General features: G+C 41.5%; 3 protein-coding genes and 1 pseudogene across 6 annotated transcripts in view; 1 reads left to right on the top strand and 3 right to left on the bottom strand.

Moving 5' to 3' along the window:
- Positions 1 to 2,426, bottom strand: part of PDCL3 (phosducin like 3) — a 9,074-nt gene extending 6,648 nt beyond the window's left edge. The window contains exon 1 of the mRNA XM_082745421.1: positions 2,221 to 2,426. Coding sequence (XP_082601547.1) covers positions 2,221 to 2,226 — 6 coding nt within the window. The 5' untranslated portion in view covers positions 2,227 to 2,426. The remainder of the gene's footprint in view (positions 1 to 2,220) is intronic.
- Positions 2,427 to 26,391: 23,965 nt separating this feature from the next.
- Positions 26,392 to 26,989, bottom strand: LOC309871371 (proteasome maturation protein pseudogene; annotated as a pseudogene). Its single transcript has one exon. The product of its transcript is annotated as a proteasome maturation protein pseudogene (transcript).
- Positions 26,990 to 40,702: 13,713 nt separating this feature from the next.
- Positions 40,703 to 94,425, bottom strand: NMS (neuromedin S; the record flags this gene model as incomplete). Its single annotated transcript, XM_082743006.1, has 12 exons — positions 40,703 to 40,854; positions 41,722 to 41,771; positions 42,839 to 42,880; positions 43,472 to 43,590; positions 44,561 to 44,638; positions 46,142 to 46,195; positions 46,298 to 46,321; positions 49,667 to 49,705; positions 50,012 to 50,067; positions 79,238 to 79,262; positions 88,823 to 89,347; positions 94,369 to 94,425. The coding sequence occupies 12 exons, from the start codon at positions 94,423 to 94,425 to the stop codon at positions 40,826 to 40,828; spliced, it is 1,098 nt and encodes a 365-aa protein (XP_082599132.1). The 3' UTR covers positions 40,703 to 40,825.
- CHST10 (carbohydrate sulfotransferase 10) lies at positions 89,200 to 121,148 on the top strand. Of its 3 annotated transcripts, none has more exons than XM_082747069.1 (8): positions 89,200 to 89,399; positions 91,340 to 91,414; positions 100,646 to 100,740; positions 101,292 to 101,423; positions 109,504 to 109,595; positions 115,171 to 115,405; positions 117,683 to 117,788; positions 119,296 to 121,148. In XM_082747069.1, the coding sequence occupies exons 3-8, from the start codon at positions 100,698 to 100,700 to the stop codon at positions 119,831 to 119,833; spliced, it is 1,146 nt and encodes a 381-aa protein (XP_082603195.1). In that variant the 5' UTR covers positions 89,200 to 89,399; positions 91,340 to 91,414; positions 100,646 to 100,697; the 3' UTR covers positions 119,834 to 121,148. The 3 variants fall into 3 exon arrangements, with proteins under 3 accessions (XP_082603195.1, XP_082603196.1, XP_082603197.1); XM_082747070.1 differs by having other exon boundaries at positions 89,254 to 89,399; positions 100,646 to 100,744; positions 101,296 to 101,423; XM_082747071.1 differs by having other exon boundaries at positions 89,254 to 89,399; positions 100,607 to 100,740.
- Positions 121,149 to 144,179: the final 23,031 nt, after the last annotated feature.

Below are 144,179 nucleotides of genomic sequence, written 5' to 3'. Positions count from 1 at the left end.
ATTATTCTGTGGCCTATTTCTGAGAAAGCGTCAGAAGATCCACAGCCCCTATTCTTTTCCTGTTCTCCACTGCACATCACCCTCCCCACACTGGACACACACCCAAGAACATAGTCTTGGCTAAAAATCGGGATATAATGTGCAAATCGGCATCAATGCTCACAGCAAGGCTCTAACCTGGCTTCTATTCGATGTTTATGAATGACTCAGATTGATTCATTCAACAGATGCTAAGTACTTATGGCAAGTGCAATGTTCAACAGGCTGCTGACCTAGAGAGTTACAAGGGGCCTTCATTCCAAGGATAGGCAGGGATATTCTCTCGGAAGTGGACATTTTATCACCACTGGAAGCCAAGAAGGAACCAGATGTGAGGAATGAGAACCTAAGAAATTACTTTCAAGGCAAAGTGACCAGCAAGTACAAAGGATCCAAGAGCAGAGACAGGAGTATCTCAAAGTTCTAAGTGACTGCAGTACAATCAGCCTGAAGCTAGCCTGACAAATTCTCTAATGGTCCAAACCTGAGAAGGAGAACTGAGACCCCGTGGGACAGCTCTCAATGTCTAACACGTACTGAATACTGGACGCTGGGCACTCTTTGAAGCCCTATACCTGTACCTACTTAGTTAAACCTCACAACCAAGGAGAGACTTGACATTTATGAAGACAGTGCCATCCTAGAACAAGTCAAATTTACCAGAATCAAATGTCAGAAGGATAAATGTCAAAGTGGGCTCTCGCTCCCAAAGCCAGCTAGCCAAACTGGTTTTGCATGGCTTGACAGGAACCCTGCTAATGGACCTGGTTTGGAATAAGAAATCAAGGAGCCCTGTGGAAAGGGCACTAGGACAGCCAGGCTCCAGCCCAAACTCCATGTCACTGTCTTGCTGAGATATATCAAAAGAAAACGAACAGAATCCTTTCAACAGGGTGCTCAGGGAAGACCTCTGCAGAGATGACATTTCAAAGCAGGGTCCTGAAGTATAGAGAATACAAAGGAGGCCAGGGCAGCCCTGGGGCTTCCTCTTCACCATTTAAGAGTGCCTAGCTTCAAAAAAAAAAAAAAAAAAAAAAAGAGTGCCTAGCTTCTGGCAGACAGACTGTATTTGTAGATGCTTATCCTCTCCAGCTGTCAATGCCTAATACTCCAAGCAAAGGTCCACTAACTCCATTTCTCATCAGCCACTTAGCCAGAGACGATTTAATCAGAATTCTGGACTATAGTGAGGTCTGGAAAGCAGCAGAATGACTTTGACAGAGGGTCCTCTGACAATGACAGAATTTAGCTGTCACAAATTTTTGTTAATTACCATGATGTCTTCATTTTCTTTCACTTTTAGTCCAATTCCATTAGAAAATCCCTGATACCAAAAAAGGGGGACAGGGGCGCCTGGGTGGCTCAGTGGGTTAAAGTCTCTGCCTTCGGCTCAGGTCATGATCCCAGGGTCCTGAGATGGAGTCCCGCCTCGGGCTCTCTGCTTAGCAGGGAGCCTGCTTCCTCCTCTCTCTCTCTCTCTCTCTCTCTCTGCCTGCCTCTCTGCCTACTTGTGATCTCTGTCTGCCAAATAAATAAAATCTTTTTTAAAAGGGAGGGGGACAAAATTAGGGGATTTCGTTTTACCTATTTTAAGACAGAAAGTAACTAAGGAGAGGGACCCTAGGAATGAGCTTAGGGAGCCACAGAATCGGAGACAGAGTACACCTCTACCTGAACATCAATGTTGGGGGTTAAAGCATTCAACTAAACCCTCACCCAGCTCTAAGTGTGGTCAGGAACACAGGTTCCGCCACTGTTCCACGTTCTGGCACGTCCAGGCGGGACCCCTCCCTTCTTCAAGCCTCAGCTTCCATAGCCACAACGTGCCCATAACACACCTGCCTAGGAGCTAAGATAATTAAGGAACAGGAAGTAAATCTATCAGGTGGGATGCTGCGAGTCCTTCACAGACTTCAAGAGATCCGACCATAAGAACAGGCGGCCGCCAAAGACAGATTTGCGGGTGAGACACACAGCGGTGGGGAGACCCAGCCCGCAGGTCCTGGCCGGACCACGCCCGCCCTCTCGCACGGCGCCTGCGCTGGGCCTAGACTCGCGTGGTATTTTGCGTGCCGGTGGCGCCCGGCGCTTAGCACAGTCCCAGCCCAGACGGTCCGTCGCTGCCACAGACCCGGCGGGGTCTGCGGTGGACTCCAGAGCTCGGACCCCCAGGTTTTTTACCTGCATCTTGTCTAAAATCGCTCAACCCAGGCCTCAGCAGCGGCCCCACCCCTCAGCTCTCTTCCGCGCACGCGCGCAGCCGTCACCCCGCCTCTTCTCCCAGCCCGGCCTTCGCCCCGCCCTCTAAGAGTGAGCAGGGCGGAGCCAGGGAGTAAGTGAGGCCGCTGAACCTGTGCCCACCCCTCAAGAAACCCGTCAGAAGCTGTGCGCATGCGCATTGGGGTGCCTCCTGGGTTGGCGTCGCTGGCTTCACGTGACCCGGAGCCAATTCTCTGTACTACCTTATTAGGGCAAGTCTCCGTGATTGAAAAGGTGGAACTGGTTGGAGGACGCTCTCGGCACCGTGAGCCATGTCCTGCCTCAGACGCATTCCTAGTAAACCAGGGCCTGGCTCAAGAAGTCTCAAATAGAAATGTGTTTCAGTGATCCAGTGTTATAATTTTAAAAGATGCAGGGTCATCATTTACTCGCTATCATTTCAGCGTCTGGTAAGGCAATTAATTCATAAGACATATTCATCAAGAGCCTAATATGCGCCAGACACTATTCTAGATTCTGCGGATACAGCAGTGATCACAATAGAAAAAGTGAAAGTCATTCCATCTGGTTAAGCCTCAGGCAGTCCAAATTTGCAGAAGTGCTTAGTCCTATCCAGGCACACAGGAGGCTTGAGTAAAAATCAGCAGAATCTGAATTGTAAAATACAGGGGCTGGGCTCCAGGCTTCTGCCTACACAGCACTCCAGTTTGAATTAAGAAAGCAATACCCCTCCAGGGACACCTGGGCTAACTTGCTGCCTCTCAGCAGTGAAGCAGACACAGATAATAGCACATCCAAACGCCTGTGGCGTAGGCTTACGGCTCTCAACTTTGGTCAAGCATTACAACCACCTGGGAACCTTCAAACACTGCAGTTATGCTGAAGCTCCAACCCCAGTCAAATTAAACTCCTGGAGATGAAACCTAGAATTGGTATTTTCGTAAAGATTCCCAGGTGTCGCTAAAATACAAAACCATGGATAGTGAATAAAATGATTCCTTGAGGGCAAGGAGCTTTGATTTTTATAATTTATAAGGATTCTTAATATTTACCTAATTACCACAGAATTATGGTCTCCAGAAGCATCTGTTTATTCATTTATCTGCAGCAAACTGTGAATGAATTGTCCCTGGTCTTACTACCAAAATCAGACCCAGACTATTTCCTGGTGGGTTTGGTTCTATGCGAAGCTTGGCGTCCCCTCCAGAGCTATAGAGTGGGTACTGCTACATTCTTTCTTCATTCCCAGCCCTAGTTATTTCCTAATCCCTCTCTCTGGAGACTGACAAGCCAAAGTCTCAAACTCTACCACCTCCTCTGCAGAAATGTGCCTTTCCCACTTTTGTCAAAGCCTCTTCCATTACTCTAAATCAGTCTCTCCCCGCTCCCTAAAGACCTCTCTGTCCATCATTCCATCCATCACTCTTGGATCTGGAGAAAATAATTAGGGCTCAAGAGAAAAAAAAAATAGAGCCATAAGAATTGGAAAAGAAAATAATTGGAAAATAATTTTGTTTTAGGTCATATGACATGATAGCATACTTGGAAAACGGGATAGAATCAAGTCTTAAATTCATACTACAGTATGAGAGTTCTATATAGGATCAGGATATAAAATTAACCTACAAAAAATAGCGTTTGTATTTACAATAACAAACTAGAAGATAGAGACACTAATTACAATAACAACAGAAAAGAAAAGAGCACTTAGGAATAAACTCAAAGAGTATACAAAAACCTACATGGAAAAAAAAAACCTGCATGGAGAATATTATAAGAAATTTCTGAAAATACGAAAGTAGACTTGAACAAATGCAAGAAATCCCTCCTCTTCAGATTGGATGATGTCACAGAGATGTCAATTTTCTCCAAGTTCATGAGTAAAATTTAACACAATCTTAATCTTAAAATCCCAATATTTTCTGAGGCTAGAAAGGTTGATTCTCAAGTTTTTATGATGAAATAAACAAGAATGGCAGACTAAGGGAACAGCCAGCCTCTACCAGATATTAAAACAATGTGCTATTGGTACGTGAACTGACAAATAGATCAATGGAGCAACATGTTCAGAATCAATCTACAAATAAAGCAAGTGTACAAATATTAGTGTATGCTGACATCTTAGTCTGCTGGGGGAAGGGATAGAGTTTTTAATACATGGTTTTGAGGCAATTGGACAGCCATTTGAAAACAGATAAAATTAGATATGTATTTCATTGTGTATATCATTTTAAAAATTGAAAACTAAAAGTGCTAGAGAAAATAATGAGACAATTTCTTTATAGCCTGAAAGTGGAAAAAACCTTTGATGACAATTAGTAAAAATCCAGAAAATCAAGTGAAAATATGACAGATTTGCAACTCTAAAAAACTGTAAGAAATAATGAACACCAACACACCACCTTTGGTGTAAAATAAAAGATTAAATAAGAATACATATGGGAGGGACGCCTGGGTGGCTCAGTGGGTTAAAGCCTCTGCCTTCAGCTCAGGTCATGATCCCAGGGTCCTGAGATTGAGTCCCACACATACGAAAGCCTGCTTCTACTTCTCCCACTCCCCTGCTTGTGTTCCCTCTCTCACTGAGTCTCTCTTTGACAAATAAATATATAAAATCTTAAAACACACACACACACACACATTTGGGGGCACCTGGGTGGCTTAGTCAATTAAGCATCTGACTCTTGATTTTCACTCAGGTTGTGATCTCAGGGTTGTGAGATGGAGCCCCACATTGGGCTGCATGCTGAGCGTGGAGTCTGCTTAAGATTCTCTCTCCTCCTCCTGCCCCCTTGCTCATGCTCTCTCTCTTTAAAAAAAAAAAAAAAAAAAGTGTATATATTCGTGTTTGCTTAATTTTGCAAAAAAGAATCACAGAAAGAGAAAATCAGAAATTAATGAAATGGCTAACTGTGGCAACGAGGCGGGGTCAGGGTAGAGATGAGGTGGTAGCAACAGAAAATTAGGACTGAGAATGCTCAAATAAACTTTTATTTAGGGCCAAGCAAGTTTTATGGAGCCTGAAACACTTTCAATCTTTGAGGATCTCTTTAAGACTCTATCACTTATATGAGGAATCTAAAAAAACAAAAATAAAAGTTCATAGAAAAAGATAAACAATCTTTTCTATAAGGAGAAAAGTTTTTTCCTTTATTCTTTTTTTTCTTGTATCTGTATGAGAAGATGGATGTTAGCTAAATCTATTATGGCAATCACTTCACAACATATGTAAATCAAACCATCATGTTTTATCTCTTTAATTTATGCGGTAATGTATGTCAATTATTTTTCAATAAAACTAGAAAAACTATAGGAGAAAAAAAAGAGTGTAAAGGGGTCCTGAGACCCCATTTGAAAGATTTTGAAAATGTTTCATTAGGGATTAAATGAGATTATCTTCTAGAATAATGCCTACACAGAATAGGCATTCAAAAAATCTTTTCTGAAAGGACATTGACTGTGATATGGCAAGAACGGTAAGTTTATTATGTTATCTTTCCTGTTCTTTTAATTTGTTAATACGATATAAAAGTAACACAATATAATAAATAAAAATATACAAAAAAGGAAGAAATAAAGTATAATTTATGTGTTGAGTAGAGATTGGCCTATATAAATATTATGATGATGTTTGACCAAATAAAAATAGAAAGTTTAAAAAAATAAGAAATTATGAACATAAAAGTGGGCACAAAGGAGACATTTATTTAGAATAGAGAAACAGTAACAAATTACCAATTTTCAAAAGCTGACAAATACCATAAGCATCACAAATCTAGAGAAATAACATAATATTTCTATTAATTAACTCTGACCCATCTATCTGATATCATAGATTAACTTCTGGCATGTGTATATTGTTGGGGAAAGAAATCTCCTTCTCTACCCCACTTCCCAGTGTTATTCTCCCTAGTTTAAGAATTAAATTGACATGAGACAGATTAATAGGACAAAAATCAAAGTTGTATTAAGTGCACATGAAGCCTCAATATTGAAATTGGGACCTGAAGAAATGACCAATGTCCCTGCCCTCCTTGGAAATGATTGCCAGTTTTTACACATTTTGGACCAATAGATAGTAAATTTTATACATTTTATGTATTTTTATACATTTGGACCCACAGATAGTAAATTTGTAAGAAGTTGACAGGACAAAACAGATTTTGGGGAGTTTTCACTAGCAGGAAATTCTAAGCAGAATTGGGGCTGAGATAGAATAAAAAGTAGCAAGGCTGGGACACCTGGATGGCTCAGTCAGTTAAGCATCCAACTCTTATTTTCGGCTCAGGTGATGATCTCAGGGTCATGAGATCCAGCCCTGCATGGAGCCTAGCATTAGGCTCCATGCTCAGCAGAGCCTGCTTGAGATTCTCTCCCTCTGCCCCTCCCCCTGCTTGAGCTCTCTCTCTCAAACAAATAAGTAAATAAATAATCTTTTAAAAGTGTAACAGGTTTATTCCCACAGTTTTCTCAGCTTTAAAGTCCCTATCTCTGGTGATAAGGATGTCATCTTACTTCTCAGCATAAGAAGGTTATTTTTCATATAGGAGATTTATTTCCTGCTCTCGAGGGTATAAAAAAGGTCTGAGTGTTCTTGTACTGCCTGTTTCCTAAGTAACTTTTCCTGAAAATAATCAATATGCCAAAAGGGCTCATTTGGGTACAGCCTGCCCTTAGCCCCTACAATATTAAGCCCTGCCTCTACCAGAACTAACTAAATACCTTATTCAAAGATTGTCTCCATAGGGCTGCCTGGGTGGCTCAGTCTGTGAGCATCTGCTTTTGACTCAGACCATGATCCCAGGGTCCTGGAATCAAGCCCTGCTTCTCCCTCTCTCTCTGCCTGCCACTTCCCCACTTGTGTGCACTCTCTCTCTCTGTCAGATAAATAAATTAAATCCTAAAGAAAAAGAAAGACTCCATATATTACATTTATATCACATTTTATGTCACATGATGTTCACTAGCCCTACAACTTCATGTCACATCACTGGGTAAGAGGCCATTATTCCTGGAAGTCATTTGTCTGATGGATGGCCAGCAGTAACTATGGGTGGAAATAACTCCAAGTACATAAATGTAGATCAGTAACTATATCCCCCATTCAACTTTCCCTTAGCCAGATTCCAAAAATATGCGTGACTGTTCTAACACCGTCTGACAAAGAGATGTCACCGTGAATACAACTGACACGTATGTACACTGATACTATATGTTGCCTTGGCAACTGAAATACTACAGGCAGAGTGGGGATTTTCTAGAATAGTGAACAACTTGGTAAAATTCCAATCAAAACAAAGTATAGTCTTCCCTCAGTTTAAAAAAGAATTGCTGTCCTAGTAAATTTGGTGTGTTCCTAGAAAAATTCAGCTAAAACTGGACAAAAATATATGCTTAAATTTAAGTAGGCTTCACAGCTATGTGGAAGTCCTGTGCCTCGTAGAACATCTAGCTTTCCTGAGCCCCATGGATGCCAGCAATATTACTCTCCCTATTCAGTCACTGAAGTGACCAAAAAATTCTTGGTAATTTCTGAGATGTCCCCTAGGGGCTGTCCCTGCCTTCTTTGGAAATGATTGCCAAAACCCAAACTTGTCAAGCTGACATATTCAAAATCAAGTTCATGAATCCTAATGTCAACAAAGAGGACATTTCTTTTTTTTTAATATTTTATTTATTCATTTGAGAGAAAGACAGAGAGAGCACAAACAGGGGGAGAGGCAGAAGGAGAGGGAGAGAGGCTCCCACTGAGCCAGGAGCCTGACATGGGGCTCAGTCCCAGGACCTGGAGATGGTGGATGAGCCAAAGGCAGACACTCAACCAACTAAGCCATCCAGGTGCCCCAAAGAGGACATTTCTTAAAATGTAAACAAATGCTAAGAAGGACAGTATTTTCCAAAGGATAAGGGTCCTTATCTCATTGGTATAATTTTCCCCAAAATGAACAGCCTACCCCTTCCATAAGCTGCTTTCTACTATGTGCCATATCAACTCTATAAAACTACTTCCAGGAAACAATGATCATGGCTTTTTAGTAAGAATTCACACATGGAGAAAGCCAGTTAATCTCATCTACCAGTTTACTCAATTGCAAAATGAAGACAATAGCCTCGTGAAGTTGTTGCAAAGATTTAATGTTTGAGTACATGTAAAGACTGAAAACAGGGCTCTTCCTTGAAAAGGATGTACAAAATGACCTCCAAAGACCAAAGGAGCTAAAAGACTAAAGGAAAAGGCAAGCCCAGTTGATGAGAAATGGCTTTTTAAGGGGACCAATAAATAGAAGCATCTCTTGGGCAGCTGTCAGACCCGTAGATCTCTATAACATCACCTCTCATAAAACCTGCTTGTATAACCTGAGAGGCTGGAGAATAGTCAAGGAAAACTACTGGGAAGAAATGTTTGAGAATCTCCAGAGAACATCAAGGACATTATTTTCCCAGGGTGTACTTGAGGGTGTGATTAAACAAGAAGAAAGAAGGATGGAGGGGATGTTGTACTCCAGTACACCTCAGGTCACAGACCAGTCATCAAGGCAGATTTGTCCAAGATGGCCTCAGTCAGGTTCACGAAAATGTCCAGCACGTGGTAGGGGCTCAGTTATTAACTGTTTTTAGTATGTATTGCTATAAGACTTACATTACAAATAAAATAGGTTGAGGACTTCTTAAACATGAAGTGGAATATCTCATGAAATGCTTTTGGCTTTATATTGTCTGATAGGATTGAAGGACACATTTAGAGCTGCTCCTAGTAAGATGGCCCCCCTCACCCATACCTCACCCCAAACTCAAGCAGGGTCTAAGTTGGCCCAGAGAGCTCTACTCCCTGACTACCAACTCTTACCTCTCCCTTTTGTTAAATAATAAAAATTCAACCAAGTAAATTTGACAATCTAATTGGCTTTCTTAAACAATTTGTGTGTCAACAGCATCCCATCTGGCAAGTAAGGGGAGCTCTGAGGGGACATACAAAATGGAAGGTCTTTCTAGAAGGATGAAGCTAAAGTTATTAGCAGAAGAATTATTCCAGGCAGTGTCACTTTCCCTTAGGGGGAAGAACAGAGGGTCTTACCAGGCTGATCGCCTTATCTTTCCTTGGGGAATGAAGAGGGTCTGTGTGGCAGACTCACTGGTGCCTATCAAAAGGATTCCTGGCTAGCCTATTAAGACTACATTTTGTGGGGTGTCTGGGTGGCTCAATGGGTTAAAGCCTCTGCTTTCAGCTCAGGTCATGATCCCAGGGTTCTGGGATCGAGCCCCATGTCAGGCTCTCTGCTCCGCAGGGAGCCTGCTTCCTCTTCTCTCTGCCTGCTTCTCTGCCTACTTGTGATCTTTGTCTGTCAAATAAATAAATAAAATATTTTTTTAAAAAAGACTACATTTTGGGAGAGGTTGAAACTGCAGTTAGATTATGCACTAAACCCCAGTTTGGGGACTGGGCCGAAGTGACACTATTTTGGGACTGTGGTTTTCTTTTTAACACTCTGAAATCTGCACTGCAACAATTTTGGGTCCATTGACCTGTCATCCTTTTGCTGTTTCTCAGGCTCTTGAAGCTGCAAGCAGGGAAGTGAAGATTCATGTTCTGTGACTCTTCATTTTGATCGGTCTTTTATCAAACTTGCACACCATACCCTGGTACTAGTTACATCCCATCCCTTGCCCACTTGGGTCCCCAATGTAGCTGCAGAAACACACACCACCAATCAGATTTGCTTGGCTTTATATTTATACCCACAGTCCCAGTGGGCCCCAGTACTTTCCTAGTCTATTCATTTTCCCATTTGCTAAAAAGGAATACAAAGGCCCAAAATGGCATCACTTAGGTGAAGGCTCCAAGTCAGTAAACCAAGATAGTACCTAACCTAACCACAGTTTCCACCTCTCACAAATGAAACCTTTAGAAAGTTAACATGGAATTTCCTGGTCAATACTAGCAAATTTACTGATAGACCCCCCTTCTCCTCTCCTTTGGAGGACAACCTGGCCTAAACAATGCATTTCTTGCTAAAAAAATTTCTTTCCTTTTTTGTGCCTTCTCTCCGTCTTTAAAAACCTTTCTTTAATTTGGCTCAGAGGAGCTCCCCTCTACCTGCTAGTTGGGAAGCTGCCCAATTTATAAATCATTTAATAAAATCAATTAGATCTTCAAATTTACTTGGTTGAGGGGTTTTTTTCCTGTCCAGTCCTAAAGAACTATTTTACACCTTCTCTTTTCTCAAAATCCCATTGTCTTGTTCCTCTCCTGATTCTCAAAAGATGATCTTGAATCTATTACACCTAGATAAGAAATCAGAAAAGAATCTCTTAGGATTTCACTCCATACACATTGAACTCATTGACTCGACTCTACTGTCTTTCCTTGCAACTGTCCTGTCTGTACCACTGAACAAGGGAAGCACCCCCACCTCCACCCCTATGTGCAGTGGAGCCCCTGCCATCGTTTGTCCACAGCTGGGCTTTGTTCCAATAAGTATTCCCCCTCCCACTCCTATGCCCACAGTGGATTTTATCTTCTTTAGTGGTTCATTACATCAACACATGAACGTGCTGATATATTTCTAATGCTAAAGACCACAAAAACCCTCCCTTGACCCCACAATCCCCTCCAGCTACAGAGCTTTCCAGCAAAGCTCCTGGAAGACTATGTTCATTGTGTCCATACCCTCCCTCCCATTCTGTTCAACTCACTTCTGTCATGCTTTTGTTCATCCATTAAATAGACTTTTGTTGAGGTCACCCTTGACCTCCATGTTGGGAAATCCAATAGCTCATTCTCTATGCACTTCTTCCTCAGCTCTCAGTAGACTTGACTCTGTTGCTTACTCTCTCCTTCATGAATCCCATTCCTTGCTTGGATACTCCAACTCTCTGCTCTCTTGATTCTCCTGCCTTACTGTCTGCTACCCTTGCTGGGTCCTCTTTCCCTCCTAAACTCTCACCTGGGATTTCACAAAGACTCTGTTCTTAGCTCTCTTCTCTATCTGTAGAGATGGGAGATCTGATCCATAGTTATAAATATAAATGCTACCTATATGCTGAAGCCTTCCAAAATGAACTTCCCACTTCATTTCTCTTCTGAACCCCAGGCTCATAGACCCATGGCCTACCTGGATGCTTTTGGGTGTCTCAAATTTAACAAGTCAGCCCCAGAATTCTGGGTACCAAACCCCAGCCTTTTCCCTCCAGTGTTCATTCTTGGTAGCATTAGGCTCAACCCCAATGCCTCAGTTTCTCCCATATCCCACATGTAATCCAGCCTTAAATTCTGCTGGACTTTTGCAATTGCTATTTCTACTTCCTGAAAACCTGGCCACAGATTTCTGTGTGGGTCACTTCCTCACTTCTTTTAGTTTTCTGCTCAGATTTCAACCTAGAAGAGACTTCTCTGACTCTTTCTACAATTGCAGCCTCCCCCTTCTCCATCACACCTGACTCTTACTTATCTTCATAGATTTTACCTACCACTATGTTTAGCATAATTGATCTAATGATTATCTGTGTCTCATGTCTGTCTTGTTTACTGTGCTCCTGAAGCCTAAAACAATACTTGGCACATCACACCCTGCTGGTAGATGGGGATTCAAAGTGACAGTGGCTTTCGAGCTTGGTTTTAACAATGAAATCCTTTCTTTCCTTCCACATCAAAGCTGTGTTTCTGGTTGACGTGGGATTTTTTTTGTGGGGATTAGAGGATGGGGTGAGGGTGAGCAGGCTAAGGGTCTGTATGATTTGAGCTGCCTGCTGGTACCAAAGAAGAGAGCATTCAGGCTTTCTTATCAGCTTGCAAAGTGAGAGACAGAAGGGGAAGAGGAATGGATGTGGTTTAAATCCCTTAAGAGCCAAACATAAAAAGTGGAGTCAGATATTATTATAGTGGAGAAGAAGTGTTCACAAGCTAATTTGTCCAAATTAAAGATAAGAATCCTTGGGCACCTGGGTGGCTCAATGGGTTGAGCCTCTGCCTTTGGCTGGGGTCATGATCTCAGGGTCTTGGGATGGAGCCCTGCATCAGGTTTTCTGCTCAGCAGGGAGCCTGCTTCTCCCTCTCTCTGTCTGCCTGTCCCTCTGCCCACTTTCGAACTCTGTCAAATAAATAAAAATCTTAAAAAAAAAAAAAAATAAGGATCCTTGGATTTCAGAAGCATGGGGAGTCCTGAGCCAGAAAAATAAAAATAAAGATAAATCCACACACAGAGATACTGTAGTAAAATTACACAACACGAATGTACTAAATATTATGTATTCATCCTCAGACTCTCTGACTATGCCTTTTTATGATCTTACCTTTACCACTGGGGTTAAAAGGCTGAAAACTACATTTCACATTTCCCAAACCCCCTTGCCAGCTAGGTTCCAAGGAGATCTTCCTAAAATGGGAGGCCTAGAGAAGCTCTTCTGCTTCTGGTAATGCCTCTGTCAGTGTTGGAGGCACTGTTTCCCACTCAGCAATGGCAGCACTACCTCCAGCAGCATCAGTGAAAAGTGTGGACCAGGGACTTCATCCCAGGCATATTATATTAGCAGATTCTGATCAGTGGGTAATACCCCCTTACCCTTTGTTTCCCTTTCCCTTCTAATTATTTTATAACCAGTCCCTGCTTTAAATCCTTATTTTATTGAAATACCTAAGACAATGGTATCCAATAGAACTTTCTACAGTGATGGAAATATTTTTTATCTGAGATGTCCTATACAGTAGTAGCCACTGAGTACTTGAAATATGGCTCATGTGCCTGAGGAACTGAATTTTTAAATTTTATTTAACTAAAATGTTTAATTTAAATAAGCACATCCAACTAGTGGCTACTGGATTAGACAGCACAGTTTCAATTAAACATGCTGTGTTATTATTACAATGAAGAAGTAGAGGAATGGGAAGGTTCCCTTTTTAAGTGATAGGTCTTATACAAAAATGTATGAGAGAGAGAGAGGATCTGTAAATAAAAAATGAGAGTCCTGGGTGCCTGGGTGGCTCAGTGGGTTAAGCCGCTGCCTTCGGCTCAGGTCATGATCCCAGGGTCCTGGGATCGAGCCCCGCATCGGGCTCTCTGCTCAGCAGGGAGCCTGCTTCCCTCTCTCTCTCTCTGCCTGCCTCTCTGTCTACTTGTAATCTCTGTCTGTCAAATAAACAGATAAAATCTTAAAAAAAAAAAAAAATGAGGGTCCTAACAAACACTTTAAAACCCCCATGGCTGTCTTAGGTTACATTTCCTGTCACGCACTTAGCTCAGGGTCCAGCACAGCCCAGGGTGCTGCCTATCACAGGCTGGAACCAAAACCCATGTTAGAAAGACCTATGAAAGGGACAGCAGTTGACACCTGACCCAGACAAAACCTGAATCAGGCTCAGAGGGTTGAGAGGGTTGAGCCTGACTTCAATTTGGGTCATGATCTCAAAGAGTCCTGGGATCAAGCCCCACATCAGGCTCTCTGCTCAGCAGGGAGCCTGTTTCCCCTCTCTCTCTCTCTCTGCCTGCCTCTCTACCTACTTGCAATCTCTGTCAAATAAATAAACAAAATCTTAGAGAAAAAAAAGAAGAAGGAGAAGGAAGCCCATTGAAGAAGGGAAATATATGGTTGTTAGTGTAAGCATTTATGCCAAGGAACATTATGAGATCTCTGGTGGGTGAGGGGAGGAATTGAGGAAAAGGCAATTAACTATTAAACTATTTTGAATGATATATGTATTTATTGTGTAAGATGAACATGAAGATAACCTAGCTGTTTCCCCCTGTGTCAGTCATCTCAGACAAGGCTTTTAAATCAATAGAAATTCATACTCACTGTGAAAATCTACAACAAGCTATGTTCACTGCTTTGCAATTCCATTTTACCAGAAAAATTACTTAACTGTCTCTTATTCATTTGTTGTAGCATTTGTGCAGATTCAATAAGGAAATTTCTTTAGTTGCTTTTGTGTAGGAAGAAAACTCTTTGAACTAACCACATCAAAATTTGAAACTTTTCTCAATATTCTTAAAGCAGATTTCCAGGCTACTCAAAATAAAGCTATTTTAAGGGATTAAAATAATTTTTTCTCACTTTCAAACCAAGAATTTGTCACTTCTGATTTCTCTTTAATGAGTGAAATTAAGGTAGTCAGAACAAGGATGTTCACCTCTCTTTTCTGACTACTGGATTGAGCACCCAAAGGCCTGCTGGAGGTATGGCAGGGCCTTGAACTAGATGTTGAAACTTACTGCATCAAGTCTACTCTGCATTGCAATGGACTGCAGCAGAGTTCTATGGAATGGTGGCATCTGAGCCAAGGTCAAAGAGTTTGTGAACCGAAGGACACTCATACTAGGGAAGCATCCAGGGATCCGGAGGAAGTGGAGAAGTGTCCTCCCTGAGCCAAATGCACCAATGACTGCTGCAGATTTTTCTGTGATGTCCCTGGTCAATGTCATTGGAGTGCCCAATGACATGGAGCAAGTGTGGTCAAACAGAATAGACAGACATAACCAAACTCACTGGGGCCATTCTCTTTCAAATTCTTAGTTCTTTCGTAGAAAACAAAATCTGGAAATGTAGGAGAAAGAGAGCAAGCATTAAATGCTGTCTTTCATCTTTGTATATCAAATCACATAATCAATAGCTAAGTAATTAGAAAATTTCTATGTTCTTTCATTTAAGAACATAATGAATATTTATTGAGCTCAACATTTATCAAGCTTCTACCAACCATGTGCTATACCCAGTGGCCAATGCTAAAAATCCAAAGATGAATAAAACGCAATCCCTACTTTCAAGGCACTCACTATCAAATAGGCAGTCATGTAAATGAATAAGTTTAATCAAGTGTTAGGAATGTTACATCAAAATACTGGTATTTTTGTAATGTAATGTAATTAGTAATTTAGTAATTAGTAAATACAGTAATGTAATTAGTTATTTTCATCTATTAGTTCAGAGTTTATAAAAACTAAAATCTGATTCATCAAAATCATTAAATATTGAGATCTACTTAGAGTTTGGGGTTACAAAGCCACTTGAAAGATGGCTTTCAGCCTTCCCACTTATTTAAAGCTTTAGAACTTTCTCACCTTTTAAAACTTTTCTGAGTTTTCTCGTTACTGAGACAGATTATCCTTACATCCTCCAGGCCACTTCTGAGTTCAGGAAGGAACTGTTTGGGAAGGAAGGGGTTGTAGGAGGGGGCTAGGAGATTAGATGGGAGGAACAGGAAAGAAAAGTCTCAGGCCCAGGGGTGCACCTGCCTCTGAATCCAACCACCTTTTCTCATCAGAGTTATGTTGCCCTTCTTCCTCACCCTCTTTATCTTCTAAGGCCATTCTGTTCTCTTTAGCAGGGCTTCCCCAGCTTTAAATTGTATGTAAACCATTTGGGGATCATGTTAAAAGGCATATTTGATTCAGCAGGTCAGAGCTAGAGCCTGAAACTGCATTTCCAACCAGCTCCCAGGTGAGACGTGCTGCTGGCCTCCAGACCACACTTTGAGTGGCAAGGTCAGTACTTCTCAACCTTGGTTGCCCATTAGAATCTGGAAAGGTTGAACATATGCAATGGCTACCATCTATCAGGGATTCTTTTAATTGGTTTGGGTGGGGATGGAGAAGGGGGGTAGTGATGGAGCCTGGAAGTTTTAAAACTTCCTGGTGGGGAGGGAGGTCAATATGCAGCCACAGTTGGGAGCCACTGTCTCTGAGCCCACCATCTTCTATAGCATATCAAGATTCTCTTACCCAACATGCTACTTGGAAGGACTCACACCAGAAGGCACAGGAACCTACTTCTGGGACTCAGACCTTCTTTCAGATAGATTAGCAACTGAGGAACAAAGTATAAAGGAAAATATACTACTGTTATATGAAATAAAATCCAAGGTATTATTATTTTGGTGTGATTGTAGTCACTCATGAATGACTGAACAATTGCTTGTGCATATCTGGGTGTTTGGTATGATGGAAAGCAGGCAGAACTAGAAGACAAGAGACCTTTCCAACTTTCTGGATTCAAGCTGCTTCTACTGGTAAAAATTATGTGATAATTTAAGGACTTTATGAGCCTCAGAAGGCTGTGTGTGTCTGGGTCATTGACCATGGTCTGATATAGAATGTGTAACCATTCTTCAATTTTGTATGGAATTTGACTTTTAAAGCTTTTTCAATAAATAGTAAATATAAAATTATATACCATCACAGCAGCCATGCAAAATAGGTATTTTCATTTTATTGGGTTACTGGTCAATGTCTCATAGTTGAGAACAAAAGATGGGGAGTGGGAAGAAATATAACACCAAGGTCTTCTGAAACTAAATCCAGGACTATTCTAACCATGCGATTCTGTCACTGAAGTTCCCTGTGAAATTTGTTATTGGCTCAAATTTATACAAGAGCATGGCAGGACTTGTCTGGACTCTTTCTTTCTTTCCTTTTCTTTGAATCTAGAATCCATTTTATAATAATGAACACAAGCCCCTTTGCTGTGTCAAATGATTCTCAAAGCCCTGCAAGTGCTTAATAGTCCATTATCAAGCCCTGGGAATTGAGTGCAAAGACTTTGTTAAAATATCAAGATGAATCATGGTAGGATAGACGGAAGGAAGGCAGAGAATCAGAGATTGTTACTCTAAGTCAGTCTCAAAATATAGTTCAGCTCTTACCATACTGAACTCATCCCCAGCACTGATCCCTTGTTAACCCGCTTCTTTAGACTCCCAAGAAGACTTCCGCACAGCAAGGATGTCATGCTAGGTTCTGACAGCTCCCCTGGCAGTGAGGTTTTCAGTGCAAGGAGAAGGGGAGTGGGACCTTTTTTGGTGTCTAGAGATTGGTGTTTGAAGCCCAGACAAAGGCCAGGGGGAAATAAACTCCTCTTGGTTTAAAGAACTGATCAGTTGGGGCCAGACACCTCCGTTGGACTTTGTAAGCTGTGGCTTACCTGCCTTTGCGTTTTATGAACTATCTAGATACCTGCGGACACTGTGCACAGGCATGTATGCCCTTGTGCTACTCTGAGCAGGGAATTAGAGAATCCTATATGGTCATCATTTGGTTGCCAAGGAAACAAAAGTTCCTGGGACCCTGGAAATAGCCAGAATCAAATCCTCGTGCTTGAGGAGTCTCTGGAACTTAAGAGGTGCCCAGGCTTCTGCTGGGGTGAAGAGACCAGTAGGAACAGAAGTTGAGCCAGCTCTTGGGAAGCTGTTCAGAAAGTCTGCTCACCATAGAGGGGCTGTTGTGGGTGCCAGAGAACACTGGCAGGAAAAGCATGAGAGGACACCGGCTGCTAGCTGTTAGGCAAAGAGGAGTTGCCCTTCCCCCATTGTCATTTCCAAACCCCAATGTCAGAGTAGTTAGGTGAGGAAAGGTGCTATCCCAGAATCAGTTCACCTTCTCCCCTTTCCCAAGGCTCCTCCTCATGCCTGCACTTTGAAAAGAAAGGTATTGTAGGCTGCACTGTGTTCCCACCTCCAGGCTTCATATGTTGAAGTCCTAATCCCCAGTACCTCAGAATGTGACTGTATTTAGGCATAGGGTCTTTTGAAAGGCAGTTAAGTTTAAATAAAGTCATTAGAGTGAGCCCTAATACTCTAAGACTGTGATCCTTATAAGATGAGGAGATTAGGACACAGACACACACCAAAGGAAAACCATGTGAATAAACAGGGAGAAAATGGCCACCTACAAACCAGTGGGAGCAGCCCCAGAAGAAACCAATCTTGCCAGCCGTTTGAGCTCAGACTTCCAGCCTCCACAATCATGGGAAGGCAGATTTCTGTTGTTGAAGCTGTTCAGCTTGTGGTGCTTTATTACAGCAGCTGGAACAAACTCATACAGAGGGTGTGAGATCCAAATTAGAGGGGCAAAAGTTTAACCAGGCTGGATTTGAATAGTTTGAGTTTTTTCAACTCCCCCCTACTGTGTTTGGACTGCTCACTCCCAATTTCAGGTCTGACTTCTCTTGTGAACTGAAGCAAACGCTGCTTTCTTTAAGACTGGTGCAGAAACTGGGTCTGTGCTCTCTGCTAGTCCCCCTGTGAGAGGACCCAAATGTTTACCCTGAGCTGGTGCAGGTGTTGGAGATGCAAGGCCAGAGGACCAGCAGAACAATGTCTAGAGTTCTTGGATGGTTCCCTGTTTTTTCTCTTGACCGCTTTGAGGGCTGACTCTGGCCAATAAGGGACATGCGTCTTTGGGCCAGCGGTCTGCAGGTAGGTGAGGATCAGCTGTCATCAGCTCACACTACTGCATAACAGAGAAAGGACTCTGTGCCTTGTAATAAACTACCCACATCACCTTGCAAGCACCAGTGCCCCAGATAGATTACACTTTGAATATTATCTTGTTAGTGACTGACTTTATCCTTGACTTTATTGGTGCTAGTGACTATGAATATGTGATGGCCTTTGCAGAGATGATCATTTTGTGGAAAAACCATAGGAGGTTTTTGTTTCTTTTTTTTTTTTTTTTTAGTTTTTATTGAAAGTATATATTTTTTGAAAGTGTGTTTTTATTGAAGTATAGTTGACACAGTATTAAATTAGTTTCAGGTGTACAATATAGTGATTTGACAAATCTATTCACTATGCTAGAGAAAACCAGTTTTTTGCTGCATAATCAAATCGTGTGTGTGTGTGTGTGCGTGTGTGTGTAACCTGCGTACTGTTCTCTGAGCTTCCTAGATCTATCATTAACTTGGAAAATTCCTGATCTCCTTTTTCCCTTTGTTTCACTTTGGATAGTTTCTCCCACTATGTCTTTAGCTTTACTCATCTTTTATTCTGCAACACCGATCTCTTATTAACCTCATCCAGTGTATTTTTCTTCTTAGGTGTTGTAGTTTTTATCCCCCGAAATTTGACCTTGGTCTTTTTATCCCTTCTAGGTCACTCCATTTCTCTACATATGATGCTCAATCTCTCCTCTTTCTTTGTAGTCTATCCCCATTTATTAGTCCTTCACCAGCATAGTACTTGGAGGAAGGGGCACTAAACATACATGTTCAAAATTTCATGTTTACCAAAAGCCCCTTCAGACCTTTTGATTTTGAATTAGGAGGCAACCGACTGATTAGCTGATTTCTCAGCCAACATGAAAACACAGTGTTGGTTGTCGCTGTTGTTACAAAAGTGACTGAACAAGTAACTAAGTCAGGACTAGCCTCCTGTTTCAAATCTTGCTACTTCTACAATAAAACCACTTGGTCTTTAGTCACTTTATAAAGTCATCACTTTAAGTGATGCAGTGCTCTAGTCTTGGAGAAGTGTCATAGTCCAAAAAACAGAGTCAGTATACCAAAAAGGAAATCTAAAATGATTTTGGCCTTTTTCGTCTTGCCCTGTGGACCACAGGGAGACTTAAAAAAAAAAAAAAAAAAAACATTTTCTTTTCTTTTTTTTAAGATTTTATTTATTTGACAGAGAGAGAGGGAGAGATCGCAAGTAGGCAGAGAGGCAGGCAGAGACACAGGGGGAAGCAGACTCCCTGCTGAGCAGAGAGCCTGATGCAGGGCTCCATCCCAGAACCCTGAGATCATGACCTGAGCCAAAGGCAGAGGCTTAACCCACTGAGCCACCCATCAACTGCTATACTTTTGTAGATGCACCCATAACTCTCTTTTCAAAGTGGCACGGAAAACAGCCCACCCAGCCTCACTTTTAGATTTTTTGTCTTTTTCATCCTCATTTCCTTCCAATTTTGCATATCAAAAACATAGGGAATAAGCTGAGCAAGGCAGGACCCTCCTAAGGCTGGTTAGCTAAGGAGTCTCTTTGTAATAACAACTCTTTGTGGTTAATGGCTAGGTGGAAGAAGGGGGAATCTGAACATGATTACGTTTTCCCCAGCCACATAAATATTCGCAGTGGGGTGAGTTTACTTCCTCTAATTCCGGTCCTTTGGAACATCCTTTCAGTCTCTTCGTCATGATCTTTCTTCCAAGGCCTTCATGTTTTCATATTTGCACCCCGCCCCAAATAAAATCCCTTTTACTAAGTTGTATGTGAAGGATAAGGCTAATTATCTTCCAGGGGCATTTACATTTTTCGGAGCAAAGCTTTAATCCAAGGTCCCCTCTGCCCACAGCAAGCCTAGGAATGGGGCTGAGATATCATCCATCTCTAGAAGAAATCAGACCAGAGAAATATCTATCCAGCAAGAGACATCTGGAGAACTCTGCCTGAGGGACCCCAGGGATACATAAACTGGAATTAGAAAATCATGTTAAAGGAATAATGGCTGAACTCCTTGTGCTTCTTCTCCAGAGAAATAAAGCTCCTGAACTCAAAAGAGCATGACATAACTTGGAAAGGGCTGCTCAGCATTATGCTTGGAGAGACAGCTTCTGCAAGATGCTCAATGACTGGTCAAATTCACGTATCATTTATTTTCATCTTCCTCCCATCCTACAGCCTTAGAGAAGTCATTTTATTCTCTAAAATGAATGAGGGATGAAGATTCATTTTGTCTTAATGTTACAGAGAACCTGGGTAAAAATCTCCTAGGAATTAAAATAAAGCAAGCTATTTCTTGCCGAAGACACCATAGGGAATTAGATGCAGCTACAGGTAAAATAAAAGTTCAGAGCTCAAAACTTAAAGACACAAGAGTGAGCTGGAGGCAGAGCCATTTCACAAGTCAACTAAAAGGAGTTACATGCTTTAGATACTTAGGGATACAGTCCTAATTTAGGAACAAGCTGCTTCCCTTATTTAAGATTGAGTATCTGCCAAGTATCATTCTAGGTGTTTTATAAGTATCTTTAAACTATCAAAGCTGTTGTACAAAAGCAGGTGATCTTATCCTTCCTTTGCCTATAAAGAAACTGTCAAATGACACCTGTAGGTCAGACCATGGCTAAGCAGATTTGTGTTTCCAGTCCCATGTTTTCTGAGGTTAAAACATGGGTTCCATTGTCCCATGTCATTAATCCCGCTTAATGAAATCACTATCTGAAAGAGATATCTATACCCTCATATTCATTGCAGCATTATTCAAAATAGCCAAGACATGGAAACAAACTAAGTGTCCATCAACAAATGAATGGCAAAAGGAAATGTGATATATACAATGGAATATTATACAGCCATAGAAATAGTCCTGCCATTTGCAACAATGTAGATGGACCTTGAGGGCATTACGCTAAGTGAAATAAGTCTGCCGAGGAAAAAGAAATCCTGTATGATCTCACTTATATGTGGGATCTAGAAGCAGGGTAGAATGGTGGTTGCCAGGGACTGAGGGGTGGGGGAAATAGGGAGACATTGGTCAAAGGGCAATAACTTTTAACTATAAGATGAATAAGTTCCAGGGACCACATGTATTGCACTGTGACTATAGTTAACAATATGGTGCTGTATATTTTAAAGTTGCTAGGATAGTATTGTTTTAATGTTCTTACCATAAGGACAACAAAGTAGCAATTCTCTCAGGTTATTGTTGCATGTACTAAATCATCACATTGAATACCTTAAGCTTACACAGTGTTATATTTCAATTATATCTCAATCAATCAGGGAAAACATACAACAAAAAATATGGGCCCTTGTCCTTCTACCATCCTACCTTTCCTTTGGTACCTAAATGTGCTAGGGTCCAGAAATAGTTAATTTAATTCGTGTTTAGCAGAAAGGATTTCTCATCAGTTCTAACACTACTTAAAATTATAGATTACAGGATTTGGAACCATGATCAGCTAAGTTTTATTTTTGTATTTGCAACACATATACTCAGATCTACATTGTGTCTGGCAATTTCTCAGGATTGTGGAAGAATTGTGAATCTATTAGCATCAAAGAAAAGGAATATAACACCTGTAGGTCAACACCTGTTGCTTTTATGAAGCAACTTGACCTTTCTGTGGAAGAGTTGTTTCTTCTTAAGAACACTGGAGAAAACACAGGGCTAGTGCTTACCATTTAACATCTGAAAGAAAAAATAAATGTATTAACTCTGCCCTGACTACTACAGTGGGCATATTTCATTGCCTCGCATTTCCTGAAGTTAAGGAAGCATTTTTTAGGCTGCCAGGACTTATTTTATTAATGGAGGCACCTTGTTTTAACTCAAGCTTATGGCTCTGAAAAATGATACTGTTGTTCCTAACTGCTGAAATGAGACCTTCTCCCCAGTGTTAACCACAGAAGTAGTCTGAACTCTCTCTGAGGCTGCATTAATCTGTGAGATGAGGAGGGAAAAAAATCCATCATGGGACCTGAGAAAACTGCAAGATCACTGGGGACACTGCGATTATTTCTTGATAGTTAAGACCCAGGAAATAGATAGGGGCAACAGAAGATAATGCAATGCTTGTGGTCCATCTCTCTACTTCCAGCCTTTCCTTAAAAATGTGTAAGTGTGCAGGAGCTGTAAATGACTTACTAAAACTGAACGGGTCTGTATGCACTCTGTTTTATTTTTCAGCTCCACAGTGGGCTCATTTTTGACCCTTCTATCAGGAATCTTTTCCTCAGCTCCCATAGTCCTGGATGCTCACCTTCACCTTTGCTTGGCCATCCCCTATCCAACTGGTCCACTCTTCCAGAAGCTTCTGCTCAAGTTGAGACTGTGTTTCCCTCTATTTGAGTGCACATCTTATCTCTGCATCATTGCAATATAGTGTGCATCTGTCTCCCACACTGCAATGGGAATTAATTTGGGACAAGTCTGAGCTTCTGTTCGTTCCTCAAACACAAAGCATAGAGCTTGGCATGGAATAGGTGTTCAGTAAATATTTTGAATAAATGACTAAATATGTGAGTAAGTCTACTCCAAAGCTAGACATCAAAGCTCTTTCAAAAATGTCAATCAAGAAGGAATCAACATGGTTTTATTTCTGGGTGGGAAACTGCCTGACCTGCAGGACAGGGTCAGGAGCAATCTAAAGTTCTGAAGATATGTCTTCTCAGGAACTGAGTCCCCAGGAAACAGTTAGGGTCCAGTGCTCCAACTGTTCTTCCAGGAAAAACTGAGACGGAGTAAGTGCACATAAAATTATCTAAGGAGGGGTGCTTGGGTGGCTCAGTGTGTTAAAGCCTCCGCCTTCAGCTCAGGTCATTGTCCCAAGGGTCCTGGGATCGAGCCCTGCATCAGGCTCTCTGCTCAGCACGGAGCCTGCTTTCCCCTCTTTCTCTCTCTGCCTGCCTCTCTGCCTACTTGTGATCTCTGTCTGTCAAGTAAATAAATAAAATCTTTTAAAAAATTACCCAAGGAGTTTCAACTGGGGCAAGAATAACTTAATTGATTTAGAATAAATAAACGCTGATCTTGCCCTTAAAGCCTTTCTAGTTTCCTTCCCCAGCAGTTTGTTCACCTTGTTTCACTGTTCATCACAGGCAGATTGACCTGCAGTCTGTCTTCTGCTGCTCTGCAGCAGACATCATGTCCCCTTGCACATCCCAGCCCCAGCTCTTTTAGGTACACAGAACTCAGGGGAAAATGAGTATAGGGCACCAGAGATGACTGGGAGTGGTAGCTGGAGATTCATGTTGTCCAATGACTTTGACCCCAAGTGTGCAAGTTGTCCCAACAGGCCAATAATTGACACTGTGTCTATCACTCAGAAAGATATTAAAAATCAGAGTAGGTCATCCTACCATGGTCAAAAACCTTAATAATAGTAATGCTTAATGCTGGGTACTCCCCTTCAAAGAAACATCATGGAAATAAAGTGAATCCAAAAAAGGGAAACAAGCTGACATATAAGTATGTTGTCAAGCCACATTTCCAAAGCATATTCCAGAATGCACTGATCCTTTGAGATGCTGTTTTAAAAAAAATCCCAAGTCAAATACTTCTGGAACCCTGTAGACCATATTCTTTTTCTGACTATTCATAATGTATATCAGTCTGTCAAAGGTGCAAAGCTCTTCTTTAATAAAAGAAACCACTCTTGTTCTATGCAGTACTTGCCAAATTGATTTAGCGATGGAATCTTGGTTTCACATAAAAATCTTAGGATCCCAAAAGTTACACTTTAAGAAATGATGCACCACAGAGACTAGGCTTTTGACACTGTAGTAATGACTGCAAATATACCTCATGGTTAAAATCATGGACTATAGGGCAGGTATATCTGGGTTCATGTCAGATTCTGCTGCTCAGGAATGAATAAATTTAGAGGGCCCAGCATGGTTCTAGTACATAGTTGACACAAATAAATGATAGCAGCATTCATTAAAACTGTATGATGTTAAACCAAATGTTTATGTATCACGATGAAAGAAATAGGGAGAATCTAGGTGTGTTCATCAAATCCACATCAAATCCTCATCCTGAGCTTGGAGAGACAAGGTTTTGGATAATCAACAAGCAAGTTAGAGATCTCTAGACGCTCTCCACTGTAGGCTTGTGGGATGGAGGATATAGAAGTTTCAGTAAATGTGGTGTCTACTCTGGGAGACTTACTGGGGGAGAAACAGTGAGTGATAAATGATGACACAAAAAGGCTGATATATTTCTTAGAGTGGAAGCTTGCATTGGGGTTTAAAACAGAAAAAATGTCAATGGACTGGAGCTTAGTTTTCAGAGACAGGGAAGGTGCAGAAGTTCAAAAAAAGAGGCCATCCAAGGGAGAAGTGTAAGTGGAATGGTTTAAAGTGGGGGTGAGCTCAGTGAGTGGGAGTGCAGGGCAGAGGGCATGGAAGGGAGTGGGAGTCAGGTGTGGGATTAGGACCAATGATGGGGAGCTTTGAAGGGGCAGGCAGAACTGAGATGTAAGGAATTGAAAACAGAGGCATTGAAGTTTTTTGAGGAGGTAAGTGCTGTTACTGAAACAAGTCTTAAGGCAGATGAGGCAGGGAGTTTGGACTACAGGTTAAAATAGAGTAAAACAACTGCTAATGAACTAGTGAGCGTGACAATCCTAAGAGATGGCTAAGGCACAAAATAACTTCTAAAGGTTTTGATTATTAAAATGTTAATGTCAGGTTAAAATGTCAGGTCCATAGGGGGTTGTTTCAGAAATCAGTCCCTTGGATTCACACCTTTAGCATCCCCCATCTGAACACAGAATGGCAAACGCTAAGTGTGTGTTCAAGATGATTATTTTGACCTCCATCTTCTTAACTTCTGTATCTGCCTTTCTCTTAATTGGTTTAGAACTTTTGAGGGAAATAGAGAAAAGTTTACGTTGACCTATGCTCCCTCAACAGGAAGTATCATGCTCTTAACTGTTTTACAGGCCTGGGTCTGCAGCGTCAGTGAAAGCCCACTGTGGTCTCCAGTCTTGGGGATTTTCCTCATGATGATGTCCCAAGGACAGAGAGGAGGGGTGTCACATTGAAAGGCCCTACAGACCTTACATTTCACAACTTCAGGCTGGAAATCGCCACTACCTCATGCCTCAGCCACTTCTATAATATACTATAATGGCTTTCCTAAGTATTAGGATCATGGAGGAAGGAAAGGAATTTGGTAGATGCAAGTAACTAGCACCCATCACATTCTGCTATATAGAGGAAAGAGGGTTGTGAAATAAAGTTTCCAGATAAAAATATAGGATGCTTACTTAAATTTGAATTTCAGATAAATATTTTTTTGGAATAAGAATGTCTCCAATATTGCATGTGATATACTTATCCTAAAAATTATTCATTGAAATTAAAATTTAACTGGGTGTCCTGTATTTTACCTGGCAATCCTGGTGTGGAACCAAAAGTTGTGATTCTCAGAGCCAAACTTACCACTCACCTAGATGTATGGACTTGAACAAAGAGGCACCTTCTTAAAGCTTGTTTTTGCAAGGAACATAAAGACGTAAAGCCAACTTGCAGGTTCAAAGTTTTGTAAATGCATTTGTTGTTGTGCTTTTGTCATTTGACCCTTCTACTTTGCAAGCTTCGTGAGAAAGGCCATGCGTTATTCAGTTCTGATTCCTCAAAGCTCCCCAGAAGGGCCTTGACCTGTGGAAGGAAATGTCATGTGTTTAGCAAGACAATAACAACATTATTCTCACCTGCAGTCTATCACCTGTTGGATTCTCACCGCAGATGCTCTAAAGACTCAGTCTATCTGGCAAAGCGAGACAGGAGTGTCTGTCCCCAGGTAGCAAGACATTGGAAGTCATGCTTCCACAAACCCAGGGAGAAGCTGGAGGGTAGACTGTAGAAAGAGATGGAGATGTAGCTACAGGTTTCAGACAGGGAGATCATGCAGAATTGTCTTTTTTTTTTTTTTTTCATGTGTCAGTACTTTTAATGTTGTGTACATCAAGTTATAGTAAAAAGATGACTATAAACAACATGCAGCCCCTCTATTTTCATGAACAGCACAACACATTACAATAAACCGAGTTTATATTCCACCATCAAGTGTGGTTCTCCCATTAGTTCACTTTGTGACGGGTCATTAAGAATATCTTCAAATCCAATAGTCTCATCATTACCTCTCAAAATATCCAGTGAAAGGTTTGAGCTTGGAAGAAATGGAAGACGCTGAACCTGCTGCACTGCCTTGAATTCCATTTGCAATTTTAGTGGAGCAAACAGACCCTGGATGTTTCTTAGTGTAGAAAATTTCATTTTATCTTGGTTGAGCTGAAAATTTTTTTCTGATAATTCAAGAGGATGACTGGGCAAAAGTTCATTTTTCACACAAGGTAGGCCTTTTCGAAGAAGATCATGACTTTCAAAAGGTCCACTTGCTGAAAGTTCAGTAACCGGAATACTGTCCTTTAACTGAGATCCAAGTCCTCTGGCATTCATCTTCACTTGCTCTGTGAACAGCCTCTCAGCCCCGTTACCGTCAGTCGACCCCCCAGAATTGTCTTTTATACCAGCATTTCTCACACTTAAATGGTCATGAGACTCACTTAGGGATCCTGTTAAATTGCAGACTCTGATTGCAGAGCCAATCTCCACTCCTTCAGGAGAGAAGGATCTCACACAAAGTGACTATGGCAACCAGTGTGGGCTATTCACTGCAGGATCTCACGAAATGAATGATGGCATTATTCACAGGGTCAAAACCAGTGGTTCTCAGGAATGACTGAATATTGAAGTCACATCAGAGCATGGAAAATCCACCCATGCTCAGGCTCATCCCCAACCAGTTTACTCAACCTCTGGGAGCAGGACCCACATGTCCTTTTTGTGTTTCTGTTTTTATATCCACCGCCCCCCCTTTGTCTATGCTGTTTGTGGTGATGTCATCTCCCTTCCCAGGCATTGATTTGGACACAAGGTAGGCTTCCATTCTAGCCCACAAGATACAAAAAGCTGGGTGGTTCATGGTAGGATTTTGGTGTTCATAACACAGGGGAGGAAAGACTGTTCCTCAGCTTAACATTGTCCTATATGCTTTTGATGGCATCTTGTAAACCCAAAAGATAAGTCTCAACACACTAAGGAGGGAAGAACCCAAAGATCCTGGTCCTCGAGGTTAGCCTTTACACTGCTCTTCTGTGAGACAATAAATGTCCTTCTATTGGGTTTTCTGCTACTGGACAGCCAGAAGTGTTTATCTGTCAAGCACTGGACTGGATACTTTGTATACATCATATAATTTAAGCTCACAATAATCCTTCAAGATAAGGATGATTATCTCCATTTTATAGCAAGAAAAGGGAGGCCCAGAGAGGAATGAGCTGTAACCACATCTCAGATTTAACTAGTGTCATGGTCATGGAGAAGGCTTGGTATTTCAGCAAGGGTGGTTATGTAGAGTGTTTTTTCTGCACCCTAGTCTCCTCTTTCATCAGCCCAAAGAGCCAACGGAAGCTGACCTGAACTCCTTTACCTGTGGTTTTCTTTCCTTTTTTTTAAATTTTTTATTTTTTATAAACATATAATATATTTTTATCCCCAGGGGTACAGGTCTGTGAATCGCCAGGTTTACACACTTCACAGGACTCACTATAGCACATACCCTCCCCAATGTCCATAACCCCACCCTACCTGTGGTTTTCAACCCTGAGAGCACAATGACTCCCCTGAGAAATTTTTTAAAATTCCAATTCCCAGCTAGATTATTTTTTCAGTAATTCTAGAAGTTCATCAATGGCAATGATTTTTTTTAAAGAACCAGCTTTTTGTTTCATTAATTTTCTCTATCTTTTTGTTTTCAGTTCCTTGATATCTATCCTTTATCATTTTTTTCTTTCTGCTCAATTTTTAGCTTATTTTTCTCTTCTTTCACTATTTTCCTAGTTTCTTAAAGTAGAAACTTAAATTACTGATTTGAGGCCTTTCTGTCTTCTAATCTAAGTATTAGGTGCTTCAAATTTTCCTGCTAGTTTTGCTTAAGTGCATCTTAAGAAATTATGATGTGTTGTTTTCAATTTCATTTGGTTCTATTTACTTTATTTCTTTTGCGACTTCCTTTTTGACCCACTAATGATTTTTTTTTAATTTTTAAAATATTTTATTTATTTATTTGACATAAATATAGAGAAAGTGAGTGAGAGAGCAGGATCAGGGGAGAACAGAGGGAGAGGGAGAAGCAGACTCCCATTGAGCAGGGAGCCTGACTTGGTCTCCATCCCAGGACCCTGGGATCATGGCCCAAGCCGAAGGCAGATGCTTAACTGACTGAGCCCCCCAGGGGCCCCAATTTTTTTTAAGTAGGCTACATGCCCAATATGGGGCCTAAACCCATGGCCCTAAAATCAAGAGTTTCATGCTGCACTAACTGAACCAACCAGACACCCCACCCACTGATGATTAAAAAATGTTGAGGTCAGACTCTTGGTTCCTAGACCTGCTTAGAAATCATAAGAAGAACTATGGTTGTATTTATTGTATTATTTACTTAGCTCCATGTTCTGTTTTGTTCCCTGCTTATGTTTTATGTACCTTTTAACCTTATGCTTGATAAATCATTACTCCTACTCATTTACCCAGTGGTTATAGAAACCTAATGGGAACAGAATGTTAGCATTTGTCTTGACATAACTGATTGAACCACATCCCAGGTAGTACCCCATTGTCCAAAAGAATGCTTACCCAGAGACTGTTTCAAACTGCTCCCCTCATCCCCAGTTTAAAGAAATCCCTTACCTTTCTATGATGTACATAAGCTGTCCACAGGCTCAACAGGGCAAGGCAGCTTTGGGGACAATTCCCTGCCTTCTCACTGAGCTGCTCTTCTGATAGTAAATCTTTCTTTGCTTCAAAACTGGTATCTCAGACATTGCCTTACTTACATCAAGTGCACAGACAAGGTTGAGTTTGATAAACATGGACTATTAATTTTTCAAGTGTTTGGAGGTTTTTTAAGTGCCTTTTTATTATTCATTTTTAGTTTTGATTCCATTATGGACAGAATATACTCTGGATAATTTCAGAATTTTAAAATTTGTTAAGGGGGGGGGTGCCTGGGTGGCTCAGTGGGTTAAAGCCTCTGCCTTCGGCTTGGGTCATGATCCCAGGGTCCTGGGATCAAGTCCCACATCAGGCTCTCTGCTCAGTGGGGAGCCTGCTTCCGCCTCTCTCTCTCTCTTCCTGCCTCTCTGTCTATTTGTGGTCTCTGTCTGTCAAATGAATAAAAAAAAAACTTAAAAAAATTTGTTTATTTATTTGACAGACAGAGATCACAAGTAGGCAGAGAGGCAGGCAGACAGAGGAGGAAGCAGGCCCCCTGCTGAGCAGAGAGCCCAATGTGGGACTTGATCCCAGGACCAAAAAAAAATTTATTAAGTGTTGCTTTATGATCAAGGATATGATCAATCTTGGTGAGTGTTCTATGGGCAATTAAAAAAAGTGTTTCAGATCCTGCTATCAGGGAACTCACTCTTGACTGACTGCTCTATCTGGATCCTCCTTATGGAGCAGGAGCTGTGTGGTGGGGAATGAGTGCTGGAAGGTGGTCCCATGCTAGGCTGCTGCCACTCCCAAGTTTGTCCCCTATATGGATTTTCTGAAATACATGTCCAAAAAGGATGAGATCTAAAATTTACTGGTTCCCAAATCTACCCAGAATAAGTCTTCTGCCCTGGGAAGCTAGGAAGATGGGAGCTATTGTTCATCTGCCGAGCCCACCAAAGCATCTCTTCTGCAACATAGAGCTGTGTTGGAAAGGCAGGTTTTACTCTTCAGTAGCTTCCTTTCCAGAATCTTCTCTACATAGTGGAAGTTGTGGGTAAGGAAATGAATGCCACCTAACTGCCACCACTCACTTGCTGTAGTCCTTCTGCAGCATAGAAATATAGAAAATGGAATCTGCCCATGTTCATTGTCTGCCAAAAACACTGGGAATATCAGTTCCAACCCAGAGAACTGGGGGAGATGTGAATGCCATGTGATTGCTGAACTCACTGGAACAGTTCTTCCATAAGGCAGAGCTGTGGAAAGATGGGCTTTAATACAATGGACTGCTACCATTCCTGCTAAGTTTCCACAGGTTTTCTTGAATTAATGTTTCTCCATTTGTTGTAAACCCCGCCATCTCCAGAGATTTTGAACAATTGCCTATATTAATTTTTACCAGCTTAATAAGGGTCTCTGTTGGGGAACAGTTGCCCTGAGCACCTCATACTACCATTCCAGAGGTCCTCACTGGGGTCATTTGTCATGCAGCAATAGATAACTAAGAGCAATGTCCAAGAAGGCGTTATAACAAGTTAAGACAAGCAATCAGTTGGGTGGAGAGTAGGAAAGGCATTTCAAACAGGAAGAACAGAAAGTGCAAAAGTGTGGAAGGTGGAAGTATGAAGGAAGCTCTGGGGGAGAGAAGTGGTTCTCAAACGTGGTCCTGCACCAGCACCATCAGTTTCACCTGGGAGCCTGTTAACAATGTGAATTCTTGGGCCCTATTGAATCAGGATCTCTGCAGTTTGGGTTTCAGCAAGCCCACAAGTGATTCTGAAGCACATTAATGTCTAAGACCACGAGACTATGAGTTGTTTTTCATAAGCCACAATAGCTGGGCTCATCTCGTGTCCAGATTCTAAATGGCTTTCCTCCCTCCCCCGCCTTTTTTTAAAGAAGTGAGAGATAATGAGCTAATAAGCACTTTCTCTCAGCAAATGCTTTAGGGCCTTATTAGAGATAACCGGCCCAGACACCAGTCACAGGAAGTTGGTCATGCTACAGCAAGCAGAGAGCTTGCTCAGTCTTTTGCTGGGAATAAGTCTCCTCCGATTTGAGCCTGAGTTTTATTTGACTCCAGTTGTTTTTTTAATGAACCATCCTGCAAGTTGCCCCCACACATGGCCGTATCAGGTTTTGGGGGGCCTTTGATCCTGTGTGTGGTTGGTGGTCATTGTGGCAGAGGGAAATGTAGATATCTGATTTTAGCATGATTTAAAAGAGAATATTTCAGTGGGCAAAATCCAATTAACTGAAGGAGTTAAAATGTATCCAGGCCTAAAAGAAAGCAGATAAGCTCAGACTGAAAAAGAACACAAGCTGCTCTGCTGTTCTCTAGGCTGGCAGAGCAGACCCAGACAAAACCAAAGGCGAAGTTCTCAGAAAACCACATTTCTTCCAAAGTCTGGCTGTGGCTGTAACATGCCATAAAACCCTTGCTTTGAATGGCCACAGCTTTCTTACCAGCGATGCCCCCAGACCTGCTATATTACACCTGTCTTTTACTAGGGCTATCCGGACGCCAAGCCATCCTTGCTCATCATGGTACCCAAACCCTGATTAATTCTACTTCCTCCTAACTGCCTCAGAGACTACAACCAGCACAGACATGCTCCCCACTTCCTTTAAACTCTCCTCAGATCCTCCAGTAGGAGACTTAACCTCACAAACCTCATCCTTCCTATTGAGAAGATTTTACAGCTCTACTGAATTACCTCCCTCACTGCATCACGTTGATAAATACGATTTTGTTGGCTTGTCCCTGGAGGTATTTGTCTGCTGAAGCTTTAATAGAAGAAAAATTGACCCTTGGCCCTTGATTTGAGGAAGGTGGTGGTGGTGATGTTTGTTTGTTTGATTGATTTGACATTCCCAATTTTAGATCCAGGTCACAGAAAGGAAGCCAAAGGACAGAAATTGTCCATGATGACATCTCATCACATTTCAGATGAGACTCCTCCTCTGCCTCTCCATATCATTAGTATTTTCTTATAACAGTCCTACACAAAGATTGAATATTACCAGCTCTGTGGATGAGGGGATCAAGAAACCCAAGTCCTGAGTGTCATATGTTCACCGGGGCTTTGAGGATGACACAGGACAAGAGGTGGTGAGGGACTATGAACAAATTCCTGTATCCCTCAAAGGAAGAGAAAAGCGCAGCCAGGGTATCTGTAGATGACAGAACTGAGGAGGGGTGGGGTGGCTCAGCTGGAAGAAATGAGCTTCCAGGAAGTGCTGAGTTTTAGGGGAAGATGGGGGATGACTGGTATGGAATTTTTAAGGTAGTGAGGAGGACCTCCCCTGGAGGTATCCTGGAAAACCTGGTGCTGGACACTAAGCAGCCTTTCCCACCACAACCCCTGCCCAGAAGTCCTCAGGGAAGAGAAAGGAAGTGGAAGTACAGAATTCACAGAGGAGATTGTAAATAAAGAGGGATTTTTATTCTGGGGCAAATGTCCAAAAAGCCCAGAGGAAGCAATGGCCTTGGGGGAAAGGGAGGCAATGGGAAGATGCCTGAGAGAAAATTCCAAGATGACGTGAAACTTGTCTCCTCTTCTGTGAAGGCTGTAGCTGCCAGCAACATGTGCAGAGACTACGTATGTGGGGGAGTGAAGGGGTCCATTAGGTTGGCCTGCTTTGAGAGACCCTAATGCCTGAGACACTGAGCTGAGCAGTCATGAGCAGTTAGCAGTTGACTGGCCTAGGTGGGTACTCAAGGCCCTAGTAGATCAAGTACCCTGTCTAAAGTCCTGAGGTTGATGTAGGCAGATGCCAGAGGCGGCTCTGAATCCCTGGGAAGGATCTCAGTTGCATTAAACTATAGTCTCTCCATTAAACTGTAGTTCTGTTTGGCAACAAGCCATAGGTCCTGGAAGAAATTCAGTTCAGTTATTAATTGAGCAGCTACTATGTGTTGAGCATGTATTTGGAACTGTATGCATCGCGTGGAACTAGGCAGTTGGGGTCCATTCCCCCAGGCCCTTGTGCCCTCATGGTGTTTTATATCTGGATGAGAAGACACATTAAATTGGGAATTATGAGTGGTTCAAGGGGGAAGCACAAGAGGAGAATGTCAAGGAAAATATGCCTTGAGTGGGCAAACAGTCCCTGTAAAGAAATTTCTCTCTAAGCTGGAAAAGGATAGCCCTGCACTATGATCCTCCCACCCCCACTACAGTAGAAGAGAGTGGAACAGTCCATCCCTCAACAAGTCACTCAGAATCCAGAAGGATTTCAGTTTCTCACTTCAAGGTCCAGTCATGCTTTCTCATTCTTTGAGAGAATATTCACAGAAATATTCGGGAATAGAATCTTCTTACCATCCCACTTACCTTTACTTACCGGGTATCTCTTCAACAGACACAGCTTTCACTTCACTTCTGGGGCAGCTCCACATATCCATCCCTTCTTATAGCCACTGGGTCTCTGACCCCTCCCCTTCACATCCTCTCTCTTCTCTCTTCTGAGTGATCTGGCCTGCAGAATCCCACCTCTTCTCCTTGACCTCCAATTTCAGTTAGACAGCCATTAAGTTCATCAAATTCCTCTCAGATGAGGTGGAGGAGCATGTTGGATCCTGCTGGTAGAGCATCTACCAAGCTGGGACAGACTTTTACACTATTGATATCCTCTTTCCCCTCACATATCACAGCATGAGTACTTTGCTAAAAGAATCACTTCCCTTTCTTCGATGTTGGGTCATGTGTTAGCTGCTTGCCCACCAGGCGCCTTTCTTCTCTTCTTCTAAATCTAAGGCAGCAGGATTGTAGTAGGCCGTTGCCACCCAGGTACAGACCACATCCCCTGAGTGTGGCTCTGTTCTCTCCAATAGGGGGAAGTGGTGTTTGTCATTCCCTTAACACACTGTGAAACACCTCACCAAGCTGGAGCACAGACTGGTGGCAACTCAGCTTTGACAAGGCACGGGATAGTGGGGCAGTGATTTTCAGGGCCCTGTATCTCTGAATTGCTCGCAGAACAGAGCTGCTCCACAGGTCTGAGTCACCCACTTTGAGACTGTAAGCTAGAGAGAAAATCTTACTTGTTCTTCAAATCACTATATTGTTGGGTCTCTCACTCTAAGTAAAATAAGTCTCCATACCCAGAGGTCCCTGTTTTCTAGGTCAGTGGGAGGAGTCCCTATGCTCTGATATAAAGGTAAATTTTGCAGGACTATCCATCGTTGAAGCACGAAGCAAGCATAAAGTCTCCTCTCCTGTGGCCTTCCTTCCCACAAATGTTCCTCATACTTCTTCTACTTCTTGAGGTCATGATGAGTTTTCCCTGGGATAGGGTGACTAGTGGTAAGTTTTCTCTTTGGCCACCTCTCTTTCTAAGTCTGCAGCCACATCATCTGCTGCACAGAGTCCTGCAGCTAGCATCCAGCATCCCTTGTAGCTGCTTTGTAAGGCAAGCCTCTTCTCCTGGGCTCTGCTTTATTATAGCAATTTCCTCAGTTCCATTTCACCAATGTCTGGAAGACAAAGACTAAGCATATAAATAATGTAAGTCCTATTACCTTCTCCTTCAGGGTTTCTATTGATTGTGACTTAATCTCTTGAGGCAAATTGATGGTTTTAATATTAAACTGAAATGCCAAGAGTCAGCAAAGAGATCAGAGAATTGAACAAAAATAAAATAAAATTGTCCAGAAGTGGAATTTTTCCTACTCTCTTAAGGGGTTTGTTTGGGCCAGGCACATCTGTTTCTTTCAGGAATTGAGAATCACAAGAAAAATAACTTTATAAAAACTAATAAAGCCAGCATCTCTAACCATCATGAATTGGGAAAGAATTTGAGAGCCCAGGCTGAGGTGGGAAGGTCCCAGCTCAACCTCCCCAAGTTCATCCAGATCCCTTCCACGGCCCCTAATCAAACATGGCCCTGGAACTTGGCTGTGTGAACTATTGCTTCATTCCATTCTTTTTTTTTTTTTTAATTTATTTATTTGACAGAGAGAGAGATCACAAATAGGCAGAGAGACAGACAGAGAGAGAGATGAGGAGAAGCAGGCTCCCTGCTGAGCAGAGAGCCCCATGCGGGACTCGATCCCAGGCCCCTGGGATCATGACCTGAGCCGAAGGCAGAGGCTTAACCCACTGAGCCACCCAGGCGCCCCACTTCATTCCATTCTTGCACGAGGCACATCACCTCTACCTAACAAGTCAAGGGCTGAGGTAGCAGCAATTATAACTTTGTAACTTCATGTACAACTAAACCCTCTACCCTAAACCCACCCCACTTCTGCACCCAGTCAGAGTCTAATACTGTGTCCCTGGGAGACAGCAAGTAATGATGATTCATGAGCTTTAGATACTGGAGCCAGTTACCTCTAGATTTGAATTCTTACTCTGCCATTTAGTCAAATACCTTGGCCAAGTATTTAGTATCTGTGAGTATCAGTTTTCTCATGCCCTACAGATAATGCTTTTACTACAGCAGAAAGTGTGTAGCTATTTACCAAATCCACCTCTCCTTCTTCCAGGCCACTAAGTTAGGTTACATTCCCTTTTCAGATTCCTTTCAGGCATGGTCACATGTCAGAGTTCTACTAAACGGAGTGGTCTGGACCCTAAAAATCCTCCCGCCTGAGAACCTCTTAGTTTTCCACATCTACCTACGGAATAGACCAGGAGGCCCTTGAGCTCATCATAAACAGAGACTATAATGGAGGAGAAATCCAGAAGAGTCCAATAAGAAGGAGCACTTGCAGTAGACTATCCAAGAATTGGAAATGAAATTCTACTGGATTAGGCCACCAAGGGTATAAGATCTTTTTGTGAAAGTAACTAGCATTTCTCTAATACATTACTTTGCAATATAATATAAAGTAATATAAAGTACTCACCACAATGCCCAAAAGAGTGCTTACTCAGGAAATATAACTATTTCAGGTCTCCACAAATGGAAATGTACTGCACAGCATCTATGATATAACATTAGCATGTAGATACATGTTTGTAAGTTGTGCATGCACCACACTTACTAAGACCTTACATTCATTCCTATGTTTAAGCATAACAGCACTATTATATAATAGAGTCTATCATTTGTCCCATTTTACAGCTGAATAAGCTAATGTTCTGAGGAGTTAAGTAAGTTATCCAAGATGTTAAGAAGATATAATACACAGGGTGTAGCTAATGATAGAACTGAGCCCCTAGCCCAGTTTCAGTTACTCTATTTTTTTTTCTAATTCAGAAAGGAGAAATCTATAGGGTACATAAAGCCTAATAACTAATCTGATGTAGGAGAGAGAGAAAAATTTTAGAGCCCAGTGAGGATGACTTCCCTGACAACAGGCCTCGTACGGTCTCCTTTGCTTGTGCTATAATAGTAACCATGAAGATAAATAATAAGTAACAACAGAATACCTATGATATATCAGGCAGTGTTCTAAATTCTTTACATGTATTTACTCTGTTAATACTCAGAACCACCATACAGGATAGGTTCTATTTTTGTGCTCACATTAATGGTAAGGAAACTGAGGCACAGAATGGTGAGGTAATTAGCCATGGCTACACAAATAGAATCAGAGGTAGAATTTGAACCCAGGCAGTCTGGCTGCCAGGCCATGCACACTGTCCATATAATTCAGCTATGGCTTGTCATAGCTCCTCAACATGGGCCATAGCCTGATCTCCCAGGTGTTGAAATCTCATCTCACCCCAGTCCCTTAAACATGCACTTTCCCACCTATGTCTGTTATTCTTTCTCTCAGGGATGTTCTTTTCCATTGCCATCTAGAGAAATCCTACAGATGCCTCAAGAACCAACTCTCTCCTTGATTTTCCTGGACACAAAAAATTTCTTCCTTCTCCATGCTTCCACATAAATTTATTTATAAATTACTACTTTTTAAATAATTAATACCCAACAGAAAGATTATCAATACAGTTGAAGCCCCACTGTGGCTTTCCTGGTTTGTGTCAGTCTTCCTACCCTCAGGAATTACTCATCTCCTAAATTTGTTATTTGTTCTCACCACAGTATTCAACTTACATAAATGCTGTCTTGCTGTAAAAAACATCTCACTTGTTTCATTCAACATCATGATTTTTAAAATTCTTCTAACTTTATGCAAGTGGTTCATTCATCTTTGTTGCTATATAAATGTCACTTATATGAAAATTATAATATTTCTTTCTTCTCTTATTAGTGGACATCTGGGTTCTTTCCAACTCTTTTGCTCTAAGAAATCATGTGATCACTCATATCTGTGTCCTTGTGGACTTTGAAGACTTTCTCTGTTAAATAGGTATCAGGAAGGATAAGACTTACAGGCCCAAGAGCTGATTAAGATGTAAATCCAGAAGGGTAAAATAAACACTGGGGCTAGTGTATTTCTTATATGAATATCTGAAGGCTTCAGGAAGGCAGCTATGAAACTGAAAAACTGGACAGCAATGTTTGTAATCATTGGAGTCAAGGCTGCGCAATGGAGGAGCCCATGACAAACTTTCAGCAATTTCATCAGGGCCCCAAAGAACTCTATAGATGTAGTGAAAAAAAGGTCCACATGCACCCCAATGTTCATGGTAGCAATGTCCACAATAGCCAAACTGTGAAAGGAGTCAAGATGCCCTTCAACAGATGAGCGGATAAAGAAGATGTGGTCCATATATGCAAGGGAATATTACCAAGCCATCAGAAAGAATGAATACCCAACTTTTTCACCAACATAGATGGGACTGGAGGAGATTATGCTGAGTGAAATATGTCAAACAGACAAAGACAATTATCATATGGTTTCACTTATTTGTGGAACATAAGGAATAGTATGGAGAACATTAGGAGAAGGAAGGGAAAAAATGAAGGGGGTCTGATCAGAGGTAGAGATGAACCATGAGAGATTATGGACTCCAGAAATCAAACTGAGGGTTTTAGAGGGGAGAGAAGCCATGTGGGATGGCTGAGCCCAGTGATGAGTATTAAGGAGGGCACATACTGTATGGGGCACTGGGTGTTATATGCAAACAGTGAATCATGGAACACTACATCAAAAATGAATGATGTACTATATGGTGACTAACATAACATAATAAAAAAAAGTATTTAAAAAAAGAGTAAGGGTGAATAACAGTCAAAATTGAGATAATAGTGAACAGAGAAATAGACATAAAGGGAACCTAGACAATTTATTCAAGAGAAAGGTCTAAAAAAAATCTATTCTTACTACGTTAAAGGAGAAAAGTGACAAGATGAGAATCTCATCAGAAAGCTGGAAAATACTGAAATTAGCAAATATAAATTCTAGAACTGAAAAATATAATAACCAAAATTAAGAACTCAGCTGCTGGCTTTAATAATATAAGAGACACAGCTGAACAGAGATTAAGTGAACTGGAAGATAGATCAGAAGAAAATACCCAAAATGCATACCAGACTCATAGAATAATATGGAAGACCTATAGATTACAGTGAAAAGAACTAATATAAGTGTGACTGGAGAAAAAAGTAACAAATTGTGTGTCATTATCAGCGTTTAAAGAGTATTTGTGTAAGAGAAAAGAAAGGGAGAAGACAAGGCCGATAGGGCACACAATGACAGAGGTAGTGATTAGAGTTAAACTGCACAACCAAGAGGAACATCTGGAGCCACCAGAGGCTAGAAAAGTTGAGAAAGGATTCTCCACTAAGGTCTTCAGAGGGAACATGGCCCTAATGATCCACTTAATGTTGGACTTTTGGCATTCCTTATAGGAATGTATTCCTATAAGGGAATACATTTCTGTTGCTTGAAGTCAATAAGCTTGAAAAACTTTGTTATGGAGGTCCTAGAAAACTAATATGAGACAGTAAAGTCAGAGTGAAGAAAGCAATTAGGCTTTATTTTTTTTAATATATTTTATTTATCTGAGAAAGAGAGAGAACAAGAGAGCACAAGTAGGGGGAAGGGCAAAAGGAGATGTGGGGCTTGACCTCAGGACTCTGGGATTATGACCTGAGCCAAAGGAGGACACTTAACAAACTGAGCCACCCAGGTGCCCCAGAAATTAGTCTTTAGTTGAAAAATGTGAACTTTGTTCTGGACATGCTTGACAGTAGCCTTGTAGCCATGAATAAGTCACTTGGCCTCTCTGGGCTGTTTTCCTTCGCAGCTCACAAGAAGGTGGGACTGAATGATCAGTGAGGCCTCTGCCCACTCCAAGGTCCTGGGAGTTCCTTTCAAATTCTTTTCTGGCTAGCCTCAGACCCCTGGTCTTCCTGAGGCTCTCAGGAGCCTGGGCAGTGGGCTGAGGCATGGCCTCTCCCTATAAAGTGACCATCAGGGCTTAGATGGCAGGCATTCTCCCTCTAGAGACCAACATTGGGCCTAGAACTCAGTCTTATTTGATGGGACACCTGGATAGACTGATATCATAAGTTTCCTTTTCATAGGATACCAGGCTGAAAATAGCCCAGCCCTGTACACAGGGAGAACAGTTTTCACTGTGTGGAAGCTGAAGCTTAAATCACAGTCTGCTTTCTTCTCTGGACTTAGTGGCACTGGTGGAGTGTTACCAGTCACTACTGTGGGGGAAAGGAATGAGGTGATGACTGAGATTGCAGAGACTGTCTCCATCTCCCATCATGGGAGTCTGGCTTGGCAGAGAAGAATTTTAACTCAAACAGTGTTCCTTAGAAGCTGTGGCCCTCTTTGCCCACCCCTCACCCCCATAACCATCATCTTCCAGGCTGGCCCATGGCAGGCCTGTGCCAAGTGTATGATCCTCCACTGGGGTGGAATCAATTATAACTGATTGAGTGAAGAGGATCCTGGGGCTTGGTTTGGTTTGGCCATCCTTGGCCACTTCAAAAGATCGAGATTGCTCCTGCAGACTTATGCTGGAGTGCTGCACACCAGGGCTGTGCTCTGCTCACACCATTATGGAAGTGTGAGGTTGAGTCAAGGCGGTCTGTGCTTCTAGGCCCTAGGATGCGCCAGGTGGCCCAAGCTGCCCTGTTTCCTAGGGGGTCTGTAACTGTTATATGTTAACTTGGTACTGTAACCTCAAGTCCCTGGTCAGCAAACTAGAAGCAGCTGTCATTAGGGTAAGTCGCTCTGGTACAATTTGTGTCATAAAAATCATCTTTGAAGTGTCATTACAGCCAATGCTTATGGAGCAGTCACTGTGTACAACCCTGCTAAGGCCTTTCATAGATGGTCTTCTCCATCATCACAAAAATTAAGGGAAGGTACTATTTTTATCAACTCTATTTTACCGTGGAGGAGAATGAGCCACAGGGATGGGAAGTGACCAGACCACAGTCCCCCAGCTAAAAGGTGAAAGAATCAGAACATGAAGCCTGCCAGTCTCTCCCTAGCCTGGGCTCTCAATTCTCAATAACAGCAAGATATCTGGGGCATTGTAAAACAATGCAACACAGCACATTTAATCAATATATATATTAAATATATATTCTCCCTCCCACAAGACTTCCCAACAAGAAATGAAAATATTGTGTCCTGCTACTTTATTTTTTATACAACTGAATATTCTAGTGAATAAAGAGCAAGAGAATTATCTTTTATCTCTCACAGAAAGTTGACATGTGTTCAAAATAATCGCCCAATTTCTTTATCTAATCCAGTTTCTCTTTGCCACTGAATTCTGAAAGAGAAGAGAAAAATGCAGTGCTTAGATCAAATCATTATCAGAATCAAGAAAAGGCCTGTGGGCATGTTATTGTACAACATATTTTAAAATTATGCCTCAGTCTGACAAGTCATAAATGCCCCAAATCGGTACTTATTTATTTTTGCAGTATCTAATTGGGCCATTTAGGCTGAGTGCTATGGCCTCAGAGAACCTCTTCCCCAGCTTTCAGCTGTGGAGCTCTGTCTCCCAGCATCTGGACAGGTTTCTCAGGTACCCTGGCCTGCCCAGGCCCTGGCTGGTTAGGATCAGGCTCCAGGAGGGAGGCAGTGACACCTCCGAAGGAAAGCCACCTCATGTCCCTGGAACCACACCATCATGAGAGGGAGTGGAGGCCCAGAGCTGTCCTTGTACATGGACTTCACCTCCATAGGCCTGAAGACCAAGAATCCCCGCAGATTTAAACTCTGGGTCTCAGAACACTTTTGAATGGAGGGAGTAGCCTTGCCTCAGATATGTTCCCACTCTAAGGTATTGCCCCTCCCCTGCCAAGCCTACCCAGGAGGGGGTGTGCTTTTCCCTCATCAGAAGGGTCAGGTGAGACGTCCTGAGGATCAGCTGGGCCACATGGGGCTCTTACTCCCTCATAGCTCTTGCTGGAGACCCCTGCAAAGAGCCAGCAAGCAGGCAAAGGCTGCTTTGGTGTGCTCGGGACAGCTTCTACCAGACTGCGGTGGGGGTCTCTGTGGTGTGGAGCAGGAAAGGGAGGGTATGGAGGGCTTCTGACATTCCACGTGGCCCTCCCCCTTTTGAACTGCCCCTGCCTCTCCCTCCCCCTCGGTCAGACACGTTTCCTTGGAGAACAGTTCCAACGGCACTGACCTCGGACTGTCCTACTGGGTGTTATCTTCAGTGTTTCTTCCGTTCCTTGGCTGGGGAGGAAAAAAAAGGAGCAACTTACAAATACTGAGAAAAAACTGCCTGGAACCTGCTTCTGGGTTTCAGATCCTTCCTCAACTGGGCCCTAAGATCTTGTTCTCCCAGCTGGGATGTCAGCAGCGTCCTTGGGAGTTCACCTGGGAAGCCCTCGCCCAGGGGTAGTATGTAGGTCCCCTGTGGCAGAAAACCAGGACCCTTGCTGCTCCTCCAGCCCTGACACTGTCCCCTCCCCCACCCCTCCACCCCCCAGCCTCTGTTTATGTGGCACTATGGTCTTCAAACCGTTTATTACAGGACTTCTCACCCTGAAGACATCGTGGAGACCCACTGTTTCTCAAAGTACTTTCTAGAGAACAACCACTAATAGGTCACACAGGAGGCGAGGAGGTGGAAGAACTTCCATGATCAGACATGGAAGGAACTATGTTTCTCACAGCTTTCTTACACATGCTGGTGTATACTGTGAATCTCCAAGAGTGTTGGGTGCACTGTTTCACAAACTTGTCTGATCTTTGCAGAGTAATCTCTTAGCACCAGTGACCTGCAGAATACAGTTTGAAAGGCAGGAGTCCATCTAATTCATAGTCTGATTTTTTAGATGCAAACCCTTAAGGCTCTTAGGGGATAAAGCATAGCTAGTGAGTGGCAGATCACAAACTAAGACAGTTTCTGATTCTTTGACCTTTGCTTGAGGATCCAAAGGAAGGAGGAGAGGGTGGTGCCTATACTATTTGAGGGTATCTTGGACCTTCACGCTCAGGGACACAGACGCCAATTCTGGTTGGCCCCCATGTCTGTCCATCAGCAGCATTCCTGTCACCCAGTCATGCTCACAGAGCTCTAGTTCTCTCAGCCTATGTCCTTCTGAACCCTTTCTTCTATAAACATCAAGTTTCTAGGAGGAGACTTTGAAAGTCACCCCTAAGGAAAGGATGAGAAAGTCCCCATAATCATTCACCAGCTTGCCGTGGGGTGCTGGGCTGTGCTCATTCTGGAGGAATCCATAATTGCATGCCAGAAGGGAATTGGAGTTAAAAACAGAGAAAAAGGAATACTATACCCTGAAAAGGAAAAATGGTCGTCCCCGGGTGGCAGTGTGATCCTGCAACATAAAAATCAAACCATTATACAACCACTTTGTGCTCAAGTCTTCTGAAGATGTCATGACCGCAGGTTTCAAACTGTGGTCCCCAACCAAAAGCATCAGCGACACCTGAGACTTGGTTAAAAATGCAAATTCTCAGATCTCTACTGACTACCTGGAGTTGGGGCCCAGCCATCTGGATTTTATAAAAACGTCCTGAGGTACGGATGACTCATGGTCAACTTGGAGAGTCAATTGCTGGTAGACGGGGCTTACACACTTGCAGTACCTTTCCCCAAGTTTGTACAACGGCCATGTGGGCCCCTGAGTCACATAAAGCAAATCCTAAGGAACAGATGGGTCCAGGTGACTCATCTGCAAGGCTGGAGATGAAATATCAACAGCCAGAAGCATTGCCCAGTGAGTCCTCACTGCCTCAGCAAAGCTCAGGAAAACCTGCAAGTAAACGCTGAGACTCAGAGAAGATTTTCAGGGGGCATACTGTGATACCAGCTCTTTCCTAAAGGGGTGACAAGATTACCCAGCTCCAAGCACTTCTCTTGCAGATTTGCAAGAGTTGGAGTTAGGTTCTCCATAGGTCTTCCATACCTTCTTGGTGAAATCCACTGCAGCAGTCCCTGAATCCTGTGAGTGAATGAGGCACAGGTTAATGTAACAGGAACCGCATCCCCCAGGCTTACTGTCAGTTGGCTGTGACCCCGTGCCTCCTGGTACCAGAAATCGGATGCAAAAAAGCAGTTAGGGAAGGGCTAACCATGTAGCCAATTATAATTGCCTGTTCTGGAAGACAGGCATGTTCTCTTGATTGAGGTACCATTTGTGTCCAGGACAATGGACACATTGGCTTGCTCTTCCCAACAGTGTCAACTTGAGATTGATGCCCCAGTACAGAGGTATGTCCTGGCAGCTTCCTAACAACGGATCAGACTCAATCTGGAAGGCTGCAGGCAGCAGCTGGATCAGACAAGACACACTGCTGCTGGTGCTTAAAATGACCAACCTATTTTCCAGGAACTGAGCAGTTTCCTTGGGGGGTCTGGGGATTTTCAGAGCTAAAACTAGGAATGTTCTGGGCAAACTGGGATGAGTTTCAGCATTTGGAAGAAATGTTCTTTTTCTAAGAAATACTCTTTTCTTCCTTCCTTCCTTCCCTTTTTGGCTACAATGTAATAAAACTTCGATGGGCATTTCAATCAACTATACTTATTACTGAAGCTGGTAATTTCTAAAACCCAAAAACAAAACAAACAAACAAAGAACTATATTTAAAAGAAACAAAGTTCTGAGATAGGACAAAAGGACAGGTGGAGGAACAACGGAGAGCCCAGGGAATCACCAAGGCAATGTCCATGTCAAGAGGAAGAGAAATGGTCGGGGAAAGTGAAAAAACATCATGGAAACGAAAAGGAAATGAATGGAAGATGAGAGCAGAAGAGAAGAGGACGTCTTTATCCTAGGGGCCTTCCTGGGCCTGCAGTCACTCTGTAGGGAACTGTGGCCCAAGGCTGGGCCAGCTCTCCTTTCCAAGGTGGAGGCTGAGATTCAAAGACAGCGTGCAAGTGAGCCCCACTCCCCAGTCCCCATCCCAGTTCTCCCCTCCCCCAGCGCCCACACGCATTTACCACTTAAAGTGAACTTGCGGTGGCATAAAAAGATGGCCCAAGAGAAAGTACCTACGCGCTGTTGCAGAAATCTTTTCACCTTCCGGTTGGCGAGTTGCGCAGCCATGCGCATTAACGGGTGCACGGGAGGAAACTGCAACAGAGGGGGGGGGCGGTTGGACGCCTGCCGGGTCTCAGCCCAGGCTATGCTGTCTTCTCCATGCCCTCCCTTAGACGGATTTGATGTCCAGAATAAAATCCATGTCCAAGCCTAAACTTGAAACTTAGGTTTTCACTAAAGAACGGCTTGCCTTTATAGCAGGTTACAATTCCAACTCATCACTTACAAATATTTCCTTAGAGTGAATCAGATTTTTCTTTGCCTTCTCCCCAAGTATTCTGTCCTTCTAGGGTGGAGTGCACCGTCCTTTTTCGCTCCAGGCCTCTCTCCTAGTCCAGGGGAGGAAATGGAAGGACAGCACCCCAAATGTGCTTTCCATAAGGTGTTTGCTTTTCCTGTCCCTGTCTGTGACTGTGGCACACATTCAGAAATACATACCTGTGTCTTACTCCCAGTTTATGTGAATCCTCCCTGTGTATTTTGGCTCAGAGTAAAGGTTCATTTGTGTCACAGAGTTTTTTTTTTTCCTTCCATTGTCTTTTCTCCTTTTATAGTGTCCTTGCACCTTCCTGATACTATCTTCATCCTCACTTGGAATCCTCATTCCTAAACCTACACTACAGATGAGACTATGCCTCTTGGGGAAAAAACACTTTACTAGTATTTTTTTTAAGGTGTTCTTGAAGACTTGGAAAGCCTTGATTATGTAAATAAGTGACTTTCGAATGGTAGAATTTCAGTTACTGTAACAGAGCCCCTGAATTAAAAAATATTATTTTTTAAAAAGATTTTATTTATTTATTTAACAGGCAGAGGTTACAAGTAGGCAGAGAGGCAGGCAGAGAGAGAGAGGAAGAAGCAGGCTCCCCGCTGAGCAGAGAGCCCGATGTGGGGCTCGATCCCAGAACTCTGGGACCATGACCTGAGTTGAAGGAAGAGGCTTTAACCCACTGAGCCACCCAGGTGCCCCCCAAAATATTATTTTTTGACCTTCCTAATATTCCTCAAGTCATACCCTGCAGAAATTCACTTACACACTCTGCTTCTGAGAGTAACTCAAGTTTCTAATAACAACAAGGTGACCCACATTATTCCCATAGCACATACACAGTGATGGCTACAGAAGGTGCCCTTGCATGGATCACTATGTGGGATAGGGCACTTTACACGTCACAAAGCACTTTTTAAAATAAAAATAAGGTAATATGATAAATGTAAATTGAGCTCAGTATTTATCAGGCCTTTCTCAAACATCTGTTAAAGTGCATAATAAAAAGTTACTCCTCACTTATTTTTCCTTTTCTGGAATATATGCTCTAACTTTTCAGATCTGTCAGCGTCTTACCACCTCCAGTGCAGACTGGGAGAGAGAGAATCCCTGAAGCCCCAGGAAAAAGCTCTTAGAAAGCTATTACACAGACAGTGTCTGCAAGCCCCCAGCTTTTCAGCTTATTCGCACATATTAATTAAGACAGGATAAAAGACAAGCAGACAAGAGTCACATTTACAGAAGGATGAGTATAGTAAAATACTGACCCCACTTTTAACTGGATGTATTGGCTTCTGAGTTCTGGAGTAGTGAAATAAAAACTGAGTTTAAAAAAAAAAAAAAAGTTGAGTTTAGCACAACATTACTTGTTATCAACATGAAATTCATATGCCTGCATTGCCAGAGGACTGGGTGGTACTCACCCTTTTGTGTATGTCTTGATCATCCTAGAAAGAGAATTGTGAGGGTAAGTTACATGGAATATTACTGAGGCAGGCAATTGATGAGGTTTTCAATACAAGTTACACCATGGACCTTATTGAATTTAATGGAATATTATGAAATAAATTGGCAGTCTAAAATGAAATCCAAACTTAATAAGACTATAGTTGATGCCGGGTCTTACAAAAGAGCAAGTTGCCAGCAATACATCATTATTTTCAGACTGAATCTAATTTTACCTTTCTAATCTTGGGGAGAAAAACATGCTCTGTAGTGCATAGAAGCAGTCCCATAAGCAATTCCCAGATAACCATCAAAGAGTGGGAATAAAATTAATGATAGCAATTTTTAATTTTTTCCTGGGTGTACTTTAGAATTCAGGTTTTTGTTTTTGTTTCTGTTTTAGGGTTGGCTCAAATCGACCAAAGTCTCCCCCTGCAAAACAAAGCCTTCTACATGAACATCCACTCTTTTTGTAGAAAGCCCAACTCTTCCTTTCTAAATCCTTTTTAGAGCACTATCTTGCCCTTGTTTGCACAGACAGGTGGGGATGGTTGTATTTGCAGGATATTCTACTCCAGGATCCTATTGTGAAGAAGACATCTTACAAAACAATAAATCAGGTTTCCATGCCCGCATTTTGTAAAATTACTTGAGATGATTACTGTGAAAGATATTTTAAATAGGCCGATCTGGCTAATATAGATCATTCACATCTCAATCACACCGAAACATTTTTGAATCAGCTCACACTTCAATCAAGACAGAAATGAAATTGTTAATAACATTTTTTTTAATTTGTGGCTGTTGATACAATTACATCATCTTATAAAACGTGAAGTTTCTATACGGGAAGCAGCCCATGCTTATGTATACTACACACACACACACACACACGCACACACCTGCCTTGTTGTGTGTGTGTGAGTGTATGTGTGTTTTCTGGACATGTATTGGGCAAACAATTGATTTTATGTACCATATTCATCAGCTTTATACTGTTATGTTTCAAGCCAAAAAATAACAAGGAATATGAAGATGCTTTTCCAGGTGCTCAAACTCCACATTTCATATGCACCTTCCTTGCTTCAGTTTTTTCTTTTTACAGAGAAAAAAAACATTTCAAAATGTACTTACCTATCTAGTTTATTATTTACTTCCCCAACAGAACTTAATTTTCATGAGAGCAGATAGTTTTGTCTGTTTTGATCAGCACTGAACCTTTAGCACTGAACACACGGCATGCTCTCAATAAGTATTTATCTTTGAACGGATGAATAGAACTGCATTGACAAGAATCTATTGCTCCCTTTCCTATCTAAAGTTCTGATCTCACCAGAAACATAAAACAGAAGACTTTTTGCAGGTGCCATTATTAGTAGAATGTAACTCTGCTTTCTGAATTGCTTAAAGATAAAAGTGCCCTGGAGGCACAAACCTGGCTTTTCTGGATCCCAGAATGGGAAGTGGACTTAGAGCCCAGGTAGCTCATCTGGACGTGGAATAGATGAGGGAACCAGAGTTCCAGGAGAGGAAGTGACGGGACAAATGCCCTATTTTAATGCAGCGGCAAAACCAGGAAGAGCCACAATGTCTCTGTTAATTGATGTAAAATATTGATAGTTTTGTTCACTGAACAACCTTTTGCTCTTCTATAACTGAAAATGATAAAGAGGTCCAGCTTTGCGAAAATGGAGAAAGTGGAAAGAAATTCATTTCAGGTGAGCCCTTGCACTTGGGGAAACCCACATGTGACAGCTACACTTCCACTTCTTCTGCTTTGCAGGGGACACCCTCCCAGCCTTCATGTGAGGGACAGGGAAGCCTATCCTGTGTGATGTGAAGAGGCAGTAGCAAAGAGATGGAAAATTTTGAATCTTTGCCCTAAAGTTTTGCTCTGGGTAGCAAGGCTGTAAAGATTAGTTTTAAAGATAAGAGATGACAACTCTCTTCAGACATGTGCATAAGGATAAACTGAAAATAAAAAGAAATAGGCATGATATACTTATGAGGTTGAAGAGAGAAAGTAGGGGCACCTGGGCAACTCAGTCCATTAAGCTCAGGTTATGATCCCAGCCAGGCTCATGGGATCGAGCCCTGCATCAGGCTCCTGGCTCAGTGGGCAGCCTGCTTCTTCCTTTCCCTCTGCTGCTCCCCCTGCTTGTGCTCTCTCAGTCTCTCTCAATAAATAAATAAAATCTTTCAAAAAATTTAAAAAGAGAGAGAAAGTAATGTTCGAGTCTAGAGAAATGGCCGTTAGTTTTATCAGGGACAATGGTAGCAGCTGGTACTTGAGTGCTTTCATTTACTGTGTTCTAGACACTGTTGAAAACACTCCACAGAGATTCAAGCACTCAAACTCCACAATGACATTATGAGGCTAGTATAACAATTATTCCCATAGGACAAATGGGGAAACCAAGACACAGAGAGATTAAGAAACTTGCCAAAGCTAAGGAGATAGAGGTTTTGAACCCAAGTACTTTGGTTTTAGAGTCTGAGCTCCTAACACAGCCTGCAAAGATATTTTTGGCTACGGAAAAGCCTGTGCACAGTTACAAGGGCCTGGTGCATTTGGAGAATAATGAAAAGTTCAATGTGGCCAGGATGCAGTATGCTGTGGCGTGGGAGAGGGGAAGGAGAAAGAAAAGATATAGCTCAAGGTGAAAACACAAGAAACATGAAAACATTCGGTTTATGCTTCAGAATCATGGACTCTACCCTAAGACCACTCTCTCGCACTTTTGATTGAATCAACATTTTTGTTGATTTTTGTATCAACTTTGTATCCATGGAAACATTTCTGTTGTGGTTACTATCACTGTTAGGTCCTTTACATGAGATCTACTGTTTTTGAAGAACTATTATATTATAGTGTATCAATCTGTAACGTATGTCACGATATGTCACAACATACATAATTAATGTAATTACACATACATACATTATAATGATAATTGTAAGAATATACACGAACTACCCATAGTTTATAGTATTTTGTATTTGAGAGATTCACTTGTTATTTACTAAAATTGCATTCTTATCCACTTACTTAGACACACACACAGATTTCTCCTGTAAGCAGCAAAAAAGTATGCTTTTATTACAGATATCAATTATAGTATAAACATGTTCACTTACAACTAAAAGAATTATTACATGGGGGCACCTGGGTTGCTCAGTCAGTTAAGTGCCTGACTCTTAATTTTGGCTCAGGTCATGATCTCAGCACTCCCTATTAACAGGGGTCCTGACTCTCTTTCTCTTTCTCTCAAATAAATAAATAAATCTTTTTAAAAAATAAAGATAAAAAGAAAAGAATTATTACATATATATTATTTTTCTTTTACCTTAGGTTGCCTAGAAAGAGCTGCCCAATATGCCAGCCGCTAAAGAAAAATACAAAGAATGAATCAAAGGTTAGTATAAATTCCTTAGTCAATAGCAATCTATTAAAACACACATAAAATTCTAAAATTGCCCCATTTATGAACTTTGCAATATCTTCTCATACAATGGCAGTGAAATTCAACACAACTCTCAGGATGCCTTAAATGAGGTAATGAAAATGGCAACATGAGTTCCTGCTGCATCCAAGAATCTGGTCCTAAAATCATTTCAAGTGAACATTATCCACAAGATATTCTCAAGGCCAAGACTAAATAAAAAATCTCACATCACTAAACAGCATGTACCTCAAGCTGCATGATATCCAAGCCATCTGGGGGATCAACTAGAGGTTGAGGAAATCCTATTGTGAGAAATCATAAAAGTATTAATGGGGGGGGGAGTCATAGCATTAGTTTTTAAATTTTCATCATGAAAAACCTATAGAGATTCTAAAAATACAGTATTTTTTTTAAAGATTTTATTCATTTATTTGACAGAGATCACAGGTAGGCAGAGAGGCAGGCAGAGAGAGAGAGGAGGAAGCAGGCTCCCCACTGAGCAGAGGCGAGGCTCCATCCCAGAACCCTGGGACCATGTCCTGAGCAGAAGGCAGAGGCTTTAACCTACCGACCCACCCAGGCGCCCTAAAAATACAGTATTTTTAAAAGGATTTACACAGAAAACACACTTTTACCTACCAACAGTAAATTGAGATTTGTACCAAAATTAATGAAAAACAGTGTTTTTTTATTTATCAGGAGTTAGCAGTATAAGAGTTAGTAACTCCAGAAAAAGGGAAAAGACACCTGGGTACAATATAATTTGTATTTTGATGCAATTTATGAAGATAGACTATCAGGAAATGTGGGTGCCTCAGTGGGCTCAGTGGGTTGGGCCTCTGCCTTTGGCTCAGGTCATGATCTCAGGGTCCTGGGATCCAGCCCTGCATTGGGCTCTCTGCTCAGCGGGGAGCCTGCTGCCCCCCTCTCTCTCTCTGCCTGCCTCCCTGCCTACTTGTGATCTCTCTCTGTCAAATAAATAAAATCTTTTTTAAAAAAAGAAAGTATGTGCATCAAAATCACTCTTGGAACTTTTAAGAAATACAGATACTCATCTCTTTACCTCATCAGACTCTTCAGGGGTAGATTCTGGGTAAGGGTGTTACCAGCACACAGTGGCACCCTATGCCAGTCAATCTTTAGCTGACTTAAATGAAGTCTTCCTCTCATTGGTGCATGACACAACACTTGGGAGAATAGCTAATACAGCAACTGAAGGAATAAATTGGATAGATGAAATTAAATGGGATAAATGCAAATCCCTGAACTTAGATTTTTTAAATGTAGGACAGGGAATATATGGCTCAAGATTAGTATAGATCTAAAATACTGATATTTTACTTCTTGAAATCTCTCTAGGAGCCAAGAAAAAGCTGAGGCAATCTTTTGCTATTCAGAAATAATAGTGTCCAAGCTTTGAAAGGTGATAATCCTACTTGAAATGATAGAATATGTAGTTGAGTTAGAGGTACTAAGAATAGTCCTCTTTGGCAAAGAGGAAAATTAGGACATGCATGCTAACTGCCTTCAGTTATTTTGAGAACTGTCATAAATACAAGATATTAGTACTCTTCTGTATTCCCAAAGGATAGAACTAGGGCTAATGGTTAGAGGTTACATGTGATCAGATTTTAGTTTAGTGTAAAGAAAATTTTGATGATTAGAGCCATTCAAAAATGCAAAGTAATTTGAACGAATCTTATAAGGATTTATTAAGAGGTTCTGTGTTAACAGTACAATCATAAGACCGTAGGGACCTACTCTTGGGAAACATAAAATCAAGTAGGAAAAAGGGGAAGTGGATATAAATATATAGACAGATAAAAATTAATAACAAATTCCCAAAGGTGTAACACAAACAGATTCTACTGGACCCCAGAAGAGGCAGCTACTTGTTCTCTAAGTTTGGTAGTGAGTTGGGCATCACAGAAAGTAATCAAATAGGGAAATCACAGATCCCTGCTCTCCATGAAAGGTTAAATGATTTCCAAGGTTCTTTACAATGCCTAGGTTTTGTGATTACACTACAGAACATAGCAAAACAAACATACTGTTTAAAAATATTTTCTGTTTGAATATATTTTCAAAGATTTTTCTACACCCCTAGATCAAATTTCTAATGGCAAAATCTGAAATTCTGAAATAGTTACTGCTTCCAATTGGAGCTACCATTACATGCTTCCCTGCATCATTTGGCAAATTACCTTGAAATGGGTAGCACATTCCAACAACTGACTCCACACCCCACCCCTCCCTTGTCCCCTGCAATCATACTGATTCTCAGAAGCTAATGAAGCAACACCCCTGTCTAGTCAGCACCTCGGACAGCGGCCACACCCAGGAAGATTCTGCGTCTCTGACGGTCTTTTGGGAATCCTGCCTCCAGGAAGCCCACAGAAAGGCTATGAAAATACTCCTTTTTTCCCTGTTTCTGCTTCCTCCCCACCCCTTTCCAACTGTCCCTCAGTCCTCAGTCTTTGGGTCTGTAAATACTGTTGCACTGTCTCTGTTCTCCTCTCGTCAGAATTCCCAGAGTATAAATAGCTAAGACATTGGGGTCCCAAATCATATCCCTCACAGTTTCAGTGACACATCTTTGGGACAGCCCTGAGTCAAGAATTGTTTAAAGAAAGTTCCACAAGGGAAAGTTTTCTCTTTTGGTAAAAGGCTGCAGCATCTAATTCTGTCCACCCTTTCTTAAAGATTAGAGACAAATGAGAAGCCATTTCAAAAGGGTGGAAATAGGGGTAGGTGAGGGGATTATGTTTGACTCCCTCCAGCACTGCTCTGAAGGATCAAGGTCTGTCTCAGTCTTCCTGAGAGCTCAGGCTAGATGGGAGTCTGATGAAGGGGTCCCCTTACCTGAAGAGGGAATCTGTACCATGCAGAAGCAATAGATGGCCAAGATGGAAGGGAATTGAGGAATAAAGTGCTTCATCTTCATAGCCCAGTTTCTCTTTGTTGACCACAGATGTAGTCTGCTAGGCCAGGAGTTGTAGCATTTCCTGAAGTTTCATAGGCAGAGGCAACACTCTGCCCTGCTTCTGATCAGGCCCAGTGGAAAAGGTACCTTTATTTGCAATGCCTTGGAGCCCATTGGCTGAGCACCAATCAGTTTTGCACAGAAGGACCCTGGCTTTCTCATAAATGTCACGCTGGGCCCTTATTTGTAGAATAATATCCTCCTGGTGTAGGCATTGTACAGAGTCATCTTTTTCAATCCAGCAATAAAAATAAAAAGTGGAGAGTCATAATTGTTATTCTATAGTGGTTTGAGAAAAAGCCTTTCCGGCTTTTTCTCTTTTTTAATCAAAGAACTGGACATAAATCTATATACTCTTGCATGATGAAGTCTTATTTCCTAAGAAGCTATTTATTTTCCACCATTAACAAAGGATATTTTAGTCTTTGGTTCATCTGAGAACAAAATTTGGAGTCCTAGATATAATATTACAAGAAATTCAAACGTTCACATAGATTTTTTAAAAATCATGGTTGGAAATTAGACTCCTTGAGGCAGACTAATTTCCATGAACAAGTTAAATATTTCAAATTATATCAGTATGCAAGAAAATATGACAGTGTTTATTAGTAATAATAATATTTCATCTACTGAGCTCCTATTTAGGATTTCATATAAGTTATTTCATGTACTTCTCATAGAAAATCCATAAGGAATGTATTATTATCCTAAATTTATGAATGGGAAAATTGAGGATGAGAGACAATAAGGAACTTGCCAAGGTCAACAATTGTTAGTTACCTCCTAATCCTTAAAAGAGCAAAAATTAAAGATACACATGATGATAAAAGGATACTTGATATATGCCTTATATAGGTTACCCTTTCTGCCAGAAAGACTTCATTATTTCTCCTTTCTAATCCATATCCAATCACAAGGAGACTCTTTAAAACTTTTTTATTATTGAAGTAGAGTTGACACACAATATTATTTTAGTTTCAGGTATACAACGTAGTGAATTGACAGCTTTATATCTTACACAATGTTCACTATGGTACTATGGTACCATCTGTCACCATATGACATTATTATAATATTATGTAATAAAATTATAATATATTATAATATTATTCCCTGTATTCCTTATGCTATACTTTTTATCCTATGACTTACTTATTTTGTAACTGGAAGTTTGTGCCTCTTAATTCCCTTTTATTGCTTCACCCTCCTTCCTTCTGGCAACCCCAGGTTGTTCTCTGTATTTATGTCTATCTGTTTCTGGGTTTTGTTGTTGTTGTTGTTTGTTTGTTTGTTTTGTTTTATAGATTTCACATATAAGTGAAATTATATAGTCTTTATCTGTGTCTAACTTATTTCACTTAGCATAATACCCTATTGTTAAAATGTCCAAACCATGCAAAGTGATCTATAGATTGAGTGAATTCTCTGTCAAGGGAGGTCTTACTACAAAAAAATGAGCACATTGACTAAAATCCCAGACTTTTACAGACATGACTGGGCTCAGATACCCTTATGTCTAAATCCCTGTCAACTCTACTTCAATAATAAAAAAGTTTTAAAGAGTCTCCTTGTGATTGGATATGGATTAGAAAGGAGAAATAATGAAGTCTTCTTTCTGGCAGAAAGGGTAACCTATATAAGGCATATATCAAGTATCCTTTTATCATCATGTGTATCTTTAATTTTTGCTCTTTTAAGGATTAGGGGGTAACTAACAATTGTTGAAAGTTTACAATGTGCTTAAAACACATTAATCCTTTACCTAAGTCATCTTATATCATTTTTTTCAATGACTGAAAGTTTTAAGAATAATTTTCAGTGGGAGTTGCTCAGAGTAGACTGTTTGTGACTTAAAATGTGGTAATTTGCCAAAAATTTCTAATTCATAAGGGAGTAGGAATTATAAACTACTGTGTCACCATAATATTTCATCTATTTCCTTGAGATAGCAAGAAACTCAGATTTGCTTATTCCAGCATTTACCACTTTAGTTCAAGGAGAATAACGTAAGGTCTTCAAATACCAGGAAGGGATGATGTCTTTGTATTGAAGAGAGTGCACCCACTGTGCAACTGCAAATCTTTACTAAATGAATAGGAAAACATGAATGACTGTTTTTTTTTAACATAAACCACTTACCTGTACGGTATTAAACATAATTACTACTTATGGACATTTTAGACACAACACACACATAATAACAAAGGTTTGTGGCAGTTTTACTGTCAATCAATAAGTATTTTTTAATTTTGGTCTGTCTCTTCCATGAACTAGGTACTCTATGCACAAACATATCTTTTTCAAATAAACCTATGTGATAGCTCTTATTTATATCAAATTGATTTTGTTTCTTTTGCACATTTTGCCCACATTATTTCTCAGATATTCAATAGAAAATAAAAATATTATTTTTTAAACCATTTTTTAGAAGATCTTTTTTCTAAGTAATCCTTACATTCAATGTGGGGCTCAAACTCACAACCCCAAGATCAAAAGTCACATATGTCACCACTGACTGAGTTGGCCAGTCACCCCTAAAAATATTATTTTTAATGTTAATTCAGAAACGGGATTATAATGATATCCCAGAAATGGAATATGTTGAAGCTCTGATCCCTCGTGTGATTGTATTTGGAGATTTGGCCTTTAAGGAGATAATTAATATCTCCTTTAAGGAGATAATTAAGGTAAAATGAAGCATAAGGATGGGACTACTCTGTGAGAACTCGTGTCTTTGTAAGAAGAGGAAGAGAAATACCAGAGCTCGCTCTCTAAGCGCACACAGAGAAGGGGCGAGGAGAGGATGGTGAGAAGGCATTATCTGTATGCTGAGGAGTGAGGGCTCATCAAAAACAATCTTGTTGGCACCTTCATCTGGGACTTCCAGGCTCCAAACTATGAGAAAATATATTTTGTTGTTTAAGCCACCAGACTGTAGTCTTCAGTTATGACAGCCTGAGCTAATATGAACACACAGGGGGTTTTTAGCAAATTCAGTATCAGAAAAAAAAAAAAGTAAAATAATGAAATGAAAGGTAAAATAAAAATAAGAAACTCTCATGGTTTTAAATGATATGATTATCTACCCAGAAAATCCAAAGGAATCAAGTGGCAAATTCTTAGAATGAATGAGTTTACCAAAATGGTCAAATTTAAAGAAAACTATTTTCAGGATTAATTTTCTCAAACATGAGCAAAAATAAATTTTAAAATGTATTAGACAGGGGGAGGAGGGTTTAGAGAGGGTGGTGGGGTTATGGACATTGGGGAGGGTATGTGCTATGGTTAGTGCTGTGAAGTGTGTAAACCTTGCGATTCACATACCTGTATCCCTGAGGCTAATAATACATGATATGTTTATTAAAAAAATTTTAAATAAAATAAAATGTATTAGAAAATGTAAATAGCTTTAAAAAACCATGTAATTCAGAGAACTAAGTCAAAGAATAAGAATGCAATATATTAAAAAAGAAAACCGTAACATTTTACCAAAGGACATAGGAAATAAGTGAAAAGGCATATCATGATCATTGACAACAAGAGTTAAGGTTGTTAGAAGTTCAACTGATAGCAAATTAATCTATAAAGTTAATGGAAGCCTTATGAAAATTCCAGAATGACTTTTTCATGGAATTTTAACTGACTCTGAAATTATTTTGAGAGAGAAAATACTTAAGAATACTTAAAACATTTTTGAAAAGTATATTTTGACAATATCAAAACATACTATAAAGCAGTATGTTACATTGTAGTGCCCTTTTGTTACTGATCTGGTAACAGGCTACTAAGTAGATCAATGGAACAGAATAGAGTCTTGAAGCAGATCATCTAAAATGCATTTGAATCATTTTTCAAATCAGTGCAAAATGATTTAACTACCTTAAATGGTGTTTAGAACATTTGGCCATCCAGTCGACAAAAATATTCACAATTTCACACTATAAAGTCAAATAAATTTCAGAGGATTAATGAATTAAACCCAACACAACCACACATACATATAGATACTTACATAAAATTCTGTCTTAGAAAGAGAGTATATTTATGGTTGGGAAACTGCTCTTGAGCAAAATTTAGAATAGGGAAGCCATTAAGAAAAAGAGTGATACATTTTATTATATTTTTTAAATGTCTATGAAGAAGATAACCCTTATAAGCCAAGAAAAGACAGAGTAGGGGAAGTATACAACAACTATAGAGATACTTACAATACAGTAATAGAGGGGAGATGGAGAGAAGGAGGCAGGCACAACCTAAATGTCTGGCATAGAGCAAATGATGAACTGTAGAATATCCAGAAATTCATGAAATCTAGAAATTCATGTAACTCTTAAAAAGAAGAAGATGGATCTTTATGCATTGACAAGTCAAACTCTTTGTAACATAGTGAATAAAGAAAAAAAGTTATTAGAACTATACACTATATGGTCTAGTATCAGTTTGCTTCTGCTCACAATACAACCAGTCTCCACACTTAGTTGTTTAGAACAACCATTTATTTAGCTCAAAATTACGCAGGTCAGTAATTTGGACTGGACCCAGCTAGGTAATTCTTACGGTTTGGCCAGGGCTCTGCTAATCTCAGGTGGGCTCACTTAGACCCTTATATTCATCTGGTAGATAGACTAGAGCATCTGGGACCTCTTTCCATGTGGTCTTCTGGTCTCCAGATGACTAGTCCGGGTTTGTTCCCATGCTGGTTTCTGAGTTCCAAGACAGTGACAGTAGAAGCTATGAAGCCTCTGGGTTTGGAACTAACAAAACATCACGTTATATTGGTCCAAAAAACTGCATTATATTGGTGAAAGCAAGTCACAAGGCTAGCTGGATTCAAGGGGTGGGGAAAAAAAAACTCCATCTCTCAATGGACGTAGCTGAAAAGTATACAGCCAATTTTGCAATCTATAGATCTCCACTTCTGTACACATGTTTTTCAAAATAGCCCATGCAATTCCACGAATGCATATGTTGGTAACACAAAGAAAAAGGGTCAGGATGTCACAAAGACACACAAATAGCAGTGGCTCTAGAGAAATGGGATTGTGAGGGGGTCATATAAACCTTTTACATTATCTGCACTTTTGAATTATCACACTGGCTATCTGTGAATTACCTGTATGAGTAAAACTAAATTTTAAAAATATAATAAACTTCGGGGTACCTGGGTGGCTCAGTGGGTTAAGCCTCTGCCTTCAGCTCAAGTTGAGATGTCAGGGTCCTGGGATGAGTCTTGCATTGGGCTCTCTGCTCAGTGAGGAGCCTGTTTCTCCCCCGCCCCCTGCTTGATTCTCTGCCTCTTTCTTTTAATTATTTTTATTGTGTTATGTTAGTCACCATAACAGTACATCATTAGTTTTTGATGTAGTGTTCCATGATTCATTGTCTGGGTATAACACCCAGTGCTCCATGCAATCCATACCCTCTTTAATACCCACCACCGGGGACGCCTGGGTGGCTCAGTGGGTTAAAGCCTCTGCCTTCGGCTCAGGTCATAATCCCAGGATCCTGGGATTGAGACCCACATCAGGGTCTCTGCTTAGCAGGGAGCCTGCTACCTCCTCTCTCTCTGCCTGCCTCTCCGCCTACTTGTGATCTCTGCCTGTCAAATAAGTAAGTAAAATCTTTAAAAAAAAAAATACCCACTACTGGCTTAACTCATCCCGCAACCCCCTCCAACCCCCCACCTGCTCCCCACCCCCGCCTTCTAAAACCCTCAGTTTATTTCCTGGAGTCCATAGTCTCTCGTGGTTTGTTCTTTATTTCATTACATTTATTTTTCCAAAGTGTGTCCTTTGTTAGGCATTATTGAAAAGGTTGCAACCAGCGGATTTGTCAGTTCCAAGCCAACTTAATGAGGTATCTTTTTTTTTTTTTTTTTTAAATACATGAACTCACCATGGGGAGCTCCCACACCATTTGAAACAAAACTGAAGGCCGAGAATTACACTAAAAATTCCTCTACTTCCCACATCAAATTAGCTCCCACTTTGTAAATGGTTATTACAAAAAAACTCAGCAAGCGCTTAAGGAACTAGACTTTAATCTGTAGGCTATTTTGAAGAAATGTAATTTCAAAATTGATTATAAGTTTCTGATTATAAGTTTCTGTGTTCAAAGCATAACTTCCTGAGTTCTTCAGTGGATTCCAACGTCCTTCAAGAACCCTCTGAGACTACAGCAAGTGAAGATGCAAGTAGGCAGATTAACGTTTAAGGGCTTCTATCCCTAGCAGGGTTTCACAGAAAGTAGTGACAGGTATATGTGAGGGGCGGGCTGTTAAATTCCCAAAAAGCTGTCTGGTGATGGAAAAGGCAGGCCTCCCACATCTGTTAGCCCCGTTCCCACTCATCTGAATGGACCCTCTCTTGTCCTCCCAGCTTCTGAGCCTATATCCTGTCCTCTTCTCCTGGCTTTTACATGTGCTTTTCTGGTGGGCTACTTAGTGGAGGCAGGGGATGGGAGAGATGTGTAACCTCAGGAGAACCAGGATATGCTATTGGACCAGATGCGTGAAAGTAAGAACCATAGCTTTACTTACTGTATATTTTCCTTTGCCTAGAGAGTTAGAAACCTACAAAATAAACTCTCTTCCCAGCTGGCTTCCTGGTAGTTTAGAGGATGGGAGAAGCTTGGAAGACAGAAGGGAGAGCCATTTTTTTTTTTTTTTTCCTGCTTTGGGTGACGCTCCCAGCAGACAGCTCTCCAGGGCTCCACAAGCACCCACAAGCAGCAGCACTTACACATGACTTCACATTCCTGTGGTCCTGTGGTGTAAAGTGAGTGTGTGCCCCTGGCTTCCTGGAGAGAAGGAGAAGTGATAATTGAAACAGCAGTTCTCGTAGAGACCCCATTAATCTTAGTGACCAAGGAACACAGGCTCTGTGAACACCATTTTTCTTTGTGTTCCTCCAACCCTAGGGGTAAACAGGGGCTCTCTGCAGTTGCTAATCTCTGGGTAATGTTGCCACTTTTCAATTCCAGCCTCCTTTTGAGATTATTTATTTACAGTTTTATTGAGCTATATCACATGTATTTAAACTGTATCATCTGATGAACTTTAATATAAGTATATGCTGTGATACCATCATCACAATAAAAATAACACGTTATTTCTCATGCTCCAAAAGTTTCTCATGCTCCTTTGTAGTCTCTCCCTCTTCTGACCCCACCACAGATCTGTCTTCTGTCACCATTGCTTGTGTTTTCTAGAATTTTATATAAACAGATTCATACAGTATATGCTGCTTCTTTTTAATTTAAATTTTTTAATCAGCATAATTAAACTGACCCATGTTGCATATTTTAATCATTCATTCATGAATGAATTTTAATCATTCATTCATTCATTTTTTTGTTGCTGGACAGTATTCTGTTTATTCTATTGTATATATGTATCACAGTTTGTATTTCCATTCACCAATTTTTTTTTCCCCCAAGGAAGAGAGCATGTACCTGCAGAGGTGGGGGCAGATGGAGAATGAGAGAGAAGATCTTAAGCAGGTTCCATACCCAGCACGGAGCCCCATATGGGGCTCAATCTCATGACCCTAAGATCATGACCTGAGCTGAAATCAAGAGTTGGACATTCAGCAGACTGAGCCACGCAGGCATCCCTTCATTCACCTTTTGATGGACATTTGTTTGTTTCCAGTTTTGAGCTATTACTAAAAATAAAGCTATTTTGAGCTATTACTAAAATAAATAAAGCTGCTATGATCATTTGTGTATGAGTCTGTGTACGAATATCTGCTTTCATTTCTCTTAGGGAAATACCTAAGTGTGTTTAGATTATTAGGGTATTAGATTATTAGTGTATTAGATTATAGGGTAGTAATAAGTCTCACTCTTTAAGAAATAGCAAAGTAAAAAAAAAGAAAGAATGGAAGAAAGAAGGAAAGAAAGAAAGAGAGAAAGAGCAAAGTAATTTCCATAGCTGTATTATTTTCATTTCCACCAGCAGTACATGAGAATTCCAGTTGCTCTAGATCCTTGTCAGCCCTTGATATGGTTACTATTTTTAACTTTAGCCATTCTACTCCTCCCAACACTTTTGTAACCAACTCCCTAAATTAACTTCCTCTGTTTATGATACTTATCGTGATGTCTTTTTTTTTCCTAGTTGGGTGCAGGTTCAATATAAAAATGAAGTGACTCCACACTCAATATGTATTAAATGAATGAATGAATGAAAAACTTATTGAGAGGAAAGCTCTCAGGACTATGAAAGGATGAAAAATCAAGTATAATGTCTAGGCAGACAGAGACTAGGATGAAGTGAGCATATGAAGGCTCTTTTTGAGGTGAAGGCACAGGAGGGAAGCAAGAATCTCTAGCAAACACATAGGGGGACTGTCCAGAGGTATCCGATGGGAAACATTTAACAGAAAAGAATAAATTGCTAGTGTTTAAAAATAGAGACCAAATAATGGAAGAGTATAGATGAGAATCAGTAATTTAGCAAGCAAGAGAGGGTAACTAGGAATGGCAATCAATAGAAAAGACAATGGCTTATGTTGAGTGGAGCTCTATATAAGGATAGATTTGAATAAGAAGGAGGGGTTTCATGGGGGCCAATTAAAAGAACTGAATATAAGAAAACATAAACAAGCAGCCCACATGTCCCAGCAAAACCTCAGGAGATCAGAACAGTAAATCTGATGGTGACATAGTCCCTGGCTCTAGTGGCTCTCCCAGCCTGTGTCTTCTGCACAGGTGCCTGGGGTGGGTGGGTGGTGGGATGAGTCAGTTTGCTGTGGGCAGGCACACAGGTTCATCTAGCCTTATGTTTCAGGAGCCGGAGAAGGGAGGACTACCAGAGCGGGAAAGAAGGGATGACTCTTGTTTGGAACATAGAGCAACCTGAAACAGTGCCTCCTCTTAACCGCTCAATTTATTAGTTGATCCCACTGCCTTGTCTGTCAATGGCACCTGGGACAATAAGAGTCACTCACTCACTCATTCATTCTTTTCTTTACACATTTACTGAGCTCCAACACTATGCCAGGTACCAGGGATAGGAAGATGAGTGAGAAAGACTGAGCTCAAGGAGGTCATGGCATAGCAGGAAAGGCAAACACATCAATAATTCCCTAGGAGAACCCTAGAGAAGGGTTTCCATTACAGGGGAAGCAGAGAAGATGCCACAGTGGAGTTGGTTTTGACAGGCGGTTTGAAGGTTGAGAGAGTTTGCCAAGCAGAGCAGGCAGAAGAGGGGGTAGTATCATTGGTACATAGGTGGGAAAATAACAGACAAAAGTGAAGTTTGGTGTATCCAGGGGCTGGGACAGAAGCATGGTTGGTAGCTAGAGTAGGAGGAGCGATAGCTGTGGCATCTTTTGGAAGGTTCTCATGACAATGACAAAGGTATTAAGGGAAACAGAAGGAAGGGTGAAATAAAACAGGTTGTCAGGTTGCAAACTTATAGAGAGAGTAAGAAATGAATGGTGTCATTTTTATAAGCTAACTTTCTCCCTCTGCAAGCAGAGTGCCTACTACCAGCTGGGTACCTCTGATGTTAGAACTTGGCCTCACTTCTGATAGAGAAGGGAAGCGAGAAGAAGAGAATCACACTGGTTAGAGACATGGAATACTGTACTGGAGAGCCCAATATGCCATTTCAGGAGTGGGCTGTACGTTGTATATCTCAGGAAGTTATCAAGGGTTAAAAGCAGGGGTTGTGGGATCTGACCCATCTGTGGTTACAGAGAGATGCTTACGTGGAAATCTATCAGGAAGCATCTGCAAGTGAAAAGTAGTGAGCACCAGACCCAAGGTAGTGTCAGCAGGAACAGAAAGGAGGGGGAGGACTCAGACATTTTAACTGGAGAACTGGCAAGAATAGGGGATGATTATCTGGAGGCCAAAGGAAAGGAAGGAGCTGGAGAGGCCTCCAAGGGGTCAGGTCTGTGATGTAAGAGCAGAGAGTGGCCGCCTTCACAGAGACTGAGAATGGAGGTGTCCAGGATGTAGCTGGAGATGAGTGGCTCATGCTTAAGAAGGAAACTGAAGTCACATGTGTAGATTTAATCATCAGGAGCATGTGTGTGGTGGCTGATGTCACTAGAGAAGATGAGATCGCTTTGGGAGAATGAAGGGAGTGAAGGAACAAGAGACCCTGGTGAATATCTGTGCTTGAGCAGAAGCCAAGAGGCAACTGTCAGGGAAAGCCCCCTGCAGGAGAGAAGTGGATTTAGTGGTTAGGATGTCCCTGGTGGGCAGCACTGGTAGGGGCCAGCCAGGTTGAGGGTGTGCAGAGAAGGCAGAAAGAGATCAGCCTTTCAGGAAGGACAGAAAGTGTAGGGCTTGGAAACGAGGGAAGCTTTGTAATAAACGCAGGATGAGGGAGACGTGAACATGCAGACATGCAAAGGAAAGGAAGGGGGCACACAGGAAAGAGAAAGGAAACTAAGGAGCCAAGTCATGGAGTAATTGAGAGGGATATAAGCACAAACCAAGAGGAAGGATGAGTCTTCTACTCCTGAAACAGGAGGAAGGAAGGTAAAGACATAAGCAGATCTGGGGATGGTAGGAAGGAATCTGAGCAGGTCATCTGATGGGGAACTTCTCCTTTCTTTGTAAAGAAGAGGCTAAGTTACCTGGTTGGAGGCTGGCAGGAAGAAATGGGAAGCTAGAAAGGGTAAGCTAGCTGCTCAACTTCACATACTCCATAACCAATTCGTTAAATTCTTTCTTTTTCCTGCTCTGTGTTTTAAGGTGTTTTTTTTTAATAGACTTTATTTATTTATTGGAGAGAAAGAGAGAGAGCATGAGCTGCAGGAGGGATAGAGGGAGAAGCAAACTCCCTGCTGAGCAGAAAGCCCAATGGAAGACACTATCCCAGGACCCGGGATCATGACCTGAGCTGAAGGCAGATGCTTAACTGACTGAGCCACCCAGGTGCCCCTATATTTTAAGTTTTTAAATATATTAATAAAGCAGGTCCATATTATTTCTCACAGTGTTAAGTAAAGGAAATCAAAGTCCTAGAATAACAGACCCTTTGAACGGTGGGGGAGAGAAATCTCAGCTAGTTAAGAAGAAAATATATCTTCTGGCTGAAACAAACCAAACCAAATGAAAACACAAAGAAATTATCCTTTGACATCTTTAACTACACTTGCCATTGTTATTTCTAACTCAAAAGTAAAAAACACGGGATGCCTGGGTGGCTCAGTTGGTTAAGCAGCTGCCTTTGGCTCAGGTCATGATTCAGGGTCCTGGGACCGAACCCCGCATAAGGCTCCCTGCTTAGCAGAGAGCCTGCTTCTCTCTCTCTCCCTCTGCCTGCTACTCTGCTACTTGTGCTCTCTGTCAAATAAATAAATAAAATCTTTAAAAAAAAAAAAAGAGTAAAAAACACCTGAATTTCAGAGTTCGTTGCTATGACTTGAAGATGTTGCTGTAGCTTCCAGGAAGCTGGTAATCCTCATAGGTCTTGTTTTAAAATGTGTGGCTCTGGTAATGTTCCATTTGAGACATGTTCTTCTGAAAGCATACATATTTGTGAGCCTTCTGAGTCAGAAGAGGGTTATGGACACTTCTCTCATCTCTCATTTATACAAAGGTAAGAATATAATAATGATCATAATAACAATATTCTTTTATCTTGTTTAAACAGTTCAAGAGAATAATTCATGTAAATTAACAGTAATAAATGCTTAAGAAGTCATGTGGTAAATGAAAAAAAGAAGTCTAAAGGCAGACTGAAGGTGAGCATGGTCAATGGGGATACCCTGTGTAACTGTGGGCTGTTCTTTGCAGTTTTACATAGCCTAAGAGACAGGAGAGGAAGGTTCTGGAAGCTCAAGGAGCTGTGGAGGGGGCTCTGGAACTGAAGCCACTGGAATAGAAAGACCTCTTTTCTAATCAGAACTTTGACTCTGAAGGTTCTTTTCCAGGCCCTGACCAGAACCAGCTCCTAGGGGAGATCCTTGCTCCTCTTATCTTTGGAAGCCATTAGCAAGGCAGTCTGGTGCACAGAACTGAACTGCTATCTTTGTTTGCAGAGACAAGCTGCCTATCCTTCTCAGTAGGATGCCTCTTTGAGTCACTTTCCCAATATTGACAACAGAGTCACAGAGACCTGGCCATTCTCTCTGACCAGAACCCTCTCAGGGCCAAGTATGTTCATAATTCTGTGAGATGCTGGATGGTTCTGGGGGAGTTACCTGAGGTTGGAGGTGGAGAGAAGTTAAATACCTTCTGTGAAAATAGAGATCAGATCATTAGCTCCATGGACACTGTATGCTATCATGATATGTAACTTCTGAGGGGACATGGATCCTTCTGAGTATGTGAGGAAAGGTATGGATTTTCATCTCTTAAAAATGCACAGGCATATCTAGATGCCAAGTTTTCACAGCATTTTGGGAGGGTCAGGTGTATGATTCTTTTCCATAGTCCTTTTTCATGAACCTCCACCACAAACAACCACCCACAAGCAACAGAGGGTTTCCTCTGAATATAGTATAGTCCCCAGACCACATGCTTCAGAAACACTTGAGATGCACAGGTTTCTGGATCCCACTCAGACTCTCTGAGTCTGAATCCCTGGGAGTGGGGCATAGGAATCTGCATTGTAAGCAAACTTCCCAGGGGATTCTGCACAATCTGAGTTTGAGAACTCCTACCTATGGGTTTAGACTCTAGGTGGAAAATCTCAGTTCAGCAGAATTAGGAATTTTCACGTTTGCTCAACAGCTCATTCTTAGCCCATTTGGGGCTCCTTCTGTGTTGTCTCTAGCCAGCATGTTCCTGGACTCTCCTCTCTCCATCACCTTAGAGACCTAAGGACACCCAAAGGTATTTGTATATTGGTTCTTGAGAAACACTTACTAAGATAAATTTTATACCCCAAATAAATGAGTAATAGAGGACTCCCCAGAAGCCACGTGGACTGTCTTGGGTGATCTGTGCCACAGCCTGGCCTCATCACAGCTGCTGGCATCCATATGATCTGTGCATAGCCATCTGTACATATAAAAATATCATTTGTGCACTTGCCTAAGCAGCCCTGGTGAATGGAAAGTTTTGAGAAGCCTTTGATGAATACAATTTGCCATTTAGAGAAGCATTATGCAAACAATACCCAAGAATTGCTGGCTGCTCTGCTTGGTGGGTATCCTGGCCTTTCCATTTTATGACCTACTATGAATAATTCTCACAATGCTCCATCTCCCTATTAGCTGTCACAGATTTTTTTTCATCCCAGAGCCATATTTTAATACCCTGTAATGATGCTCTTCCTCAGGATTCTGTGTTTTTATTATCCATCATGACTCCATAGGAGCATGCTTCCCAAAAGGCACTAAGGGACCTGTTGACCATTACTAAGGAAGCAATCAGTTCATAGGAAATTAAACTGGACTATAACCACACATTGATTCCTCCACTACCTATGTTAATAATTTTCTTTGTGGAGAGTTTGGTGACCAAGTCATGGACCGACTTAGTTCCCTACCGTGGGAAGGCTACAGAATTATTACAATTATAATTACCCACTATAATATGTGACACCACTATATTTATCAGAAGGCACAAATCCAAGTCCTAAGCCCATGTCATACCATTAGGCATCTGTATAAAAAGGCTTTGGATGGTGTTACGAATCTTTAAAACCTGGAATATGTCATCAAAAGGAAAATGAGGATTTAGTTTCCTTTCACTTCAACTCTGAAGCATTTGGATATTGATGTTTAGAATCCACAAACCAAAATCAAGATGGCCAACATTTGAAGTTGTCTGTTAGCTATTGTATTATATTATATTATATTACATTATCTATTGTATTCACAGACATTGTCTATAAGGGGTATTTGATGTGGAAAATGTTACTAATCATGGAGAAGGATTGGTCAATAAGTGGAGCTGGGGGTTGTCTCCTAGCACTGTAATCTCAAGGACGCCCAATTTGAAATGGAATAGAAGGTTCACATTGTACCATATCTTTATGATACCACAGGGTCATCCTTAAGTGTTGATGTGACACTCCCCACCAAAGCCCTCTCAATTTCCAAGGTGATATAAAAGGCAAGCTGCCTTGATTCTATAGCCTCTGGCACTTTTCCCTCCTTGCAGGCTGCTGAGACCACCAAAATTCAGAGGCACTTCCACACTGACAAAGGAAATTTTGGAGAGCTATTTCCTCAAAAGCATGTCCTTAAGCTCTGTGTCCCTTTGTCCTGATTGTTGACTGGCTCAATAATAAACAAGAGAGAAAGTAACCCAAGCTAAGTGAGATCACCGTTCTCACCTGTCCTACACCAGCAACGGTGGTCTGGCCTTGCTCAGCTTTCTACAAGGAAACAAATTAGTTGTATACTTCCTGACACCATATCAAAATAAACTCCAGGGAGGTTAAATATCTAAATGTGAAATTTAGAAATTTTAAAACAAATGAAAGAAAGTATGTCATAACATTTTATTATGTGACAGAAAGATGATTTCTTTATAAAGACAGTGGATGGGGTGCCTAGCTGGCTCAGTCAATTCAGCATCTGACTCTTGGTTTTGACTCAGGTCAGGAGATAGGGCACCCACGCTGGGCTCCCTGCTCAGTGGGGAACCTGTTTTCCTTTTCCCTCTCCTTCTGCCCCTCCCCGCCAATCATGCACACATACACTCTCTCTCTCTAAAATAAATAAATAAATCTTTTTTTTTTTAAGATTTTATTTATTTATCAGAGAGAAAGGGGGGCAGAGAGCAAGCACAGGCAGACAGAATGGCAGGCAGAGGCAGAGGGAGAAGCAGGCTCCCTGCCGAGCAAGGAGCCCGATGTGGGACTCGATCCCAGGATGCTGGGATCATGACCTGAGCCGAAGGCAGATGCTTAACAAACTGAGCCACCCAGGCGTCCCTAAATAAATCTTTTTTAAAAAGATGGCATAAAATATTTATATTGTTACAAAAATGTTAAACTAAACTAAAATAAAATAAAAATCTTAAACTCCTATATGATAAAATATGTTATAAATTAAATTTAAAGACAAGCCATGTCAGAGAGAACATATTTATAATGGAATGGATGGGAATTTATATCCAAGTACAAATTAATATATATGCTATGAATTAATAATAGTTAGCACACTTGAAACAAATGAAAAAAAAAGAGCCTCAATAAAGAAACAGAAAGTCTCAAAAAAGAAATAGAAGATATATATAGGAAGCAAATAGAAATTTTAGAACTGAAAAACGTGATAACCAAAATTGAAAACTCAGTGGACAGAGGGGAGAAAGGAAATAATCAGTGAACGGAAAAAAGACAACAGAAATTATCCAATCAGAACAACAGAAAGAAAATAGACTGGGGGAAAAAAAAAAAGAGCAGAGCCTCAGGGATCTGTGAGACTATTTAACAAAAGATCTAACATATAAAGAGTACTCAAAACTCAACAATAAGAAAAAATCCAGTTAGAAAATGGGCAAAGGATTTGAAGAGTCATTTCGATGAAGAGGGTATACAGATGCCAGTTAAGCACATGAAAGGTATTTAACCTCATCAGCCAGGAAGGAAGAAAGGAACCATTTATTGAGGACTGGTGTGTTAGGTATTGTACGAGGCATTTGTGGAGAAATCTTGGGCACTAAGACAAGGATCCTTCTTTCAGGGTCTTTACAGTCTACCAGGCAAGGGAAAGTCTCAGAGAAATATTATGTAAAGACAGAAAGTGGAAAGTGTCCCACTGGGGAGAAAATAAACCCTTTGGGGTTCAGAGTTTCTAGCCAACATGGACCAAGAAAGATGTTGTGTCATGGCTGACATCTGACATACAGAATGAGTAGGTCTGGGGCAAAAGGAAATGTGGGAGAGAAGACGTTTCAGGTAGAAAGAGAATCAGAAGCAAGCCTTGGAATTAGTACAGTGGAGAGGGTTCATTTGGGCTGGTGCAGCCAGGATGAAAAGGAAAATGACAAGGAAATGCTGAACCAAGTGAGACTGGAAAGATAGGAGGGAGCCAGAGCCTGGAGGACTGTACAGATATTTGGAAATGTGCTCCTTGTATGAAAGTTGGCATGATCTCTGTTGGTTATGTATGAAAATAACTTCCTTTGGTAATATTCCACAGTAGCAAACTAAATGGGTCTTCTACTCTTAGGCTACTCTTAAACTTGAGAAGAGAGGTGTCAATTGCAGATACTATTGTTCTACTAGGATAAAAATGCAGATAAAAATACAGAGCCTGGAGCTAATGGAGGCAAGCTAAGGACACAAAGAATATGTATCCATCTTCTCAAGAAATATATGCTGCAGCCAATAATCAATCTGTTATAGATTCATTTGATTTCCAAGCTCCTCTTAAAATTCAAATACCCTCAGGATTTGGGGATTGGAGGAATGGTGGGTTAAATAATTTCTTGAGTTGGGCTTTATCTTCTTTGACTAATTTTTTTTTCTAGTGGCCTGTTCCATTTGCAAGTTCTTAGATAATCCACCATATTAACAGGTAAGAAAAAGATCACAGACAGCTCTCTAAAAGCAATTCAATAACCATGTTGCTTATGTCCATGGAGCTTTCAATCAACCTCAACATAAATTTGGGTAATAGGTGTGCTACTCCAAGCACACAGGAGAAACAGATGCTGTACTGGAAGCTTAGGTTAACCACTGAAAATCAACAAAGCCACCTTCCTATCTAGCTTAGCAAATAATTAGTTTCAACACTGAATATAAGTGTATTTGGTCTCCCAACACCATTACAGAGCAGAATAGTGTTGTATGCATAACAGCACTTCTCAAACTTTAAGGTGCATGCAAATTACCTGCTGATCTTGTTGAATTATAGATTTTGATCCAGTAGGTCTAGATAGGACCTAAGATTCCATATTACCAGCAGCTCTCAGATGCTGGTACAGCTGGTGTGTGGACCACACTTGAGTCCTGAAGATAAAGCCTAGGTTTGGGCACCAGACAAAACTTCCAGCTATACAACTTACGAGTTTTGTGGCCTTGGGAAAATCATTTAACTTTTCTGAGTCTTCATTATCTCATCTGTAAGATACAAACATATAGACTTATCTTGCAGAGTTAGGGAGAAAATTAAATAATATGTATTAAAGCCATTTGGACAGGGGATGACACATAGTAGTGATTCAATCATGACAACAGGTAGGACTTAGGCTCAGTGAGCAGCATTACTATAAAAGGATGACTGCTTGCTATATATTTGCAGCTGGGTGGAGGAGAGAGTTGTGAGTTATTCTTTTAGTACACAGATAAGAGACATATTATCATTGTTTCCCACTGGGGAGAAAACTTCAAGGTATTCATTTGTTTGTTAGGACTATTGACATACCCTTATGAGCTATTCTCGGCTTATATACATGTGTTCCTGTGTATCAGACCTTAATATTTTATGCATTTTAACAGTGAGCAATATATCCATAATATTGAGTTGGGCTTTATCTTCTTTGACTAGTTTGAGCAACATAATATTTCATGCTTAACAGTGAGCAGTATATCCATAGGAAAGGTCTATGTCAGAGAAAAGTGAACATAAAACAACTTAAAATTGATGATACAAAATTAATCCTAACATTCACCCAATAATTTTATGTCTAGTCTGTCTCATCTTTACCCCTATATACATCCAAAGCAAAAAGGGGCTAGTGTTGTTTTTTTTATTATCTTGGAGAAGTCTGGAGAGCCATACAGGATAGACAACTTGCTCATGGCCCTCCAGTGGGTTAGTAGCAAATAGAGGACACAGTGTGTCAAATGAATAAATAAAATCTTTTTTAAAAATCTACATAACTTTTGACTCCCCCAAAACGTAACTACAAATAATCAACTATGAATAGTTGACCAGAAGCATTTACGGAAACATAAACCACTGATTAATACATATTTTGTATGTTATGTGTATTATATTATATACTGTATTCTTATAATAAAGTAAGCTAGAGAAAAGAAAATGTTAGTAAGATAATCATAAGGGAAAATACATTTACAGTTTTGTATTGTAAAAAAAATTCACATGCAAGTAGACTCATGCAGTTCAAACTCATGTTGTTCAAGGATCAACTGTGTGTCTCTACCTGGTTTGTAGAGAGTTGAGTGTGGTTGCAGACCATGACTGAGACTGCGGTTCTGCCCCTCACCTTGGTGTGAGGAAGCAGCCAGACCCTCAGCTCTTCCAGCTCCAGCTGCATTCCTCCTCCGACTTCTGGGTGTTCTCCCTCCTGCCAGGGGCACATTAGCTTTGTGACAATGGGCACGAGTATCTTCTTCAGGTCATCACTGAAGTCAAGGGAATGAAGGTGGTGAAAGACTGATAAGGGTTTTAGTTCACTCTTGCGGGTTCCAGTTTGTCCCTGCTCTCTCTCATTTCATGCTCTTTCTTTCCTCACAGCCTTCCCTACTGACATGAGGCCCAGCTCTGGATACAGAGGCAACCTCTGTATATTAATTAGCTCCCACAATGGTGTAAGGCCAAATTCCTATAATAAATCCTATATTCTCTATCACTCCTACTGGTATGCTGCTCTGATTGGACTCTGATGGAAATAACCAGATTTTTCTACCTTCCATAACCATAATTATGATTAACAATCTGTCAAATACCTTCTTATCCAGGCCTACAGAGAAGGTAATTCAAAAGGAATTAAACACTTGGGGTGCCTAGGTGTCTCAGGCAGTTAAGTGTCCAGCTCTTGGTTTCAGCTCAGGTCATGATCTCAGGGTCATGAAATTGAGCCCTGAATGGGTCTCTGGGCTCAGCTTGGAGTCTGCTTATCCCTCTGCTCCCCTACCCCCAGTTTGTGCTGCCCTCTCTCTCTCGCTAAAAGAAAAAAAAAAGGGGGGGGGGAATTAAACACTTTAAAATGTCAGTCAATGTCAGATACCAGAAAATTCTCATTCATCTCTCAATTGCTCTAAAGCAATTTATAAAGCAATCGCTTCTGTTTTTCATAAAAAGTCCATAAAGCATGGACTTTTTTTTAGAAGTTATTTTAAGCTGCAGAGAACCCAAAAGACAATATCACCCATATTCCCCACTCTAAGAGATAACCACTGTCAACATCATATATCTATTCCTTATGCTATTCTGTCAGTGCTTACAACATATAATGTGCTATGTGCCCTTTAAAAAAATAATAAAAATTGAATTACATCATATATAATATCTTTCTCTTTAAAATATAGTACGGATGTTTTCTGTATCATGATATATTCAACAGAAGCATTTTTGGCTTTATCATATTCCAATATGATGAATTCCAATATGATGAATACCTAGGCTTTTTAAGTTTTTACAGAATTCTAAGCCACATTACCATGGGCATCCTTATAGTTAAATCTTCACACACATAAATAGTTATTTCCTTAGACCAAATTCTTCCTAGGTATGGAATTACTGAATCAAGGAACTGCGAAATGTTGTCTTCTGAAGCAAATACTTTGACTTCCAACAACCAAGATCAAGTCCTGCTGCTTCCTAAAAACTTTGTACTGCAATTAACTGGGCCAGTGTTTAATCCCACTGGTGAGTTGAGTAAAGTGATATCTGTTTCAGGATTTCCTTTAGTGCCCAGAAGAGGCAGACCAGATGAAGAGTGGTAGGCAGCAATGGAGAGTTTATTGAGGGATAGTAAAAGGTTCCAGACAAGGAAGGGGACCCTAGTGGATTGCTGCTAGAGTTTCTAAGTCCAGGCTTTTTATGAGATTGTTGGTGAGCTGTTTTAATCTGATTAACCCTCCATCATCCCACCCAATCAGGATTTGTCCACAAGCTCATCTATCTAGAGGTAGTTGTTCATGTGGGAAAGGGTGGAGGGCTCCTTTCAGGGTGGCAGACTAACAGGATGGGTTCTTTTTCCTTTTAAGGGTAGCTTCCTCCTTGGGGCGCCTGGGTGGCTCAGTGGGTTAAGCCGCTGCCTTCGGCTCAGGTCATGATCTCAGGGTCCTGGGATGGAGTCCCACATCGGGCTCTCTGCTCAGGAGGGAGCCTGCTTCCCTCTCTCTCTCTCTCTGCCTGCCTCTCTACCTACCTGTGATCTCTCTCTGTCAAATAAATAAATAAAATCTTTAAAAAAAAAAAAATAAGGGTATCTTCCTCTTAGGACAGGGCGCTCCTTGCCCTGCCTGTCTTTGTTCTGACTATCCTCTATTATCTTTTTTTTTTTAAGATTTTATTTGTTTATTTGACAGACAGAGATCACAAGTAGACAGAGAGGCAGGCAGAGAGAGAGAGAAAGGGAAGCAGGCTTCCTGCTGAGCAGAGAGCCCGATGTGGGACTCGATCCCAGGACCCTGAGATCATGACCTGAGCCGAAGGCAGCGGCTTAACCCACTGAGCCACCCAGGTGCCCTATCCTCTATTATCTTTATCAGAGGGTAAAACTGTTCTTTACCGGGCATTCCATACATGAGATAATGACTCAGAATTATTGAGACAAACCAGCTCCACTTGCTAATAATTCTATTCTACCCTCTTTTCATATTATAAGTTTTGAGCCTCCAAGGGTTGCCTTTTTCTCTCAGTGCTAATGCAATTCCAGTATTTAGCCTCGAGAATGCAGACCCTTCTAGCTGTGGGTGAGAGACATCGCAGGAAGAAAAGAAAGCAGAATCTTGTTTGTCTCCCCACCTCTGGGTAAACAGATTGTTTAGCATAACAAAACTATTCTTACAGGGGTGCTTGGTGGCTCAATTGGTTAAGCAACTGACTCTTATTTTGGCCCAGATCATAATCTCAGGGTCCTGAGATCCAGCCCCAGGGCTAGCTCCTCACTCAGCAGGGAGTCTGCTAAGGATTCTCCCCCCCCCCACCGCCCTACTCATACATGTACACTCCCTCTCTCAAATAAATAAATAAATAAATAAATATATTTAAAGCTGTTCTTACAGATGTTACTGGACTTCAGAAGTTGTTACCATGAAAGTAAGCTTTTATATCCAAAACTCTGTAATTCCAATGGGATATCTTTACGTTTTGCCCTGACTATATTTAGCATTTTCATTTTCTAGAAAGTTTAAATACATTGAGTTTTATGAATTAAGACAAAAGAGGATCATTGTCATGTCTTTATTTGCCCTAAGAGGTTAAGAAGAAGCAACACTTAATAGTTCATATTTTTAAACAAGTTTGAAATGCTATTTCTCACAGATTTTAGAGAAGCAGGGAAGAATCAAAATGTGCTCTTTGTAGAGGCTACTTTTAGGCAGCAGGCTTGAGCACTGGAAACCTAATGGGGCTCACAGTGACCACTAAGCTGAATGCCAACAGGCTCATTAGGTGATCCACCCTAAAAAAGCCATACACCCTAGCTGACCAATGGGTTACTTACAACCGAGCATAGTTACCAAAAACGTAAAATTCCGTATGTTCCCAAACCTCCTCACTCCCTCTGGTAACTACAGCCCCTCCACCACTGCTTCCTTGCAGATAGTCTCTTCTTTGCGGTTCTGTCCACTGCTCCCTTACAAGGTATTCAATAAGCCTCTCTATATTTAGTTCTACCTTGGGTGAATTCTTTTACTGCCTGTGCTACTGGCCTCCACCTAATCAGGTCATCCCACACTCTCCTGATCAAAGCCATTTCCTAAGATTTGATGCCAAAATTTGTTTTGTTAGATAGATATATTTTAAGTAAAAAAATGAAAGAAATTAAATAGAACAAATCAAACAGAACAAGCATTGGATTATTGACACTAGAAGGCCAGGTACAGGGACCCAGAGGGGGTCCTGATAGACCAACCTGCAGGGTTCTTGGCTTCATAAAGTGTAGATAATCAAACACGAGCAAGCAGGAAGTGAGAGCGGAGTTTATTGAACATACAGAGAGAGCAGATATAGATGAAGCATCCAGGAGACTTTAAAAGGAAAGGAGCATCAGTCTGATCTTTGTTTGGGTCTGGGGTTTTTTAACTGAAGATTGTAGCCTCATTTATGTGTCCTCTCAAGCATCCAAGACCTGGTTACAACAAAAACAGGGGCCCAAATGTTACTCCTTGGAGACAGGGGGCCTTGCCATTGAGATGTCTAGTACCTGGTGGTCTAGAATACACAATACGAGTGGTCTTGACCAGTCATTCTCACCTGGCCCTTCCTTGGATGTTACCTATTCTATAGAAATCATTAACTCCTTATCCCTTACAAAGAGGACATACACTATTTGCATGATGAGGCATGTGTGAAATGAGGGTGCAGGTCCTAAACAGAAGCAGGAAAAGGAGCAAAAAGCAGGTTTTTTTACGGAGTCTTTCAGTTTCCCCGTCTCATTATGACCTGTAATATTTACACATGCAAAACTTACAGAATGTAACCAAAGTTGTATTAAGAGGGATATTTATACCTTTAAATGTAAATATTAGAAAAGACAAAAGTTGAAAATAAATGATCTAAGCTTCTATCTTAAAAAGAACAGCAAATAAATAGATAAGAAAAAAGATAAAAACAGTAATCAATAAATAGAAAGCAGACATGCAAGAGAGAAAAATCAAGAAAATCAATTTAAATAAACAACACATTTTTAGAAATTAATAATAAATTGTAAACATTAGCAAGACTGGGCAAGAAAAAAAGAAAGAAAACACAAACAACCAGTATCAGTAATGAAAAGGGAGACATTAATGTAGATTCCACAGATATTAAGATAAGATAAGGTACTATGGATAACTTCAAGCAAATAAATTTGAAAATTTAGATGAAATGGAAAAAACGCAAAATGCGACCAACCAAAAGACCAACTTACTCCAATTCAACCAACCTACACAAAATAAAACAAAAATTCTGAATAGTCTTATGTCTGTTTAAAAATTGAACCTATTAATAATGCATATTAATGCTTCTAATAATAATGTTCTAGATCAGTGACTTTATAACTGTTTTGACCAAAACAATAGGAAATACATTTTATATTGTGACCCACTGGACATAGATGCATATGTGTATGTGTTTATTGTTGGGTCCCCCAATAATGGGTCCATGATTAAAGGAGCGATACTGATACAAAGCGAAGGTCAAGCAAAGCTTTATTTCGTGCCAAGCAACGAGAATCAAACCAATGGGCCGGGGCCACGCCTCTTACAGAGAGCTTGACCCCTCCCTCCCTGCCTCACAGACTAACTTTTATAGAGCAAAGGCCATGTGGTTGGGCCTGGCCACACACAGGTGGTGAATGAGATTGCAAAGCACAGAGGAAGCTGCACAGTCATGCTAGGTCACACGTAAGTGACCAATTGAATTAAATTTACCCTATAGTAGACATCTGAACTAGTCTAACACCTTGGTGAGAATTGGTGCCCAAAAGGTGGGGCCCACACTCCTTGGTAGCTAGGGAGACGGTAGGCATGCTTTACTGACTGAATGTCTCTACCTAACCGGACTCATCCCTGCATTGGGCTGTTATCTCTACCTGGCCTGACCCACCCTTGTATTTGGGCTTTGTTACCTGGGACTGGTTTCCCGGACTTGCTTTTAAATAAGTTCCCCTGGGGGGGGGGGTCAGGGTCAATTTAAGTTTTACTGCATAAACAACAAAAATGGCTGTTCAACCAAGGTGGGGCCACTCTGGCTAAATAGGCCCTTACATTTATGAAATAAAGGTTTTATGAAACCAATTCTTACTGTTGTTGAGAAGGAGGAATTTCCTCTGCCCTTCAAGATCCTTCTACCTGGACTAAGAATCAAGTTGACTTGACACAGATTAACAGGAAAAAATCAAATTTAGTAGTGTACACATGGGAAATCTACACGGACATAGAAATTCCAAAGACAATGAGGCAACATGACACTTATATGAGTGTATATGAGTTCATGAGTGAGTTCATGAGAGTTCATGTACATGAGTATATGAGTTCTAGGACGCTGAGAACATGACCTGAACCAAAGGCAGAGGCTCAACCCCCTGGGCCACCGAGGCACCCTTCATAGGTGCCCTGTTATGCAAATAACTTTCTTAGGTCAAGAGGAATCTCTGTTGATAGCTCTCTTCCTTGTACTAGCAGGCAGTAAATGGGGAGATATAGAAACTTTCCTCAATCTGCTGGGGTTTGATCGCTTTTAACTCAAAATAACGTTCATGCCAAAATGGCCCATTTGGGTGCAGCTGGCAGTAAGACCTATCATCTTAATATGAGGGAACCACCCTGTTATTTCAATTCTCTTATGTTCTTTTAAATGATGGTTCTGAAGCACTAAATTGATTTTGTGACCCACTAATAGTTTGCTATGTGCAGTCAGAAGAACAGTGCTTGCATGTAGTAGTCACTACATAAATATTTGCTATGATTACTATTATTATTCATCTAGGGATCTCCAGCATTTGTGTAATACCTGGCACACAGTAAGTATCTGATAAATGTCTATAAATTAATTAATTTTGTTATTACTGGCCTTTAAGAGAGTCTCAATAAAGAGTTGGGACCAGTAGCCTCTCTTAAGACATTCTTCTTCTTAACTTCTACTAGGAACTAGGGTGTCACCAACATCCATATCTGCCTCTTATAACTAATAGCAAAAGAAATTTTCCAGCCATTTGAATGAAAAGGAGGCTGTCATGTAGTTGTTATTGGCTGTGCTTGTACAAATTCACGCAGACAAGGCATCTGTTCACCCCACTGTCATCTCCAGTAAATTACTTTGATGGCCCCAAATGTGGCTGAATTCTAACTTGAATTTGGATTACCAATTTCCATTAACAAAGAAAAGGCTTAACACCATGATGTAGTATTGAAACTGGGTCTTCAGGTATACAAAGCAAGTGAATTCAAGACAGAGGGAATTATCAAACCTCTCAGATCAGAGAATTTTCAAAGCTTGGTAAGTTAATTGTAAGCAACACATATATTGCAATAGTCTATTCCAATGCCTTGAACTACCCTCTGTCAAAAACTTTGAAGAGGAACATTTAAACATCCAGTCATGACTGAGTCAATTAAGGGAAGAGGAAACAAAACAGATTTTAACCAAATGGAAAATACAAATAAAACACTAGTATTCTTCAGTGTGTTTTGAATCACTCAATCCTAAGAGTTTTCAAGCAATCAAGATCATGAGCATAGGTTAATAATGGCAGCTTGTTTCCATGCTGCTGTCATTACCAGGGAATCAGTAGACTCTTAAGACTCTGGAAACAGAATTTAGGCTAAAACTTTGAATGTGGTGCTAAAAAAGAAAGGGTATGTAATTGTATGGGTGCATGATTACTATTTTCACTTCATAAAGAGTTTTGGTATAATTAATACAGTGTTTCTCTGTCCTGTACCCAAAATTAAATAGAAATTAACATAGTTTAACTGGGGCACAAGGATGCAGTAGCACCTGGCTCTCGAATGGACCAGGTTCGGCCCACTTGCAACTGATAAAAATCCAAAGGCAGAGAGATGATTGGCAGTGGAAGAAGGAAAGAATTTATCTCAGTGAGGCCAACACTAGGTAGACATTGGACTATCATCTCAAAGACTTCCTCCAAAGTTCTGAAAATACTTCGAGGTTTACGTAAGGAAAATGTGGGACAAAGGTCAGTGGGTACATGCTGGGGCAATAAAAGTCAGGTTGATCATCATCTTTTGGAGTCAAATAGATGTGGCTTTGCTGGCAACATGGCAGTAGCTATTGCTACAGCTGTAGTTTCCATTCCCATCATGGGATGCTTTGCCTGCTAGGTCTTTTGCCTGAATTAAGAGATAAGCTGGAAAGAATAAATTAATCAATTAGAAAGTACAGACTGAGGTCAAAATTAAGGTGGTTGAAGTCCTCCATCAATAGTATTTTACGGTCTGCGGGCTCTGAGTACTAAGGATATCCAGTAATTCAAGGCCTTGATTTGATAAGTATTCCCAAACTTGATAGCTCATAGTCATCTGAGAAGATTTTAAAAATTAAGGTCTTCAGGGGCAACTGGATGGCTTAGCTGGTTAAGCGTCTGCCTTCGGCTCAGGTCATGATTTCAGGGTCTTGGGATCGAGCCCCACATGGGGCTCCCTGCTCGGCTAGGAGTCTACTTCTTCCTGTCCCCTCTTGCTCCTCCCTGCTGCTCATGCTCTCTTTCTCTCTGTCAAATAAATAAATAAAATCTTAAAAAAAAAAAAAATTAGGGTCTCTAGTCTTTTTACCTGGACCTATTGAGAAAGAATCCCTAGGGAACAGAGCCACTGACCTGTATTATTTTTAATACATCTCCCTGATGATCGGCAAGATTTGAGAATCAGTAGTAGATGGGAACCAAGTAGTGCTCTCCTGGTCTGAAGAATCAATGCACCTCCCTAACTTATTCCTAATGGAAGATTTGGATGGTAACGAAAATAAAGCAGATGTGTGGTGAATTTCCAACTTTCCACCTGACATAGAGTTTTTCTGATAACAATCCTAAAACAATCTTTAGTCATAAGACTTCAGGAGTTTGTTACTTCTTGATATTCTCAGCCTATGCATGCTGTTATTAACACATCTTATCTGAGAATGATACATTTTTCCATGCTTTGTAAGTTCAGTATGGGAAGTGAGGACCAGTTTTTCAAAGGGCCGTCCTAGAACTACATTACTTACCATGTTGCCTTCTGAGAAGCATTGCCTATATAAAAAAAGAGAACAGTAACTTTATTTTAACTGGCAGTTTCTTATCATAACTAAGAGACGTAAAAGTAGGTCCCATCTTGCCATGACTGAAAAGAAAATAGTAATTATATTTTCAACCAGCTGGATGGATAGTTAATTATGTAACCGTATGCCACATACACAAAAAAAATTACTTACTTGTTTTTTTTTAATCTCCTTGTTTTTCCATATTATTTTCTTCTTAGATGAATGCTTCTGACATTTTTCCTTCCACACTTTGCTATTTTCGTTACAGGACTTAAACCCAGATATAAATGTATATCCCCCACAACAACTCTTCACAGATTCAGATCTGGCTTCCATAGAATAATTGGCTATTAGAGCTGGAGGGGAACAGAGCAGTCATTCAAAATAACAGTCTGATTTCCTATTAGAAAACTGGGGCTCAGAAGTTAAGTGATTTACCAGACTACATGAAAACCAGATTGGAAATCACATCTAAGTATTAGCTGAGCATTTTTCCACCTACCATTCTGTTCAACAGATACAGACAATGAAGCGAACTACAATATATGTGAAAAATATATTTTTCTAAATCATTACACATCCACATTTTAAATTAACATTTTTATTGAGCTATAATTCACATACCCTAAAACTCATCCATTAAAAATTCAATGGCTTTTGGTATGTTCACAGAGTTGTGCAGCAATCACAATCTAATTTCAGATTATTTTTATCCCCTGTTTCTATTAATAGTCACTCCCAATTCCTGACCTCTACTCCAGTCCCCAGGCAACCACGATTCTACTTTCTGTCACTATAGACTTGCCTATTTTGGACATAGGATATGTGGTCCTTTGTATCTGGCTTCTTTCAATTAGCATAATGTTTTTAAGGTCCATCCATTCCATTCTTTTTTTTTTTTCTAAGTCATATTGTACTGTATAGATATACTACATTTTGTTTATTCATCATTTGATGGACATTTGTTTCCACTCTTAGGCTATTATAAATAGCAATGTGAACATTTACGTACAAGTTTTTGTGTACACTTAAAAGTCTTCATTTCTCTCAGGTATACAACTCAGAACGAAATTGCTAGATTATATGGTAAACTCTCGTCTAACATTTCAGGAACTGCCAAGTTTTCTGCGACAGCACCATTTTATACTCTTACCAGCAATGTACAAGTGTTGTATTTCTCCACAACTCTGTTTTCATCTTTCTTGATTTTAGCCATTCTAGCAGTATCTCCTTGTGACTTTGATTTTCATTTCCCTACTGATTAATGATGTGGAGAAACTTTTCCTGTGCTTATTGGCCATTTGCATATCTTCCTTGGAAAGATGTCCATTCAGATCCTTTACCCATTTTTATTGAGTTTTTTATCTTATTGTTATGGATTTGGAGAAGTTCTGTATATATTCTAGATACTAGTCCTTATCAGATACATGATTTGCAGAAATTTTCTCTCATTCTATAGACTGTCTTTTCATTTTCTTGATAGCATTCTTTAAAGCACATTTTTCAATTTTGATGAAATGCAACTTAGCTATTCTTTTTTTGACCCTGTGCTCTTGGTGTCATAACTAAGAAACCATTGTTTAACTCAAGGTTACAAAGATTTATGCCTATTTTTCTGCTTGATTTTTAGTTTTAGCTCTTGCAGTTAGGTCTATCATCCATTTTGAGTTAATTTTTGAATATGTTATGATGGAGGGGTTTAAATCCATTCTTTTGCATACGGATACCCAGTCATCCTGACACCATTGGTAGAAGAGACAATTCTGTGTTCATTAATTGTCAGCAACTTTGTCATAAATCTATTGACCATAAATGTGAGAGTTTATTTCTGTACTCTCAGTTCTACTCCATTGATCTTTATGTCTCTTCTTATGCTCGTACCACACTCTCTTGATTACTGTAGCTTTGTAGTAAGTTTTAAGATTGGGAAGTGATTCCTCTGACTTTGATCTGATGTTTTAAGATTGTTTTGACTACTCTGGAGTTTCTTGAATTTCGAAGAGAATTTTAGGATCACAGTGCCAATTTCTGCAAATAAGTCAGCTGGAAATTTGATGAGGATTGCAATGAATCTGCAGGTCAATTTGGAGAGTATTGCCATCTGAACAGTATTAAATCTTCTGATACGTGGACATGGGATGTCTCTACACTTATTTAGGTCTTCTTTAATTACTTTCAGAAATGTTTATAGTTTTCAGAGTTTTAGTTTTGTACCTCCTTTGTTAAATTTATCCGTAAGAACTGCATTACTTTTGATGCTATTATAAATGGAATTGTTTTCTTAATTTCATTTTTGGATTGTTCATTGCTAATCTATAAAAATACAATTGATTTTGTAGGTTGGTCTTACATGCTGTAACTCTGTTCAACTCATTTATTAGTTCTAATAGTTCAGTGAAATTGTTAGGATTTTCTGTATGCAAGAGTGTGTCATCTAAAATAGAAATAGCTTTGCTTATCCCTTTCCAATATGGATACTTCTATGCCTTTTTCTTGGCTAACTGTCCTACCTAAAACCTCCAGTAAAATGTTGAGTAGAAATAATAAGAGAAACAATAAAAACATCTTGTATTGTTCCTGATCTTGGGGGAAAGCTTTCAGTCTTTCACCATAAGTATGATGCTATCTGTGGGGCTTTGTAGATGCCATTTATCAGGCTAAAGAAGTTCCATTCTCTCCCTAATTTAGTGCATGCCTTTCTCATAAATGGGAATTGAATTTTGTCAAATGCTTTTTCTGCTTCTAGTTAGTCATGTGATTTGTCTTTATTCTATTGACATGGTTGCATTACATTAATTCACTTTCAAATGTTGAAGTGATCTTGCATTTCTGAGCTATATCCCACTTGGTCATGGTGTATAATCCTTTCTATATGTTGCCGGATTCAGCTTGCTTTTATTTTGTTGAGGATGTGTGTGTCTATAGTTATAAGAGATATTGGTCTGTAGTTTTCTTGTGATGCCTATGTCCAGTTTTGGTATCAGGGTAATACTGGCCTCACAGAATGAGTTGAGATGGATTCTGTCCTTTTCTATTTTTTGGAAGAAATTATGAAGGATTGGCATTAATTTTTCTTTAAATGTAGAATTCAACAGTAAAATCACCTGGGCTTGGATTGTTCTTTGCAGGAAGTTTTAAAACTACTAATTCAATCTCGGAAGATATTGAATCCATTCAGATTTTCTTCTTGAGTCAATTCTAGGTAGTTTGTGTCTCTCTAGGAATCTGTCCATTGTGTTAGCTTATCTAATTTGTTGACTTACAATTGTTCAAATATTCACTTATAATCATTTATATTTCTATAAGTTTGGTAGTAATGTTCTCCCTCTCTTCCTGATTTTAGTGATTTTATTCCTCTCTTTTTTTCTTGGTAAGTCTAGAAAAAGGTGTATCAATTTTGTTTTCTTTTCAAAAAAACCAATTTTTTGTTTTGTTATTTTCTCCATTTTTCTTCTATTTTCCTTTTCATTTATTTTCACTTTAATATTTATTATCCCCCTCCTTTTTCTTGCTTTGGGTTTAGTGTGCTGTTCTTTTGCTAGTTTCATAAGGTGAAAGGTTAAATTTGAGATCTTTTCTCTGTTTTAATGTTCTCATTTATAGTTATAAATTTCCGAGTACTGCTTCCTTTGTATTCCCATAAGTTTGGGTATGCTGTGCTTCTGTTTTCATTCATTTGAAAGTATTTTCTAATTTCTTCTTCGACCCATTCATTATTGTATTATTTAATTTTGTGTATTTCTCAAATTTCCTCCTGTTATTGCCTTTTAATTTAATTCCATTGTGGTTAGAGAACTTTCTTTGTATAAATTCAACCCTTTTAAATTTATTAAGGATTATTTTATAACTTAGCTTTCAGCATATATATCCTGGAGCATGTTCTATGTATCCTTGAGACAAGTGTGTATTCTGCTGTTATTGGGTGGAGTGTTTCATAGATGTCTATGAGGTCTGATATTTGATGAGAAAAATGAGATACAGAAGGTATTAGTGGATTACTCAATATTGCATATCTACCTGATCACAGAGGTGGAAATACTAGGGTGAATCATGCCATTCTTGAACATCAAAAATGAACAATTACCAGCAATTTCTCATAGTTCAACTTCACACAACTTAAGTCTCCTAACTTTCAGTTCAGTGTCCTCGTCACTTAACCAGAATATTATGTTAGGATAGGCTGTGCTACATAAGGCATATGCCCTGAGCTATTCTTGGCTTACCACAATGAATACTGATTTTGTGCTCATCTTATTCTATTCAGGTACTGCAGCTCTCCTCCAAATGGTGACTCAGGGATCACAGCTGCTTCTATTTTGTATGCCTGCCTTCCAGGGGCACATGTTGGGGGAAGAAAACTTCAGGATCGCCTGGCATGTTCTTAATGGTGAGCCCTAAGATGGTGGCTTAGATAACTTCTGTGTACATCCTGTTGGCCTAGTCCAGGGCCCAAACCTACTCTGGATAGCCGCCTTACTTACAATGTAATCTCCTATTCTTCAGCCAATTACATGGAGAATGTAGTCTAACAGTGGGGTGTGCTTTCCCATCTCAAGAGTCCAGCATCTCTTTGGCTTTCCTCATTTTAATCATATTTAAATATATTTTCAACAATTCAAAATGTAGGTCTTAAAAATGCCTCAGAATTAAAATATGAAACAAATCCTCTTGACAAATTTTTTCTAATGGGAAGCCCTATCATATTTTAGCTAATTTAGGAGAAACTATTAACAAGACAAAACCACCCCTCATAAAGACTGTAATAAACTCACTGGAGGTTTTCTGAGGGTCAGAGCCTGGAATCCAGCCTATTTCACTCCACTGCCCCCTGGTAAACAGATGAACAAATGAAAAACCTTTGAATTACAGGGCCAGCTATAAATTGGAAAGGGACACCAACTTCTGGGGGTCTGTATAATCCCTACCTCTCTGCAACATGTCTACTGAGAACCCTCTAAGTAACTGAACATTTCACAGTTCTAGGGCTACATAGAGATGCCTGATTGTGGCCACTACAGCTCTTCTAAAGCCTCAGCCTAGGGGGAAAAGAATCTCACTTTGACTCCATTTTAAAAAATCTCATTTTTACTCTCCTCATATACCCACCAAGGGAGCCAAGTGCAATTTTTCAGTGCATTCGGGAAAGGAACTTGGATGTGTGCTTTCTGTATGCAATTTTTCATTGCCTTTACAGTCCAGGGTGGCTGAGAAATAATATCCAAACACATTCTTTAAAAGAAAACCCCAAGTAGCCTGTGAGTGGCTGGTGTCAGTTGTGAACACTGAGATAAGAGCTCAGGAAGGGGACAGCCAGTATTGTGGGAACTGTCTCCTGCCTGGGTTGACATGGACAATGCCTATGGCATAGTGAGAAGACGGGAAAGTGGTAAGAAGAAAAACAATGTACCTAACATTTGGACCCCAAGTCCACTTGTGCTTAGGCCAAAACAAAGTACTGGAGAGAAATTCATAAAATCTTATTACCATAGAATGCTCAGAGGAACTGGCAAATTCTTACTTTCATAGGATGTTTCTTCATATATAACCCGTATCCCCATAAGGACACCTAGGTTTCTCTAGATGTATCTATTTGCTTATTTCACTGATTTGATTCAAACAGATGGTAATATTTTGGGTCAGTGGTTATCGTCCCTTATTTCATAGTATCATCTCCAGCTTTGACTTTAAAGATATACACTTGGTAGTTGTGGAAGGTGAAAGAATCTGGCACATTTGTCTTTTACCATTAAGAATCTGGGTTTCTTTTAGTACAGCAGTTCTCAAGTATTTTGATCTAAAGATTCATTTACAATCTTAAAAATTATCAAGGAATGCAAAGAGCTTTTGTTCATCTGGATATCTATCTTAACTTACAGATTCAGGAATTAAAACTAAGGAATTTAAAACATTTATTTATTAACTCACTTGAAAATAATAACATTCCCATCATATGGTACCATAAATAACATACTTTAAGGAAAAATAGCTATATTATCTAAACCAAAAATTTAGCTTTATCTTTTTGCAAATCTCTTTAACGTCTTGCTTACTAGATTTCTGGATTCATATACTTCTTTCTGCACCTATCTGTTGCAATGTTATTTTGGACAAAGCATATGAAGAAAATCCTTTTTCATGCAGATAAGTAGAAAAGGAAGAAGTATTTTAATCTTTCAGATAATTTTGAGTGTTTTTCTTTAATACTAAACCTGAACTCAGCAAGTCATAGTTTCTTAAAGTTTAGTATGATGTGGAATCTAAAACCCTGTCAATGAACTTTCATACACTGTGACATTAAAATTCATCAGCCTAGGTGTTTTCTAACACCAAAAACCAATTCTCTGATTCTCCAGACACTAACTGAATGTCCTACAATTCAATTCTATTCAGACACTCCCTGGAATTAGCGTCAAACTCCACAAGATTAATGGCTCAGTCCCACAAGGATGTTCCCATTTCAGACGCTAGTCACAAATACTGGGTCCCCAATTTAGGACTACAAATCAGAGGTTCCCACAACACCTTCTTCTCACTTTTGTTTATACTAGAATGGCTCACAAAACACAGGGGAACTGTTTACTTATTATTACTGATTTATTATAAAGGACACAACTCAGGAACAGCCAAATGGAAGAGATTCCTAGGCCAGGTTATGGGGGGCTGTGAGCACAGAGCTTCCAGGCCCTTTCTATATAGCCACCCTTCCAGCACCTCAATGAGCTTACCAATGTGGAAGCTCTCTAAATCCTGTCATTTAAGTGTTTTAATGGAGGTTTCATCACATCAGCAGGATCGATTATTAACTTACTGTCCAGCCCCTCAACTCTTCCCACAGGTTGGTGAAGGTGGGGCTGAAAGTCCTTGGCTTCTAATCAAGGTTTGTCCTTGCAGTGACCAGTCCCCATCTGAAGCTAGCTAGAAGAGTTGCCTCATTAGAACAAAAGATACTCCTATCACCCAGGAAATTCCAAGAGTTTTAGGAGCTTTGTGTCAGGAACCAGAAACAAAGCCACCTATTAGAACAAAAAATGCTCCTTTCACTCCATCATTCAGAGGAAATTACAAAAGTTTCAGGAGCTCTGCCTCAGGAACCCGGGAAAGGGATAAATATTTCTTACTGAGCCACAAGCTACCAGCATACAATATACCAAGAAAGAAAGAAAAAAATAATAAAAGAAAAAGTTGTTAGCATCACCACTGATTTTATCAGAAAAACTGTTAAATATTGGGATGCTGTCAAACTCCTAGTGGCGGACACAGGTTTTCCAAAAGCTTGAATTTTCACTTGAAAGCCTGAATTTTATCACTGGTAACAGATACCATCAGTTGTTTTGCTGAAGTGACAGGCTCATTTAATTCATTTTGGAGAAAATGTCTGCCAAATACCCAAGACTGTGTAACCACAGTTTGTCTGTCAGTTCTTCTTTCAAGAAAAAATGTTCTTCCATGAAAAAAAAAAAAAAAAAAGACATTGCAAACCATCACCCAAGAGCTCTGCCTCCAGACAACCACCATACTTTTGGTATGCAGTAGGAGGCCTTGTGTATACTTCCCATCCTGTTCCAAAGGGTATGACTGCTTCATGGAGGGCATTCTTCAGTGACATTTTTTGTTTGTTTTTATTGTAAGTGTTTGGTGGTGACAAATGCAATGCCTACCAATCCTATTTTATTCCATTGCCTAGATTCATGTTAACTGTCATCAATTTCACCCACCATTAGTTTTGTTCCATTAGGACAGATGTCTAAATAGTGAAGACAACCAAGGCCATAGCATTACTGGGAAAACAGTCTTGACATTATAGACCAAAGGGTCCAAGGATCACACTTTGAGAACCACTACATTACAAACTATCCTCCGGGAATAAAGACTAAATATTAATACTTTCCTGAAGTCCATTTATAGAAACAACAAACAAAAAACTAAAATAACTTGGTAAATACACTAAGAAAAATACTCAGTTAGGGGTGCCTGGGTGGCTCAGTCAGTTAAGGAGCTGCCTTCCACTCAGGTCATGATCCCAGGGTCCTGAGCTCCTTGCTCAGCAGGGAGCCTGCTTCTCCCCTGCCTGCCTCTCCCCCTGCTTGCGCCGAGTCAAATAAACAAATAAAATCTTTTTAAAAAGAGAGAGAGAGATACTCAGTTACTTTAGTCACCAATATGGAAGCCCTAAAAAGAACTGTATTTTTTAATATTCAAACAGCACCTTAGGAATGCAATAAATAAATAATAACAATAAAAGTAGTTTATCATAATATTTACCACTGGGGGAGAACTGTGCTATGCAGTTTTCAATGCATTATCTCCAATATTCTCTAGTACCATATCCTCACTTCATAGCTGAAGAAAATGGGGCAAAGAACAATAAAAGAATTTGACAGGGTCACAATCTGTATGTGGTGCAGTAAAGATATGAATCTGCAAGGCCTAATTCCCAGAGCCTGGACCCTTCAACCTTGCATTATGTTCTGTCTCATCTGAGCTCCAAATTTACTAATTGGGTTTCTCCCGTGTCTGTGTGTCCATTGAAATCCTCAAGGAAAAAGGAAACAGTCTCCTGTCAACCATAGCTCCCAGAGAAAGGGCTGAATAAATACCGGGATGAGTGAGCAAAAGACCAAGTAAACCATCTTGCCGTCTTTTTTTTTTTTTTTTAAGATTTTATTTATTTATTTGACAGAGAGAAATCACAAGTAGGCAGAGAGGCAGGCAGAGAGAGATAGAGAGGAGGAAGCAGGCTCCCTGCTGAGCAGAGAGCCCGATGCGGGACTCGATCCCAGGACCCTGAGATCATGACCTGAGCCGAAGGCAGGATCTGAGCCGAAGGCAGGATCTGAGCCGAAGGCAGCGGCTTAACCACTGAGCCACCCAGGCGCCCCCATCTTGCCGTCCTGAAGCTACAAGGGTCAGTAACCATGTTAAAAGTGAAATTTTGAAATGGGGTACCCCATCCATAGTACGTTTAACTTCTTAAGAAGGGAACCAACAGGGTAGGCAAAAAAACAACACAACACACACACACACAGACACGAAACAAAAAACAAAAACACCTGGTTCCTTGAAAGCTTGACAAATTTTATGTGTGCATTCACATATCTATACTACTTCGTTTGCTAAATGGATACAACTAGGGAGTTAACAAGCATGCAGGTTACATCAAAACAAAACTAGTTTACCTTTTCCAGGGCAATAACCCCCCCCCCCAACTTTGGGACCGCCTTCTCTACCAGGCTCTAAAACCTCAACGTCTTACTTCTGCAGGTTAAGAAGGCACAGCGCTATAGGGCAGGGGACTGCTCTGGCCTCTCTCAGCTGTGCATTAACCAATTACACCCAGACAACAGTAAACATCCCCTAGACTGTCAGCTGAGGGGGGTCTGAAAAGAACAGAAGGTCCTGCGTTTACTAAGAAGGGTGATCCGAAGATGCTGGGATGTACCCCAAACTCAAGCAGTTTTGCCTTTTTCAAGTTTGGATTTTTTTTTTCTCTTCATTTTTCCAAGTTTGGGCTTTTTTTTTTTTTTTTTTTTAAATTCTCAAACATCGTACCTGTGTTCTGAATGCAGACCCGGCGGGATCTGGTTCGGCCGCACATCTCTCTCTAATTTCCTGGGATGGAGTTTCTTTACCGCGGGGAAGACGAGGGGCACAAGGACTGGGCGCACAATCAGACCGCGGAAACGCGCGGGGGTAAACCGAGTCCTGGAGCCCCTGGGCCGCGTCTCCCCGCGCGGCCTCGGGCGGCGCGCGCGCGGTGAGGGAAGGGGGCGGAGGACGGCGGCGGGGGCGGAGGCGCGCACACTCGGCAGGGCCGCGCGCTGGCCGGCGGGCGGGGGCCGCGTGGGGCGGCGGCGGGCCCGCCCCCCCCCCCCACCCCGAGAGGACCTCGCGCGCGGGGCTTTCTCCTTCCGGCGCGCCGCCGCCACATCCCGGGCCGGGCGGGCCGCGGCGCGGAGGCCGCCGGTGGCGGCGCCCAGGCCTCCGGGCGGCGGGGCGGGCCTCCCGCGCTCCCGGGACGCCAGGACCCCGCGCGCTTCGCCCCAGGGCCCGCGAGGTCCGGGCTGAGCTTCGCGGCTAGCGGCGCGGAAGGGCTAGAGGACCCCGGCGAGCTCGGGCTCCGCAGCGGGTGAGCTCTGGGACTGGCGGGTGTGGGTTTCGTAGACCCCGGGGCCCCGGCCCCCACCCCATCCCGGGTGGATGGGAAAACGGGGCGAACCGGCGTTTCTTTGTGAGCACCATCCCTGTGTGTTTTGGTGACTTGAGCACCTCTCTAGTTGGTGGGATTAATGAGAAGAACCTCCATCACGTTAATTATGCAATAAGGCGGCGTCCTTGTTGCGCGGTGGTGTGACCGGTGAAATGATAGATACTTGGTGATCTGTAATTTACTTCTTTCATTTTTGGCTGAGACTTTGCATTTGTGATTGGGTGCAGAGAGGAAGAAAATGTTCCTCTTGGGTGCAAAGAACATGCAGAGAGAGAGAGAGAGAGAGAGGGCAGGGAAGAAGGAACGTGTACACCCTTTCCTAAGTGCACTGTTAAGTATGTCTTTGGCGGGTGACAGGGGAAAGGATGGTTGGAAATGCTTGTTTCCTGCCAGAAAGGCTGCAGAGTGCCCTCAGCCCTGATTTTCACAGTCGAGAGACTGGTCAGAAGTTGGAGGTTCAAGTATAAATTTCTGCACTTCTGGCTGGGAAGATGAACCAGGTTTTCCAAAAGCTGTCGTTTTTGTTTTCCAAGTCTCTGAAGGCAGGAAAGGGCTGGGCAGTGAATAGAAAGCAGTGCAGCCAGGTTCTGTCTGCTTAGCTAAGGGGGAGGACTGTCATAAAGGGCTTTTTTGTCTGAAACACCCAGAGAGTCTGGGGCTTTGGGCCATGAAGAGTTGGGTATTGGTCAGTTTTAACTGCCAGGATGAGAAATGTCTCAGACATTCTTAAAATTAGGCAGCTCACTTTAGGTCCCCTTGCTGATGATCTCCAGTACCTATTCACTCTGAAATTTTCAGGGTCGGGGTGAAAAAGAAAAGATACAAGGAGAGAAAATAGTCTTCTCTGTTTTCTACCACTGTAATGATGAGTCCATCTTGGCTCAAAATTGGAATTTCAAGATGGAAAGAAAAATCTTTCCATTTTTGTTCTTGACCCCAAAGAAGAGAATCTCAAAGAAATACCTGAGAGAAAAATCCTTTCCTTGCCCAATATGAAAACTGGAGGGTTTGCAAAATTGAACAAAGGAGAGAATGTATCAGGCAATCTCTTAGGCAGTTTGCAGGTATATTCAGATCTGTATTCAAATGCTTGAGGTTAGACAATAAAAAGGTGGGAGAGAGCCAGAATAGAAACGAGAGGGATGAATTCAAGACCTTCAAGACTGCAGAAATGAAGAGTCTTTTCTTCTGATACAGGTCTGGAAGAATCTGAATGTTGAGTACATAAAGCTTAATCTTTCCATCTGCATAACATGAAATTGCTTTTAGTTTTAACACTGAGCTTTTCAGAGTAAAAGGAAACACAGCTAGACTGTGCTACATGTATCTCAGGCAGTTTGGGCTATATTATGTGTTAAATGAGTTGTATGTTTATTTTGCCAGCCGACTCTATTAAATCTGTAATCTCTCTAATTCCACAACTTCGGCTTGCTTCCAGTTATTCACTCATGATGTGTCATTTGGCTAGAATTTGCCAGGGTGTTAAAGCCTAAAGAAATTCAAAATCCAGAGAACATCTTGCATTGGAAGATTTCATCATCCCATCATCCTGTATAGGAATTCTTTACCCAATGTCAAACATATTTAATTCTTTTTGCTACAAAACTTATTTCATTTTTCCTTTGAAGTTACAGGGAAAAGTCTTTTAAACACATATCTCTTTTGGCACTTTTAGAATATTTATTCATTTGCCAGGAATTCCAGGTATAACCCACCTCTGTAAGAGACCTGTTGTGCAAAATGCACTTGAATAATCAAAATGGTTAACTATTTCCCAAGTGTAAACCAAGTTGTACTAAGTAGGTCAATCTTATCACTTCTAATGGTGCTTATTTATTTTTTTTTTTTTAATTTTCCAGTACAGTGACAGGAGGAACCAGGAATCTCAGGCAAAGCAAATACTGCAAGCAAATGTGGATCCCAGGCCTCAGAAGGTATGTGAAGGAGAATGTGAGCTCACTAGTTATTTGAGATTCATGTCATTCACTGATCTCATTGCCTCTTGCTTATAAGGAGATTTTATGAAATTTAAAATTCTTAAATAGGAGTGTGTACACTTATACTTAGAAATCTTTTCTTAAATATAATAGTAGAAGCATCCTCCCAGGCTGGGGATTAGGTGTCTTTGGTTTGCTAAGAGCAGTGCCTGACATGTAGATAACCCCAGGAAGTTTATTATTGTTCATTATTGTTACTCATGAGAATCTTTTTTTTTTTTTAAGATTTTATTTATTCATTTGAGAGAGAGAGCAGAAAGAGAGACAGAGAACATGAGTGGGGGGAGGAGGAGAGGGCAGAAGGAGAGGGACAAGGAGACTCCCCACTGAGCACGGATCCTGACCCCAAGGCCCCTGAGATCATGCCGAGGCTCAACCAACTGAACCACCCAGGCACTCCCATGAGAATGTGTCTTAATCTCAGATACATCCTTCAGCTGGACAGAGTAAGGAGTGTGTTTCCATGCTGATAACTAAGGAGGATCAGTTATTCTAAGACAGTAAGTTGTAATGATTATGACCAAGTAGACAAAGTTCCTGAACTTAGATTGAAGAAACCCTATGAATTTAAAAATCACCATGAGTGTCGTGGCACTTTACATATTTTATAAATTCACTTGCAGTGTTTTATCACGTTGTAATTTAATAATTTTATTGATTAGGTGGTAACATTTTAGTTCAAAATCCAAAGATACGGAAAGTTTGATTGTAGAATGTCTCTGGTTGCTCTAGCCCTTAACTACTGAGTTTCCCTTCTTGCTAATCCCCCACCCCAGGGCTACCAACTCCTCGTGCATTACCAGGCTTTTTTTGTGAAGTTTCCTTTAGTGCCTGGCTGTATTTTGAATGAATGTTAAAAACTGAACACCAGATACGTGGTTCTTTCCCTGGGTTATGTATGTGTGGGGGTCGGGGATCCAGGAGTTTCCAGCTCAGTAAAGGACCCTTGACAGGATTCTTTATCCGGGCTACTCGGCATGAGGGTCACTGTCTCCTTGCTGCTTTTGGAACCCTGGGACACAGACCAAGCTGCTGCAAGATTTCCCTCACTCTGTTCCGTCTCTTCTCAAGATTCCCCTTAACCATGGCCCTTCTTACTTTGTGTAATCTTATATATTAACAGCTCTGTTTATTTCCCTGTCTGCCTCTATAGAAGTACCATGAGAGCAGGTTGTATATATGTTGCCATATCCCCAGGGCCTAGAACAACTCCTAGCTTAAAGTGGGCACTTGGTCAATAATGCTGAATGAATGACAGACATTTGGAGAAAAGCTATTTAAACAGTTAAATGAGCTTATTTACCACAGAACTTTGCAGAACTTTTAATAAGTGAGTATGCATAGCAAAAGTAGAACAGGGCAGGTGGAAGTCAAGCTCTTCAGCAAAAACCCAAAAAGGTTTTGATTTGTGCTTTTGGAGGACAGCTCAAACACAAGGAGAAGCCACTGCCAGAAATATTATTGGCAGCTGACCAAAGTGGATTTACAAGCATCTTTTTGAAAATGTAGAGGAGAGAGAATTTGCACCAGAAGATGGTAACAATACCAAACCAAATCCATTGTTAGTCATTACAAACATGAAAATGTGTGCTGTCTTCTTTAGTTTAGAGGACCAAAAAAAAAAAAAAAAGACTGAGATTTCTGGTAGGTTCAGCTATATTTTTGCTTCCCTAACCCTGCTTTCCCTGTAAGAAGGAAAACCACCTTAACCATCATTTCTGACTTGTGGGTTTTCTAAGAGCCCAGCCCTCTGGCTTGGTTTCAGAACCTGACATCTCCAAGTGAAAAATCTCATTTAATGACTGGAAATAGGAAAGCTCAGAAGACAGGTATGCTGACTCCTGGGGGCCCCAGGGGCTCAGTAACAGGGCAGCACACCATGACCAACAGGGGGCCTGGGGCACACTCAGGTTTGCCACCATTAGCTGCAAGAGGTAACTTGGGAGTTGTCTTGGCTCCTTGAACAAAGGAGAGTTAATTACAGAAAATGTCAAGCTTTTTAAAGGGCATTTGTCACTGGGCTGCAGGAAGAGCAGTGGCCCTTGGCAGAGCCATGTTGGAAGGACTGTTCATTTCAGGCCCTAGTCTCTGCACACAGAAATCATGAGCCTTGAGGGTGTCATCTTTGTACAGGAGGCAAACCCCATGGAGAATTGGTATATTCAGGCAAACAAGGCAGTTAGTGGGGTGGGTTTAGAGGGGCTGGGCCTAAGGGAATTTGGAATGCCTTTCATTTTGTTCAAATAAATAGGGCAAATTATTATGATTTTTCCAAGGTCAGACCAAATCCTAATTCTACACAATCTAGTTACCTATAGGTAGAGGGCTAGAAAGAAGAGTAAGTAGGAACAGTGATGGAGGTCTTTGATTCTAATTAAACCTTCTTAAGCTGTTTTACCGTAGCATCAAAGGATGCTCCTTGACAGATATGATGTTCTTTTGCTACTAGTTTTCATTCTTATAAAGGAAGGAGGTGGAAGGAGAATGGTTCCTATGTCAGAAGGCCTAGAATCTGCATTTTAAAGGGCTGGGGGCTTGGACCAGCAGTTCTCAGCCCTGGCTGCTCATTAGAATCCTGTGCAGAGCTTATAAAACAAGCCCTGGATCCATCTCCACGATATGTGTTGTCTTGGGTTCACTGTTCTTGGGGCCCAGCACACTGCTATATTTTTTTAAGCTCCCCAGGTGATTCTAACGTACACCCAGGGCTGGAACCACTGGCCTACACATACAGTTAGCCATGCTAGGTAGATACCTAGGTACAGAGTACATGAATTTATAAAGCAGAAGCATGCTATGGCTAACTGGAACCCCTAGTCCTCAGGAGTTGTGAAAACCCAACCTGTCAGATATTGTGGATCTTACAAGTTTACATGCTAATTTTTAGAGACCTTGATGGAGATGATGATGATGATGATGATGATTGTGGTGGCGGTGGTGGTCGTCATCGTCTAGGAGGTTAGGTCCAGGTGGTGATGTGGAACACTTAGCTGTGTTAGAACGCTCCTGCTGCACTAATGGAAATGATGTTGAGGCTGGGGAATGGCCAAGTGGATAGTGCTTTACATTTTTGACTGTGCTGTCGGAAAAATACCTTCAAAATTTAAATCAGAATCATGACACTACTACCGTTCTTCTCATGGAAAACTCTTCACTGGCTTTCTATTACTCACAAGGTGAAACTAAATTCCATAAATGCCCTATAGGAATCAGTGTTTTCTGACCAGAGCTGCTTTGGCTCATCTCTAATGTTGACCTGGAAACTCCAGCCACTGGGGATTTCTTTGGTTACTCAAGGGCCCCTGTCTTCTCCTGCCCAACACCCAGGTCTCCATTCCCTGCTGGTCCCCTGGTCTGGATACCTCCTTACATAACTGCTGTCCCTGACCTCTCCACCCAGGTTCTGTCCTTTCTTCCCTCTCATAGAGCCATGTGTCCACCTCATACTACTTCTGGGATAGACTCTTTGATGCATGTGGGTTCTCTCTTGTCAGACAGCAGGCTCTGTAAGGACATAAACTGCATATGTGTTTGGTTTGGAACAGGGTCGTATCCCTGGCACCTGTTTTGTGTGGTGGATGAATATACCTTTCCATGATCAATTTGACAAATAATTATTTTTTAAATTGTGTCCTTAAAAGTATATGCAGATATACATCTACTTGTGTTTGTGTGTCATATGTTATGAACTATAGCGATATTGGGCCTAAGGGGAGGGGTGCTTGAGAGGGACCAGGCTTTATCCTTACTGGTTCTGGTTGGGGCACGTAGTACATGACTCCGTGAACAAGTCCTGGTTTATCTAAATTTTTGCCTCAGCAGCTCTTTTCTCTTAAGTCTCTGTGTAATGTGTGAATTTTTTCACTATAGACCATGAAGGGGAAAAGGTAGGCACTTAAAAATAGTGCATCTTTCCACCCTAGGCTTTCTTCGCCCAGCAGGAGCCTCCTAGAAAGCTCCCAGGCCCTGGGTGAACATGCTTTCCCAGCTTCTGCAGCCGGCCCTGCCTTTCTCTTTGCAGGGAAGACCATCTTCCAAACCCCTGCTGCTGCTTCAGTCAGAGGACTTGAGTCTGACAAAGTGAAAAGCCTTTATGGAAGCGTAGGTCTGGGGTGCAAGGAGATTAGAGCCAGGTGGGGGCAGAGAGGGGCTCCAACCTTCTTTTCTTAACACTTCCTTTCCTTTAAAAAAAAACACTCAAGTAAGTACAGCAAAACTATTGATCCAAGAATCTGTTTTTGTTACAGTAGTCTCTGTACTTTATGTTTTAAATGTTAGATCATTTTTAAAAGCTAAATAAAAACTAATGAAGATGGGTGCCTGGGTGGCTCAGTTGGTTAAGCAGCTGCCTTTGGCTCAGGTCATGATCCTGGGGATCAAGCCAGAAATCGGGCTCCCTGCTCAGTGGGGTCTGCTTCTCCCTCTGCCTCTCATCCTGCTTATATTCTCCCTCTTTTTCCCTCTCTCTCAAATAAATAAAATCTTAAAAAAAAAAAAAAAACTAATGAAGACAGAGATGTGTTTACTAAATATTCAGATACATGTTGATTTTGTCACTTAACCACATTTTCTCTCAGCTAGGAAAGTATTTACCATCCTTTCTCACACTTTACCAACTGGTAAGGAAACTGCAGACAGTAGTGATTAGGTAGAAAAAATAAACAGCAGAAATAAAACACCAGGGGACATGTATATGAGATGCATCTTTTATATTTTGTTAGTTTCTACTATAAAATGGAAACATGTTTGTTGCAAGTTTTTTTAATATGTAAGTGTACAAAGCAAAAAATAACTGCTTTCATTGTCTCAAGATTTTATTCTGTGCATTATATGCATGTATGTGTTTGGATATGTATATAATCACATACATTCACAAATATAACTTTTACAGAGAGGCTCATAAGTCCAATTTTGCAAGTTGCCCTTTTCATTTATGGATATAAGTTGACATTTTGGATCTCTGTAATTGGCTTGCCCTTCAGCACATGTTTTTATTTAAAATTTAAAAAAAAATTTTTGGATTCCAGTGAGATTTTTTAACCACCCCTCCAGTCAGTATATTTCAGTTGTATATCTGTTCAAATGCATGTTAAGTGCTGTGATTTCTAAAATGTAATTTTATTTCCAAGTAATACTGAAGTCCTAGTAGCTTTTGTTTTCTAGTCTCAGATAATAGGTATTAAATATGTAACTACTTTCATGTGGATACTGGAGAAATATTTTGAGGTTGTTGAAATTGGGGGCTTCATCCTTTAAAGAGTTTGGGAACTCTCAGATAGAAGGTTGGAAAAGGTGCCTTCAGAAGTACCTTTTAGCTCTCCTGAGTTTTCCTAATAAGTTTCTAGGTGGATATAGGCATTCAGCAAGTAATGGTTGATGTTTTAATGAGTTCCGGGCACTATTTCAGTCCTTGGTGTACTCGGGGGCACTTAACATTCTAGGGGGGTGGTGAGGGCACAGATGGTGAACAAGTGAAAACAGGCTGTGGTAGGTACAGTGCAGGATGTGAAACTAGGTAGGGTGATGGAGAGAGGCTTTGGGGGTTCCAACAGAGTGGGCGGTAGAGCTGCATCTTCCTGTGCTGTGCAGGGGTGGGCCCTGCTTACTTCCCATTTACAGAAGCCTGCTGGCCAGCACAGAGCACTCCCTCCCTAGCTGCCTTTCACAGTGACCACTCTCAGGCAACAGGGCACAGAGTCATTGTCAGACTTCTATCTAGTCTGGGCAACCCTACCCAAGACACTGGTCAGGGCCTGTGACTTTATAGTCCTTTTGTCAAGAGAACATTTTTTGGCAGGGGTAGGGCTTATACACATGATCCTTTCCAAATGTGCTGCCCTTATCAGGGGCCCCAGATGTCTTGGGCTGTCCCTGCCCTGTCCGGGTGGACTGTGACAGGGATGAAAGGGAGGTGGGGGCCCTTGCAGACCTGCCTTCTCCTGACTCGGTGCAGCGGCCAGGCACAGAGCAGGAAAGGGCACTCTAGATGTCCTAGTTTAGTAGGGGTTTACTTGAATTCACTTTCAAAGTTGAATGTGTTTGAAGTAAAATTCCCTGTTGGAAAGAAGACATTTGCTTGATGGACTGTAAGTTGTAGAGGAGGTACTTGGGCAGGCTCTCTTTCATGGGGGCCTCACAACACACTGGTAGGTAGGTATACAGTGGTTTTATCCTTACAGATGTGAAAATTGGGTAGATTTTCTGGGAGAAGAGAATTAGACCCTCCTCACCCCCGACCCCAGATCTGAGTGAAAGAGTAAAGCATCCCTGGCTTGAAATTAAAATCCAAGCCTTAGGAAGGCAGACATGACCTCAGCATGGTGCAGATCTTACATCTCAGTGTACCCAGATATAGAAATCCTATCCCTGAGCCGCTTGGCTTCCTGAAGAACAGATGATATGACCCTTCATTTTCATGTAAGTCTCTGTTTATTCATGGTCTCCCTACTTTTTTGTAGAGGTGAGCTCAGTGGGCACACTCAGATCCCTTCAGAGGACTAGCTCCCACTGGAAAGATTAGATTCTTAAGCCATAAACACCTCCCAGGTGCCGGCTTGATGCCCAAGGGGGTGCCCAAGGGATGGATGTCTAGGTCTGAACAGAGCAGAGCACCATGAGCCAGCAATGCCAGCAGGCTCTCTTGCTCTGCAGAGTAAGTGGGTGTGAGGGAGGCAGCCCCAGGTGGCTCCCCTCATCTGTATTCGCTGGTTCACAGCACTTCTTGTAACGAAGCATGGGTTGCAAGCCCCAGGCCACTCAGCGCCCAGAGTGTTCCTCAGCCTCTAAGGCTTCCCTTAAACTGGTACAAGGGAACAATACCCCTGTGTTCTGGTTGCCTACCTCCTGCCTGGTACTTGCCTCCTTTCTCTTTTTTCCTATTCCAGTCCACACTGGCTCCTTTACCCCACTGCCCTTCTGTTAGAAAAGGCCTGCATTTGGGGTTTCTCAATGGAGTGCTCCCACTGTGATCCATAGGGATGGACCCCTCTGAGTATCACTGTCTTATAGGGAAAGGACTGCAGTGCCCTATGCTGCCGGGCACAGTCTGTGCCTCACTGAAAAAAAAGTGCCTCACCTTTTTTTTGGGGGGGGGCAGTCTTTATTGGAGCTGGAATGTCACTGTGAGTGACCTTTCTCAGAAGCAGCCTGTGCGGAAATGAGCAGCAGGGAAGTGGACACCTGGCACGGGCTGTCTAGGCTGCTTGGGAGACCCTGCTCACCTGCAAGCAGTACATGGACACACGCACACATGCACACACTCCCACACAAACTCACACTCTCTCGGGGGTTCTGAGGCCAGGCACCCTGCCTGCTCCGTGGGCTCCCTGCCTCTGGGACAGGACTTCTCCCCTCTGGGAGGGACCTGCTGAGCTGTGACTGAAGGAAACCTCTTGAAGACAAGGTCGAAGGAGCTAGAAGCCACAGGCATTTAGCAATTTGGGGGAAGGGGGATCCAGGAGGACAGGAGAGATTGTCAAGGGCCAAGCAAAGGGAGCCCCACCAGGCCAGGGCATGGGGCAGAAGATGCTGGAGAGCAGCATGCGGGGGACAGGGGAGGAAATTCTTCTCTGGAAGAGAAGAATTAGGACCCTGAGTCCCCTGGGATGAGTCTGGCTTTCTTTTCCCCTCTTCTTGGGGCAAACTACACTGTTACATTAATTTCTCACCACTACACTTAGAAGGCTATTTTGCAGATCAAATTGGAAAGTCAGAGAGGGTCAGTTTCTGTTCATAGTGGTAGAGATACAGCCCATTTAATCCTCACAACAACCCTAGAAGGAGGAGGGCCTTGTCTCAGAGGTGGGAAATCAAGGCTTAGGGAGGTTAAGTGACTTCCTGAGTCACAGAGCTGGTGAGTGGTGGGGCCTTCTAGGCGCTCTCTGTGCCCTGCTGCCTCAGAGGAGCAGGACTGAGGAGGAAGGGAGACTCAACTCAGGCAGGCTGGTCTCAGGCAGCTAGAGAGGGGTGGGCATGCCCTGTGTTGGGCACGACAGCCAGAAAGAATCTGGGACTCCCAGTAAAATTTGAAACTTAAGAGAGACAAGTCACTCTTTAAAGTGTAAGTATATCTCATAAATATTTGGGACATACTTCTACTAAGACATTATTGACAGTAGTCCCCCCTTATCTGCGATTTCACTCTCCATAGTTTCAGTTACCTGTGGTCAGCCATAGTCTGGAAGCAGATGATCCTCCTTCTGACGAATGGTCAGAAGGTTGGTAGTAGTAGCCTAACGCTACATCACTGTGCCCACGTCCTTCCTCTCACTGCCTCTCATCTCATAAGCAGTTTACCACCTCACATCATCACAGGAAGAAAGTAAGTACAGCACAATAAGATATTTAGAGAGAGTCCACATTCATGTTACTTTCCTTATGGTATATTGATGTAATTATTCTGTTTTATTTTTAGTTATCATTGTTAAACTCTTACTGTGCCTCATTTATAAATTAAACTTTCCCATAGGCATGTATGTATAGGAAAAAAACAGAATATACAGGGTTCAGTACTATTCTGCAGTTTCAGGCATCCATTGGGGGTCTTGGAAAGTATCTCCAAGGGATAAAGGGAAGCTCCCGTATTTATCTGACGTTCAAAGCTAACTAGTGTCTTACATTTTTATGTAGTTAATCTGGCAACCCTGTTTGCAGGCCCCAGGAAACACTCTGGGTCTCATGTGTGGCACATGAGGGTGCCAGGATGGCTCCCAAACCACCCAGTAGTGTACAGGCTGAACTCAGGTGGTAAGCTCCCCACTACAGGATATATTCAAGTCTAGGTGGATAACCACTTGGTGGAGGGAATTCAGGTTTCAGATGCCTGGTTCCAGTGAGATTTTAGGAGGTAAATGTTGTTGAGACAAGGAGGAGAGTTGTTTGCCTGGGTCCCCACTGCTCTCTGTCCCATCTAGCATTCAGAAACTTTCTGAAATCATATGTTGGCACCACCTCGTTGAGAGAACCAGTTCTCCCTGCTGCCCAGGAGTGATGGCCTCAGTTGGCTAGTGGAAACCAGCCCAGTCCAGCATGGTCTCTTTAAGTGTTTTGGTTTGGCTTGAAGAAGCACTGTGTTAAAGGTGAAATGAAACACGTTTTTTGTTTTTTTTTTTTTGGGTCTCTCTTGCCAAGAATTGACTGACTTCCCGGCTCTTTGTGTGTCTCCTGCAGCATGACCTGCTGAGGATTGGCATGCCGTGCCTCACTCCCGGGCAGTGACAGCATGAAAAACACCCACCCCCAGGGTTCTGCGCAGACTCTTGCAGGCAAGTGAATGGAGATAGAGATGCTCTGGTGTTGATTTTCACTGTTGTAGAGATTCTGGGTTTGGCTACATCTATCTTGTCAACATGTCAGGATTTTACACAAGGCCTGCTTGTAATTGTCTCAGTATGGCTTCTGCCCTCTACAAATTACCACAGCAAAGGTCTGACCCTTGGCAGACTCCTGCCTTCCTGCTTCCAGGTGCCGGCTATTGCTGGGTACTAAGAGTATGCTTTGATGTTGTTAGCTTGGGCCAGAAAAGAGTTCCGAGGCAAATCTGCAAAAGCAAAATCTTATCATGTATTCCAAAAACAAACAGAAATGGCTCCTTTCCACTAGAGTATTTTAAATTTGCTTGAATTATCAGATCGATGGGTTCATATTATTAAGAATAAAATTTAAATACTTAGTAAAAATACCCCTGTATCAATAGAAAAATTATTTCAAATTATTTGTACTGAAGCTGTTAACTAAAGTCACCTATTCTTTTTATTACTTTTTGTTTAATTGATTTATTTATAAGCACCAGGGTCATCTCACTTTTGTTTTCCAGGAAGAATTACTGAATGGCTGACATTTGACAACATGCACCACCAGTGGCTTCTGTTGGCCGCATGCTTTTGGGTGATTTTCATGTTCATGGTGGCTAGCAAATTTATCACGTTGACCTTTAAAGACCCTGATGGTAGGTATGCTTCCTCATGGAATGGATTTCACCTAACCCAGACAGTGCTGTGGTATTGTTCCTAGGTCCAGGCACAGATGACCTTTGTGCCAGAAGTGACCTCGAAGGTCATGGTATCCAAATCCTTCGTGTTATAGAGGTGCAGAAGAGGAGGTGAAAAAGGACAAGAGTGTCTTCCCTGCATCTCCCCGGGGGATGGGTGGAGCATGCTTTCTCTGTGGGCTTCTTTGGTGGCCTCCTCCCAGCAGTACCATTTGCCAGGACATCTCCTGGGCCACAGGTTTGGGACTTTGCCCTGCTCAGTATCATCATGAGATGCTGCCGTGATTGACCAGCATCCCCATGTTCTAGCTGGTGCTGCATGCTGGTAGTCACATGGTTGAAGGTCACCTTCACTTCACAAGGAGGTGATTTAAATATTGTGTCTGGTAGTCTTTGAGATAACTCCCCTTGACTTGATGATGTAGGTGGTCAGATGAAGACATCCAAAGAGCAAACCCAGGTTCAGAAGAACTTACTTTAGTTTATGCCCTTGACCTTTGCTTACCTTGGCGTTAGTGGGTTTTTTCCCTACAAAATGGACATGCTCTGACAGCCCCAAGACTGACCTGAGTACAGTGAGGCTCTCTGATCTGTGCGGTTGCAGGTGTACCTAAGGAGATGCACCTGCCACCCCAAGGCAACTCCTTTCACAGCAGAATGAGGCAAGGCAAACAGGAGATGTTGAAAAGACTCACAAGCAGCTTCAGGCTGGCCTGACCACCTCTGCCTAGTAGGGAGGATGCTTGTGGACGTGGGTGTGCACAGCATCTTCACTCCGTACAGTCTTCACACATCCTCCCGTAGGTGGTGGCCCTTAGGAAGGGGGGATCAGGAGAATATCCATCCATTCCAGCCATTCTCCCTGCTTTCTCCCAGCAGTTGCACGAACGGTGCCCTCTGAGTGGCCCTCAGGCTCTGGGCTCCACTTCAGCCCAGAGAGCTCCCTTCTGTGCCGAGGCTGCCCAGTGCCCCACCCGTCCTGCTCCCATTCATTCTCTTTCTTTCTCCCTCTCTCACGCTGTTTGTAGAGGAAAAACAGGGCTGGAAGGCAGATGTGTAGGCCAAAGATGGAGGCCCTAAAATTAATCACAAGAGGTGGTTCTCACCTCTAGGGTTTCCACTCAGTAACTCAGCCTCTTTGTTCTCAGGCCTGGCAGGCCTGACAGGTACACACTCCCACCTTCCAGGAGCTCTTGGGAGAACCTGAAATGTTTTCACAGCCTTGGAATGGGTGTGTCAACTGCAGGTATAGAGGGTGGTCAGGAGCATCACAGAGCATTGTGGGTAATCACAGATAATGATGGCTCCCACTTGGGACCTGGGCCTTTGTTAGAACAACAGGTACCAGATCTGCGGGGGTCATTGGACTCAGAGACCATGATCTTAGCTTGACCATTTAGATGTTTCTCCAGCTGCTTAAGTTCAGTCCCACTTACCTCTGATGGAGATCCCTCATTAAGAGTTAGAGCAGTGGTTCTCATCCCCAGGACACTTTAGAACTATCTGCAGGACTTTGTAAACCTTTTTCTCCTGGCTCAACCAGAGACCAAGTGAGTTAGAATCTCTAGGACTGCATCTCTAGAGAACCGCAAATGTAGAAAAAGCTGCAGCTGCTGTGACTATGAATTTGTTGTTACCCCAAGTCCACACGCTTTACTCATGATTCCCTTAAATGTCACTTCCTGGTAAGGAAGGCACTTCAGAGGCAAGTCACGAGGTCATATTGTTTATGGTTTACTTCGTTTTAAAAACTAGGAGTATAGGTATTGTATTTTATGAGACTTCCACCAAAAATAACTAAGTGAGATGTGTGGCTTTGGATTACAATGTTTTCTGGCAGAACTGCCTCTGAAGAGCACATCATTCCTCAGTGGTATCTGAGAAGTGACATGTCATTCTGCTAGGATGTGGCAAGTTTTATGCTGACCACTTTCGGGAAAGTGTAGAAGCTCTAGAGGGTTTTATGATGTGTGGAGCAAACAGTTAAAGGGGTAGAAGGTGAAACCTACAGGGAAGAATGAAAAGCTTCAGGATTTTAAAGCTGGAGGAAAGATCTGTGGTCATCTTGGGTGCTGCTCACCAACTAGTTCTTGCACCCTTGGATGTTCAGTGTGGACCTGTGGTTAGTGAATGGGAGCACAGTGATGCAGACAGCTTCTGGTGGGAACCCTTGAGCCAGTGCACACTTGCCCCACTGCCCTCTCCCACCTCCAGGAAGTAGGGCGGCTGCCAGTGAGGACAGTGTCAGCCCCATACTGTGCAGGAAACTTAAGAGTGAGAACCCTTTGTTGTCAGGCCCAAAACATTACCCAGCCTTTCTTGAGCACACAAAACTTATCTAATTGTCCCTAAGTACCTGGTGGGGATCATGAAGATGGATGTTTACTGGCTGAGTTCTGAATGAAGGAAATGAGCTTGCATGCAGTGTGTCTTGCCAGTCTGGGTGACTGAGCAGGGATGGAGCACCCATGAGAAGTGAAACACACAGTCTCCGAGGAGGTCATCCGAGAGGGCATCTCCTGCCCCTCTAGGGCTGTGGTTTCGGGGGTATAGCCACTTAGCCTTAGGGGGCCCCTTTTGTCCAGGGAGGCATTTAAGCTCCCTGGTGGATCTGGGAGTTATACAGGAAACTGAAAGATGTTTGTAAACATGTGTCTGGAAGAGATTTTTCTCAGGTGCTGGGATTTATTTCGCTCATGTTTACAATGTTTTGGTTTTGGAATCAAAAGCCCAATGTGAAGTGTCATCACAAAGAAGAGACTGACAACACAGCAGTCTCCCAAATGGTGAAGTTCCATTTCCTGTAAAGCAGATAGCAGATCTTGGTTTCAGCTTCAGGGTGCCGATTGTAACTCCGGTGTCTGGGACTGCTCCTTGCATCTCTGACCTCTAGGATCCTAGCAGGGCTCTCCTCCAGTCTGTTGCTGTGCGTGTGTTTTCTTCTCACCTACCTGTTCCTCGTGATTTTCCTGCCACTTAAACTGATAGGAAGAGATTTGTTTTGAAATGCTGTTTAAAGCCTTGCTTACCTTTTTAAATTTTTTATTTAGTGTTATGGTCTGTCTTCAGCTCAGCAGTGAAGCCACAGAATTATTTGTAGCAACGACTCACCCTTGCTTAACAAACCTCAGTGTCCTGTGGAACCAAGTTTCCGGTGTTATAACTAGACTGTATCACAGGGAAATAAAGCCCATTCAGTGATGGGAATTTGATGGCATGGTGTGGTGAGACTAGAAATTAAAAACGACATCCAGTTATGAATCTGGTATGTATGTGTAGACACTGATTTTTATTCTCAGCACAGTTCAACTTCCTCATCCAATCTTTTGTCTCCGCTCAGCCCCTCGCTTTGGCTGTAAGCTACTTAAGGGCAGAGCCCATGCCTTGAATGTCTTTGCCTGACTTCTGCCAAGCATGTGATGGGGAGGTGACTGACATTGGGGGACTGATGCAGGCTAGTCAGGGAGATTCGCAGATGTGTTCACTTCTAGAGGAACAAGGTGGTGCATCCCTTGGCACTTGTAAAGACATTTTGTAGAACACTGTAAATATAACAATGAGTGTAACAAAGTGATCTGAAACGTTGAGGACACCTGGCCATAACTACAGGCTGAGAATCCTTGATTCTAGAGCTGGAGGCTTGCTCCTAAGGGGTCAGGATGGGGAAAGAGACTGCTCTTCAATCATAGCAGGGGTAACAGAATCAGCTGAAAAGAAATGGTTGTCAGCAGAGCAATAGAAACAAACAAAACCAAATGTAAACCGTGTTACCACTTTTACTTGAAGCTACTTGAATGAGGACCCAGGAGAGGGGGGGAAGCAAAGGTCAAGAAGTTCAAAATCATAAAAACTGGTGGTGACTGGCTGGTGTGTGTCATGTTGGAAGATGAGATGTTCGATGGCTGCCAAAGCCTGTTCTCTGTGCTTCCGAGTACTGGAAACAGGTTGGTTCAGAAATTCATTGGTAAGTCAGCTGTTTAGAATTCAAGATACATTGTCCCATCTAAAATGTTATTAAGGAAGGTTAGGATTCTGCAAAACCCATTCAGGCCTGGGGCAGAGCTAAGCATTGCAGTGCTCGTCTTAGAAGACACTGTCAGAACACGAAGTGACCAGACAAGCTTAGAATGTGAATTTTCTCGTTAGCATGTGAGTGCTCAAAAATGACAGGGTTGCAGAGGAGGAGAATGGATAGAGCGTGGTCTCTTGGAGTCCTCAGAGTGCATTCAGGATCTCTGGGGCCTGAGGGTACTGATGTTTTTTCTGTTTCATACCGCAGATAGGGCTCTCTGACCTTGTCACAGCTCCCGCGTACAGCTTTGGCTGGGATGGTGTTTTGAATCACACATAGAATAGACCAGAGATTTTAGTGGCATTGCTAAAGGTGTGTGGCAAATGTTTATATTGGAGTCTGATAACCTAAAGGTATTTAATGAGTAGGGAGATGGGATAATTATTGTTGTCGGATACTTGGAAGATGTCTTTACCCTCCCTTAGGAGGGAGGACACCAGGCCATAGTGTGTACTTACAGCATGCAGCTGGGACCTACGGGAGGTGTAGCAGCCTAACCTGTGCAGGTGGAAGGCTGCAGGTCAGTGTGTGTTCATGACCAAGAGGAGGAGGTTTTGATTGTTTTTTAAATGAAATAAATGTGCCTTTGTTCATGCTTTGTTACGCTGATTTTTTATGTTTTCTTTTGCTACCTACTTTTTCTAATTATGTTTTTAGACATTGCAGTTTCCAAAGTAAATGTTTCTTTGGTTGTAGAGATCTGAAAATTATCTTCAAATTCTACCCAAGTGTTTCTCCCAAAGCAATTTTTTGTAAATTATTACTCTGGACTAGAATTTTATAAGATTGGTCTGATCTCATCTCACTTTGCATGAATTTTTAAACTAATGTGTAAATACTAACTTGACTGCTAACTTGGGTTTATGGTTTTTGGTTGTTTTTTTTTTTTTTAAGATTTTTATGAGAGAGAGAGAGAGAGAGAGGTGGGGGAGGGGCAGAGGAGGAGAATCTCAAGCACAGAGCCCAACTGGAGGCTCCATCTCACAACTCAGATCATGACCTGAGCCAGAACCAAGAGTCGGACACTTAACCAACTGAACCATCAAGGTGCCCCTAACTTGGTTTTTTAAAATTACACCTTTAATTGTGAGATCACTGTAGAGTCATATGCAGTTGTGAGAATGCAGAATCCTATGTACCCTTTACCCCAACAGTAACATGTTCCAGAACTGTAGTGCAGTTGGAATCACAGTATTGACATTGATACAGTCAAATGCAGAACATCTCCATCGCCACAAGGAGCCCTGGGGTGCCTTTTTTCCTTTTTTTTTTTTTTAAGATTTATTTATTTATTTATTTGGGAGCAAGAGAGCATGAGGAGGGAGGCAGAGAGAGGCAGAAACAGACTCCCTCTGAGCAGTGAGCCCCATGCAGGGCCTGATCCCAGGACCATGGGACCATGACCCAAGGCAAACACAGACACCCAGCCACATGAGCCATCCAGGTGCCCTGTAGCCATATCTACCTCCCTCTCCCTGTTTCCATCCCCTGGCCCCTACCTGCCTTGTAAACAACTAGTCTAGTCTCTCCCTAATATATTTTTTAAGAATGTTATATACAGGGGCACCTGGGTGGCTCAATGGGTTAAGCCTCTGCCTTCAGCTTGGGTCTTGATCTCGGGGTCCTGGGATTGAGCCCCGCATCGGGCTTCTGCTCAGCAGGGAGCCTGTTTTCCTCTCTCTCTCTGCCTGCCTCTCTGCCTACTTGTGATTTCTGTCTGTCAAATAAATAAATAAAATCTTTTAAAAAAAGATGTTATATACAGTATATGATCTTTTGGCCTTGGCTCTGTTTGTTCAGCATAATTTCCTGAAGATTCATCCAGCTATTATTGTGTGTCTCGATACTTTGTCCCTTTTTATTGCTGAGTGGCAGTTCATCATATGGATGACCCACTGTTGTTTATCCATTCACCTCATCTGGGGTTTTTTTCCAGTTTGGGGCTATTATTAATGAAGTTGCTATAAACATTTGTGTATAGGTTTTTATGTGGATATAAGTTTTCATTTTTCTGGGATAAGTGCCCAGGAATGCAATTACTAAGTCATAGGGCAGTTAAAGGCTTAGTTGTTGTTGTTGTTGTTTTTGTAAGATTCTACTTATTTTTTGACAGAGAGAGACATAATGAGAGAGGGAACACAAGCAGGGGGTGTGGGAGAGGAAGAAGCAGGCTTCCCATGGAGCAGGGAGCCTGATGCAGGGCTCGATCCCAGGACCCTGGGATTACTACCCTAGCCAAAGGCAGACTCTTAAGGACTGAGCCACCCAGGCACCCCTAAGTGCTTAGTTTTTAAAGAAACTACCAAACTTTTCTAGAGCACCTATTCCATTTTACATTTCCACCAGCCATGTAAGTTCTTCAGTTTCTCTGCATCCTCATTAGCATTTGGAGTTTTCGCTATGTTTTATTTTAGCCATTTTGATAGGTGTGTAGTAGTATCTCATTGTGGTTTTCATTTGTATTTGCCTGATGACTAATGACATTGAATATCTCTTCATGTTTTATTTGTCATCTGTAGATCCTTTTTTGGTAAAATGTCAGTCCATGTCTTACCCATTTTCTTGTTTTTATTTTTTTTATTATTTTTTTTTTAAGATTTTATTTATTTGACAGAGAGAGAGAGAGATCACAAGTAGGCAGAGAGGCAAGCAGAGAGGGGGGGGGGAAGCAGGCTCCCTGCTGAGCAGAGAACCCGATGTGGGTCTTGATCCCAGGACCTTGGGATCATGACCCGAGCTGAAGGCAGAAGCTTTAACCCACTGAGCCACCCAGGTGCCCCTTTATTTTTTTTTTTTAATATGTTAGTCACCATACAGTACATCACTAGTTTTTGGTGTAGTGTTCCATGATTCATTGTTTGCTTATAACACCCATTGCTCCCATGCAATAGGTACCCTCCTTTGTACCCATCACCAGGCTAACCCATCCTCCCAACCCCCTCCTCTCTAAAACTCTCAGTTTGTTTCCTGGAGTCCATGATCTCTCATGATTCATCTCCCCCTCTGATTCCCCCCCTTCATTTTTCCTTTCCTTCTCTTAATGTTCTCCATGCTATTCTTTATCTTCCACAAATAAGTGAAACCATAAGATAATTGACTTTCTCTATTTGACTTATTTCACTTAACATATTCTCCTCCATTTCCATCCATGTTGATGCAAAAGTTGGGTATTCATCCTTTCTGATGACTGAGTAATAGTCTATTGTATATATGGACCACATCTTCTTTATCCATTCATCTGTTAAAGGGCATCTTGTCTCTCTCCACAGTTTAGTGATTGTGGCCATTGCTGCTATGAACATTGGAGTGCATATGGCCCTTCTTTTCACTACATCTGTATCTTTGGGGTAAATACCCAGTTGCGCAATGGCTGGGTCATGGAATAGCTCTATTTTTAACTTTTTGAGGCACCTCCACGCTGTTTTCAAAGTGGCTGCACCAACTTGGATTCCCACCAACAGTGTGAGAGGGTCTAATTAGATTGTTTGTCTGTTTTCAGTAGAGTTTGAGAATTCTTTATATATTCTAGGTATGAGACCTTTGTCAGATACTTGATTTATAAATATTTTCCCCCAGCATGTAGCTTGTCTTTCTGTCCTCTTCATAGGGTCTTTTGCAGAGTATAAGTTTTAGATTTTGACGAGAGCCCAGAAAACATAGAAATCTTTTTCAGAGATTTTCTCCTGTATTTTAAAAAAGTTTTATCACATTGAAGTGCTGATTCATTTTGAATTTGTTCTTAAATAAAGTGTGAGGTCAAGTAAAGGTTCTTTTTTTCTATAGATGTCTAGTTGCTGAAGAACCATTTGTTGAAAGGACTCTCCTCCACTGAACTGATTTGGCACCTTTGTCAGATGTCTGTCGGGCATATTTGTGTGGGCCTATTTCTGGGGCCTTTGTTCTGTCCTGCTGATCTGTGTGTCTGTTATTCCATGAGAAGATGCTTTAACCTCTCTGTCTCTTAAGCATACAGTGCCAAACAGGAGTTCCTGTTCCTGACAGCTGTGCCAGATGCGGGGAAGTTGCCTGGAGAGAAGCACTTTCCTGAGGAACTGAAGGTGGGCACAGCAAGGCAGAGGGCACTGTCCTCTGTGACATGGTCAGCGTTGGGGGAGGTGCAGGGTTGCTGCTTCCTTAGTGAGCTGTGGTGGCCCCTTCTCACCCCCTGTGGCCCCAGGGGGTACTCTTATCACATGGAACTAGCCACATGGAACTAGCCTCCCCTCTGTCTATGCTCACATCAGCTGGTGTCCTCTGACCGTCACATTCTCCTGCTGTGGAGTTGTGCCTTGTGTCACTTCAGCACATTTCCGCTCATCTTTTTAGCTTCTCCTAGGAGGTGGCATGGTCACATCTATTATTATGTTCCTCAAAGCACTTTGTACATCATGGATCCTCTGTAAATGTTGATTATGTTGAATCCCTGACCAGCGGAGAAGGAGCCTTGCGGGGGAATGGAGGATGTTGGACTAGGTCAGGAGAAAACCAAGGGAGTGGGGAAAGGTCTGTGACCCAGAATCATGGACTTTTCAAATTAGAAGTGTTCTTGGACAGAAGAGCAGCCAGTCTCACCTCTGGATGGCATGGATGAAAGAACAGAGTTTAGGAAAAAGGCTAATCATTCCAAATTGTGTGGGACTTAGTGGCAGGGCCCAAAGCTGCTGACTTTTACCCAGGACTCACCTTCCTTGGTATTCTGACTCTTTCTCCTCAGTCTCCTTTGTCACAAAAATTCCCAATTGTTCCCCAGCCGAGATGCGGGGCACACTCTTGAGATTCCCCTCTCGCTTACTACCCCCATTCTGGGTCTGGAAAGTTTGGGTTGCAGGTATGTCTAAAGGAATGAAATGGGTAGATCGAGCTATAAGACATTTACCAACCCAGCATTAAGCCACAGAGAAAGAGATAATTCCCGTCCTTGATTTGCAGGATAAGGATAACAGATTAGAACCCAACAAAGTCTAGTGAGTATGCATGTGGTCAGAGTGACATGCTGTTGGAGTTTACAGGTAGCAAGTCACTGATTGATGGGTTAAGTCTGCAGAATTCCATGAAGCAGGCCTGGAATGTGGCTTTTAGGTTGAGGCTTTCCAGGACAAGGAAAGAGAGTGGATAAACCCCAGAGACAGGAAACCAGAAAAACCAGTAGGAAGTAATAGGGTGGCCTTAATAGAAGGAGGTAAGGAAATAAATGTTTAGTTAATGGGATCAGTAGTGACCAGGAGGTTGGGCAAGAGTTTGACAAGAGGAATAAGGTGCTCTGAGACTTCAAGGGTGCTGCTTGGCTGCTGAGGCTCGTAAAGAACAAAAGTGACCATCCTGGGAGGTCACTCTTGAGGGACGGAGGAGAACTCTTCCTGCAAAGACTGCGGGCCTGCGGAAGTAATCGTGGTTGGAAATACTGCATCAGAACATGCCTTGTAGTCCACAGAAAACTTCACTGGGTTTTAATCTTACTGGTCCTCAAAAACAGCCCTTTGAGCTGTAAGTATTTTTTTTTTAAGATTTTATTTATTTATTTGAGAGAGAGAGATAGCGAGAGAGAGAGAAAGTACGAGTGGGAGGTGAGAGTAAAGTAGGCTCCCAGCTGAGCAAGGAGCCCACGTGGGGCTCGATCCCAGGACCATGGGATCATGACCTGAGCAGAAGGCAGACGCTTAACCAACTGAGCCACGCAGACACCCCTGTGCTGTAAGTATTTTTACTCTCATTTTGCATTTGGAAAGTGTGAGGCTCAAGGAACAGAGCCAGTATGTCAGGGACAGGAAGTAGTGGGCTGGGACTTTCAAGTACATGTCCTCTATTCCCTGTTCTTGCTTCCTTGTCCCCTTGATGCTCCCGAAACTCAGATGCAAGGTAAAGAGAGTAGGAAACAGCGGTCAGACATAATTCTCTGAAACCAGGGGTCATTAGATGTTTAAACTCAGCATCTGTCTTTCCAAAAGAAAGGAGACTTATAAATGTAATTAGGTTGTGTAGCTTGCCTTTAAAAGTCTATTTCATGCAGCTGTCGAATCAATGTGTTTGTATACCTGAAACTAATATAATGCGTTTCTCTTAGTATATTTGCAAAGAAAGAAAACAAAACCATGCCAGTCTATAAGCACAACTGAATGAGAAATGGTTTTTCTCTATATACAATGCTTAAGCTTGAAGAAGAACAGCTTTGAAAATGAGGGAGATTTTTCTACAGTTTCTCAAGAGCTCTTGTTTGGAGGTGCCCTGAGAAGCACAGCTCCTGAGTGTCATCCGCAATCCAGGTTAGAGCTAAGGTTTGAAACAATTGGAATAGAGTGAGGAGAGGAGAGAAGTGAGGAAGAGTTGGGGTGAGGGAGGGAATGAGGTTAAATTAGACTCCATTTATGAAAGCAGGAAGGCAGGGGCCAGGGTGGCAGGCCTGTGCTCGTGTGCCCTGGGGAGGAAGGGAGGTCCCTGTGAAGGCTCAGAGCCGGGTAAGTCTGCGGGTGCCCACCCTCACTTCCAGAATGTGTTGACCTAAGGAAGACACTTCCCTTCATCAGGGAAACCCAGGAAATTGAGTCATACATGTGAGAAACTATGTCAGGGAGTTTGGTTATGGTATATCCATGAGGGAAGACCAGGGAGCTGGGGTGGAGGGGTAGAAATCTCTGTTATCCCAGTATTTCCAGGGTCCTTGTTCTCATGTGTTCTGGAAGAACATGCTCTTCTCCCCATTTTGTAACTGACCCAGTCCCTGGGGGAGGACTGGTTTTACAACTGCCCCATAAATTGATTGCCTAAATACACTAGTGCATTTTTTTTTTTTTAACCCTAGTGCGTTTTAACAGACAAAAGGGCATTTTGGTCATTTAGTAATGTTAAGTTAGGGGACCCTCTGGTTTGAATTCTTGGGAAGAAATTCTGTGTAACTTAAAGGGAATGAATAGACAATAAACAGCAGCAGAAACATTTCAAGGAAAAGGGCCATGACTGAGGTTGCCAAAGGAGTGGACTTGGAGGAACAGACTCTATTCAGAACTACCTTTTGGGATGCTTCTTGGAAAGCCAGAAGATCTCTGTGGGCAGACATTCCACCATGATGTGAATGGGGAGGGGTTAGTAAGTCACTGAGGACACAGTGGCACTGAACTACTGGCATATCTCCCACTGACCACTCTGTCTTCTTCACCTCCTACCCCCACCTCTGCATGTACACACACATACGTGGACAGTGCCACATGTTCTTCCTCAGCTGAGGCTTTCCCAGTGTCTCCACACAACACTTGCAACTACATCCAAACACAGAGTAAAGACTGGTAAATATTTTTCGAACAGTTCATTCTGCCGAGTGACAGAGCAAGAGCAGTAGTTTTGAGTCAAGTGTTAACAAAAGCCCTTTTCTGTTATAGATACTGTGTTAGGTTCTAAAGCAGTCCCAAAGTGTATCTGGCATGATTTGGAACTTGAGCTTTTTCGTCTTTTTTGTTTTTTTAAGTCAACTTTCTCATAAGAAGGAAAGTCAAACCCATTTTGCGTCTCCTTTCCTTGCCAACCATACTGACTCATCTTTGATTTATGGGGCACTTCAAGAAGTGGCTAGAAATAGTGGCTGTCTTTCTATAGAAAAGGGGAAGAGGGAAAGATGAGAAGGGGCCCATGGCTATTAAGAAAGGGACAGGTAAGCCCTGGAAGGAAATTCAGAGGGTGTTCTGGCAGAGTTGTGGCTTTTAGTTGCTGCAGATCATGCTGAAGGAAGAGAGACATAAATGTGTTTGCAGAGCCACCTTTGGATACAAAAAGTACCCAAATGTAGTAGAAATCACTCACAGAGGACTTAAAACCGTTTAATAGAACTTTGTAGAAGTCATTATAGGTGCTCCCCCACCAGCTAATATTTTTAAACCAAGTTTTTTTTTTTTTTATGAAGAAGGAAGATATACTCATGTATTTTAAAGAAATATCCTGCATTATAAGGAAAAAACAGCAACTACGGCCCATTGCAATCCATAGCTCTTTTCAACCACCATCAGAACTTTTGTATGTCTCCTTTTTAAAAGATGTTCATTGAGGTATAACAAATATATTGTATAAGACTCCCATCTCCTGAGTAAGCACACAATTATACCTCTTAAACTATTTGTAATCAGAGGGGACAGGTTATACTTAGTAGTGGTGTTTATCGTATGTAAGCATAGCCAATGTGAGCAAATGCTGGGGTACATTGGTGCTGGTTTCTGCTCTAAAGAGTCCTCCCACCAGGTGGGAAAATCTATGTGAGATGCGGGACACTCTGACCCAGAAACCCCCGCCTACCTCCTAACCTCAGATGACTTCCATACTCTGTCACATGTGAGCTCCACTCCTGCCTAAGCATCCTGAGGAAAAAGGACATTTTCTGAGCTGAGGATGCAGGTAGACAGGGCTCCCTGCTTTCCAGGAAAATTGGCAGAGAAGCCCACACTGATTTATCCTGGCAAAATGTGTAATGTTCTGGAACATTATGAGAAAAATCTAACCAGCACCTAGGTATTAAAAATGGGTTGCCCACAAAGAGTGGCAGTTGAGGCAGGGGTGGGTAGGGTGGGCTGCGGACAACAGCTGCAGTGTTGGGTGCCTGCTGGAGCCCACATAGGGAGAGTGATGACTCCGTGTGTGCAGGCTGCAGAGGAACCATCCTAGCACACACACACACACACACGAAACTACACTGGTTTTGAGGGGGAAAGCTTCTGAGAGACCTGTTTGAGATAACTCCGAGGTGATCAAACACTTCAGAATCGAGACATCACAGAGTAAACACAGCCCCAGCAGTGCCCTTGTGCAGGTGCACCCAACCTCAAACCCAGCTGGAGACCATGCCCCCGCACCCCCAGGCCCTGTGGTCCACGTCTGCTCACTTCCAGGCCTGCTTTCCTGGCAGACAGGGTTTCTGGATCAGTGTCTTTGGCTAGTGCTCATATGGGCTTCCCCGCCTGGTAGGAGGACACGGCAGAAACCAGCACCGGCATGCTCCAACACTTGCCCACAGGGGCCATGCTTCCTGAACAGCAGACACCACTACCACACAGAGCTCTCTTCTTAAACTGCATGCCAGAGAGGCATAACTACGTGCTTGTCACTGAGGAGATGGAATAATGGCTTCAGCATTTTGAAAACTCGTACTGAATGACCTAGGGTGTGTTTCTCTAGTTAATAAACCATTCTACCGGTGTACCAGAGTCTTTGAAACAGCACGTATGTAGATGACTGGTCCTCACGTACTGTCCGCACATGTACACTCAGAATTATGTGGAGGGAAGTGCTAGGGAGAAGGAGGGGGGTGGAACCTGGCCTTCACTGAAATCTCGGAATGCAAAGTATCCTGCTGTGTCCAGGACACTATGGGCCCTAATGCCTACCATCAGCAAAGTGGCAGGCAGAACTCAGCCGCACCTCCTCCTCGGTCTGAGCCGCTGAGGGTGAAGGAGCCTCCTCGTGTCTCTGGCTGAGCTTTGGTCCAGCCCATCCATGTCACCTGAATGCCAGGCCCCTGAAGGAGTCTCCCCTATTCTCTTCCCCCAGCTCTGGTTCTCACCGTTGCGTGTCAGCAGGCAGCATGAGGTCAGGGGGCAGGGCCTACTGTTTGCTTTTGACTGAGCCCTTGGGCTGCTTCTGTCTCCTTGTTACCTGCAGCCCACTGGGAAGGTGCCTTCAGACAACCGGCTTGTTCAACCCCTCGTCTATGTGGAGCGCCTGGAACTCATCAGAAACGTCTGCAGGGATGAAGCCCTGAAGAATCTCTCGCACACCGCGGTCTCCAAGTTTGTCCTGGATCGGATATTCGTCTGTGACAAGCACAAGATTCTCTTCTGCCAGACTCCTAAAGTGGGCAACACCCAGTGGAAGAAAGTGTTGATCGTGTTAAATGGTGCGTGCAGGGCTGGGTGGATGTCTGTGGTCAGTGGACAGCAGGGTTTGCCTGGCTGGGGGCATGGGGTCTGGGGGGCGGCAGCTTGGGACTGGGCAATGGAGGCAGCAGAGCGGGGCCAAAGGCAGGGACAGTTGTGGAAGGGCTGGTAACCTTATGGATGGTTCTCTGGAGTGTTTCCCCTGTTGGTGTTTACTTCTGGTTTAAAGCTGGTGGCTTTATACTGAGGTTTTCAAAGGGCCACATCTGTGGTTGGAATCTCCTTTCCTCACTTTCCAGAGTGGAATTCCTGACTCAAGCAGCCTGTCCACCCTCCTCCACCACCACCCTCCCCTGGGCTGATCCCTTTTCTTCTCTTCAGTGCACTGCCTTGGTGCCTTACTGGTGGTTAGCTCTCTCCTGATACGTTGAGGCTCCACACTCACTGGCCTCCCGGCTGCCCCTCTGTAGGGGAAACGCCTGCACCCATGCCTGGAAAGGGAGCCCTGTCAGGTGGACCTAAGGGCCCCTTCACCCACAGATGAAGTATTCTGTGCAACATGGCTAGAAAGAAGGGTCCCCATTTTATACTGAGCTTCCATATTCAGAAGATTGAATCAACTTGCTTCAGGAAATCAGATGTTTATTTGGGAACAAATTAGATCGTTGAAAAGTGACCTCATACTCTACTGGTTTTGATTACTCACTACTCTTTTCAGATACCATGTTTGTTTGTTTAAATCCCAATTACCCTGAGTTGGTCCAAGATAATTATGGGCTCTGTCTGTTAACTTCAGCCTCAAAAGGAACAGAATTCCAGTCGACAGCAGTTGACTTCAGGACCAGGAATCAGCCCTCAGAGCTCTGTGGGAGGTGGCCCTGTGGTCTCTGTCCTCCAGCCCACCACTCCTACTGCTGTTCTCAGAGTTGGTGGTCAATGGTCCTTTTCCTGGTTGCTTTATTTGGCCTTTTTGTGGCTCTTTGGGGCGGGGGGTCGGGGGGAGACACTTGCCTCATCTTATGGTGTATAACTAATGTGTTTCTTGAGTAATCTGAGAGTGTATTGGATTTTTGATATCAAAAAAATGAGGTCACAAATCAAATTTAAAACAATGAATACACAAAAGTCTTATAAATCTGCCACCACAGTTCAAAGCATTAGACTTTAAAGAAGTAAACACCAATTTATAAGTACAGGATAAAAATGGGGGCAGGTTTGCCAGGTCATAAAATAGAAGATGGGCCTTGTGGCTCTCTTCAGTCATCCCTAGAGATGCTTGCATGGGGACAAGTACTTGAGCAGGTCCAGAGCTAGTTCTTCCATTACCCCTTGAGAGCAGATGTTTGTCTTGCTCATTTCGTGGCCATCCATAGCACTTAGCACAGAGTTCTGGAGTGGTGCTTACATACTTGGGAGGAGGGGTGAATCAAACAGTCAAGCCAGTGGCTGCTGTGTAGATGGCCCAACAGAGATCCTTCCCTGCCAGACTTCAACACAACAGGATTAAGACAACGATAGATGGGAAGGTTTGTGGAGGCTTGGCTAGAACCTTTGTGGATACCGATGCTTTGTGTCTGTTTGTCTTGAGAAGAGAATGAAAAACCTGCCCAGTCCAGCAACCTGAGAATGGGGTCCACCCAAGACCCCAGCACTGACCTGGGTTCTGTGGCTTTGATCCTGTCCTGCCTTCCTAGATACTTTGTCCTCCTCGTCCCCTGCCTCAGCTATATCACACTATTCCCACAGCATTGGTCAGGTTTTCCCAGCACCAGTCGGCTTTGCCACTTATAGTCTGGTACATGGTAACATTGCCTAGGACCACCTTAGGCTTGGGGATGTGGAGCTGGGAGAGCCAGGCCCATTGGGGATGATGGGCCCCCAATGGGGGCATCAGCCAGCAGTATTTCTTGGTCCTGCTGCTCTGGCATTTTCCCCCAGTTTCAAAGTAGAATGAGTATTGCTCATTTTAGGAATCCTTTCTGCACACAGGGATCTTTTTTAAATGTACAATTTCACCTAATTTAGGTGTTTTGCCAGGGGTAGGTATTAGCAGTGTTTACCGCCCGCCCACCCCCGTTTCCTGCTCTCCCCACCCCAACTCGTCTGTTTCCTCTAGTTGGCTTATGGATTACCAGAAGCTTTTCTTCACTCTCTCATCCTGCTGGCAGAAGCAGTTGGAATTAAAGACCTAAACTGGGATTTAAGGGGAGCTTGCAGGGAACATGGAGGCCAAAGTAAGAGACCAGGCATCTTCCTTTAAGGGTAGCACTGAGGCTTCTCCCATGTTTCCTTCCCAGGAGCTTTTCCTTCCATTGAAGAGATCCCTGAAAATGTGGTTCATGACCATGAGAAGAATGGCCTCCCTCGTCTCTCTTCCTTCAGTGATGCAGAAATTCAGAAGCGGTAGGAGTAGGTTCCTAAGGGGAGGGGAATTTGGGTAAGAGCCGAGGCTCATGTCTGTCCTTTCCATATGCCTCAGATTGCTCCAAGGACTGCTGGGGGCTTTTGGTTTACATTTGTGAGAGGCAGCTGAGCATATGGCCCATGTTCAGTGCATTTAAATTCAAAAAACTCTGTGAGAATTTCAGAAAATCTTCTCCATCCTTACCTTCATGCAGTCCATTAAAACAAAGGTTATATAATTTTCTTAATAGAAGTGAGTAGTCATTTTTGTTCTGCTTTGATTCTGTTAAGTTTTATGGATTCTTTATTGAATATAACCTTTAGGTCACAGGGAAGGGATTTGGATTACAGGGGAACCCCACTTAGTTTTTGAATTTTTTTCCAGAGGCCTTGCACCTGCTTCCGTGGTAGCTGCCCAGAGGACAGGTGGTGGGGACTGGACCTAACACAGGCAAAAAGAGTCAGACCTCACTGATCACAGTGAGGATAGAGACTAGCTAGGCATGTTAAAAATGACTTAGCTAGGAAACTGAAAATTTCTTGTTATTAGCTGTGAAATGACACTGCAGAACAAGACTCAGAAGGAATCTGAACCCTTGAGCAGCAAGTCGATGTCAGGGCACCAAAGGAACTTTGACCTCCTTTGCTTTTTGGCTATTTGATTCTCATTACTTCTAGTGCTGGTTGTTTAGTCTTCCCAGTTTGTGCAAAACCTGTAAAACGCAGGTGTTAGGCAGCATCTGAGAGGCCCCCAGCTAAGTGTGGGCCTCTCTGTCCAGCTGAGCGCTGGTGTCTTAGGGGCTCTTGTGAGAGAAATGAGCTCAGGCGTATAAGGCCATGAGCCATTTTCCGGTATGGAGTAGGCGCTGTAATTATGGCAGTGGCCAGTGTTGTCATTATTCTGTCAGCACCATAATAGGCCTGTCCCGCAGCTGCCTCTGCACCACCCCCACCACTGTGGGCAGTGCCCCGGGCCGCCTTCCTGCCAGCTAGAGCTACAACCTCGCCGCTCCCCCTCTCACCTGCACCCTACTCTGGCTGGCCCTTCCCCTGGCAACTGCAAATTGTGTTTATACAGAGGTCCCTTAGAGTATCTTCCTTTGGTCTCCACCATTCCTACCTCACTCAGGGTTCCTGACCTTTTCAGGTCTGTACCCCAAAACAAGTCTTTCAGACATCTTTGAAGTTTTGCAATATTTGTGTATCTGTTGAGCTAAGTAGTGTCTTCACAGTGGCCCTCTGGGGTGATGAGTCCTGTGGCCTGGGACAGTTAATGGTTTCTGAACCTCTCTTTCCGCACCATAAGGTGGGCCAGTAACAGGCTTTGCTGCCGGAGGCAGCTGGGTGGATTCAGAAATGTGTGGAACTCGCTCCTCACCGGAGGGGGCGTTCTGGCCACCGCGGCTATGGCTGCTCCAGCAGGCACTCTGCCCTCGTGCCCCCTCACTCTGGCTACTACTGGCAGCCAGTGGCCTAACTGCATGTTTCTCTTCATTTCTCTTCTTAGCTTGAAAACGTATTTTAAGTTTTTTATTGTCAGAGATCCCTTCGAAAGACTGATTTCTGCATTTAAAGATAAGTTTGTTCACAACCCCCGCTTTGAGCCATGGTACCGGCATGAGATTGCCCCGGGCATCATCAGGAAATACAGGAAGAACCGCACGGAGACGAGGGGCATCCAGTTCGAAGATTTTGTACGGTACTTGGGCGATCCAAACCACAGATGGCTGGACCTTCAGTTTGGGGACCACATCATTCACTGGGTGACATATGTTGAACTGTGCGCACCCTGCGAGATAAAGTACAGTGTGATCGGTCACCATGAGACCCTGGAGGACGATGCCCCCTACATCTTAAAAGAAGCCGGCATAGACCACCTGGTGTCTTACCCCACCATCCCTCCGGGCATTACCGTGTACAATAAAACCAAGGTGGAGCGCTACTTCCTGGGCATCAGCAAACGGGACATCCGGCGCCTGTATGCACGTTTTGAAGGGGACTTTAAACTCTTCGGGTATCAGAAGCCAGATTTTTTGTTAAACTAATATATAGAACTGTGAATTCAAATATCTGTTAGACCGGAGGCTAACCAGGTGGGAGATGGGAGTACAGAAATGTCCTGTCCTCCATTCCACTCTTTCTGGAGACACTGCAGCCTCGCATGGACCTGAGCATGCCTCGGCTGATGAAGCTGGACCCTGACCGTTACAACTTAGTTTGGACATAAGATGCACTGAGAGCCCTGGCAGATCCCCCCTCGGTTCCCTCCCCTATCAATGCCATTAGGCCTTTACTCTCCTCAGAAGAGGAATGGGACCAAACATTTGCAATTCAACAGTCTGGGAAGAAAAATTACATGGTGTAGGAGTCATTTCCCTCTGTCAGACCCACTGGAGGCTCCCCTGGAGAGGGAGGTGGTCCCGCCTGTCACTGAAGGATTGCAAGAATGGCACCCAGCACTTTGAGGAGAGATGGAGAAGCTAATGATCTGCAAAAATCACACGGGGCTAATACAGGATCAAATCTGAGTAATAAAATTACACCTGGCTTTCATCTTGGCGCTGCTGTAATCACAGAGGCAAACCATCCTTTCCATGACTCTTTTGTTCCTGTGAAACTCAGAGGTGACCCGAGGGTACTTTTCGGCAGTCCATCTTTCCAGGATCTATGCCTGGGTACCTCTAGTCCATGTTTCTAAACTGCCTGCCAAACAGTTGTCTCCCCTCAGCCCAAGAGATGCAACTTTGGAAAGAGTGGTGTGTATATTCTTTCCCACCTGAGAGAGGGAACATCTTGGGGGGCCTTACGGGACATGTAGCAGGGGGAAAGGGAATGCTGGTTGGGTTCTGGCGCTCCAGCTGCTGTGGGATTGAGCACGCCTGCCCTGATTATTCTCCTCTTTGTCGCCTCTGGATGGACAATGCCTATCTCCAGGGCCCTTGGAGGCCCTAGGCAAGCCTGGGCCCCAGGCTGACACCACAGCATCAGTGCAGTGTACACATGCCAGTTTCCTTTCATCTCCTCAAAAGGCTTACCACTGGGCCCATTTCTGATAAGGCCATTTCTCCTGGACTCTTAAGTTGGATAATCAAATTCACCAGCAATAAAACCCCGGGCTGAGGCGTCTTCCAGGCATGGAGGCTTCCAGGCTATAAGCTACTGTTTCAGATGTCTGTGACAGTGAGGGCTCCGGGGAGACCGGCCAGGCTTCCCTGCGAGAAGTCCTGAGTGCCCAAGTCTGTGTGGTGCCCACGAGCCCAGGTTTTCTTCAGGCAGCCTCAACCTCCCCCTTCTCCAAATGGCTTCCTGAGTTTGTAAATGTGAAAGTAAAAGGAAATAAAAAATATGTGCCAAACCTGCCATGTGCTGCAGTTTCAGGGAATGTGCTCTGTGGCTACACATGGTCCCTGAGGCCCGGCGAGAGTGAGGGGCGGCTCCGACCGCTTAGGTGGCTGCTGGAGACCGGACTTGTGGAGGGGAGGCGAGGCTTGAGTGTGACCGTTGGCTGCATTGACGAAGGGCAGCCAGTGTGGTAAGCCTTTCATCCTCAACTGACGCACAAAGGATGTAAAGGAGTTATTTTCTAGAAAGTTTTAGCGGAGTCTTGTTAAAATCATTTCATACCTGATGAGCTGATTATCTCTTTCTGTTTGAAACATAATAGTCTGAATAACATATGTGAATTTAAGTTAAAAGTTTAATGATCATAGGCTGACTTAATAGGGTTGTATCTTAACTTGCTTTCTCTTACTGGATTTCTCTCCTCACACGTTTTAGTTTTATTGGCCTTAAAGTCAGTCCTAATTTAAAAAGATGGCACTTCCTTTTAGAAACAAAAGGTTGGACACTGGGGTGCCAGCCCCACCCCCTATATCTGGCATTTAGATTTAGGTCATTTTTCTCTAGCATTTGGTTCATTTTCCTAACATTTTGCCAAAGGAGTAGAGACTGCCACCACAACCTCTCCTGGGCATTCCACAGTGTGTCCAAAACCTGCATTCCCGCAGCCCTCCCTACCCAGCGGGGCTCCTGACCCTGCACGGCCCCCTGGAACTATGCAGCCCCTTAGCCCTCACCCTTCACTGAGGTCGTCTGGCTTCTTCCACCTCCAGAACCCACTGCCTCCCTTCGGAGCCTGAGACAGCATCCATGCCTGTCTCCTGAAGCAGCTTCCCCCCGCCCCACTGCTGCTCAGAAGGAGATTAAGGGCAGAAACCTGGAACAAACCTGACTGCCTCCTTCCTGGTGTCCTTACTGGCAACAGTCAGGACCTCCCTCTCCCAACAGTCCCAATCAATGGGGGCCTTCTCCGCTGCCCCCCAAAATCCCCCACCCCACCACTGCTGTGGGGGTGGGGCGAGGCCAGGCCAGAGGGGTGCCCCACCTGCCAGGGAGCATGTCCTCTGCCTCTGGGTAAGGAAGAGACGGGCAGCCAGAGGGCAGCCCCTGGGAAAGTCTAGGTGAGAACTCAGGTGTAGACTGTGAGGAGGAAGTCTTAGGGAAGACCCAAAACAAGAGGACACAGAAGCAGGGACCGTAGAGGAAGCTGAAGCCTCTGACCCCTACAGTTACAACAAAAGTTAAACACAGTCCAGCTCCTAGCCAGATTAACATAAACCTTCACAGTAAAGGCCTTTAGGGCTGGAGTTTAACAAAAAATCACAGGGCATGCTAAACAAACGAAAAAAACCCACAATCTGAGGGCATTGACACCAAACTCAGATATGACACGGATGTTGGAATTATCAAACAAGGAATTTAAAACAACTGATTAATACACTCAGCTCCAATGGAAAAAAGTAGACCCCATGAAAGAACAGATGGGTAATGTAGCTTGGAGATGGAAACTAAGAAAAATATGAAGAAAATACTAGGAATCCACAAAAATGTAACAAATTAAGAATGCCTTTAAAGGGCTCACCAGTAGACCCTGAAAGGTATCTGCAGCTCTAAGGTGCTGTTTAAAGGCAGCCTTAGGTTATTTATTCATGTATATGCAAACAAATTTTAAGGACAATTGCTAAACAGTTTAAAAAGCAAATGTAATTGATATTCTAAGAGAAGAGATAAAATGGAGAGAATAAGACTAAAGAACTAGCCAGTAAGCATGTTGCTCTGAGAAATTATCTGGAAACTAGAAGGATGATAAGAAAAATAGCAGTGATGTATTCTCCAGTCTCAAGTGGGTCAGTAGATACTAGACAGTTGTGACCAAAAGCTGTGGACTTCCAGGCCAGGGACCACCCCATAGGAAGGCGTGATCACCCCCATGTAGGTCAGGAAGTCGGGGGAAACCCCAGTACCTCCAATCCGCTATGGCAGAAAGAAGTGAAAACCTGTTTCACCTCCCCCAATATATATGCACGAAACCTTGTTTCCTGATGTTTCACAATTTGGGCATTCCCATTGATGGTATCTCTTACTGATCTTAAAAACAGCCAAATATGGGAACACATAAAATTTTGGATAAATCTCTAGTGGTTCCTTAGAAGGAAAAGGTCAAGAGCCTCTGATCTGCATGGTATTATTACACTCTCAAGTATAAGAAGATGAACAGGAAGACTGATGTGAAAATACCTATTTTACAGTGGGGGATATCACAGAACAAGAGCTGCAAAAGTTAAGGGGGCTTTAGGGCCACCCCTCATCCACCAGCAGTTTCTCCGCCAGCTTTGTTTCACCAACTTCCTCCAGGGGGCGCTGTTTCCTATTCTCGATCCCCCGCGCCCCTGCCTGCCCCAAACCTAGGTTCCCTTTAATGTAGGCAGGGAAGTTCCGTAAGATTCTTAGCACAGTCATGACTGTTCAAAACACTACTGTACAGAAATTAGGCCCAGGATGTACATGGACAGATTTCTCTCTGCTAAATTACCCGTAGAGAATAAGAGGTCACATCAACAGAGGGATCACCGAAAATCTCCGAGCCATGGAAACAGAAATCTTGTCTATTTCATTAAATGGTAAACTCTAGAAACAAAGAGTAGAATCTTCCCTTCTCAGGAGGTTATTCTTAGTGGAAAATGCTGAAGCTGGCAGCTTTTGTTGTTGGGTGGGGGAGGCAATGGTAGTGGTTCGTTTTAAATCTGGAACCCATTGCTTTCAGTCTTCATACGATTCCCCTGTGATTTTACTCATACTCACCCCAGGGACAGTTGGTGCAAATCAAGCTAACTGTATGTCTTGTTCAGAAAGGAATGGGGACTGACTGGGAGTCCAGAGCAGCTGTTCTGTTTGTGGAGGCTGGTCTTCAACTGCAGTGGAGAAAATGACAGTCCACTGCAGAGGCTCAACCTGCCCCTGCCTGGGACACCTCAGTGGCTCAGTTGGTTGAACAGCTCCAGTCAGACTCAAGTCATGATCCCAAAGTTCCAGGATCGACCTCCCACATGGAGCCCCGCATGGGGCTCCCTCCTCCCCGGGAAGCCTGCTTCTCCCTCTCGAACTCCCCCCGCTTGTGTTCCCTCTCTCGCTGTGCCTCTCTCTGTCAAATAAATAAATACAACCTTTATAAAGATGCTTCTGCCCAAACAGACACTCCTCAAGGCTTTGGTGTGAATTTCAAAAGAAATCTTTCCCCATGTCTGTCAACAATTGCATACTCACTGACGTCGATAAAACCCAGCTAACTGAAACCGAGCAATGAATGGTTAGGCATGTAGTTGTGAGCAGTTTCTTATTCGACAGCTTCTCAAACTTACAGATAAACTAATTATTCTACAGAAAGGCTTTCCTGCATAACAAGAGCCCAGCAACCAGTAAAAATAATATATGCAGTAAAAGCTTTCTGTGTGTGTGTTTGTCTGTGTATGCATGTGCGTCTATCTATAAATATATGCACATATCCCTCTATCTGTAGTTACGTGTAATTTAGGTTCATTTCGGCAGGCCTATAGGTTACAGTCTTGGCAAACAGATAGGAAATGCATGCTTTACTTTCATGCGCTCACTGGGGTTTTCCTTCTGTAAAAGCTGTGTGCTCCACACATTGGCTGGTGTGTTGCTTCCCCTGTTACTGCATGGACACTTCACTGACAACCTTCAACCTGTACCACCTAAGATAATTGTCTCCTGCGCACAGAAGTCACAGCATCCTGTTGATTTCGCCTTCCCAATATTAATGGAAGGTGGCTTTAAAAATGTAGTTGGGAACCTGAATGTGAATGCAGTCACCTGGAGAGGCCTGGTGGATAGAATCCTTTAATGCCATAAAGCAAAGAGGAGATAGGTGTATAGTGAGTCCAAGAAGTGAGGACATGGTTTTTTCAGAAAGAACTGTGAATGAAGACAATATAGAATAGGTATGATGGCTTTATACCTTTAATTTCTTCTTAGCCTACTTGCTTGGTTTTTACCAGATGATTCTGGAGATTGGAAATCAATTGCTAGGTGGCATATGAAACCGAGTTATATATTTAAAGACTACTTTGTGAAGAAGATTTGCTAGGGCATTTTGGAAAGTATTTGTGAAGAGAAATGTCCATTGTAACTCTGTGCAAGCTCAGGCTCAGAGTTTCCAAAGAAGAAAAAGGCCACGGAATTTTTGTCCAATCAATAGCCTCATTACTGCTCAGCCAATAACTCCATTAACACCGAGAGCTGGTTTCCGCTTTTGGCAACAAGTTCTAAGTTTGAAGGATGACTGATGGTCACTTTCTACCGGCATCCACACTATCTCCTGCTCACTGTACATCTGTGTCCCAGATGGTTGCAGTGTTTCCCATAGTTTATTTTTATACTCTATGAAGCCTGTAAAATCTGTGCCTGATTTAAAAAAAAAAAAAAATCTGCTAATGGCCAGTATATAAATGAAGTGATAGGGGATGTTAACTGTGTTGATCAGCTTTCACATCACCATCCTATAGGAATTCCTCATCCATCATTCAGCTTTCATTTTTTTTAAGATTTTATTTATTTATTTGACAGACAGAGATCACTAGTAGGCAGAGAGGCAGGCAGAGAGAGAGGAGAGAGAGGAGGAAGCAGGCCCCCCGCCGAGCAGAGAGCCCACAGGATCCTGGGATCATGACCTGAGCCGAAGGCAGAGGCTTTAACCCACTGAGCCACTCAGGCACCCCCCATCATTCAGCTTTAATGCATAGAGAGTCCTACTCATTTCGGCATCAGCGTGTCTTTGCAATACAATTATAGTGTAGGTATAATTGTGAGAATAAGGAGCAAGTATACTCAGTGCTCATCAAAGGTTGGCATCAGAGTCTATTGGGTCGAATAGGGGTTTCCCCATACAAAACATCTTGTTTTGTTTCTTTCCCTCCATTAGCACATGATTAACCTCACCACTGTGTGTTCCTTTTGTTTTTGTTTTTGTTTTTCAATAAGAACAATAATGCCAGCTACAATGCTGGGATGTGATGCTATGAAACCCAATGACATTTCCTCAAGTGTTAGTATATAAGAGGAGATACAGGCTAAAAATACAACCAGGAAAACCTTGGATGCTTTAGTATAATAATAAAGCTATAGAATTCATAATGAAAGCATTCTTCACTTTAAGGTTGATAAATGGACACACCAATAGGCTTTCCAAAGTACTGTCCGCTCAGTGACCCTATCAGAAACAGAAGGACACACTGAATAGAGCATCCCAATATTCTTGCCATCGTTACCATCAAATAGGAATCATTTTGCTATCATAAGATCATTTATGCTCAACATAAGATCCACAAAGAACTTGTAATCTAGTGATAGAGCCTATCTTCAGGGAACATACACTCTAAATCAACTAACAGTGTCCTTTGGGTAAATGAGAAAAATGTAAAATTGAGCAAATATAGTTTTGGAGAAGTCAAACCTCTTATAGGAAGTAATCTCAGGATGGCTATTTAAATGCCAGCACCATAAGTCTGTAGTGGGATGAAGTTAAAGTAGTTGAAATAAGAATAGACATAAAGATTGGATCAAGAGGGCTGACAGCACACGCACTTACCCCTCCTTTCCACTTCTTTCATTATTTCTCTCCAACTTCCTTCTTGCCCAGCTCCCCAGGGAGCACGTTTTCCTTCTTCCTCTAAAATATTAGAGGCAGAGTACCGTAAACAAGAACAGCAGCTACTGACATGTGAACAGGGAAACCTAACGATGAATGGGAATACAATCAAGAAACATCAGATACGTGGAAGAAAACAGCACAATCAAGGGGAAACCAAATTCCCTAACAATAACAGAAAAAATTGTATATTTATAGAACAAATAATAGTAATGCCAGAGAGAGAGAGAGAGAGTATGAGTGGGGGCAGGGGTAGAGGGAGAGAAAATCTTAAGCAGGTTCCATGCTTAGTAGACCCCAATGGAGGGCTCAGTCTCACGACCCTGAGATCATGACCTGAGCTGAAATCAAGAGTCATGTGCTTAACTGACTGAGACACCCAGGCGCCCCTGACAGCTAATATTTTAAACCAATGATTGAAATCAAGAAAGATAATTTTCTTATCTTTCTTTGTCTCATCTGAGCATAAAGCAATGTTGCCCATTATTTTCTGTGCCCTGGAACAGTTTGTATAAGATATTTGTTCCAAGAGATTTCAGAAACTACACCTAAACTATTAAATGTACCTTAAACCTTTGGCAGGGAGAATAGCATTTTGAATTTTATTTCATTTTTTTCCTATGGTTATTGGTTTGTACAAACTTTTCACTTTACTTTCAGCCAACTTTGATAATTTCTATGATCATGTTATCTCTTTCATCCAACTTTTAAAGTTAATGAAATAAACTAATATCTATTTCTAATTTAAAAATCTTTTCTGTATCTGTACTTAAGGCTTACAGATATCTCATTCACCAGCTTTTACTTTTAGGCTTTAGGGTTAGTCTGCTGACCTCCTCAGGCAGCTGTAAATTGAGCAATTGCTTCTAAATGTTTTCTACAACTGCCCATAGAGGACAGGCTTTTCTGTACTGGGTGAGCTACAAATCATGTCAAATAAAGATAACCTTGTAAGTAGGATCTTCTAGAGAACCACCAGACTTGTTAATAATGACAGTTCTCTGTGAATAAGGCTTTAAAGGAACTCCCTAATCCCATTCTTCCTTCTTCAGTGGCTGGCAGGTGCTAGGTTTCACTGTGATTGTGGATTCTTGCTTTTCAAAGTTACTCTGGGGCTGACAAGAGCAGAGGGGACTGGGGCACCTTGGTGGCCCAGGCAGTTAGGCATTTGCCTTCAGCTTGGCTCATGATCTCAGGATCCTGGGATTGAACCCCAAGTCGGGCTTCCTGCTCAGCAGGGAGCCTGCTTCTCCCTTTCCCTCTGCCTCCTCCTCTGCCTGTGTGATCTCTCTCTCCCTCAAATAAATAGGCAAAATCTTAAAAATAAATAAATAAAATAAAATAGAAGAGGAGGGAGGAGTGTAGACCAAGTTAAAACACCAAAGAGCTCAATGTTCTTACTGAGATTCCAACATTTAACTTAAATACATCCTGGATTGCTGCAAAACTTTGCCAAAGTTCCAAAAAAAATTGATTCTGAATTTTTTTTTTTTTGCCAGTTTTCTCATTGCTTTTATGGAGAAGATAGTGTTTGAAGGTACTTACTACTACATTTCCTTTCATGTCACCCTCTTATTAGCTGTTTAATGGCTGTAGAATCTATAGTGATGTCCCTACTTAATTTCTGATGTGTGTCTTCCTTCTTTTTTATTGTTGTCCATCTTGCTAGAGCTTTATTAATGTTAATGACTTTTTTCAAATAAACATTTTTTGTTTCATTGATTTTTCTCTTGTTTTCCTATTTTCAATTTCATCATCTTCTACTCTGATCTTTATTTTTGCCTTTCTTATACGTTTTCTGAAGTTATTTTTCTCCTCTTTCTTTCCTTTTTTTTTTTTTTTTTGTCTTTGCTTTTTTGAGATAAGAACTCAAATAACTGATTTGAGACCTTTGCTCTTTTCTAGTGTCACCACTTTAGTACTATGATTTTCCTCTCAGAATTGTTTCCAGGATGCCTGAGTGGCTCAGTTAGTTAAGCATCCGCTTTTGGCTGAGGTCGAGATCCCGGGGTCCTGGGACTGAGCCCCACATTGTGCTTCTTGCTTGGCAAGGAGCCGGCTTCTCCCTCTCCCTCTACCTGCCACTCTGCTTACTTGCGCTCTCTCTGTCAAATAAATAAATAAAATCTTTAAAAAAAAAAACAAAACTGTTTTCAATGCATCCCACGTATTTTGATATGTGTTTTAATTTATTTTCAGTTCTGCATATTTATTTTAAATTTTCTTTGAGACTTTCTCTTTGATCTATGGGTAATTTAAAAACAAATTTTTTTTTATTAACATATAATGTGTTATTTGCCCCAGGGGTACAGGTCTGTGAATCATCAGGCTTAAACACTTCACAGCACTCACCATACATAGCACATACCCTTCCTAATGTCCATAAACCAACCACCCTATCCCTCCCCCCTCCCCCCAGCAATCCTCAGTTTGTGAGATTAAGAGTCTCTTATGGTTTGTCTCCCTCCCAATCGCATTTTGTTTCATTTTTTCCTTCCCTACCCCCAAACCCCCCACTTTGCCTCTCAGATTCCTCATATCAGGGAGCTCATATGATAATTGTCTTTCTCTGATTGACTTATTTCACTCAGCATAATACCTCTAGTTATATCCACATCATTGCAAATGGCAAGATTTCATTTCTTTTGATGGCTGCATGATACTCCATTGTGTATATACACCACATCTTCTTTATCTATTCAACAAACTTAAAATAAATTGCAGCATAAAGAATATATTTTCTGACCATAATAGACTCAAGCTACAAATTAGAACAACAGAATAATTAAACAACACACTTCAAAATTACCCATAGGAGACCTATATTTAATTTCCTCGTGTTTATAACTTTTTCTGTTCTAAAATTTGTTTTATGACCCAGGTTATGGTCTAAATTATGAATATTCATGGGTTTTTTGGGGGGAGAAATGTGTATTCTGCTGTTATTGGGTACAGTATGCAATACGTATATCAATTAGATTCATTGGTCAATGCGTTATTCAGATTTTCTGTATCCCCACTAATTTTTAGTCTGGCAGTTCTATTAGTTGCTGAAGAAGGATATTAAAGTTTCTAAATATAACTGTGGATTTGTCAGTTTCTTCTTTTTTTTTTTTTAGCTCAATAAGTTTTTGTCTCATTTCTTTTAAATGGTTTGGCTGATACACACTTAGGATAGTTACATCTTTTGGTGAATTGATTCTTTTATCATTATGCAATTCCTTTCTTTGTATCTGGGAATTTTTTTTCCTCCAATTCTACTTCATCACATATTAGTAAAGTCCACTGTCTAAAAAACTAAAATTCTAAATTAAAAATAAGTAAATTTTAATCATTTAAATGTAATATCAAGAATGAAATAGGAGATATCACTACACATATTTTTAACAATCTTAATTATGACACTTTAATTTTTAAACTGATGTTTCCATGGGATATATTTTTACATCCTTTTACTGTCAACCTGCTTAATGTTATTGAATTTGAAGTGAATTTCTTTTAAACAGCATATCGTTAATCTTTTAATCAGACATTCTGCCATTTTCTGATGTTGGATAGTATATTTGCTAGTGACAAATTCCTTTAGTTGTCCTTCATCTGAGGTCTTTATTTCCCCTTTATTCTTTAGATCTCACTGGTGATAATGAATTTGCAGCTGACTTTTTTTTTCTTTCATCACTTGAAAAATATGTGTCACTTTCTTCTGGTCTCCATGGTGGCAGATGAGACCCACTGTCATTTTACTTGGTGCATCCCCATAGGAAGTGCTTCATTTATCTGTGCTTTTAAGACTTTTTTTCTTTGCTTTTGGTTTTCAGAAGTTTAATTACAATGCCTGTGGTAGGCAAAATAACACCTCCAAAGACATCCAGGCTCTAATGCCTATTACCTGTGAATGTATTACCTTACATGGCAAAGGGGCTTTGTAGATGTATTTATTAGGTTAAGGTCTCTGAAGCGGGAAGATTATCCTGGTTTATCTGGGTGAGTACAACCAAATTTTCCCATTTATAGTCAGAGAACAATGTGACAGCTAAAGAAGGCACAGAGAAATGTGACATTGCTGGCTTTGAAGATGGAGCCAAATAACATGGGCAGCCTCTAGAATCTGGAAAAGGCAAGGAAACACATTCTCCCCCAGTCTCCAGAAAGGAACGTAGCAACCTGATTTTAGTCTGATGAAATTTATACTGGATTTCTGACTTACAGAACTATAAGGTAATAAGCTTGTTATGTTTTTAATTTGTGGTAACTTGATATGACAGCTATAGAAAACTAATACCATATGTCTTGATTTCATTTTCTTTGGGTTTATTTTATTTGAGATTCATTATGTTTCTTGAATCTGCAAGTTTGCATCTTTCACCAAATGTGCACTGATTATTTCTTTTATTCTTTTAGTTCGACTCCCCTTCTTGTCTCTTTGGGACTCCAGTGATAATAATGCCAGATCTTCTATTATTCATAATAATTCTGTAGGGCTCTGTCCCTTCTTCTGAGTCACTTTTCGCTGTTTAGTTTGGGAGAGTTTTATGGATCTATCCTCACATTTATCAGTTCTACCCCCTGTCATCTATGCTATTAGAGAATATACTCTGAGCTTACCCAGGAACTTTGAGACTGTTCTGTTCTAATTCTGTAGAGACTACTCCCATTCTGCCAATTTTTTCAGACCCACTGTACAGGTTTCCACACAAGTGGGGGTCCATTGTTGCACTCTTCTTTCCCCTCCACAAACTGCATATCTCATGTGGGACCTGTGAAGGCCTTCTTTTTGGCAGATGGTCTGTCCTACTTATACATACTTTAGGTCTTGCGGGATATCTTGCCACTTAGTTTTACTGAAGATGTGGTCCATGGGTTTTATTTTGCTGGCTTCATTTTTGTGTCCATTTTTAGGAGGAGGTTTAAAGGAGAGAGAAAATTATGATGCCATTAGAATTTTGCATCCTTCTTTCAGAATAAGAAATCCTTCTTTTTATTTTTTCCTCAAATTTATTATTCTGAACTTAGTCTTGAGTTGGGATTTTTGACCCTGAGATTCAAACTTTAATTCTAGCCCTTATCCCTCAAACATGGGTTTATGTTGGCCTTTCTAGAGCCCGAATGTGGCCATTTCAAGCAGATAGACTTGATTTGCCCCTTGTTCTGAATACTTCACCACAGAACCCAGCTCTGACAGTGGGTATCCTGTCCAATTCAGCTATGCTCCCAAGTTCCCTCTGAGTCTCATCATTTTATTTATTCTCCTTCCTATAGATTAGGAAATTTAGGCTTAAACAAATTAGGAAAAAAATGCAGATTCCCAGAGTTTCTTCATAACAACATGAACTAACTTACTAGTTTATCCAATATGAACCAGTAATCTCTGGCAGAAATCAGTCCCGTACTACTTCCCACTGAGCCTGAATAGGACCACAAAATCCTCATGAACACAATGTACATGGCATTCACTTTTAGAAACTCCTAGCCCCTATCCAGTGCTTTCTTTTTTTTTTTTTTAATTTTTTTATTTTTTATAAACATATATTTTTATCCCCAGGGACAGGTCTGTGAATCGCCAGGTTTCCAGTGCTCTTTCTAAAACACACTGTATTCTTGTTTTTAACCATGACAATAAATACACTTATTTCTTACATTTAACTTTTATCTAAGTATACCATAATACTGCCTTAATTTTTTGTGTGTGAGGTTCACTATGAATCTTAGATCCTTTTCTTTTGTTATCTCAAATAGAAAGTCCCAATTGTTGTTTTTTTTTTTTTTTTTTTCCCACAGTTTCTCTTCCTCCCCTTCCTCCTTCCTCATTTGTGTACTTTTTTCTTTTTTCTGAGCATTCCTCCCCCAGGCCTTTTTAAACAACAAAGTGAGTGATTTAGAAAAGGAAAACTAATTTAAAACCCTAAATGTGTTCAAAATTGCCCACCAACATCTGTGAGCGATCAGCATATTTTTTTTCCCAAGGCATTTCATAAAATCTTTTAACAATATCTTCAGCATGATTTACATGGATTTGAGTGTTTTTTCCACCCAGTTGTTAAGTCATACTATTTATTAAATTGCACATTTTTATGCTTCAGCACATCTTGTATTGACTATCCAGTGAGAAGAGGCTTTTAATGTTTTATTAATGACTCATTCACTTGTGGCCCGTACCTTCCTTGCTCTCACTGTTGTTGCATTAGGGGCTGCATGAATGAATATTCATTTGGCTCAGCATGTAGGTTTATAAAATCTGCTACCTAAGTCTTATTTTGTAATCAGAACTTCTCTCAGTGATTTTACCTCTTTTCTTCCAGTTTATTTTTTTCTTTCCTTTTTGCTCGACTAACAATAATACATATAAATTTTCTATCCACCTCATACGCTTGATTTTTTTTTTCTTTTCTTTTCTGGTTTTCTGCTGAGACTTGCAATATATCAAAATACCTGAATCCCTTTTATATGATCAAGTTAGCTATAAAATAAAATTGAGAGGAGTGTATCTAGGTCCCTTTGGGCTGAGAAAAAGCAAGTTCTCCATGTTAAGCAATATTGCAGAAAACATATAAATACCTGGAGAAAAGTGAGGGAGTTTCATATTTTTCAAAATTGAAAAGATGATTTTCACTTTTGTCTTGGATCTTTCTGGCCAGTACAGGGCTGGGATGGGTCCCTACTCTTGGGCACATTAACCAGAACTCCACCCAAAGAAAGACCTGAAAATGACTCCTTTCTAAAAGAGACTGTTTGATGTTATAAGAGACAGGAGTTATATCCTGCAGCATTCCCATGCCCAAGAGTGCTGCCAACCCCAGGCCCTGCTACGAGCAACATCATCTTGCATTGAGGAATGAAGGAATGAATTATATACTGTACACTGATGAGGGTGCCAGGTAAAGCTGGTGTTTTCCAGCTGTCTTGGCTGATTCTCACAACACCCCCCTTTTAAGCCTATTTTATCAAAGATTGTCAACAAAATTGAAGGCATGAAACTATTGAGTATTAAGGTGGAAACAAAATTCAAAGCCAGGTCTTTTAATTCCTTATCTCAACTTTTTCCCACCATTCCTCTGTGATGACATCTTCTTGACTGTTCTCCCTGATACCAAGACGACAAACACTTAACAATAGAGTATATAACTGTTGTCTATTTTAATGTATTCTTATTCTTAGATTTTGATTTTTCTTGGCTTTTTGGTATAAATCCTTGCTTCATTCTGTACACTCTTGCTCATTTTGATCTTGTTTAAGTGTGTTAGATGAATATTGCTGTTTTGAAATTAAAATTATTCAGAAACCAGGGTTTATTCATATTAATATGTCTTAGAGCTTATTTGGGTAGGTTGGCTGTCCCACTCAAATTGTCATTGCCCCACTGTTGATAAGGGGAACTTCCTCTGCAGGTAGTTGGAACCCTCTGGTTCTGGCCTTGAGAGTGATCCAATGCCTTTCCCTTCAAGCCGGTGGTAACTGTCTCCCCCTTCATTCCTCCAGCGGTCATTGTCCGTTTGATCTCTTTCTCACATCGTGGGAGTTGCTGTCCTTGTATGCTTGCTGGTGCCTCTGGCAACTTTCCACTGCTCTCTGAGGGGTATGGCTTGGTCTAGAACAGAGCTTCTCAAACTCAAAGCACAGCCGCTCTGGTTAAAATGCATAATCTGATTGAACATATCTGAGGCAGGACCTGAGATCTTTCATTTCTAAGTCGCTCCAGGTGATACCAGTGATCTGGTTTGTAGACCCCTCCTTCTGAGCAGTAAAGTTTGAGAAACCCCACTCTGCTTTCCCTATAGTATAGGCTATTCCCCATTATCCAGATTACCAAGGGGGAGCCAATTTACAGATAATCAAACATCATGGTGAAAACAAGGCCATAGTCAGCCCTTGATTATCCAGGAGTAAATTAACTGTGACAGCTATAGCAGGAACCTGGATCAGAGAGGCCATCTCCCTAGCAGGTGTCCTTAATTAGGTTGATAATTAGGCAGCAGTTAATTAGAGTTTCTGACTGTCACAGTCCAGAAGAATGCCAGCTGGTTGGGTGGGCAGCCCAGGAATGATACTTCTTAATGGGGGCGAAACAATAAGGAGACGACCTGAAGCCTCCTCAGCCAAGGATGTTGTGGGAGGGAGCTGGGAAGGGCCATGAGCACTAACTGGGAAGGACAGAGCTTGCTACAATAGTAGCAAAGGAGACAAAAGGAGTCTTTAGAACAACATGGAGGAGGGGTGCCTGGGTGGCTCAGTTGGTTAAGCGACTGCCTTCCGCTCAGGTCATGATCCTGGAGTCCTGGGAGGGAGTCCCACATCAGGCTTCCTGCTTAGCAGGGAGTCTGCTTCTCCTTCTGACCTCTCTCCTCTCATGCTCTCCCTCAAGTAAATAAATAAAAATTCTTTAAAAAAAAAAAATAGCACAGAGGAGAAAGCATTCAATAGGCTTATATCTGAAAGTTGGCTTCTGAGGGGTCCTATCATGACAAAAATAGGGGTACCTACAATCTGGCCTTGGAGTACTTGCCTACCACTCTGCTCAGACTCTGAAACCCTTGTCAAGGCTACTGACCCTTGCCATGTTCACGATGTTTAATCTGACTGGCTTCTCCTAATTGGACGTGTCATTATGGATGCCTTAAATTACTCCCAAAATGATTTAATCTTGATTATTCTAATAATCTTTCAGTCTGACCCTTTATAGTTTATAACCACTTCCGTGTATACTAGCTTATTCAATCCTGAAAACAGTTTGGGATTGGGCAGGACATTGGTCAGTGCCTCATTTATAGATAAGAGAATTGAAGCCATAAATCACAGAGTAACAGTTTATAATTGAAACTAGAATCTAAGTTTCTTTATTCTCAGGCTGGTCATCTTCCCATCATGTTTCCTGCATTGTCATTTCACTTAACATCCATGCTACACTGAAATAGTTTTAAATTAATCTTACTGAGTGAAGATCCTGAAGAAAACTTTAAAATATCGGTTTCTTTTTTCCCTCCTTTTCTTCTGGAATGCCTGGGGGAAGAAAAGTTGTTTGCTTAAATAGCTTTCTTCTATGGGCTTACTTCATCTACTCATCAGATTAACCTAAAGCTTAGAGAAAATTAGATTCTAAAATAGGAGAGGGGTTGTTTCTGTTTCAATAGTAAATATTGTATACATGAGACAGATTATTCTGTATTATTCCATTCATGCAAAAAGTATGTATATATTTATCCCCATAATATCCCAACCATCTACTTGTTTGGATCATGGAATGGGGAGGGTATCCCAAACATAGAAGAAAACTCTCATGGAGTTTAGGAAACAGAGATAGGAGTACAGGCCACTAGAAGTTGTGGGGCAGAGTACAAGAGAGAAGAGAGTAACAGAATGAAAGAGACAAAGGGCCACAGAAATTAGCATGGATGTCTCCTTGAGTCTTTCCTGAATAATAGGATATAACTCCATGAGGCAGGACAAAAGTCAGAGAGTAATGAGCTGAATGGTTCCCAGAATTCAGACAGTCCTAGAAATTATGTAAATTCACCATTAGCCAGAGTAAAGAGTCCTCCATAATCATTCAAGCCATTCAATAGAAACTTCAAAAAGAGGGGTACCTGGATGGCTCAGTGGGTTAAGCCTCTGCCTTTGGCTTGGGTCATGGTCTCAGGGTCCCGGGATCGAGCCCTGCATCGGGTTCTCTGCTCAGTGGGGAGCCTGCTTCCCTCTCCCTCTCTCTCTCTCTCTCTCTCTCTCTCTGCCTATTATGATCTCTGTATGTCAAATAAAGAAATAAATAAATAAACAAAAAGAAACATCAAAAAGAGCCATATCTTAGAAGCAGGCCAGCCCTTAAATAAAAAAATAAATAACAATTTAAAAAATAAATAAAATCTTTTTTAAAATATATTTTTAAATGAGGCTGCCCTATCCCTAAAATAAAAGGCAACTCCAGATGAATCATAACAAAACTTAAAAAAAAACATCCAAAAGAGTTGAAGATAACCTATCAGAAAAATCCCTTACACACATTTAAGAACAAACAAAAATCCAGACACTCATCAAAATAAAATTTACAATTTCCAGCATCCAATTAAGAATTACCAGACATACCAGGAAACAGAAAAATGTGACCCATAACTAGGAGAAAAATTAGACAATAGAAGCAGGTCCAAAAATTATAGAAATGATGGAATTGACATTAAAGTACATTAAAACAGCTACTATAATTCTGTTTAAATTAATAAAATATTAATATAGATTAATATACTAAGGAAAGAAGTAAAAAATATATAAAAGAACCAAATGGAATTTCTAGATATTATAAACAATCTTGAGATTACTAGATGGGGTGGGGGTGAGAGGTAGGGAAGATGGTGGAGTGAGAGGAACCTAAACTTAACTTGTCCCATGGATAGAACATAACTCCAAAATAACCTCCAAAATGATCTGAAGGCTGGCAGAACAAACTCCACAAATAAAGAGAGAAGAGGCTACATCAAGGAAAGTAGGAAGAGGAAGATATGGTTTGGGACTGAAATGGACCGTGGCGGTCCGTGGTGTGTAGGGAGCAAGTGGCATGGAGAAGGGCAAAACAGACTATCACACTAGGGAGTCTGCACTGGGAAAACAAATCCCCATAACATTTGGCTTTGAAAAGTGAGAGGGGCCAAATCTCATGAGTTCTTATAATCAGCAGGACTTAGGGCCTAGAATTTTAAAAATTAGAGGGCTCGGTCTGGGTGAGTCTCCAGGGCATTAAGAATCTGAGACCCCATTGTTAAGGAGACAGCATTCAAATGGCAGAGATATAGCAGGGAAGAAGCAGTTTGAAAAAATGTCATGGGCAGACTGGAGGGAGAGTGTTTACTCATCTCAGAGGGTGGCCCAGAGAGGCAGGAATCACAGGAAGACCCCTCCAGGAACAAAAGAACTGTCAGGCACCTTTTCCCTCCTCTGCCCCCAAGCACAAACACAGTACCACTTGTGGGAGCCAGCATGGCACCAATATTTCCTACCTGACTTGCTTACACCAAGTTAGCCCCCCATGATGCTTCAGCAGATCCCCACTTCCCAGTCATGTTTGCCTCAGTCCTGGTGCTGCAGGGTTCCTACCTGAGAAGCAGCACAAAACTTGCCAGCACCCTGACTTCCCACCTGCAGTTTTGGCATGGCCTTAGTTCCAGTGGCAGTGGTAACAGGTCTCATTTTGTAAGCAGACCAGCACAAATCTTGTTAAAATGTACTCCATTTAGCCAGGGAACAAACACTGCTCACAACAGGCAAAGAGAGCCTCTCCAGACAACTGGATTGAAGGGTAAAGATGCCAGAACTAAACAGTAGGGCATGAACAACACACCCAGGAATCACTCTGAAGTACCATTCCCTGGGGAACAGGACACACTGCACTGCAGGGCACTACAGGACCTCTTTTTCATAAAGTTATTACTTTCAAGGGCAAGAGATGTAACCTACTTTCCTAATACACAAAAAATAGACATAGAGTTAGACAAAATGAAGGGATAGAGGAATATCTCCCCAGTGAAAGAACAGGACCAAACCACAACAAAAGACCAAAGTGAAAATGATATAAGTAATACGCCTGATAGAGATTTTAGAGTAATGATCATAAAAATACCCACTGAACTTGAGAAAAAGTGGAGGACATTAGTGTAACCCTTTATAAAGAGATTAAAAAAAAAAGAACCAGTCAGAGATGAAGAAGATATAAATGAACTTTAATATACACTTGATGAAATAAATAGAAAGCTAGATGAAACAGAGGAATGAATCAATGACCTGGAAGACTGAAAATTGGAAATTAATAAATCTGAGCAAATTAGAGTTATGCAAACTGAGAATAGTCTTAGGGAATTTGTAATTTCATCATACGTAATAACATTCATAATATAAGAGTCCCAGAAGAAGAAGAAGAGAGAAAGGGGAGTAGAAAATTTATTTGAAGAAATAATAGCTGAAAAATTTCCTAATCTGGGGAAGGACACAGATATCCAGATCCAGGAGGCACAGAGATTCTCCCTAAAAAAACTGACCCAACAAGATCCACATGACACACAATAATTAAAAGTAGTGATAAAGAAAAAGTTTTAAAGGAAGCAAGAGAAAAGACAGTTAAATACAAGGGGAAATCCCAAAGGCTTTCAGCAGATTTTTCAGCAGAAACTTTTCAGGTCAGAAGAACTTGGCATGATATATGCAGAGTGCTGAAAGGAAAAACTCTGCAGCCAAGAATACTCTACCCAACAAGGCTATCATCAGAAAAGAAGGAGACATAAAGAGTTTCCAAGACAAACAAAAGCTAAAGGAGTTCATGACCACTAAATAAGTCCTACAAGAAATATTAAAGGGGACTTTTAAGTGGAAAGGAAAGACCAAAAGTGAGAGTATGAGAAGTAAAAAACAAAGCAGTAAAAATAAGTATTTCTGTAAAAATCAGTCAAGGAATTCATCAAAACAAAAGGATGTTATGATGACACCATAACCTAGAACATGGGGTAGGGAGAGAAGTAAGAAATGGGTCCAAACTTGAGCAACCATCAGAACTTGCAGAAGTTGTTATATATAACCCTATATATAGGTTATATATATAAAAGATTATATATATATATATATGAACCTATATAAGGTTATATATATACATATATGTGTATATTTATAACATAAATACATATGTATATATATACATATACATGTATATATATAACCTATTATAGGGTTATATATAACAACTTCTGCAAGATATATATATGTATATATATAACCTTACATAGGTTCATATATATATGGGTTATATATAACCTATATATAACTCTATATATACTCCTATATATAGGGTTATAAAACAGAAAAAATATATATATACATATATATATGTATATATATATAAGACAGAAGCAACTTGCAGAAGATGTTATATATAAACCTAATGGTAACCACAAATCAAAAACCAGTAAGAGATATGCAAAGAATAAAGAGAAAGGAATCCAAGTATATCACTAAAGAAAGCCAACAAACCGTGAAAGAGAGTAAGAGGAGAAAGGATCAGAGAAAAACTATAAAACCAACCACAAATCAAGTAATAAAATGGGAATAAATACATATTATCAATAATTACTTTGGGGCACCTGGGTGGCTCAGTGGGTTAAGCTTCTGACTTCGGCTCCGGTCGTGATCTCAGGGTCCTGGGATCAAGTCCCACATCAGGCTCTGCTCAGCAGGGAGCCTGCTTCCCCCTCTCTTTCTGCCTGCCTCTCTGCCTGCTTGTGATCTCTCTCTCTCTGTGTCAAATAAATAAATAAAATATTATTTTAAAAAAATAATAATTACTTTGGATGTAAATGGACTAAATGTTCTAATCAAAAGACTTAGGATGATGGAGTAGACAAAATATAAATAAAATAAATATAAAATAAATAAGACCCATCTATATGTTGTCTACAAGTGAGGAGATGAAAAGACACATATCATGCAAATGATGTCAAAAGAAAACTTGGGTAGCATTACTTATATCAGACAAAATGGACTTTAAACAAATACTGTAACAAGAGAAAAAGAGGGATACTAAGTAGTAAGAAAGGGGACAATCCAACAAGAAGACATAGAAATTATATACCGAACATAGGAGCACCCAAATACATAAAAGTTAATAACAAACATAAAGGAACTAATATATAGTAACACAATAGTAGTAGGGGACTTCAATAATCAATCTACCTGGATGGACAGATCATCCAAACAGAAAATCAATAAGGAAACAATGGCTTTGAATGATATGCCAGACCAGATGGATTTAACAGATACATTCAGAACTTCTACAAAATACACATTCTTTTCAAATGCACATGGAACATTCTCCAGAATATATCACATATTAGGCCACAAAACAAGTCTTAACAAATTCAAAAAGATTGAAGTCATACCATGCATCTTTTCTGACCACAACACTATGAAACTAGAAATCAACCACAAGAAAAAATCTGGAAAGAGTACGAATACAAGGAGGTTAAATAGCATGCTACTAAACAATGAATGGGTCAACCAAGAAATCAAAGAAGAAATAAAAATTTCACGAAAATGAAAACACAATGGAGCAAAACCTTTGGGATGCAGCAAAAGTGGTTCTAAGAAGGAATTTTATAACAATTCAGGTCTACCTTAAGAAGCAAGAAAAATCACAAAAATCACAACCTAAACTTACGTCTAAAGGAGCTAGGAAAAAAACAAACAAAACCTGAAATCAGCGGAAGGAAGGAAATAATAAAGATTAGAACAGAAATAAATGATTCAGAAACTAAAAAAACCAATAGAACACATCAATGAAACCAGTAGATGATTCCTTGAAAAGATCAACAAAATGGATAAATCTCTAGCCAGTCTCATCAAAAAGATGGGGGGGGGGCAAATAAACAAAATCAGAAATGAAAGAGGAGATCTAGCAATAGACACCACAGAAATATAAAGTATTATAAGAGAATATTATGAAAAATTATATGCTAATAAATTGGACAGCATGTAAGAAATATGTAAATTCCTAGAAACATATAACCTACCAAAAGTGAAGTAGGAAGAAAAAGAACATTTGAACAGACTGATTACCAGCAATGAAATTGAATCAATAATCAAAAAACTCCCAACAAACTAAAGTCCAGGATCAGAAGGCTTTTAGGGGCAATGATACCAAATATTTAAAGAAGAGTTAATCTTTATTCTTCTCCCAACTATTACAAAAAATGAAAAAAGAAAAACTTCCAAATTCATTCTCCAAGTCCATTATCACCCTGATACCAAAACCAGATAAAGATACCAAAAAAGAGAGAGAGAAAGAGGCAGAGAGCACACTACAAGCCAATATTTCTGATAAACAAAGATGCAAAAAACCTCAACAAAATACTAACAAACCAAATCCAACAATACATTAAAAAAATCATCCACCACAATTAAATGGAATTTATTCCCAAGATGCAAGCATGGTTCCATATTCACAAATCAATCAATGTGATATATTGCATCAATAAGAGAAAGAATAAAAACTATGTGATCATTCCAAGAGATGCAGAAGAAGTATTTGACAAAGTCCAACATCCATTCATGATAAAAACCTTCAACAAAGTGGGCTTAGAGGGAACATACTGGAACATAATAATGGCATTATATGAAAAACCCACAGCTAACATCATACTCAATGGGGAAAAACAGAGCTTTTCCCCTAACGTCAGGAACAAGACAGGGATTTCCATTCTCACCACTTTTATTCAACATAGTACTGGAAGTCCTAGCCACAAAACTAGACAATAAAAAGAAATAAAAGTATCCAAACTGGTAAAGAAGTAAAACTTTCACTATTTTCAGATGATATACTATATATGGGAAACCGTAAAAACTCCACCAAAAAATTACTAGAACTGATAAATGAATTCAGTAAAGTCACAACATAAAAAATCAATGTACAGAAATCTGTTGCATTCCTAAACACTAATGGTGAGGCAGCAGAAAGGGAAAGTAAGTAAACAGTCCATTTACAACTGCACCAAAAAGAATGAAATGTCTAGGAATAAATTTAACCAAAGAGGTAAAAGATCTACACTCTGAAAACTATAAAATCTGGGCAAAAGAAATTCAAGACAATGAAAAGAAATGGAAAGACATGCCATGCTCATGGTTGGAAGAACAAATATTGTTAAGATGTCTAAACTACCCAAAGCAATCTACACATTTTATGCAGTCCCTATCAAAATACTAACATTATTTTTTCACAGAGCTAGAATAAACAATCTTAAAATTTGTATAGAAACACAAAAGACCCAAAGTAATTTTGAAAAACAGAAAAAAAAACTGAGGATACCAAAATTCTAGACTTCAAGAGATATTTCAAAGCTGTAGTAATTAAAATAGTAATATACTGGCATAAATATAGACACATAGATCAATAGAACAAAATAGAAAAACCCTGAAATATACCCACAATTATATGGTCAATTATTCTTTGACAAAGCAGGAAAGAATATCCAATGGAAAACAGAAAGTCTCCTCTACAGATGGTGTTAGGAAAACTGGACAGCTACATGTAAAAGAATGAAACTGGATCACTTTCTTAAAAAACACACAAAAATAAACTCAAAACAGATTAAAGACCTAAATGTGAGACATGAAACGTAAAATTCCTAGAAGAGAGCACAGGCAGTAATTTCACTGATATCAGCTGTAGCGACTTTTTTTTTAAAGATATGTCTCCTGAGGTAAGCAGAAATAAACTATTGGGACAACATCAAAATAAAAAGTTCCTGCACAGTATAGGAAACAACAAAACCAAAAGACAATTTACTGAATGAAAGAAGATATTTACAAATGACATATCCGATACAGGGTTAGTATCCAAAGTATATAAAGAACTCATGCAACTCAACACCCCAAAACCAAACAATCCAATTAGAAAATAGGCAGAAGACATGAACAGACACTTGCCCCCCAAAAAGACATCCCACTGTCCAACAGACACATGAAAAATGCTCAACATCACACATCATCAGGGAAATACAAATCAAACCTACAATGAGAAATCACTTCATACCTGTCAGAATGGCTAAAATCAACATCACAAGAAACAACAGGTGTTGGTGTGAGGATTTGGAGAAAAAGGAACCCCTTCTGCACTGCTGGTGGCAATGCAAACCCATGTAGTCACTATGGAAAATGGTATGGAGGTTCTTGAAAGAGTTAAAAATAGAACTACCTTACAATCCAGTAATTGCACGAGTGCGCATTTACCCCCCAAATACAAAAATACTAATTCAAAGGGATACCTGCCCTCCTATGTTTATTGCATCATTATTTATAATAGCCAAACTATGGAAGCATCCAAGGGTCCATCAATAAATAAATAGATAAAGAATGGTAATATAGGGCACCTGGATGGCTCAGCCATTTTGTACTGCTTTTTAAAAAATGAATTGTCGGGGCGCCTTGGTGGCTCAGTCAGTTAAGCGTCTGCCTTCAACTCAGGTCATAATCCCAGAGTCCTGGGATTGAGCTCTGTATCAGGCTGCCTGCTCAGCAGAGAGCCTGCTTCTCATTCTGCCTCCTGCTCCCCCTGCTTGTGCACGCTCTCTCTGTCTCACTCTTGTTCTATCTCAAATAAATCAAATCATTAAATAAATAAAAAGGGATTGTCATTCTTACTTTGAACGCAATATAATGCTCTCTGTAGAAGTTTTGAAAGTAGTAACAGTATAAGGAGACCAGAGAAACAGTTAGAGTACTCATATGATCCTGTTTCCTGGGAACAACACCCATTCTTAATGTTTGCAATATTTTCTGCTGGTCATTTTTCTTTGCATTTTAAAATTTGAGGTCAAATTGTATAATTTTGGTTTTATTTTTTAATTCATGCTTTTAATGAATATATTTTA

This window comes from Mustela nivalis, assembly GCF_964662115.1.
Source record: "Mustela nivalis genome assembly, chromosome: 8".
In the NCBI taxonomy this organism is placed as follows: domain Eukaryota; kingdom Metazoa; phylum Chordata; class Mammalia; order Carnivora; family Mustelidae; genus Mustela; species Mustela nivalis.
The sequence above is the reverse complement of the archived record's forward strand: the minus strand, read 5'-3'. Positions and strand labels throughout refer to the sequence as shown.

What these genes read in the sequence shown, in the direction of transcription:
- CHST10 (XM_082747069.1), top strand. Translation starts at nt 100,698, where the DNA reads ATGAAAAACACCCACCCCCAGGGTTCTGCGCAGACTCTTGCAG. An exon ending in GACCTTTAAAGACCCTGATG is followed by an intron (nt 101,424 to 109,503) that starts GTAGGTATGCTT and finishes CTGTCTCTTAAG; the next exon opens with CATACAGTGCCAAACAGGAG. An exon ending in AGTGTTGATCGTGTTAAATG is followed by an intron (nt 115,406 to 117,682) that starts GTGCGTGCAGGG and finishes TTTCCTTCCCAG; the next exon opens with GAGCTTTTCCTTCCATTGAA.